We start from the raw sequence: 144,179 nt of genomic DNA on the forward strand, positions 1-144,179 counted from the left end.
TGTGAAACTCAAACACTAGGACAGGCACAAGAGCACACACACAAGAACACTCACAGAAGGCATTCCTGTTGCTCCCTCAACCCAGTAGTTTACTGGGAAGAAGCAAGACAAATCTAGAAGACGAGGTTCTAATAATTTGCTTAATACCTTTCCAGCTACCCACTATATTCAGAGTTTATTTCTGCCATCTACCGCTCTTCAATCCAGCCAGCTTTGTTCTCTCCCACCCACTAGTCATGTAGCTGAATGGCTTCTAAGATGTCAATAAGGACCATGGAAACTGTGAACGTCAAGACGCCTGTTTCTTACCTTTAATAGGTTATGACTGTACAGATGGAGGGCAACCTCCTCAGACCCCATGCCTGACAACTAAAGTTAGTCATGATCAGGGAGCAGGTTATAGAGCTTTACCAAGCTCCAATACAATGACACAAGCAATCCACATTTATTGAACAGTATTACTAATGGGAATTCCAAAAAGAAGTCGGAAGGGGTTTGCCTACTCTAACAAAGCACTGGTGGTTTTAAAAGCTGTACAGATAGACCTCAGAAACACAAGAAGAGGTCCCTGTCAATAAAGCCTCAGGGTTAACATCAACTGGGGTGGTCAAACAACTGTGTGTTAATCTCATTCTATGTCAGCCATTTCGGTCTGAAGCAGCAGAACGACATCTGAGTCCAGTGACATCTTTAAGACCAACAAAGTTTTATTTAAGTTGTAAACTTTCCTGTGCATGCACACTTCTTGAGACCTTGAGCTAATCATTCTCTTAACCTAACACTGTGGTGGGAGACCTATGGCACACAAAGAGCCCTCTCTGTGGCCATGTGTGCTGTTGCCCCAGCACAGAGTTTGCTGAGTCAGTCTACACGAGGTCTGGCTTCCCAGTGCCCAGAGGATGGGGAGGACTCTTCCTGCATGTTCCCTGACCCAGTAAGTGGTTGGCTGGCTCTGGTCATTTAGCTGGGCTGGTGTCTGCAAGCATCGGCAGGAGCAGGAAGGTTGTGTCAAACAGAACCTGGGCAAAAGCAGAGCTGGGCCAGACCCCGCCAGAGATGCCACACACTGCTACCCGCATGCACAGCTAGCCTCACGGCCTCCCCTCAATGGAGCGAAGGTGAAGGGAGGAAAGGTGCAGAAAAAAGAGAGGGGATTCAAAACCTAAAAATAAAGGGCCCAATAACAAAGGGCTGTTATTGTGTTAATGTGTGAGTTTTTTCTAAACTAAAGCCTCTGTATTCAGGTTAAATTTCCATCTTGACACTTTGCAATAAATAAGTGCATTTTGGCTTGCAGTTTGGGCCCTCGGTCTCTAACAGGTTCACTATCACTACCCAAACATATTTCACAGGGTTATTGCGAAAATAAAATGGAGAACCACACAGGGTTATTGTGAAGATAAAATGGAGAAGGGGAGAACCACACATGCTGCCCTGAGCTACTTGGAGGAAGGTATCCAAACAATACTTTCCTGCGAGTAAGCTCCATTTAATAAAATGAGACTTATGTCTGAATAGACCTGCTCAGGACTGCCTCCTAAGTAAATAAATTTTGTTTCCAAGTGTACTGCGAATACCTCTCCATCATGGGCAAGATATACAGTCTGCTGATAGTACTAATACACAAGAGACTGGAATGGACCAAATGATCATACAGTAGTCCAAGATAATATGCTCAGTGTGTAAACCCTTCTCTGCATGCAGCCATGCAAGCACTTACAATAAACACATTTCTGTAATATGGGAGTCATGCTCCCTCTTGTGACAGAAAGCAGAGTAGATGTTGCTGTCTTTTGTCTCCTAATCATTTACATAACTGTTTTGTATCCTCCTATTCTGTTGATTTAAAAAATGTGTAGGATCACATGAGTGGGCCTAACTGTGCCACAACAGTATGGTTTATCCACATGCACCTGAGTTTGAACAGTCATGACACACCATCACTATTTCTACATCAACTATGTCCACCCCCAGCTCCAATATACAAGTATTTTATCTTCTAAGAATGTTGAAATAAAGATCAAGAACATTTGGGGAGAACAAGGGCTTTCCTTTATGCCAGCTGGATGGCAAAGAGCTAAATTGTATCACACTTCCCGGCCCCTTACCTTTTTGCTGTTTTGCCTTTGTCTGCCACCTTTTCGCATGTCCCATGGCAGAAGAGAGCAACGCACATTATATGTGGCTCGCTTCTGCTTGTCAATCAATTCAGGCAACCAATCCCCTTCCTCCACATTTTGACGGTTTAAAGGTCCCACAATGTCCACTAATTTTTTATTTTATACTTCTACGTTGCAATCCCTATGCATGGAGTCAGAGATGCATAGTACTTTTTTAATGCCACCCCTTATGGGATCACATTGATACATTTAAACATTAATATTGTTCCTGATTTTTTTTGGGGGGGGGGGAGAAAAAAGTTTCGAGAGGCATGCTTTGCTACAACTTTGAAAGAAATATTTTTATTTCTGGCATCGCTTGCAGGTGTGTCCGCCTATTTGTTGCTCCAGGCACATAGCTATTTTAAAAAGGAAATTCCTATCCCCAAGAACAAGGGAGAGGGAGGCGGGTGTGAGGGTGGGACGAAGCAGGCAACTTTAGCGCGTTTGAGCCCCCATACCTTCCTTCTGCTACTTGCTCTCTGGTAGCTAGCGCTTTTTAGGTTGTTGAATCCACTTTGATTCCCCAACTCGCGCTTTAAAATGGAGGATGTAGCAAGCTGTCAGCTCGCCAGATGCTGAATGTGGGTGACATCGTGTGAAGCAGCCGGAATATAATGCTTACATTAGGTAAGCATTTCACTATATTTATTGTGTGCAGAAAAGCTCCAAGAAAATGGTTCACAATAAGCTGTAGTACCGATCTGGAGTTCATGAGTGTTTGAGCAGCCACACACTTTCCCTCGGTTTACTGGAGTAGGGTATTACCTACCTGCTTTCTCTGGTTATTGAATCTGCTTGACACTCTCCATAAAGGTTTCTTCGAAATAACTTACAATACTACGCAGGAATGCAGTATGGGAGCACAGAGACCCACAAACTTAAAAATCCAGTGCTTAAAAAGTATTAAAATAGCATCAGGTTAAAAACTGATCTTTGAGAAAACCCTCCTAAAGCAAAAGCAGCCTAAAAACAAGGTCATCTGATATTTTTAAAAAATCAAGGGTAAGGGAAATAAATGCTTGGATAAATTAAACAAGAAATGTTGCCTGTCATGAAAGGATTGGAAATTTATTGTAGGTAAGCTTCTGCAGAGAGTTCTACCGTCTATGTACCACCTCAGAGAAGCTCCTGCCTAGAAATGTGACGGCTCAAAGAAGAAGAAAAATCTTGCTTCAAAATGGCAGTACATTGTTTAATTATAATTTATACACGAGTAAGCAATTCAGTGTTTTCATCATTATCGTTTATCTTAATTCCCAAATATGATGACAATCCTTCCTGAGACATAACTCTGCTGGGGGCTTTACGTTTAGCTCCCTTCTTCCTCAGATTCCAGTGGCTGGGAACAACAGAGTCCAGCAGCAGGTTTAAAAGAACGATTAATTGTGGCATCCATTTTTGTGGCCTCACAAAAACAATAAACCTGGGAAACGTTTTTGCCAAAGGTGCCACAAAACTGCTCATTCTTCTTTCAGAGTAATAAGCTTCTTTCCCTTATTCTTCGAGGAAATGCCTTTTGCCAGAGAGAACTTGAGAAGCTTAGGGAGATTAGGGCACTGTGGAGCACAGACCCTTTGAAATACGCATCAAGTTGTAGTCTTGTCCGTGCTTAGGTGAGAATAAGACTTAAGGGTGCCAGCCTCCAGGCGGGAACTGGGGGTCCCCTGGAATTATAACTCATCCCCAGACTACAGAGATCAGTTCCCCTGGAGAAAAATGGGTATTTTGGACAGTAGAATCTATGACCGAATACTCCACTGAGGCCTCTGCCCTCCTCAGGCTCCGCCCCCAAATCGCCAGGCGTTTTCCAACCTGGCTCTGGTCCCTCTCCCCCACCCGTGGCCAGGGGGGGCCTGGCCACCCTGAAGAGGCTCGGAGGGCTCCGGGGAAGGGTCAGGGCGCTGTGCGTGCCACAAGGGCCAGCCCAATGGGCGAGGCTGAGCAGAGGCATCCTCCGCAGCGCTGCAGCCCCAGCCCTTTCCGCCAGGTATGAAGCGGCAGGGTCGCCGGGAAGCCTCTTTCAACACCTGCCCAATCAAGCACAAGGACGCGGCGCCGGGGCGTTGACCACTCGTGTGGTCCAATGGCTGTAGGAAGCCATGGCTGATGGACAGGTCACCCTCTTCCCTCTCCCGCTTAACCCACCAGACGCCTTCAAGGCGGAGCTTTCCCCTCCTTTTCGTTCCCCCCAATGAGGTTGGGAAGCGTCACCCGCTTTTCCCGTGATCCCGCGCGGCGAAAGGCGGTAGCAGTGCTGCAGGAGGAGCTGCGGCGAAGACTTCATCCGGGTCCTGGGCGGCGGCGGCGCTGCTGCTGGATCGCCGATCTGCAGGTAACGGACCTGAAGCCCCGAAAAGGGTTGGTCGGGAAAGATGGCTGCGCAGGGGAGGGGGGAACCGTGACTTTCGCGGTGTGTCGGGCGGAGGCCGCTCGAGCGACGCCGGCGGTCTCCCCATTGTCACTGAGGCGACTTAAGGCCGGGATGGGGTCACGTGCTCCTGGGCTCCCCGCCCCCTCCTCCGCTGCCCGCGACCACCGCCCCCGCCGTGGTCCTCTCCTGTGCGGCTCCCTCGCTTCTCTCCTCGCGGATAAACCTAAGCGCCCGAGTAGTGCCGCCCGCCAACCTGCTTCTGATTGGCTGCCCGGGTTGCACTCTGTCGCGATTGGCCGAGGGCTCTGCCTGTAGCAGTGGCGTCAGTTCCCGTAGCAAGTTCGTGCTGGGCGAGGGACGGCCCTTGCTGCTGAGTGAGAGAAGGAAGGATGGATGGAATGGGGGGGGGAGATGAGGCGGGGCGCGAGAGGGATGCTGTTGCTGCGGCGACTCTCGAGCGGGAGGCGACCTTAGCCCCGGGTCGGTGTGCCTGCTTGCCTGCCTGCTTCCCCGGCGCGCTTCCTCCTGGAGCTCATCCTCCGGCCCCTCCCCGCGTGGGCTCGGTCTTGGGGCCTGGGGGGCCAGCCCTGGCGGGGCGGAGGGCCTGCTGCCGCCCGCGGTTTGCGGCGCCCCGTGACTTGAGCTGTGCCAGAGCGGGCGGGGAGCGGGAAGAGAAAGGGTGGGCTTCCCTTGGCAGGCTGCCCTGCTAGCCACGAGGCGCGCCGCCTCTCCTTCCCGCGCGTTTCCCTCTGCGGCTGAGGTCTGGAAGAGCGCGGGCCGCTTCCTAGAAGGAGCGGCGGCGCGTGTCTAGACGCTGGTTGTTTTAGCGCGAAAGTCTAGCTGCGGCTTGTTGCCTTAGAGCGGATTCCTGGCTTCGGTTCATATCCTACTCGTCCCAGCCGCTGCCCCCCCCCCCCAAAGAAAGAAAGAAAAAAACAGCCCTGGTGCCGTTCTGGTTCCCTCATGGACAATCAAATGTTTTTATAATGAAAAGTATGCACTCTTATCTGAGCTTTGCTTTTTGTTGTAACCCATTATGTCCTTGGAGCTGAATGGAAGACTTGCAGAGCATTTCACATGCCAGGGTGGGGATGATGATATACATTGGTGCACCACAGAAAATATCACTTCCTTGAAGACTGACAGACTGTCTTTTTCATTATAGAATCAGAAAAAGGAGAAACCTGGCCCTCAGATGTGGTAGTCAGGCAGCACTGAAGATTATGATAAAGGAAAGTATTTGGAAACTGTTTGCATTGTTGCTTGTGTTGGTTCTTGGTACCAGAGGTTTTGTTAAAAAGTGTACTAAACTTAAACTCTGATTCAGAGAAAGTAGGATCCCAGTTTGGAATGAAATAATGGTTGCAAGAAAAGTAGAACCTTTCTGAAGAATAAAAAAGAAATACAGAAAACAATTTAATCTCGGAGAACAGCAGGTCTGTCAAAAGCAGCTGTCAGTAGAATCTGATCAACATTTCTCTGTAAAATTGATCTAATAAGTTCATTTATACCACTTCTGACTGAGCATTTTCATAGTTGATCTGTGGTAGATTTTCAGTATGACCAAGTAAAATTTAAATATGGTTTAGGTTGAAAAACAAGAGTTGCTGCTGGGCCTTTTGATGGATAGATTTTGACACTGCTATATATTGCAGGAAAAAGTTATCTGTCAAAGTAAAAAATATGTCTACATATAGTTGGAGAAATCTGCTTTGTAATAGCAGAATGCCTAACCATTCTGGAAATTCATGAGAGCTAGAGAATGGTATGCAGGCTGCTTGATGCAGGTCCATTTCTAAAGTAGATCTGGTTTGAGCTTGACCTAATTAGGTGATAGAGGGACTGTGTCTACACTACTCCAAACTTAAATTCTATAGCAGTTTTGGCAGCAGTTCAATCACACATTTCAAACACTTGAGACACTTCTGTACACTTCAATGAATGTTAGCTAGCACTAAGCAAAACATACTTTTATCATCTTTGGCTCTGGTTAAAAGTTGTGTTCTGTTTTAACACTTTCAGTTCCATAAGGATAACATTTGAAAGTTTTTAACCAGCTTGACAGATCATCTCATGTAATATAAAATGACAGGGTTTTCAAAGAAGAAAAACATCTGGTATATGAACAGTGGGCCACTTACTAGAAGTGTCAAAATGATACTTGAAGAGTGTATGGAAGAAAATGCAGGCTTAGAAGGAAAGACTATTTTAACTTTGGGCATTTTAAAAAGAAAGAGTTCACTTACATAGGTTGAAGTATTACTTACAGTGCCAAAGATGCAATGGTGTTGCAGAATATTGCAGAATATTCCACTTGGTGTAAGATCTGTTAATTTATACAATTCTTCAGCTTCTGATTAAGGGTACAGCTTCTCATAAATACAAAGCACAATCTCAGGGAAGGAACAAACTGAAGTGTTCATTATATTTGGTTTCTTATAATTCTGACCCGGGATAACTAATGATGAAAAAATCTGGGATAATGGGTCTGATTACTGCCTTCAAACTCTAATCCTTAAACCTCTGCTTAGTCCTGCAGTGAATAACTTTGTAAATGTGATAGGAGACTTGTCCTGTGTTCCATGTTCATCATGGAGACTCCTAGCATCTTCAAGAGGTGAGGTAAGTCCCTCTTCAGGTCTTATTTTGACACTTACAGTAGGAAGCCCACTGTTCATATGCCACATGTTTTTCTACTAAGGAAATCACTGCAATTTCATGTTGCTACATGAGATGATCTGTCAAACTAGTCAAAATATCTTTTGCAGGAAAAAACAACAAAGCTCTCATTGGATGAAACCTTATTCCATAATACATTTGTTAGATTTCAAGGTTCTGCAAAGACACAACTTGCTTAAGCTGGTGAAGTCCTTGTCATTTCAATACAATTATGAATCACCTCTTGATTATTCATTTAAGATCTAGACTGAACATTTTAGATTAGGAACATGCTTAGTTTCTGAGTTCCGCTGATTTTAACAAAGTGATATTTGAGAATAAAGGGCTTATCACTTACTTGAGCCCCTTTCTGCCTTTCCTGTTATGCATTTACAGTGCCTCTCTGGATTCTGAAGCAGAAAATATATATATATATATATATATATATATATATATATATATATATATATATATATATATATATATATATATATATATATATATATATATGGATATTATTTATTAAATTTCTAAATCACCCTTCCAACGCTGGCTCAGGGTGGTGTACATATGCTTAATGTTCATTTCCAGGTCCAGTTTCAAAAACTCAGTCTTGCTATTAATTACTGTCTGTTTATTTTGTGACCTACTGTATTTGCCGGCGTAGAAGATGACCCCCCAACATTTCCACTCAAAATATAGAGTTTGTTACATTACATTACAGTACTATGGGCCACTATGGGTAGCTATGTCTATCCCAACTGAAGTGCACCCGGTGTATAGGACCCCCCCCCCCCCGCCACTTGGAGGCATGTTTTTCAGGGGGGAAAAGTAGTCTTATATGCCAGCAAATACTGTATATCTAAAAATGGGCCTATTTAGGCCTTGTAATACTTGCCCTCCCCTGAATAGTGATCCACATGTGAGACTAAGTGGACTTTCAAGAGCAGTCTGTGATAATGGCATGTAGGAGTCTGCAATTAATCCCATTAGAGTCCAGTGTACCTTTACATATGTAAGCTTTCTCTTTAGAACTTGTCCTGTGTATCATAGTTTGGTACCTGCAAGGTACAAGTTTTTGTACCACATGGTTACATTTGTGTATTCTCATTTCAAAAATGAAGTTTTTTTATCAGAACATGTATCAGAGGAACTGACTTGCTGAAAAATAAAGGCATTCCAAGGCATTTTGCTCCATCAAGATTATACAGCACTAAGTATAGAACAAAACACCAACTGTTGATATTCGTTGCATTAAAATACGGCATTTACTTTTCTATTTGTATAACTGTTCTGTCTTTCCTGTTACTAAAGTACATTACGGTATCATAAGTATGTACCATCATTCTTAATCTTTTTGTTAGTATGATCCTGCTTTTGCAAAGTATATAGCTTTTTTGTATGTTGGAATGAAAAGAAGTTTCCTCTGTGTTGTGAAATGGAACTAAGCTGTACACAAAAGTAAATATAAACTGGCCTGGACAGTATTACATTTGTGAAATTCGGTAAATACCAACATTTGTAACAAGACAACTTGGGAATGTCCAGAAACTCAGACACCAAGATGTGATGAGTTTTCTTAATGGGTTACTTTTTTCACATTTTTTTTCTTACTACTTAGGAATTGTTATAAGATCAGAAATTCTGGTTCACTCTTGGATTTGCAGTTGCTAAAGTTTTCTTTAAGAACCTGGAAAGCAAAGGGCCTCTCTGATAATACAGTAACAGATCTGAGTGTTGATCTCATTTTGATCTGAGTGTTTGCCTCATTAAAGTAGCCTTTTTTCTGTAAATGGTAAATCTTACTACTAATAAAACATTGGTAGAATGTTATTATCTTGAAAAAACAAGAAAGAAACAAACAAAATTATCAATATCTATTGCCATTTTTTGATAATGGCTTTCTTCAGTGCGATTGCAAAGAAGTCAAAACTTTAAAAATGTATTTGACAAATATAGAATTAACTTTATAGAGAATTATGCTTGACCCCAGGAGCACTGAACAAGTTATAGTGCTGGTTTCCTCAGCTACCTTGTTGCTTCTTCATTGACAGTTCTTTATCACTCCTTCCTCTTTTCAGGGTTTGAACATGAAGACGGAAAAAAGATACTATATTGTAATTTTTCTTTTATTGAGCATTTTCTGTCAACTGAATTTTTCAGTCAGAAGTATCTAAAGTGAAGATGCCTGCACTATGGGTTGAGGTAGTAGGTTGTATAGTTTTAGGGTCATACCCACCACTGGGAGATAACTATACAGTCTACTGTCTTTCCTAAAGAAGCAGAGAATCACCAGTGACAACTTCATTATGGTTTCACTACTGGAATTATGAGCATGTAGTATCTGCTGTTGAGTTGTTGAATATAGTTACATGTTGCTAAATAATGATGGTTTTCTAAATAAACTAAGATTGATCTAGTAAGGAAACACTGTAGCCCTGCCCCCGTTGGTTTCAGATGAAGAGATGCTAAATTAAGTAGAAATAAAGCTTTCTTGATCTCCTAAATTTCTCTGGTCAGGTTGAGGTAGTAGATTGTATAGTTGTAGGGCAGTTATTTTGCCCTCCTCAGGAGATAACTATACAATCTATTGCCTTCCCTGAGGAGTAATATTTCTGCTGTACTGTTTTCCTTATGCTTTTAATGATCTGGACTAAATGTTTGATTGAAGAACTCTTTTTGTGCAAAAGTATAAACTGGGAAGTGCTATTTTCTTTGGGTAACAAATTAATAGTATCTTAAATTCCACTTAATGGGCAATCACAATCTGTAATGAGATCTGTAATTTGGGGTAGATGAAGAGCAGTTTTCATGGACACAAGGACTTCTGCAAATGTCACATAACAGCCAGCCACAGAAATGGGAAGCTTTGGGGCAGCCCCTGAAATCCTGGTCTGAGGGAAAAGGTACCTCCAGGAATAGACTTTCAGGGGGCTATCTGAAAAAATCTTGCTTCATGGGCTGAAGTCCTTGTACCAGTGCTGTGCCGTGGATCCAGCCAACACTTTTTTTGTAAGACATCCATTTTAGGAAGAAATCTTTGTTTCATGCTGAAAACAGTATCACTGATGTACTCTTTCCTTTGGTTGCATGAATTTATAGGTATGGGTGTGTCGGAGGTCATTAAGATAGTATATTAATCACATTTCCAGGAATTGAGTTAATATGATAGACATGTATATATGCTTCTTGAGCTTGAGCTTTAGAAAAACATTATTGCTTTTTTGCTAGGCTAAACATGGGGGAAGGCACTAAATGTTTTGGCTAGAGTTAGTGAGCTGCATTCAGAAAAGCTTTTCAGCTAATGAAAGGAATTTTTCAGCAAAATGGAGTTGACCTGTCTCTTCCACTATTGCTGACTGATCTCTCCAAAGCACTTGTTCTGGGGAACAGAACACGGTCAAGAACTGTTTAAAAAATCTCCCCTTTTCATTTAGTGGGAGACTTAGTTGGGACCCTACTAATTGTGTATAGTGGTAACAGTTTTCACATTTTGGGTTCACATTTTGTAATACTGTCTTTGTGCTTAAGTAATCTCAAGGGAAGTAAGAATTACTATCAAAAATAAACGTGCATTTCTGATAATCTATTTTTCTGTTTCCACATAAAGTTAATCTTTCACTGCAGCTGTTCTTGAAGAATGCAGAAGAAATGGTGGGCTCCTAGGAAGAGGTAGTAGGTTGCATAGTTTTAGGGCAGTGGTTTTGCCCATAAGGAGTTAACTATACAACCTGCTGCCTTTCTTAGGGCTTTAAAAGTACAACAGGATCATATTGGCTCTGTCTAACCCTTCATTGGGGTACTGGATGCAGAACTTGATGTTTCTTTGTCCACTTGTCTGAATAAGCTAGATAAGTTATTGCTGCATTAACTCATAAGGCTTCACAAGGTATACCCGCAATGCAATTGTAAGAACTCTTTCCTCAAACTAAGCCCCATTGAACACACTCGTAAATTCCTAAATAGTTCTACTTAGGATTTTGTTGAACTGTGTCTGTACTGAATGGAAAAGGGGGCTGGTAATGGATTGAAATGTGCTTCAAACTAAAGAGAAAGTGCCATGTAAAAAGCATAAAATTTACATATTGTGTGTGTTGGTCCCAGTTGAATTACTTTATTATGATGGTTATCTGATGGATTATTTAAAATGTAACTTATGAGATGATCGTGACAGATTTCCCTCTCTAAAGTGCTACTTCAGAGAGGAATGTAGACACATCAGTAATTATGATTAAAGTGAAGCTACTTGCATACACAGTTGGTAAGAATCCTTGCCCTGTCCCAGTAAGAGGATTGGTGAGAATATCCCCATCGCGACCCCATGGACAATGATCCTCCAGGCCTTCCTGTCCTCTACCATTCTCCAGAGTCCATTTAAGCTTGCACTGGCTGCTTCAGTGACTCCATCCAGCTACCTCATTCTCTGTCGTCCCCTTCTTTTGCCCTCAATCACTCCCAGCATTAGGCTCTTCTCCAGGGAGTCCTTCCTTCCTACATCATAGATGTATGATTCTCAAAATTCTTTGGTGTAAAATAGCACATATTGCAGGCCTAAACACACCTTTCAAAGCTTACCAACTTAAGTGGACTAAGGATGCAACTCTTCTTAGGATGGCACTGATAGTTATGTAATTGCTGTGCAGTGAAACTTGTTGTAGTGGTTCCATCTGTCTCTAGTGTAGTAATCTGCAGTCCTGATGTTTATTTCCACCATAGGCAGTTGATGTCTTTGCTGGGCCTCTAGAAGTCTCACTGGCTCACCCTGCCTCCAGATATGGAGATTATTGTAAGTATATGCATTGTCAACTAAGATACTTTATTTCCAGCCAATGTTACTTTGCCAAAAATATGTCTTAATTTGGCCTGTATTTTTCAAATCTTGGAAAAAATTATCACATCTTCATGCCTTGTGGTAAAGTGCTTTAAAAAAGAAGCTATGCATTTCAAGAGGTTTTCCCTACCACACACATTGAATTTAAAAGAATGGGAACTCAAGAATTCAAAGTGTCTGTACAAGACACAAGTATTTTAATCTTCATATAAATGTAAATATCAAAGCTTGCTTCATGTTGCGCTATTTTTTTAAAAAAACGAGTTGTGCCCCTTGTACACAACTGTGGACTCATGAGTCCGTTATGCTGATTGACTTGGAGCCTTAGATGAATGTTGAATGGAATTAAATCTTACAGATCAAAGCTGTATGCTCTTAAAATGTCTGTCTGATCCACTCCAGCCACTACACCAACAATGCTGACATCATCACAGGCCACATTTGTAAAGCCTCTGGTAAAATGAAAAACAAATATAAAATGGTCAGCAAGTGCTAGTACTTACAACTAATTCATAACATTCAACTCATTATATGCACCAAGCTACAGTTTCATGATTATGAGGAACTTAACCCCAGCCCTATCTAGCTTACTTCCTTTTCTAAATAAAGACTTAGGATTTAAGTCACCAATGTCAAATGGAAATATAAGGAAAATCACCTCTTCGATCTCTTTTAACAGAATGAACCTATTGGAAAAATGTTTAGCATCAAGAAGTATAATCCTTTAAAACAGGTAGTCAACCTGTGGTCCTCCAGATGTCCATGGACTATAATTCCCATGAGCCCCTGCCAGAGTGCTGGCAGGGGCTCATGGGAATTGTAGTCCATGGACATCTGGAGGACCACAGGTTGACTACCCCTGCTTTAAAACATGAGGAAAGTAATATATTTATATGGTTGTGCTACATTTGTACAAAAAAGTAGACCTTCTCTAGGCAAGTATTATGACAATAACTGAGTTAGGCTTAGTAAGTACTTGAACATGTCTAAGCTAAAAGTAAATTTTGTTTATTTTGGGGTTTTTTCATATGTCTACTGTACTCAAACAGAAAATTGCAAATAGTAAGGCAAATATTAACCTGCAATAAAGGCACACAGCTGTTGACGGGTAGCTTTTAAAAATTAGTGAAACCCATAGCATACACCTTTGAACAGGGATTGTGATGCCTTTCCCAAAGATTGATCCCTCCCAACTCAGCTTTTCATTGGGGCCAAAGTTATCCAAGGTGGTTAGGGTCACACCTCTGCTCACTCAGGTAGGTGACCAGAGCTCAGCAGGGACGCAACTTAAGATAACGCCTCAGGCTAGGAATTTGGGGGTGACTATCGATGCCTCGTTAACTCTGGAGGCTCAGGTCAAAAGAGTAGTCGGCCAGGCATTTTTCCATCTTCGCCAAGCCCGGCTAGTAGCGCCTTAACTGTCCTCCGAACACCTGGCCACAGTGATCTATGTGACGGTCTCCTCCAGAATAGATTTCTGTAACTCGCTCTAGGCAGACCTGCCTTTGGGCTTGATCTGGGAATTGCAGCAGGTCCAGAATGCAGCTGTTAGGGTCCTCACTGGAACACCTTGGACAGCCCATATACAGCCAGTGCTGAGGCAGCTGCACTGGTTGCCAGTTGCGGTCCAGATCTAGTTCAAGGTTTTGGTTTTGACCTTCAAGGCCATATGCAGTCTAGGCCCTGTGGGTGCAAATATTTTGATCATTCCCGGCCCCAGGGAAGCGTGCCTGGCCTTGACCGGGGCCCAGGCCTTTTAGGTTCTGGCCCCAAACTGGTGGAATGAGCTGGAAGAGCTGCAGGCCTTGCGGGAGCTTTCAGTGTTCCGCAGGGCCAGCAAAATGGAGATAAAAGATCACACGCACATTTGTGACCTGGGCCTTCATAGACAGGGAGACATTCAGGGTGACATTCAGACTGGATGGTTGAAGCAACTGACTGTCAAGAGTTGTAACCCATCTAGGGTATGGCAGTCCAGCCATAGGACCTCTGTCTTGGTTCAGCCCAGTTTCAGCTGATTACACTTGAGCCAATCTCCCACAGTTTCCAAACATCTGGCAAAGAAATCTGGGGGTTTCAATAGATGACCACTAATCACCAGATATAACTGGATGTCATCAACATATTGATGACACCCCAGTCCAAAACTCCAGATCAACTGGGCAAAGGAACTTGTCATACTCCTTACATGATTTCTGTAAGAGACTGGCCTTAGTGTTACCTTTCAGCCCATTCCAAATCTTAATTTCATAAAACGTTTTCGGTAATAAAACTAATCAGTAAGCTATGAATGAGAAATTATCATCTAGACTTGCAATCTGGTGAATTGAAGAATGAGCATGCATTGGTAACTTAGAGCTGACCAACTTATAAATAATAGCGGTCACTCAGTGTTACACTCCAACCTGAAAATTAGTTTAATGCACCCCCCCCCACACACACACACACACATTTGAAATAGCCAGAAGTAGAAATTCTAGAACAGGCAATTGAAAACTAGCTTTAAAAAGGGACCCCTTACCTTGACCATTTATGAGATCCCCCTATTAAATGGTAGCGACTAATGAGGGAAGGTATTTTGTTGTCACTTTTCCAGGTATACACACGAAGTGAGAGGTCTAAGGATGATGTAACAACACGAAAAGGATCCTGCAGGGGAAAAAAATCCTTTCAATTCAGTACTCTTTATGATACAGCATGTGAGTGAATAATAGTAGTAACTGTATATACCACCCATATTGATGTAATCGTATTCATGTGATCTTGGAAAGTGCTTAATTCGGTCCCATTCAGAGAGTATAGTTTCAGCTCCATATCCAATGCTATAACAAGCGTTTGTTTACCAAATCCTGCAATGGTCCTGTATTGCGTATAGATATGTTTCTTTGGTAATTTGAAGGTTGCAACCTGTTGAGCTTTTAAGAAAGGAGTAGTTAGATAATGTACAGTTAGTTCTAGCACTAAAATTATGTTTCTCAGTTGCTAGAAGACACTATATTCAACTACTCTCCAACCCCTAAAGTGTATTTCAATACTGCTTTACAACACTTAGTCATCTTACTCTGAATTGTGTCAGGATTTGGATCTCCACAGTGACTCTGGTACAGTGTTACTTTGCAGAAAAAAAAACATTCTATTTAGATAACATGTTGTCTAAAAGCTTCAGAAAAAGTGTGTGACCAAAAAGGATTATCTTTATAAGAAGATTGAAATAGAAGAAAAATAAGAGCTGGTTTTTATATGCTGCTTTTTACTACCCAAAGGAGTCTCAAAGTGGCTTACAATCTCCTTCCCTTTCCTCTCCCTACAACAGATACCCTGTGAGGTAAGTGAGGCTGAGAGAGCCCTGATATTACTGCTCGGTCAGAACAGCTTCATCAGTGCTGTGGTGAGCCCAAAGTCACCCAGCTGGCTGCATGTGGGGAAGCGAGACATCTAACCCAACTTGCCAGATTAGAAGCTGCTCATTTTAATCACTACACCACTCTGGTTCAGTAGTCTATTACTGGTATGTGTTCAGCAGTTTAGCTTGAGAAATATAGACAGAACAGAATTCTGTATTCATTCTGCAAGATAAAGCCTCTCAGAACATGCTGTTCTTAAGATGGACAAGACTGCCTACACATGAATGGTACTGTACACATGCGAGTCAGGTCACTTTTGATGTATCAAGTTTCACTATCAGTTTGGGGATGACTAGCATATTGCTAGTCAAACTATATAATACGTGAGTGAACTTTTCATCCAGAATGTTATCTGGAACTGGAAAAAAAATGTGTGTTACTATGGAACTTTTTACTACCCAAAGAAGTCACGGCTTACAATGTGTGTTACTATGGAATGTTTAGAGTGACTTAGAATGGTGAACTACTTCCTTTCATATTTTCTGGACTGCTAATAAAGTAAAAAGAAAAAAAAAACTGCTGCTTTAAAGCAACAATTTAAAGAAACTTACCGATAATATCTGTTTTATATTTAGACTTCTGTACGGTTATATCAATGGTCGTGATATTATAGCATTGATCTACTAGATGCATTAGGGCTATTCTTGCTGGTTCAGCTGGTAACCAACAGGTGACAAAAACACACTTATTGATTGGCAGAGGACTAGAAAACATCAGTGGATCGTCTTCTGGATTGGTTGCATGATGTGTATAAAGTACCTGGTATACAAAAGTGAGAACCATACATATTGACCTGACTTTTGCAAACTATTGTAAGTGTATCCAAGAGTATGACCATGACCAGTTAATGCAGTGAAACTTTTATTTCTCTAAATGGCAGAGCTCTATACCATGCCACAAATGTATTGTGGTACTTCAGTTTTCAAAGGCATTTGCTATGTGGTGTGGGCATCTGTCACTCAAGAAACACAATATAGTTGTAGCATTAGGGTCATTATCTCAGGGTTATTATCTACTAAAACAATTTAGATAATGTTCTTCCTCAAAGTCTCTCTGCCATCAAGTCACAGTGGCCGTATGGCTGTCCTATAAGGTTCTCAAGGCAAGAGATTTTCAGAGGTGGTCTGTCATTGCCTGCCTCTGTGTAACATCCTTAGTCTTCCAAATACTATCTAATGCCAACCCTGCTTGGCTTCAGAGAGCTGACAACCAGCTGGCCTGGCCTATCCCGGTCAGACCAAAGATCTACAGGAAAGCTGCAGGGCCAATTCATACTGTCACGGTCATTGGACCTAGAAAAGTTTTTGCTCAGAAAACAGTGTTCACGACCTGGATCTTTTCTACATTTGGCCACTGTTAATAATTCCTCTGCAGCAGATGAAATAACTACTGCTTGGAAGGCCCAAGTTCATTGCATGTTTTCCACATTAATATGGGAATATGCAGGAAAGAAGACTGCAAACCAACTCTTGAATTATTTCTATAATAATCAGTGAGTGTTCATATTAAATGTCTTAAGGAATCCACACATTACAATTCAGAGTTGCTTGTTTCCTCTAAATGTGTTTACTGTATAAATCTTCAGCTCCTGACTCACTTGTTGTATCTCAGTTACTTTGTACTACTTTTTTCTTTCTTAAATGCAATATGGCAGTCAGCTCAGAAAATCAAGTGCCCTGAGAACATGAAAATGCTGCGTATAAGAAATGTTGGTTGTGTAAATTTCTGTATTAAGCCTGATACTGCTCACCAGGTTATCAAACTTCTTGTGAAATGAGAGGAAATTTAAAACTCAGTTTATGATAGAGCATGAATGTCTGCTGGTAAACAGGAAATATCAGATGAACAGTAACAGTGAAGAGCCCCAAAATATAGCTGCAGGTGAGCACTCAATATGTCCTCTGGGATGTCTCTTCACAGGATGATAGCAGACAACTAGAAAACAAGAGTATACCTCAGAATATCATCAATGGATTCTGTAGTTAATTTGCAAGTGTTCCTTGATAGACAAAGTAGACTTTCCTAATGCTAAAGTAAGTTACTAATACAGATCATATATAGTTTATGTATGTCCTCAATAACAGAGGTCCAAAATTATAAGTTGTTGTTTCTCCCCTCCCCTAATTATTAAAAGCATGAGTCTAACAAGGAACAAAAACTCAGGTCTCAAATGTTTGTTTACTACATAGCACTTAATATATGACTACACAGCACATTTAATCAATGCTAATATGCTGGCCAGAAATACATAAAGTGAACAACAGCATAACAGTACCTTTGGTGCTTCATCACTATCCAGAGGAAAGACAACTATTGATCGTCCATCTGGTGAACAAGGTGACAAATCTACAGCACAATTTGAGAACGGTTTTATACAGGAAATCTGACTTAGTTCAGGAACTGCCAATGTATAGATATTTTTATTTGAAGTGGCTACCTAAATGAAAGGGAAAACATGGTTAATATTAAAGTTGAGCCAAAACAATCCAATTTTGCTGTGCTACTCATAGGCCAAAAAAGAAAAGGGAGAAAAATGGAAGCCCTCTTTCCAACAATTTGTTGAGGGGGCATTTGAAAACGGAGTGACTTGGCAGCAGGCTGGGTAAAAGTTCGATCAACAAGCAAATTCTCCATGGATGCTGCTTAATGAGGCTTTTACTGTACCTTGTTCTACATATAACCCACTGCTGCATATGGCCATACAGAATTCAGACTCCATAACTTCTCCTGCAAGCCCTAAGATTGAGTCACTAAGAACGCAGGTGAAATGAAACACTATTGTGTTTACTCAAAAGGGAGACAGTCATTTAATAAAATAACAGAAGATTTACGCCCAGCTTATGTGGTGAATTCCCTTTAATTCTAAGTTACCAGGTCTGCTCAACACCAAACACAGATCTCACAACTCTGTCCTCTCCCAGAGGCACAACTAAACCCTGCCACACAGCCAGAGCTACACATGGAATTGTTTGTTCTCTTACTGAGGCAACTTCCCTTTTCTGTCTGCACTCTCCCTCAGCCTTCAATCCTCATTTCAAAGAGCTAGCTTTCAAGTCTAGTAGCACCTTAGAGACACATGATTTGGAGAGTATAAACTTCACAAGGTCAAAGCTACTTATGGCTCTGAAAAAAATGAAATTAACTCTATAGGAGTTCTGCTACAGTATAAAGGCCTATTTTATGAATACCAGCAGAGTGCTGGTTGTGATAAGTGGACAGGAATCCAGAAGTAGGAATGCATTTTTAATGTAATCGGTTGGGGGCAGGGGAGAGGTCAAACATGCTAAGAAGATATGTCTTTTTTGTTTTTAATCACTACTAGAAATAATGTATTAGTATTACTGTGGCGCAAACCATTATTCACTTTACTGGAGACTTTGAGAGATGCCTGTTCATATCCCAAAATCTGCTGCAGCTCCCATTGCAGAGTGTGCCTAGATAAATGATCTCCTACACAGACAGATAAATTATATGGATTCCATTTCTCCCTAACCCTAAAAGAGTAAAGCTCCATCCATAAAATGCCAACTGCCCAAAAAAGGCTTTGTAAGGCTTTAAAGGAGGGTTTTTTTATTATTGTAATTTAATGGTAATATAAAGCATAAAAAACACTTTATCCCTGTAAGATAATCACTTGTATATCACAGCTGGAAAAGAAAGGTTATGAAAATAAAGTTACTATTAGAAATCTTCAAAATTCAACTAAAAGCACCTTTAGGACAACAGAACAATACAGTTGTAAGAGGGAATACAAGCCACCTAGTCCAAGCCCACTTCCCCTGCAGGATCAGCCTAAAGCGTCCATAAGTATTTTAGCCAGCCTATACCACTGTTGAACTACTCTGACCAAATCAACCCCCCCCCCCAATATCTAGCCAGTACCATTCTACATGCAAAGCCATTACTGAGAGTCCTGTCCTCTGCTGCCCTCCTCTAACTGACAACCTTTCAAATACAGCAATCATGTCCTTCTCAGGTAGAGGCTATTGGAGTCTGAACTTGCTGAGATTGAGAGGGAGACAGACGTTGGGGTCGTAGTGAACAGTACAATAAAAGTCAACCCAGTGTGCCACAGCAGTGAAAAAGGTGAACTCAGGGATTATTAGGAAAGGGACTGAACATAAAATGGCTGATATTATAATGCCTGTGCATAGATCTATGTTGCAGCCACATTTGGAATACTGTCGCCATATCTCAAAAAAGACATTGCTGTAAAAAGTACTGAAGAGGACAACCAGATGATTAGCGGGTGGAGCAGCTTTCTATGAAGACGGGTTGAAGAGTTTGGGACTTTTCAGTTTAGAAAAGAGATGATTAAAGTGGGAAGGGTATTATAGACATAAAATTATGCATTGGGTAGAGAAAGTTGACCAAAAAAAATCCTTCCCAACATTCTAGAACTTGAGGGCATCAAATGAAGCTGATGGGCAGGATAGACAAAAGGAAATACTTTTCACAGAGAGTAATTAAAATGTGGAATTCACTGCCAGAGGATGTAGTGATGGCAACAGGAATAAATAGCTTTTTAAAAGATAGATTTATGGAGGATAGCTCTATTAGTGACTAATACACATAGTAACTGAGGGAACCCTCCACATTCAGAGGCACTGTATGCCTGAATCCCAGCGTCAGGAGGCAACATCAAGACTTGATGGCTGTCCAGAGAAATTGGTTGGCTGCTGTTTGAGACCGGATGCTGGACTAGAAGGTCCACTGGTCTGATCTAGCATGGTTCTTATGTTCTTGTGGACCAGCTGATGGTTTCGGTGTTTGCAAATTATATTAGACAAGGGTGACCTTGATCTGATCCAGCTCATTGTATCATTTCTGTTTCTCAGATTTTAAAATGCACTATCCCACTTTCTTAACACACATCAATCAAGGTAAAATGAAGCTTGTTAGACTCTACTTACCGACAGGAACAGCTTATTGTTTATTGTGTAGGCAACTGTAGGGCAGTGTGTTGACTGTGCTGAAAATGCTCCAAGCTCTTTCCCTGTGTCCCCTTGCCAAAGTTTGATTGTCCCAGGCAAATCTCTTGTGACAATCAGATTATGCTGAGGGAGTGTGATGGCTTGTACTAGTTTCTCTTCCTGTTTGGGACTCGACCAAATCTGTGTACCCTGATCAAAACAATAGGAAATGCCAGCTGATGAGCACCTCTTTAATAATATGATCTCGATGTCAGTGCAGCCAGTATTGTACACTTGACTACCATGCATTTTTGAAAGTACTACATATATACTTGCCAATCTATCTCAGCATAAATATTTTAGCAGCAATTTATAGAGGAGGTCACCTATTTGTCTTTCCCTTCACTTTGCTGGAACTTGTTCTTCTATTTCTCTGTTGGATCAATATGATGATTCAGTCTTGTTCATTACATTTCAAAATTTTGGTCTGCAGCTTCAAGGCTTTTAACAAAGTTTACATGATTTCAAACAAACTTGGGATCCCAAAGAATCTCAATCTTGCTTGCCCACAAGTCACTCACAAAGATGGAACAGAAATAGGGAGACTGGAAAATTCCATTCTCTAGCAAGGTGTCTTAAAAACCATCTATCTCTTTGTTCTTGTCTTCAACTTCCACTGATTAATGGGTCTCAACCATTGTTGCATGGGGTGGTTTTCCTCTCCTTGTTCTACAGTCGTAGCCCAACAGCATGGTTTTGTCTTATGAGGAATCTTTGATATTTAATTCAAATGTTGTTATATTTTGTAATTTACTCAGTAATTGACTGAAAGCTTTTAATCTTATTTGAAATCTGTCTTATCCCAGCCAAAATAGTGGCCTATAAATAGTAAGAAGAATACTTTGCTGATATAATGAGTATATGGAGAGTAGGCATTACTCCAGGAGACTACCAGTCAGGGAAGAAAGGAAGTTATTATTATTTTATTATTAATTTCCCACCACTCCTGAAACCAGCTCGTCGTGGGTTACAAGGTACCTAATAAAACCCCCAATAAAACCCCATTAAAAACTGGACAGAATCATAGAACAAAACTGGCACAAACATGGCAGAATTCCTCAATCATCCAACCCCCAACCAACCTGTAATGAGGGTGGAAAGAGGGGCCAGGATAGTAATGGCCTCTTCCCATTTTATAGTCCAGCCTACCTGTTGGACATCCCATGCTTTGACAGTGCCATCACCAGATGCAGTGCACACAATGGATTTCACCTTTTCCATGGCAAATGTGTGCTCATTACATGACAAGTAAGCCATATCTCGAATCTCTCCTAGAACAAAATAGCACATAATTTTCTTTGGAAATAAAGCATCTGGCAACTTGAAAATCTCTATTAATTTGATGTGTACTAAGAGAATGAGCATCCATTCAAAATAAAACCTGAGCAATCAATCTGATGGCCATTTCTTTTCTAGCATTCAGGGTTGTCTTTTTCAGTAACTGGAATTAAGCTTTCAGAATAACTGTGAATACAGTTGGCTATGTCAATGTACTGAATAGTGCTGAGCCCAAAGAGACCTAATCAACTTCAGTCTGTACACAGGCTACAGAAAGAGATCCCATGTTTCAGAAAGGACGGGGCTATAAGGGAAGAAATATTACCTACCTTAGCAGCATCTGAATTATCTGGGTGATGGGACAGCCACTGAGATGGCAGTAGTGACCACAACAGCCTTGGTACTATTTCTCCCAATGGTCTGTGGGTGCCCAGGCAGTGCAAGTCACACTCCTCTTCCTGACCTTCTGTGCCCATCCAGACTCAGGCAACACAATACAGGAATCATTCTGCATTGCCCTCAATAACACCAGGAAAGCAAATCCAAATGACTATTTAGAATTCTGACATGACATCCATGACACAATCCCTTATTGGCTAGGACCTCAGTAAGATAACGAAGTAGGCCCAGTGGCAGAATAATTCACACAGAGCAGCAGCAAACAAGGGAAAAGGAGGCGTGGGAAGGCCTGAAGCACACTACTATAAATTCTGCAGTTCCTCAGATACAACTCTGCCCCAAGCCTCTAAAGTACAGGTTTGAAAAATTTCCCTCCATTGAAAAAGTCAGACTAGGTTGTGTATAGCAAACATATTAACAGATCTGCAGTAGTCACCCCAAGCTGCTTGATAAGCTGAGAGCAGCTCAAAATCACACTTTGGGGAGGCTATCAGGGTAGGTGCTTCTTGGCAAATGCTTAATGATCACGTGCACATCTTTGAAGTCTATTATAAGCCACTTTGAGACTCCTTCTGGTAGAGAAAAGTGACATATAAGAACCAACTCTTCTTCCTGTTTGTTACAGTAAATTTTGCACCAGCACGCTTTTATAAACAAATAATATAATGCATAACAAATGTGGTATATACTGGTTTTAAAAAATATTGTCTGCACTAGGTGATGAAGTACTGGGTTTTGCCACACCTCATACCTTGATGTCCTCTCATGGCTTTACATGTATAGTCAACCGAAGGCCGTCCTGACATCATTTTATGCTCAATATTAGAGCGGTGGAGATAGTACTTTTTCCAGGTCTGCATTCCTGGCATCACTGAGATATTGCAGAACGCCCACTGATTTAGGCACATATTTCTGTAAATACAAACTATGACAGTATTACCTTGAAATGCGAATGGCTTCTTCCGCAACTGTTTTACTGATTTACAGGTTGGTCTCATTACTAGGGACTGGTAGGTAATTCTTCACAACTATTAATTATGCTTTATATATGTGTGTGTGTTTTGAGAGGGATGTATGCCTTATACCCCAGCACTGCTGCTCTGAAGCAACATTTAGAAATATCAGGAGCCCCTTGTTTGGCTTTTCCTGAAGAGCATAGTTTGGCTGCAAAGCTTAGAAAGCAAACAATATACCACCTCTGTGGTATTATTGAGGCAAATTGGCAAATCTGATGGTTAGTTCTGGTTTGAAAAGACTGAACAGAAGCAAGTCCAAACAGCATAGACTCATAGCTATACAACACTATGTTGACAGCACACTGCTGGTTTTTCTAGCTTCCAGACAGCATGTTTTTAAAATTTTTTACTGCAGCCCATGCTAAAGTAAGATTATAAAAAGTATTTAGGATATGCCATTGTACTAATATTCTGGAGTTCCTATGCCTACACTTCCTCAGTTTCTTTAAAGAATGCATTCAATGGTCAGAATTCCTTCTGGGTCAATGGAAAAGCTCTAGTGGAGCATGTCACAAGAGCACAACACAGCCAGTCTCAAACTATAAGCTATGACAAAAAGGAGCCCATATTTCCTAAAAGTTGGCAGAGGGGAAAAACAGAAATATGGAAGATGAATTGCTGGTTTTAAGATATTCCTGCACCTGACATCTCCTGTTTTCTGTTCATCCCTCCCTTTTCTTTTCCTCTGACACCTGTGGGGCAATATTGAAGTTCTGCTTAAACAGGACAAGAGACAGGGAAGGTATGGGCAGGAAACACAATAGCTGTACAACCATTAACATCAGGGTCTCTGTGGACTGCAACCTTGGGTTATCCAGTTTAAACAGCTATACCTTGTACAGTACTGCAGAAATCCTGGCCTTCCCTGCACCCTCACCTAAAACTCTGCTCTGATCTTCTCACCTTCCTCCAAAACCCCACTTCTGGCAACCATACCCCTTCGGTAATATAACAGAAGCAAACTGACAGATCTGATTATGTTATTTTTCCTATCCAGAACAAATTCCTTTATAGCCTTCCACACATTTGTCGTACTCTGTCAGCTCTCTTCCCCTACTATATCCAGATCTTTGGTCTTTCTTTCCATCACTCTCAACTGCTCCAAAGTCTCTAACTCAGTTTCATCCATTCTTCCCTGATGGTCCTATGCCCAGAACTCAATTCCTGAATACATACAGGGTGCCACTTCTGTCTTTGTGCAACGGTAGTGTTGCTATAAACCCAGATGAACTTAACCTTGCCCAACTTCCTTCATTATAAACAAGGAATGTGCCTGACCTCCTGGACAGTAGTTGTTAAAGTTCATCTGCAGGAGTTTGTTTTATACAGCTGCTTGTTTTATACAGCCTGGTCATTGCAGTTCTTATCAGCTTTTTAGTCAGCCCCAGAACTAAAGTTTATTGATTGACAAGTAAAACACATGTCCCTGTAGACATGTCTGGGTCATTAAAGAGAATTGCAGAGCGCAAAATTCCTTGCCAGTTGTTCCATGTGCCCGTCTTAAAGCCTTACAGTGAGGGGGTATTGCCAAATATGACCAAATGGAAACTTAACATCTCTCTTTGGTTGACTTAAAGTGACACAAAAAACAACTAGCTTATGATATGGTGAGTGAATGAGCATTCACTTTCAGGGTACTGAGGGGAAGACCAAATGTTTATTCTTATTTAGTCCAGCTAATAAACCACTCACTATTATAGTAAAGAATGTTATTTTAAAGCAGTATGAGTAAATGTGAGGAAAAAGGTATAACAGGATAACTGATACATAAACCACACTGAAATATGTAAAAATGAGAATACCTGAAAATTCTATTCTGCCTATGCTGAATCTACAAAAGAATCCAAATTCTCACCAAAGCATATACAGAATAGTTGCTGAATTTAGATCTGAGAAGTTTTTACATTCCCAGTTATTTTATCTTGCTGAAATATCTATTTCACGATGTTACTCTGAGCATGCAAATTATATTAAAAGTAAAGCTAAAGACAAGTTGCCAATCAGTGTTCTTTTCCTGGGATTTATTATGGCAGTGTTCTTTTCCTGGGATTTATTATGGCAGATAAACAACTATTCATGAGAAGTCATTTCAGCAGTTATCACAGTTGATTTATGCCAACTAAATGTATTTTTCTACACTGCTGAAAGATGGTGAGAAACAAAACTATCTGATGGGAATTCATAGAATCATAGAGTTGGAAAGGACCCGATGGGTCATCTAGTCCAACCCCCTTCACTATGCAGGACACTCACATTCCAATCGCTCATCTACTGTAACCTGCCACCCCTTTGCCTTCACAGAATCAGCCTCTCTGTCAGATGGCTATCTAGCCTCTTATTAAAAATTTCCAAAGATGGAGAACTCACCACCTCCCAAGGAAGCCTGTTCCACTGAGAAACCGCTCTGTCAGGAACTTCTTCCGGATGTTTAGATGGGATTTCTTTTAAATTAATTTCATCCCATTCTTTCTGGTCTGTCCCTCTGGGGCAAGAGAGAACAATTCTGCTCCATCCTCCATATGGCACCCTTTTAAATACTTGAAGATGGTTATCAGATCCCCTCTCAGTCGTCTCCTCTCTAAGCTAAACAGATTAAGCTCCCCCAACCTTTCTTCATATGTCTCGGTCTCCAAACCCCTCACCATCTTTGTTGCCCTCCTCTGGACACATTCAGAATTGTTTCAGTGACATTAATTCAGGCTAACCTGCTATATAAAGTATAAAATATACATACTTCCTGCATACCATGAATGATTGACATTAAATTCCATGACACCTCTTTGCACTATATGAAGTAAGATGTATTTCTATTGATCAACATAGGCTAGATTGCACTACCTGCTTTGCACAACTGTGGCATTTAAGAATGCCATCTCAATGGGTCCCCAACATAAGCAGGGTTCTCCAACGTGGTACCCATTATCCTTCCCACCAACTCTATACCTGATATCTGTCAAATGTTTTTAGGAAGTGGGCAGGGCAAAGTGGGACATTTGCAGGGCAGGACTTCTGACTGGCCAACCGAGATCAGATTAGCTGTGTAGATTTTTTTAAAAAACGCTACTTCAGCAGCAGCTGACAATGCAACATAGAAATCTTCACTGTGTGGCTGAAAGTAAGCTGTGTGCATGCGATCTTTTTAAAAATGTTTATTTGAAAAGGCATCCAGAGTTTGTTTATTTTAATAATTACAGTATTAACTGTCTACCTTTCTTACTTGAATTCAAGGCAAAGTTATAACCTCACTTCCTGACATTTTGTGTTGGCTCCCACTCTTTTGGCAGCCATTTTGTGGTTGTGCTCACCATCCTGTCACAATTCCAAAGATGTCTGCCTGCATGTTAAAAAATCTTGGGAACCTCTAATTCATGGGGAAACACACAAAGGCAGACACTGAATTCCCCCCCTCCCATTTTACTACGTGTCCTTCAATTCTGCAGGGGTGGTGGCATCAAGTAGTCAATTGGTGGGGGGACGTAGTGGCAGCAATAAAGTGAGACCTCTCAGTCATAATTATTATTTGGGACACATTTGAACAGTTCACCAAATGACCAGCCTCCTGGTAGTAACTGGTGTACAACATATGAGCCAAACTGATAGTTGTTCAAGCATAAAGACCACATTTTCCATGAAGCTGCTGGCCTAGTTAACATGACCAAGTCTAGTCCAACCTCTGGAAATCTGGTCTTTCCTACCTGGAACTATGTTATGCTTCCTGTTGATTTTATGTTCAGATTTAATTTGTTATATAAGCACACACAGTAAGTAAAAGGGGAAATGGATTGTCCTCTATTAACAGAACTGGATTCTCATCTCTATTAATAGAATTCTGAGTTCTTAATGATTACAAAAAGGTACTCACCTCCAAAGAGAAGCTGTCTCCGTTGCTTCGAGCCATGTCTAAAAAGGTAAATAATTACAGAATTTTAAGAAGTAGTGCCTCAGGACTCACAGACTCTACGCATATGAGGCGCTGGGTGGGGGGATTCCTGAGTTTTAAGCACAGTTTTAGAATCCACCTCTCTTGGGGAAACACTGAAATACAAAGCATTACTGCTCCAATATTTGTTTCTTCAAAGTACTTATTTAATCCTTTATCATTTGAACAGAAGGGGTAGGTTCAGGCCACGCATCCTTGCTATTAAGTAGCATGATTCAGCAGAAATCCAAGGGTGATTCTCCCGCCCTCCCCTCCCCTCCCCGCTACAGCGTTAGGGAAAGTATTCCCAAATGAATTATGGCTGTCCGTGCAACTGTAAAATACACAAGAACTCTCCCGGAACAAAAGGCCACAGTCCTACCAGCATCCCTTTCATTTTAGCTTCTGCACAAACGGGGATTGCTTATTTGCCAGCACTTTTGAGGGCGTTTAAATCGCAGATATCTTTGTGTGTGGGGGGGGGGCGAGTTCCGAAATTTGCTATTTCATTTTAGGGCTGGTTTCACTTTAATACTACCCAGGGGAAGCGAAACCGTAGCTCTCCAGAAGACCATGGACTACAACTCCCATGAGCCCTTGCCAGCATGCAGTTCATAGACACGTAGAAAGCCACAGTTTGCCCACCTCTGTTTATGCAACTGACTATCCCGGGACTGACTAGATTATTAAAAACAAGAAACTCCCGCCGTCCGTGATTTTTAGCCTCTATGTAGTAGACGTTCTCCCCCTCGTCCAGGCAAATCTCGAGATCAACAGTTACGTATGATAATAAAGCAACACAATTGTATCAAAGTGCTACGACACTCGGCGACTAAAGACCAACGTGAATGTTAACCCGAAGCTCCGGGCAGCAATATCTGAAGAGCGTTAAAGCCACTACTCGCATATTTGACTGGAGGGGCGAAGGTGGAAAGAGGCGGCTTGTTTTTCGACTTTCTTTCCTGCAAAGAGGGCACTCGACGCGTAGAGCATCTGGAGCATTTGCTTCCAACCCCGGATTCCGGTTACCTTATTCACTTGGGCTGCTCTGAGCAAATCCGGCGTCTCCAGGTACGAGAAAATATGGACCAGGCAATCTAACGTCAGCGACTCGCCGCTCATCTTCCCTTCGCGATCGCTCCTGCCCGAAGCAATCTTCCGGGATGGTCGTCTCTCCTCCCAGTTGCGGGAGCAGCGAAGGCGGAGCCAATCTTTTACAAGGCAATGCAGGACGGAGTCGCGTCTTCCTAAAACCCTTGCCTTAAGCGGATATACTTCTCTTGAGGGTTGCATCGCTGAGGCTCAACCCGTATACAAATGCTGCTTCCGCGCCAGGGGAAATCTGTTCGGCCTTGAGTAAATGACACCCATCCCCTGACACTGTATCTGAGGCAGCGTGCGCGCACCACGAAAGCTCAGACCTTGAAGAAAACTTTGCTGGTCTTAAGGGCGCCGCTGGACTCTGACTTTGTCCCGCATGACTGCTGGCGAGTGGACTAGCCCTCCCCCAAAGCGAATCGACCTGTGGCGCGACTCCCGGCCAAACTCGGGTCAGACCCCTGGAACGGGCTTGCTAGCCAAGAGGTTTGAATAGTCGAAGGCTACAGGGGAGTCTGCCTGAAGGGAGCCTCACACGGTTAATTCCAAGCAAAATCCCCGTAGGATCAGGCGAGCACAAGCCGAAGCACCACCGCTGTCCCCCAGCTTCTTCCCCTTTCTCGGGACGGGACGGACCCGAGGAGCTTTGCTGGCGTTGGCAGCTGGGGCTCAATGCCAGGGGCATCTTCGAGACGACCAGCGAGGGCGCTGAGCTACGCGCTGCCCAGCTTCAAAGCTCCCTTCGTCGGATGCAGCCCGGGCGCTTCTACTCCCACAGGCTTGCTGGCGCTACTGGACCCGAATCCGGCTGCCAGTGGGCTAGAAGCCGCGGGCTTTGGCCCCTTGCAAGGGCCCGCCCACAATCCTACCAATGTTAGCCAAAAAGCAGGACCTTCTTGACCCGAGGGACGCCGTTGCCGCTTGGGCTGCTGTCCCTATCGTGCTCATTTGGCTACTGAGGGAAATCGGATTAATAAACAAGCGTTCAAAATGTATTTGATGGGAAACTGCGGGTGTGAGCTCGGCCTCCCTTTGCGGGCGCCGCTCCTGAAACGCTCCGCGGGGCCGGCGCGTCATTCCGACTCCTGGACGCCCCTGTGAGGGACGCGGCGCTCTGCCGACCGCGGGACGCCCAGTGGCTGCTCCCAAATGCAGGCGCCGTCCGCGGGGGCCCAGGCCAAGTTTCCTTCTCCAAACCAACCCTACCCCGCAGTGAGTGAGTGGCCTAATGTGGGACCTGCAAGAAAATCGGCGCGCCTGTGCCATCTCCGCGATAACGTCTTCAGCGGCCAGTTTTATTAGCCCGAATGACACTTGGCCCACCCCAAGAACCCCGGCACGACCGCTTCCCCGCCCCGACCTCGGAGCCCATCTTCCGGGCCCGCCTTCTCGCAAGCGCCAGGATTTCCGGCGCCACAGAGCATCCGGGGAGCGGTAGTCGGAGGGGGTTGCCTCTGCCCTGCAAACGCCGCAATGCGTGCCTTGTGCTGAAGAAGATGGACTCCGTGGAGTAAAGCGCTGCGCCTGCCTGAATGTCGGGCGGCAATGAGAAGTTCGGCTCTACTTACCGCGGCGCGAAACAGCCGAGCGGGACGTGCCCACCACGAGTGGACCGTAGTTTCGCATTGGCCCGATGTGCCCCTGCTCCCAAACCTCCCCCGCCCGGGTGGAGAAGGTCTCCCCTTCCTTGTCTTAGTTCGCTGATGGTGGTTTGCGGAGAGTTTTTATGCATAGCCGAATATAACAAAACAGTGATTTCGCGCCTGCGGTTTGAAGTGGTGCTATTTACATACATAAGGTAAAGGTATCCCCTGTGCAAGCACGGAATGCCGAGTCAACCTTAAACCGACTGCTAGGATTGAACTCCCAGCCTCATGGGCAGAGCTTCAGACTGCCTGTCTGCTGCCTTGCCACTCTGCACCACAAGAGGCTCCTTATTTACATACATACATACTAATAAAATGGCTCTCCTGTCTTGTGGCTCTTACCAGGGCTACCAAGGCTGGTAACACTTTAATACATATATGTTTTAAAAAATTCATAATAAAGCCTTTTCCCAAACATTCCTCATTGAAATAACTTTAAAAAGGCACAAAAACAATTAAAAGGCATGCAAAGCATGCAACTTTTTTGCTTGCTTATCTACCATTCTAAGGTCCACCTCAAGTGCACTACTGCAGAATGCGTAAAACATAAAAACTAGCTGGGCCCAGTTAAATAACTTTCTGAGTGAGATACTAATCGGTTTGTGTTAAATGTTCCTGACAATGGCCCATTCACCATCAAGCCTCTTGGACTGTTTATGCACTGGGAACTTCACTGCCCCAGCTCCCATGCAGGAGCACAAATCGGGGGGGGGGGGGTGGATGAGGTGCACCAGGCCAAATGTTCCCCCATGTGGGTGCAGGAAGAGGTGGGGCAACTTGCCACGACTAAAACTCCAGCCTGTAGCCTGGCATGAAACCTCCAGTAAGTCAACGGTCTTAGAAACAAACGACAGTTTAACAGACAGTTTAACCTGTGTGGCAGGTTGGTTAAGCTAGGAAGGGCAGAAACACTATTAAGCCCCTTCAGGTCCCCATTAGGGAGAAAAGTATGTCATCAATAAAGTAAATAAAACCTATTTTCACACAGTTAATTCAGGAAGGCATAGTCTTCTGAATTGTTCCTCTCCCCCTTTCCCATCAGAACTAATTTCACTCTTTTTTAAAAGTGGGGGGGGGGGGAGGAAACCAGTGCTATAGTTTTTGTTTTTGAAAATTCTCCAGCAGTGGTAGCAAGGGTGGTGGGAAGATAGCAGGCATGAGAAATAGAGGAAAAGGAATGAACATTTCCCTGTGTGGATGTTCCATTGCTGCTGCGACTGTCCCGGCATTTGTGGTATCACTTTGATTAGGGGGCAATGTGAAAATAGTTGTGCTCCTGTGTATACTGACCTGGGAACAAGCTCCACTGAACACATAATGGTTTGCTTACAATATATGGGAGCGTACTGTGAAGATTTTATTATACTTTCCAGTCCTATGTAACATATGAACCTTTGTTGTTTTCCCATGTTGTAAGGCAGTGGTCCCCAACCTTTTTATCACCGGGGACCACTCAACGGCGGGGACCACTCACTGGGGACCACTCAACGCCTTTTACTGAGGCCCGGTGGGGGGGGGGTAGTTTACTCCTCTACTCTCAACCACTGCCCTAGTGCTCTCTGATCGCTATGGTAATGTTTAAACATCCCTTCAAAATAAGATACAGACACGCCACAACAATGAAGTGTGTTGTAAAGGGCTGGGGGGGATGAAGTAAAGGGCCGGGGGGGGGAGAGAAGGTGTCCTTCAGGGCCCACCTCCAATTAGTCAAAGGACCACATGTGGTCTGCAGCCCACAGGTTGGGGATCGCTATTGTAAGGTATGTTGATTTAAAAAAAAACTGCCTTCAATTATTAATTATTCCAAATTGGCCATTCTTTTCTCAGCTATCAGACTTGCTTGACCTGTATGTCTCATAGTCCTAAAGGTGTGTCTCAGATTGAGTGAGGGGAAAAAAGATTCCACAAAGTCCTTGGCATCAATGAATTACATTTCCTTTAAGAACTGCATCCCTCTGTAAATCCTGGAGTGCTTATTGTGCATTTCTAAGCCAGTGCTAGACAATAATAAATGAGGCAAATTACAGGCCAGGATGTGTTAGTGATAACTGTTTTCCACTAGAGACAGAAGCGGTGAAAGTTTCCAGCACAACAGCAGGGTGATTTTCCCCCTCGCTTAGCGAGACAGCAGTCAGCTCTGACTCACCCAGACAATCTGCCGTACCCCAGAAAAAAATACTCAGCAGTCTGATAACATCCTATTAGTAGCACTTGAACTGATCTAGAAGTTGAAGTGGGGCAGGCTGACCTATGGAGGTCTAACCTTTAGCTTGATCTTTTCTTGTCTCCATGTCCAAAAGGAAGTCACATGGATGGCATCAGACTGACCCAGGAATTATTGCAGGGTGTAGAATATTTTGCGCAAATAAGGAAGGGCAGAGTCTGTAAGATGAATCACCCAAACAGCCATTATCCTGAGGAAAAACCTTGGTGGGTGGACTAACTGTGATAAGTCCCCATACAAGGTAGCTGGATGATGTCAACTCCCCTGAATTCTTGGTTAGCCAAAATATCTGCAGTAGAGTATTTCACAGATAGACAGGTAGGATGACTCTTTGAGAATCATCTCTACTCGTATAACATTGCAAGGTAATTGAAGACTGGAGTGGGTGCTACACTGTAAGCTAATGGGAAATTAAAAACACTCCTTTTTTAGGAAGCCTACATAGCATGGAAATAAACAGAGAGGCAACAGCTATAATGGCAGGAAGTAAGCTATTACAATTATTTACTTTTTGGCAAAGCCAGGCATTTGAAAATTCCTGGATGTTCACGATAGTCTTAGATAAGGTGAAAATCCCAAGAACGATTACTTTTCCTCCTGCCCCCACCGATGGTATGTGTCGAGTAGTCCAAGTAGTGAAATAATCTGACTGCTAATACTTGGATTCTTTTCAGCTACACCAGAGTTTCTAACCTGAGCCATGCAAACATCCCTAGCATTTGAAGTGTGCCCAAATTTGAAACGTTTTGCGTGTGCTTTTTGAGCCAGGTGTCCTATTACCTTGCTTGAGATTCTCTAATGCAACCAATCCTGCCATAGGATGCTATGGCAGACAAACACTTCTTAAAATCATGTTTCCTTGAAACACAAAATGTTTGGGAGGACATAGCCACTTGTCTGGCTCTTAGGTCCTTCACTGATTCTCAAATTGTTAGGAGGATACACTCCTGTGTGCTGCAGGAGTACTGATAGCATGTTGTAAGAAGTACACCCTCTGCATCTCAGCCCTGCCTCTTCCCGTGCAGCCGCCTCTGGAGATGAGCAGTTTTGCCATTGGTGATGCACAGATGCAGCAGAACAACCTGTCCCCAAAGAAGTCATGCCTGCAGCAGGGGAATATAAAGCCCCCATGCAGAAACTGTGTTGAGATGAGTCTTGGTAGATACCTTGGGCTTGTGTGCACAACATCTCATAGAGTGAGCACCCCCTAGCAGGGCTGGCTCCAGGTTTTGGGGGAACTTGTTGCCTCTCTCTTCTCCTCTTCCTATCACCAGACCCCCACCCTTTATACTCCTCTTCCCTCTCACCCACTCTTATGCCTTCCTTACCTGTGTATCCTTTTCTTGCTGCTTGCAAGACCTTCCTCTGTCCATGTACACAGCTGCCTAACTGCCTGAAGCAGTCATGGTGGTTCATGCAGTTAGGAGCACAGGCGGAAGAGCACTAGCAAGCGACTGAGAGAGGGGGGTCAATAGCATTCTGCCTTACTGGAACCCATTTCTTGCCTTGCCTCATCCCAGCTGGGCTTGCATAAGGTTTAGCATAAGGTTTAGCCAGAAGCCATTGCTGACTCCCACCCCCCAGCTGATGTCCTGGGCTGGCAAGTCTCCCACCCCTGTTTCTATGCTCAGTTTCTGCCTGATGGGAGGGAGACTGTCCTGTCGGGTCTATCAGGCTCCTACTGCCTTCTCCTGTGATGCCCTGTCCTGGGCTGGAGTACTTGCTGCCTTGAGTAGGTGAGGCCTCCTCTTGCCTCCTCCACTGCTGCCTCTGTACCAGAGTGGGCTTCTCTAAAGGTAAACCTTTCAGAGCATAAAAGTGAAGCAAACCCACAAATTGAGGGGGGGGTGTGTGTGTCTTAGCTGTGAGGTTGGCCGTATAACATGAATTTATTAGAGTGACTGAGAAGCCATGTAAGATGTACATTTGTAAGCAGCTGTGAAGCTGGGGGCATGTATTAAAGAATGGTGGGAATAAACCAAGATCAATTGGAGATACCCTATTCCTTCAGTGAAAACAGTGAGACTAAGAGCATCTTCACACCTCGGCACGCTTCATTAATGGTACCTAAACTGAGAATCTCTGGTCACAATTGTATAGTATTCAACAAATGAAGCCTCATTCCTGTCTTGAATTTTTTTCAGTGAAGGAAAAGGAAGTGCAGCAAACACTATAGAAGTAATGGAAAGTAATGCTGGAAAAGGTGGAATTAAATACAAACTATACAATTCCTTATTATATTTAGGAAATTTGTTGTTAAAAATCCTCAATGCATTTCCAAATGTTCCTACCTCAAGAAGACAGAACTCTTACTAGATTGGAAAGAGAAGCTACATGGTATTTGATCTTAAATACAAATTCTCCCCGAAAATATTTTGGAAACACTAGAGATTTTTACATGAAGCTTCTATCTTCTCTAAGGTTTTTAAGAAGGCATTCCAGTCTTGCCTGCATTTTGACATTTCTTTTGCATACAGTCATCAAAGCTGTCCAATTTGAAACAAAGAGAAACTAGTTGTGACATCTAAATCAGAGGAAATGACAAATTTCAGTTTGTTTCTTATCAGGATTAAGCTATAGTTACAATAATGGTCTTTAGGCAAGAAATAAACCACATTTTACTAAACCCATCATATTTTGATGTCACAACAAATTGCAATTCTAAACCAGATAGTCTTCAATCTCGGCAAGGCACTCAAAAAGAGGTTTAAAAAATTTGATCTGTGCTTACATTTTGAAATTCCTTCTACACACTACCAAGCTAATCCATCTACCAGCTTCTGTTCTTCAGTCTTTTACAGGAATCTGCAAGAATTTTACCAAACATTATTCAGGACTGTACAGGATAATAAGACACAGTTTGATTCAGTCGCATTGCCTGCAGATTCTGAAAACCCCAAGCAATGGGTAAGGATCCGATAATGAAAAGCAAACACGTATATTTATTTTATTTATTTATAATTGCACATTTTCTGCCCTTTCTCTTTAGACTTCAGGTGGAATACATCATAATAAAACACACACACACACACACATATATATTACTATTAAATAGTTAAAAGTGTTAAACAATCTAAAGCAAATCATTAATTGTCTTCTGTTAAATGCCTTGGAAAGGAGGGAGAGAGGAGGTAGGAAGTCCTACCAGCCCAAGCTTTGACAGGAGGCCTGCATAATTCGGTGGGGTTTTAGACCTCAATCATAGGCCTGGCAGAACAGTTCTGATCTCACCTGGGAGAGGTCCACCAGGCTGGAGTCAGGGCTAGAAAGGACCTGGAGATTCTGAGCAATTTTTTCTGGCTTGATCTTAACATCCTTTGGGTGGCATATAGGGAAAGGTGGTCCCGGACCATTTATGGTTTTAAAGGTCATGACCAAAACCTTGAATCTGATTTGGTCTCCAATCTGTAGCCAATGTAGCTGGAAGAGCACAAGTCTTATATGTGCCCTCCATTAAGTCCCAGTAAGGACTTGTGCAGCTGCATTTTGGACTGGTTGGAGTTTCCAAAGCAGTTTCAAGGGCGACCCTGCATAGAGCAAGTTGCAGTAGTCCAGTTTGGAATTTGCCATTGCTTATATCACAGTAGCTAGATCAGACATGGATAGAAAGGGCACACTTACCTTAGTAGAGTGAAGTATGTGATTTTTGAGTATATTCTAATGAATATGTATACACAGTAGGGGGGATGTTACACTTTTGGGTCCATAAATTATAAACAGGTAATACAGATCCAACTGTTTGTAAAGAAGATTTTTATTTCAATTTCACAGGGAATAAAAACTACCATTGTATATCTTGTAGTTCTTGCCTACATCTTTCCTGTCTAGAGTTCCATTTCCTCTCTCCATTTCCCTCGCTCTTTTCTTGAAATTGTAATTTTTAAAAGGTGTATGGTCTCAGGAATTGTTACTATGGGAGAAAATGCTACATCACAAGAAACTCTTCATTACTGAAGCCAGAGGATTCTTCTGTTTGGCATTCTTGGTCAAAAGATATAACACCTTTGAGCACTGTTGTTTGGTTAACCTTTATTCATTTCCCCAGACTTAACATTTCTCTGAACCACAGACGGAGCATGTCAACACTTGTTTTTTCTTCTAAATATGGCATTAAGTTGACAACACTCACAATGATAGGTGTGATGTGTTCCTTTCATTTACTCCTAAATTATTGTTTGGAAAAACGCTTGCAAACTGATGCAAACAGTTTCTAACAAAAGTAAAACTTGGTGTAAACAAAAATTAGCTTCATAGTTTAGTGCAGAATTTTCAAGCAACGTATGCCTTGATGACTCAGCAAGACATGCCCTTGTGAAAGCAAGGGCCTCATTTACTTTGCATCATTGTGTAGGTGTTCAAAAACACAGCACTCTCTCTTAGAACAGATGTGTGATATAGACTTCTTTACCTCTCTGATGCATGGTTATACACAGACCTGCTGGAACAGAAATTTGTGAACACTCCTGTCCCCATACCATCTATATGCACATATATTTTGTAGGTGGGCGTGTTCCCAAAAAGTTGTTTGTAAAAATGGATCTTGAGTAAATCTGCTGGTCTGTGCATCATCTGAGTTGTTTTGAACTTCATATTTTTCTTACAGAAATTTTGCTAAGGGTATACAGAAAATTAATGAGATTTTTGTCTCCCCCAGATAGCTCTGTGTGGCAATTACAGTTTTCCCTCTCATTTTCCCTCCCAATAACCCTGTGAACTAAACTAGGCTGAGGGAGACACTGACTGGCCCAAGATGAACTTTCCAGCTGAGTAAGAATTTGAGTTGGGGATATTCTTTCTAGGTCTACAACTAGCTAGGACACTTGAGATCAATTTTGGACCCCAAGAAAGGCAGTGCTGTTGGCCCCTTCTCTCAGGCCCCAGCCTTCATCTAAACTTCAGTTTGCCCAGTCTTTGACCAATAAGTTCCTTTACTTGTCTGTCCTTTCCTGCATGCACTGTGTCTTTGCAAAGACATGTTACGCAGGTATGGCTTGTTCCCACTCTTGTCTTACTCAACATCCTCCACTATGCCATCTCTTAATAAATTCCAAGCAGAGTTGCATCCTTCTAAGTATAATGATTTCAGTAGATTCTACTGAGAATTACAGTGTTGGCTGAAAAAAGATTTCCCATTTCCCCAGTCATCTCAAGACTATCTTCCTCTTGTGTTTCTGCGCTTATTATACACTACATGTTTGCTTTCTGCTTTTATATCCCGTTCCCATTCAAAACAGCCACTGTTCTGCCTCAGCCTCAGTTAACTCTTGGTTGCTCTTCTATGACAGGGGCAACTTGGAGGGGGGGGGCAGGAATCACACTTACAGCAAAGCATATTCATATACAGATCATGCATTCTTACCCACACTTGATTCAGATGCTAAAGAAGAAAGCAATATTTTCTTTTCAAATATCTAAAAGGTATGCCACCACAAATAGCCACAGGTTGATGGTAGAGCAATTCTATTTTGATTTTCATGCATTAAGTTGCTTTCCAGCTTGGTGTAGTATTTAAGATAGTGGCCTCTAATCCGGAGAACTGGGACTGATTCCCCACTTCTCCTCCAGATGCAGCCAGCTCTCAGAGCTCTCTCAGGATGTCTGTTGTGAGAAGAGGAAGACTAGGTGTTTGTAAGCCACTTTGAGACATCTCCAGGTAGTAAGTGGGGTACAAAAAACTGTTCTTCTTTCCTTGGACTGCAAGTTTCTGAAGATTAGAACCATGACTCAAAACTAGAATGACATTTCAACTGAATTACACATTTCAAAACCTAGAAATTTTAAAACTGAGGTAGGCTCACCAGTTACTCAGACTGGAAATACAAGCACAACCTCCCAGGATTAATTAAGACAACACAGACTTGGATAGTGTCTAAAGATGCATTCCTTTAAGGCAGGTTTGTGAGCAACCCTTAAAAGTGAAAGCCTGCACCTGTATTCAGACTTCCTCCCTTGGCTTTTGGTCAGCATAACTCCCTGTCTCTCTCCCCTGAAGTAACCTAACTCCCCCAGGCCTCAGAGCCTATCAGTAGCCTGAGCAGCACATAATTATCTTGGAGCTCAAAGTACCTACCTGAGATGACTCTGGCAGGGAGCTGCTTCAGAATCTACAGGCTGATGTCCTGCTATGGGCCTTCCCTCCTGGTCTTTGGAGGAGCATGAGCAGATCGACTGGGCTTGACTCAAAGAGGAATGAAAGTAGCCCACAAATATTGACACCACGGAGATAGACTGTGTCAGTTCTTGAGATCCTGGACAGATGCATAGTAAAAGGTTGGTAAAATTTGTCCATCTTATCTTAAATGACAAAAATATACAAGGATTCTTCTGAAAGCTTGCACACCCATGGAGCAGTTTCTCTGGCCTAGAGTTGTTGTTTTCAAAAAGATTTTTTTTAAAAATTCTATAAGGGACCTGGTATGGAAAAGAAAGTGTGCTGATGACTGGTGTTTATTTGTTGTGTTTAGCTTAGACAAGAGGGCAGTTCAGATGCTTCTGTGCTTTTTGTCCCATCCTCCCATTGCAAAGACTTTCCAGGGTGGCTGCTGAGGAGGTGTTTTGACAACAAACCAGAGTAGTTTGATAAAAAGGGAGGGCTGGGATGGCATGTATGTTTAGGATCTAGTTACAAAATGGGCTTTTAACAACATTATCTCTTGAATTCAAACAGAGAGAGGCCAGGCTGGGGTGGGAGGGGTGAGTTGGTTGGTGTTGTTGCCACTGCTTGAATAACTCCTTATACGTATGAAAAATGAGACATTAATAACCCTGACCAGAGCCAACCATTGTGTGCAGTCATTGTGTAAGCTTCCTTGCTTAGCGCAGCCAGTGGGTTTGAATCTTGACACTGAAAAGTAAATTGAATCTATCCTAATAGCAGAGTGCCAGTCTAGTTTCCAGTCCCAAGATGAACTTTATGGAGACCCAAAATGCCTCCTTGTGTGTCTCCTGGAAAAATTTGTCTTTGAATTCTAAGCAATGGATGCTGACCTAACAGTATATTAAACTGTTGCATGGTCTCACCCCTGAGGCAACCCCAACAGACAATTAACAATAGGAATACAAATGTGGAAACACATGATAAATGTTTTTTGGGTGGAGCTTTGACCTGCTATCTTTGTTCAGGGGAAGGTTGCTGCTGCTAAATAAAGAGGTGGAAAGGCAGTCTCCCAGTAAGCATCTGGTGAGCTAGAATATATCATATTGGAAAGAAACAACTCCTGACCTTGCAGCACATCTGCTTTTGCTGCATAATAAATAACTTGCAGGACAAAGGGATGAAAAGTTTTGGTGTTTAATAAACCTGGATGTACAGATTAGTTATTTTATGAGGAGACCAGATCTGGGATTCTCCATATTCATGTGTTAAATGACTATTCTGTTTCAAGCACCCCATCTTCCTGTCCCTTCCTGACTTCCCTATGAATTCTTCTCAACTTCCTGGACTGCAGCACCCAAAAGTGGGAATGCAATATTGTAGATGGCCTTTGGAACTGCAACATGGAAGGGTTCCCTCTGTTAGCCTTCTCTGAAGTGCTGCTACCTGGCCACTGAAGTATTTCATCCTTGGCAATCGCCCTCTGTTTTAGTGCTTCCTGTGAAAAGATCTTTTTCACTTTAAATTATTCCATTTCAATTCTTTAGAAACAAGGGGGGGGGGGAGAGAAGCCAACAACATATTAATCAAATGCTGGAGGAATTGGTTGTTTACACTTGTACATCTTTCTAGGCTCTGTTTACTTTCAGTAAAAAATGTACACTGTAACAGATCAGGGCCTACGTTATTACACCCCCCCCCCAAAAAAAAAAAAACACCTACTCATAATCTCCTGAGCCAGGAAAGGAAAAAAATACACAGAGATATTATCATAATTGGCTTGAGCCCGGGGCTTCCCAAGCCTCCATTCCTGGCAAAACCCCGCTCCACCCTGTTATTGGACACTGTTCACCTAAAGTCAAAATAACCTTTCCATCAAAGCATTATTTTAGCCACCACTTTGTTAACAATTCCCCAGGTCCTGCCTGGCATTTCTAATCCCACTAGATGGCGCAGCGACAAAGAAAACGACTGTCTTTCTGGTATCGGGAGGGGGGTGGGAGAAAATGTTCAGTTGATCTTCCCTTGTTCCTTTCCTTACCTGATGGGGAGGTGTTCCATGTGTTTACCTGGGCACAGGAACGCTGCTCTGTTCAAAAGACGATATTTGATTACATTGACAACGGCTTTCGCCTGCATCGGGTGTCAGCTCAAAATCTCGGAGGGGTGGGAGATGAGGGACCAGTAAATCAATAAACCTCCCTGGCATCGCTCCGTCCGAATGGCTATTTCCTGACATAAGCGTCTCAGAATACTGGAATGTCGATGCGCCTCCCCCCCCCCCCCCGCCATGGGTCGCTCTGACTAGAGAAGACAGAAGGGCCCTCCGTGTTTGGAATGTGCTCCGCCGTAGTAAATAGCTCCCATTGCCCTCAAGGGATGCAGATCCGTGCTCGGGCGTTTTGTCAGATCAGTGGAATTAAAAGTATTTGCAAATCGCTTGTCTACTCATAACTCTGTCAAACATTGTACTCTGTCTAAGTTATATTCTGGATCACCTGTTCTTGTGGGGACATAGCAGACAGCAGTGCATTAAAAAAGAAAGAAACGCTGCGCGGTTCCCAACAGTGCCACACCCTTGCTATCATTTTAGGAATCCTCGCTGGTAGATGTGATAAGGCGGATAATTATAAACCCATCGCCCATAATCGCATCCCCAAAGTCCCGCTAGCCTCACAAAAGCCTGTGGAGCGACACTCAGGGGCAGGAGGGGGAAAGAAGGGGAGGGGGATAGCTGGGCTTTTGAGCATGACCTCAGGCGGCAGGTGAGCAAGCAGGTAACTTCGTGTATGTGTGTGTGTGTGGGGGGGCTGGCCGGTGAGGAGCCGAGGCGAGGCTTCAATGCGTGTGGAGAGGCTCTCTGGCTGGAAGGCCTTTCGCCTTGCAATCCCGAGTGGGAAGGGAAGAGCCGCGGGAGGGGGGTTGGTGGGTTTAAAAAATCCCCGTGATACCCGATCTGTGGCAGCCCCCCCCCCCAGCTCCTTCACAAAGAAGCCCCTAGCAGGACACCTGACTGCGAAGCGGGCGAGCGGCAAGATTCCCGCCCGCGCCCCACTCCACCCTCTTTTGTCCTGAAATAAATCAATCACAAGAAGTGGAAAAAGGCAAGCCGAGCAGCCAGGCAAAAGCGGTGAGGCAACAATGGGCTTTTTCTTCGGGGGCTGCTGTCTGAGAGTCTAGCCTCGCCGTCAATAGCGGCCGATAGGATCTAAATTGTCCAGAGCTCGAGGCTTTTCGCTAGCGGTGCTGAACAAAACAGGGATCTATTTCCTCACCGGCAGCTCCCTCGGCCGCTGCGGCGGATGGACGGAGGCTGCGCCTGCTCGCAGCTGCCGGTCGCCCCCGTGCCTCCGCCGCCCAGCAGCCGGGAGATGCTACTGCACGGCTGCTGGCACGCAGAGGCGAAAAGCGAGGCGAGGAGGAAGACCCAAACGGGGAGGGAACCGAAGGCATAAGGAGAGAGAGACGAGGCCCCCCCCTCAGGAGCGGCGGTGGAGGGAGGCCTGGAGTCGGCGGGAAATCCCGCGAAGCCAAAATATACACACGTGTATGTGTGTATGCGGATGGCACGGAGCAATGCGGACAGAACAGCTCTCTCCCTCTCGCGGAAAGTTGAGCGCCTCTCCCTCCCTGGCAGGGCGCGAAACCATCGATCAGTTCGTGGGACAGTTGAAAAAAACAAACAAGCAAAGCCAAAACAGACACACACAGCGGTTGGGGGGGGGGGGGAGCCACACACGCCAACCTGAGCTGGGCGAGAGGACAAACAGGATAAAGGGAAGCGGGCAGTCTGAACGGGGAGATAAACCGGAGTACAGCCTAGGAAGCAGCAGGAGAGTCACACGAATGGCCCATGTGGCTCTCTGCAAACAGATCCTCCCGAGCCGGTAAAGTGGGGATTGATCAGACCGTTGATCTTGGGCCTTGGGCTGCCAGTCAAACAGCTGGAGTTCGCCCTCTGAGTTTGCTCCTTCGCCTCAGCAGGACCGCGGAGAAACCCCACTTCCAAGGGCTGCCCAGAGGATCCCTCCCCCGCCCCCTCCCGTCCAAGCAGGTGATTCTTTATTCCCTTTCCACCGTCGTCCCCCATCTCTCACTTCTTCTTTCCCTTCCCACCCCCACCCCACCCCACCCTGACTGGACGACTCCCTCCCTTGGAGAACACGCCCAAGTAAGCCGAAGAAGAGAGCAAAGATAGATAGTAACATTGAACCTGAGGGGAAATCCTCCAGAGCCGCGGCGTGCTGCGAGAGGCAGAGATTATTAAAGCCTATACATTCCCCAGCGCGCTCCCAAGTGTTACGTGTGACAGGCATACAAATCCGGACTCGAGCGGGAGCGAGGCAGTGAAGAGAGACCCAGCGGAGGGCTACGGGGATTGTCTCTTGGGATTTACAAACACACACCGCTCGCTCCGGGTGGCTCCGATCGCAGGAGGGCTCGTCTGTTTTGTCTGCATTACTTTGACCTGGCGTTGCACTGTCTGAGAAATTAACTCGCGCGCGCAAGCAAAGAGTGTGAAGGAGGGAGGGGGGGAAAGCCACTTTTTTGCCCCCCCTCAAGAGAGATAATTTTGCATGTCGGTCTGAAAGCCAAGAGCCAACGAGGAATATGAACAGGAAAACCAGGCGCTGGATATTCCACATCGTTCTCAGTCTAGGGATTGTCTATATCAAAATTGGGTAAGTCACCTCCTCTCTCTCTCGTTCTCTCTCTCCCCCCCCCCCCCGCCCTCCACTCTTTAAACGCAAACGTACCGTGCCTAACCTGTCCAGACCTGTTAGTATTCAACTTGAGGAAAGTCTGGAACAGGTTTTCGTTTTAAAGCTAGGGCAACCATATGATCCCCCCCCCCCTTGCTGTTCTTCTCCGTGAAGTTCTAAGTGTGTGGCGGGGGGGGGGGGGGGGGATAGAGAAGGCCCTGGCGTGAGGCATGCCTAGAATGGCAAGTGGTGCCACTTAAGGCTGGACCGCCTGGGGGAATAAGAAAAGAACCCTCGAGGCTCTCAGCCCTTGTCTGGGTTCGGGAGAGGCAGGGAAAGCGCTATACCTGCCTCGCTCCCCTCCTGGGGAAACTGGACGCTTCCGCGTAGGTAGGTGGTTTCTACGAGCCAAGCACTCTGCACATGCTCGGGAGACCTCGCATCTTCACAAGTTCTAGGGCTGAACGGATGAACTGCTCGGCCGTTTTCGGTTAGGCACCAACCCAATCTTCTCCAGGGCTGAGCCGTTCCTCGGCACCTACGCCCGCGCTCTCAGCAGCAACCTGCGGCTCTGGTAGAATTGCCTACGGGTGACGTTGGTGACTTGCGGATCGCAACTCGAGCCCGAAAGCCACTGGCAGCTCCTCTGTCACCACCGGCAGGACCAAGTGGGCGCTGTGGCGCACTTTATGGCAGCCAAGCGCGCCCAGAGGACCGCGCAGAAAGCGGCGGGGGGAGGGGCGCCATCCTAAACAAGTCCATCCAACGCAGGTCCTATTTATTCCAAGGGTACTTGCCTGCAAGGGTGCTCAGGATATCAATTTCTGAAACTGTTTATACAAGCATTGTGTCTAAGACATCCCGAAAGCGCCAGGGGATTAAAATCCAGATCTGCTTTGTGAAACTGTAGACAGTCACCTCGTTCTTGGATTCCCAGGTAGACTCGGTTCTCTTTGAAACTGATCTCTGCTTGCGCGAAGCTGCTGCTGTGTTTGTACCTCTCACACAGGTATAAAGCACATATCCACCTAGACATCTCCCTCACACGGCAAACCCACGGGTTTGGCGAGAGAGGGCAGCAAGGAGGAAGGCGACGGTCCACTTAAAAACAAAACAAACAAACAAAAGGCGAGATTTTAATTCCTGCAAACGCACTTGGAGTTTCCAACGGCACAGCAGCGCGCTCCTGCGCCCACCCTTCTGTTTGGCAGGGAGCGTTTTGGCCAGGCGGTGCGCGCTTTAATTGATGGACCAGGAAGTTGGGTCACATTTTTGACCAAAGCCCACGTGCCCCTTATCGCTCTTTTAATTCTAGGCGACAAACCTATATAAAGAGTCGGGGGTGGGGGTCGGGATAAAGCGAGAAGCTGGCAGCCCATTCAATCGATCTCCTCGGTCTTTCTGATCGTCACCCACAGGGGGAGGGGGGAGACCAACAGAGCCGCGTTGGGCTTGGCTTGGCCACCGGCTGGCTGAGTAAAATGCTGTTTTCGAGTTGATGTGCTGCAACCTGCCAGCTGACATTTAGCAAACACCCGGGGAGGGGGTGTTGTGAGTGGCTCCGAGAGGGAAGGCTGCACCCATGGCTCTCTCTGGTTCAACACCCCTTGCCCCGGGACTGTGGGGGGGGGGGGATGTCATCCTATAGTTACAAACCGTTTGCCTTCGTGAAAGGTTAGACTTGTCCGTGACGATAAGCTACAGTCACGTCTCAGCGGGCAGACCAGAGGGCTTAGCGGGGTGAAAAAGGCACCGGGGTCTGCTTTGAAGTGCAAAGCCGGCTACTTCACGCGCATTCGGGAGGCCGCTCGACTAAGAACCTCCTCAGAGAACAATCGATTGACACCGAAGCGGCGGGGGCGTTTCCGATGGTGATCCGCTCCGTTCAGATCAATCTCTCCCTCTTTTCTCTCCCCTCCTCCTTCTAGGGGTTTTTCCTCCGTGGTGGCTCTGGGGGCCAGCATCATCTGTAACAAGATCCCCGGCCTAGCTCCTAGACAGAGGGCAATCTGTCAGAGCAGACCCGATGCCATCATCGTGATTGGAGAAGGCTCCCAGATGGGGATCAACGAGTGCCAATTTCAGTTTCGCAACGGAAGGTGGAACTGCTCGGCCTTGGGAGAGAGGACAGTCTTTGGGAAAGAGCTGAAAGTGGGTATGTTGTGATCTCTTTACCACAGAGCTGTTGCCAGGGGGAACCCAAGTCCGCGAAGACTTTCCAAAAGAAGAGAGGATGATAGGCTGAGAGTGTAGCCTCACCAACACCCCAGTAATAGTTAGGAGACAGGGCCTCGGCAGAAGTTCATGACCCCTCCTGTATGCTGGTTTGCCTGGCCTTTGGGGGGCATTGGAAGTAGCAGAGGCCTGTGAGCTCAAGGGTAGAGTTGACCTCTCCACCTGTATCCCTACTACTGACTGTATTTATTCAAGAGTTGGCATCTCTTATTCTAGGCACAAACATTTCTTTACAGTAAATGCACTTTGTAAGAAAAAAGCCTCATTGAAATGGATGGGAGTTGTGAACTAATTATGAGTTCATGTATTGGGCTGCAAGACTGCAATTGTAAATGGACTTACCAGGGTTAAAGTCCCACTAAACTCAATGGGATTCAGTTCTCAGCAAACATGCATCCTGTTATTTTGGCGTTTCACACACAACTAAAAATACCCTTGAGCCCTATTAATGTCATTTTTGTGTGCAATGTGAGGACATCACAAATGCCAGGTAGAGAAGCATTCAAAATGACCCTTGAATATGGATCCTGGACAATGTAGTTTTTTTCATTTTCATTATAAACCAGGGGGAGGGGAGGTAACAAGTTACACCTTTCTAAATCCATTGAGTTCAATGGACAGTTTGGGTTTATTCTGTTAAAGTCTACAACATTAAGAGCTCATAGCAGCATATTTAAGAAGATGGACTGTCCCCCACCTCCCCACCAACATACTTCAAGATTTATTGGCACAACAGTGGATCGGATCCTACAGTTGATTTAGAGTACAACAGTGGGGCAGTTTTCTTGGTTAATATTTGGATGGGATACCACCAAGGAAGTCCAGGATCACTATACAGTGGAGGCAATAGCCAGCCAACTCTGTTTAGCTCTTGCCCTGAAAATCTGAGGGGGTCGGCATAGTTTGGCTGTGATTTGACAGCACTTTTCAGCACCAAAGGGGCAGCTTTAGTTTTGGATTATCCAATACATTTTATGGTGGTGTAATCTTGTTTGATGCGTTGCATTTAAGGAACTTCCAGTTCTATTGTGTAGGCAAGGCCCACTAATGGATTATGGGATATTTGTGATGTGTGGGAAGGTTATGTTGCATGTCTCCAAGGTGCCAGGAGTACAACTAAAGATCCATGCTGCACAAGCTGTTAAGAAAACTTTACTTTTGTGAGTTAAAAATAAACAGGCAAATCCCAAAATTAAGATAATTAATGAAAGAATCTCACTAAAACTGATGTTACCTGAATTCCATTTTGACAGAAGTCCTACAGAATAAACAGATAAGGAAACTACAAAAAAGGACACTTTTCTTTCTTTTATGAGTATATTTATTGTATTGCCATTGGATAGGTCTTTTTCTCTCTGTTCTGTTCTAGGGATTATACTGATGTTTATATATATATTTGAACTAAATCAATGCTTCAGGAAATTCCATATTGAACTCCCAAGTATGATATATCTCTGTTTAATGGTTTCATTCATCATACAAGTGAAAGTTTCACAGATATTTCTCATGAAGTTGATGGCCACAATCCAACAGTTCATTGTGCTAAAGGTGGTTGATATCATTGGGTGTAAACATGGATGCTGGACGGTTGCCAATACATTTTGAGATCCATTTGAATTTAACTGCTTTATTCATAACTAATTTATTTACACAAATAAAATATTAGTAATCTACTTATCAGTCATAAGGACAGGGTACTTTCATGAGCATACTGTGCTTGGAGCAATGAGGGATCAAAATCCTATAATGAAATAATACAGGCCTAGCATCTTCCATAGCCCTTACATTACAATTTATTTTTTAAAGTTAACATTATTAATATTTATCCTTTTTTGTGCTTATATAACAAAGCTCCCTTGGGAGTACATCTGAGGTAAGGTGTCACTTGTCAATAGCCATGTTCTACTCCAGATGTGCAATGTGCTAACTTTGCTGCTCATGGTTTCAGTCATCTTTTCTTCATATCAAAATAACAAAGACGGCATGTCCAATGTATTGGCTGGGAGCCTCTGTAGCACTCACGTCACATGGCTCTTTAATTTCCCTGTAATATAACTTCCAGAGAAGTCTTAATTGCAGCAAAATGGTGGTTTCAGAATGGCTTCTCTCTGAATGAGACAAAACCCTCATGTTCTTCCCTTACACAATTTCTAGCATCATTCCCTCTCCCCACCCCCTGTTACCCATCACTTTGACAATATCTGAACACAACGAGACATGTTAAGGGCAGAGTTCCAGGCATGTGATCATATGGTATTTTTAATCCACAGTCAAAATTGTTATATGTGTAATGGCATGAATTCCACTTTCAGAGGAGGAATGCATGCGTCTATGACTCCAGACCTGAAGATTGTTGGAAAGGAGCCAGTCAGAGTTCAAAGACTCTTTGGAAGCAGGAGCACTGATAGACTCTTGTGGTAGCCCTAGGGGGATGCAGAGGAAGAAGCCAACACAAAGAGGCAGGAGTGCCCCTAAGGCATTTCTGGGCAGGGCTCTTTGATAGGTTAGGAGTGGTTATCCAGGCCCATTTAGACTTAATCCACCAATGCTTACTTGTGCATCAAAGTCAGCAGAGGGCCTAAAATAAAGAGCAGTCTGGAATAGGGAAGTAATGCTTATTGTTTGCAAGTCTAATGAATATGAAATCCTAAATCAATTTACATTCTTCTAAATCAGTTGAAGTCAATAGGCTGAGAAGGCTGCAACTTTAGTTAGGATTGCATTGTAAATAAATCCTGTGGATCCTGCAGGAAATGCCAGGTCTCAAAACATTTCCCCTCCATCTTTCAAGCTAACCAATCAATAGCAGAGGCATATAATATGTACCCTATACAATATAATGTGTCCCATTGTTTCTGTGAACTTATTCTAGCATATCAAGGACAGAATATTGCCGTTGTATGTTTCAGACCATGTGGGATTGTTCCTCAGGACAGGAGTATCTCTGTCTTGGCTAGCTCCCTGGATCTAACTAAACATGGATTGACTATTGTTGCAAACACTGAAATTATCTTAGTGTTGCATAAGCTGGCCAAAGGCACAAATCTGTTCAAAGGGGTTTTTCTTAAGGTAAGAGGCAGTCCTAATCAGATAAGAATACTGTAGACGTGGCTTACAAAAGCAACAATAAGCACAACACTGGACTCAAATTTTGTTCTGTTGCTTCAGACCAACATGGCTACCCACCAAAGCAATAAGCATTGCAAATAACCTTTTCTGCTTTTTTGCAAACTAGAATATGAGCACAGCTAAACTTTGCTGAAAGCTGACTCCCTAATCTCTCTCCTTTTTCTGAAACCTGAAAGGGCACCCTGGTTGCATGGGTTGTTTTGTGATATTATTATGCTCAATTATGCATCTCTGTGGCAGTGGGCATGCAATAGTATTTATATATGTTGCATGATTTCCTCTCATGTTGTCTCTGTTAGGCCATAGGGACTGCTTAGTTAGCTTTGTCATCCTTATATGTTCCCTTATTATCTCAGTGGTTTCATTTATGTGCTCTTATAAGAGGTAAAGACTAAGCAGATTTTCATTGGTCTTAGGGTATAAGTCTCACTGAGTGCTCTGTAGATCAGCATTTGTGATCCAGTGAAAATGATGTGCATACAAATAAACATTACCATCTCCATACCAGGGTATTCTCGATTACTTCCTTTTCAGTGGTTTTCTTTGCAGAGATATAAACCATTTTTTTAAATCCAGAGGAATTTCCAAAGTGAGTTAGGGGCTCAGAGGTGTTGGGTGGGTGGGATGGTGGGAATCAGGCCTGTACATGGCTGCTTGAACTCATGCCTGTTGGCTGGAGCCATAGTCACCATAGTGATTCTCTTTAATATTGTTGTAGGCCACTTTAGGCAGTCATGTTCTGCAGAGATGGCAAATAAATCCCAATCCATCCATAGGTATCGTCTGATTGAACTTGAATCTGGGCAAAATGGAAGCAATGCAGCGCATAAGTAGACTTGGAAGGAATCATGATCAAGCTAAGTGCTGAAATAATTCTTAAGAGAATAAAATTGAGTCTTTGCAATTGGTGACGCGAACCAATTTCCTCACTTCTGTTTCTGGATAAACAGATTTGTCTTGAAACAATACAAAGGGCCTACCTGTTTTCCAGAGGCAAAAGTTGGGGGATGAAGCAGCAAGCAGTGATCTTTCAAATCCACTAGAACTCTTTTGGGGAAATGCCTCTATCTTCAATACTGTTAAATAATATAGTATGAAATAATATAACAAAGATTGCTTGTATACACATAATGATCAAAGCTAAGTCAACAATGGTTCAGATTTTGAAAGTTCAGTACATAATACAGATTAATGTCTCCATTCAGATTTAATACCCCAGCAAAGATCTGGTATAATGAAAGTGCTTCCTCTTATGAACAAATTGCTAGGAGATGAAATAAGAACACACTGAGAACATCATTTTGAAGGTTATGCTCTTGAAGAACGCTTTTGAAATGAATGAGTTGTGCATGAACATGGAAGAACATAGCTGTTGTGCAGGCCCCATTTATTTCAGTGAAACTTGTAGAAGAAAACTTCGCTGTGGAGAAATATTGAAATCTCTTTAGTATGAGCAACAGTGGGTTTATTTCTATTATAAGTGAAGATTTTTTTGTGATTGCCATTTTCCTTTTTGTTATTTATTAATTTCTCCAGTTTTGACCTTATAATTGCTATAAAATGACATAGTTAACCAAAATGGGGGCCGGAAGCTATGCACTTTACTTAATGTGGGTAGATTGATTGTTTTAAAGTCTTGCTGTCTTGCAAGACTACAGGAAACCAGTGGTCTCTCGCTCCAATTTGCAATAAGACCATTAGGCCACAAATCTGTTCAGTTATTTCAATGTGACTCTGGAGTGATTGTGATGATTATGCTAAAAATCAGGATTTAATATCAAACAACTTTACTACAACCTATCCTAATAATACCATTATGTTGTTAAAGGATTGCAACATTAGATCATAGGTGTATCTTTGCATTTTGAATAATGTTTTGCTTTTGGTTTGTGAGAATTCATCAACATATTTTGGATGTTGATGGAAATTGCACCCTTATAGCAAGTAGCCATGGAGGGCAAACAGGGCAAAGAGACCAAGGATTGCATCTGATGTTGCTTCCTACTGCTTGGTAGACTTACTGCTTCTGAATATAGAGGTTTTAGTTACTCACCATGGCTAGTGACATATTATCAATGAATTTATTAAAACTATAGTACAGGCCATCACTATGTTCACACTATGTTCACACATAGTGATTTGAACAATTTAATTGCTCAAGGAATGAAGAAAGATTTCCTTTTGTTTGTCTTTAATATATTGCCCATCAACTGTATTGTAGGACTAGGGGCAAAGCACGTTGTATCCAAGAATACAACGGGCACTAGAACTTGGCAGTGGGAAGAGGAAGGGGAGGAGTTGTCCAGTCTGTAAGGGCATGGGGTTGAATGTGTGTGTTGTGTGGGAGGTTGTGGTGGCATGGTGGCAAATGAGGGCGTGGGTGTGGAGATATGGGTGTCAAGAACCTGTGGTTTGGAATGTTCGTTGAGTGTGGGAGAAGACTGACCTTTGGGAATTGTGGCATAGTGGTTACAGATGAGCTTTCCAGAGCCATGTCTTCAGATATGTGAAGGGAAAATCAGACTGGATACTCTTCTTAGGGGAAGATTACATGGCAACCAATTCCCCCAGTTCTGCATCATTTCCCTTATTGTGGGAATTAGGCCACAGACACCGAAATGACCCTCTGCCCTAATACACATGGGGTAGTCACAGTACATAGGTGTCCACCCTGTTCCTTCTTCTCCATTTTTTCACTGTTGATAAAATGTTATGTGCCCACATGCTTCTTTCAGTTGCTCCTTGGAAGAACGGATTTTTGTACCCTGTTGTTTACTACCCAAAGGAGTCTCAAAGCAGTTTACAAACACCTTTTCCATTTGTCTCCCCACAATAATCAACCTGTGAGATATGTGGGGCTGTGAGAGGTCTGAGAGAACTGGGAATGGGCCGCAGTGACCCAGCAGGCCTAAGGTATCTCAAAGCATTTTCCAATCATCTTCCCTTCCTCTTCCTCTCACTATTTACAGTTTCAGGCTGTAAGTATTTATTTAGATCTTCCTTCACTTTTCAGACTCACAGGACTGATGCTGGTCTGCCTGTCTGCACCCCAGAATACAAACAGTTGCTGGTAAGGGCTGGCCATAGCCCATAGCCCAGGAGGGACACACCTGCACCACTCCCTCCCAACTGCAGGCAAAAATGGCTCCTTTGAAGGCTGGACTCTGAGGCATTGTACGATTTTCAAGTCCCACCTCCAAACCTCCAGGAATATTTCCAACCCAGGGGTAGCTAACCTCCAGGTGGAGCCTGGAGAGTTCCTGGAATTACAGCTCACCTGCAGAGTATAAAGATCAGCTCCCCAGGCAGAAAGGGCTACTTTGGACAGGGTTGTGGTAGAGAAGAAACATTTAAGGCCTCCCACACAAGTTGTTGTTGTTGAATTGAAAGACTTGAGGCCTATAAAATGAGATGTCTAAGCAACCCTTGCTTAGGGTGCTGAATGGATTTCAATGCAAAATAGCCAAATATAAAATGAGAGCACATGAATTTTAAAAGTATTAACACCATTCCTATAATCTTACATCTTAAATAAAACATCTGCTTTCTACAACTTAAGAAAATTCTTAGAAGATGTGAGAGAAATCCATGGACATAAAGATGGCAATTTGCTATGGCTGCAAAGTCCATTGATGTTAATAGGTATATAGGCATTTTATATTCATCTTGGATATCTATCCCTGCCATTCTCTGCCAGTGATGTGCACTCATGCTCAGCTACAGATGAATGTTGTTGTTATGTGCAAAGTCGTGTCCGACCCATCGCGACCCCATGGACAATGATCCTCCAGGCCTTCCTGTCCTCTACCATTCCCCGGAGTCCATTTAAGTTTGCACCTACTGCTTCAGTGACTCTATCCAGCCACCTCATTCTCTGTCGTCCCCTTCTTCTTTTGCCCTCGATCGCTCCCAGCATTAGGCTCTTCTCCAGGGAGTCCTTCCTTCTCATGAGGTGGCCAAAGTATTTGAGTTTCATCTTCAGGATCTGGCCTTCTAAAGAGCAGTCAGGGTTGATCTCCTCTAGGACTGACCGGTTTGTTCGCCTTGCAGTCCAAGGGACTCGCAAGAGTCTTCTCCAGCACCAGAGTTCAAAAGCCTCAATTCTTTCACGCTCGGCCTTCCTTATGGTCCAACTTTCGCAGCCATACATTGCAACTGGGAAGACCAGACCAACTGGGAAGACCAGACTGGGAAGACCATACAGATGAATATGTCTCTGTAAAGTCCCTACAATTCATAGTAATGTCCAAAAACCCAAGTCGATGTTCAGAGTGATCGGAAGATTGACATAGCTCAAATACTTGGGCTTAAGCAGCTCTAAGCCTATCTATGTATTGTTCAGTATTGATGTTCAGTGGCTAGGAAAACCTTGGGCATTTCTGCACCCATTAAATGTAGTGAAGAGCTTACCTTACATAGTTGTTATATTCTGGACCCTCCATATGGCATCACTCACATCCAGCGTCTAGGCAGTAACTGGCTTGCTACATCCTCCATTTTAAAGAGCTAGCTGGGGAATTGCATAAAATGGATTCACCAACCTATTTAGAGCTAGCTACCAGAAAGCAACCAGCAGAGGGAAGGTATGGATGCTCAAACGCGCTAAAGGCCCCTACCTTGTCCTGCCCTCACACCTGCCTCCCTCTTCCCTTGTTCCCAGAGACAGGAGTTTCTTTTAAAAATGGCTAATTTACTAGAGCAATGAATAGGCATACAAGTGTGCAGGAGATGCCATAAATAAAATATTTTTTTCAAAGTTGTAACACAAAGCATGCCTCTAGAAAGTTTTCTCCCCCACCCCCAATTAGGAATGATATTAATTTTTAAATATCTCAAAAGATTCGTGATCCCATAAGGGATGTCATTCAAAATGCACTATGCATAGGAGTTTCAACAGAGAAGTATGCATTAAAAAAATTAGTGGGCATCGTGGGGCCTTTAAAATATGGAGAAAGGGGATTGGTTGTCTGCATTGATAGACAGGTGGAAGCTCAATGTGTATAAGGTGCATTGCTATCTTCCACCATTTCCAGCAGTGATTGTGGAAGGTGAGATGCATGAAAATGCGCAAAAGTGAGACAGCAAAAAAGATGAGGAGGGGCTTGGAAGCATGAAAAAATTTAGCACTTTGCCATTCAGGGGGCATAACGTTTTTTTAACTGTGTGGAAATGCCTCTTGAGAACATGTGTGTGATGTGTGGAAATGTGTGATGTGTGGAAATGCCTCTTGAGAACATGTGAGCCTGAATTAAATCATCCCATGTAGAATATAAACAATGATATATTTATCATATATTTAAAATGCATTCTTCATTATCTGTATAACGCTCCGCGGTATAAATAAAAGAGTAAGGCTAACGGGGTTGGGCTCAGTCTGGGATAGGAAACAGGGGCCAATGATTGGCCCCATGGCCCTGGACTGACAACAGAGGGACCAATCGGAAGGCGTGAAGCGCCTTCTGATTGACCCCTCTGCCATTCGGCGCAGTCGGGAGCCACGCAGCGCCTCCCGAGCCGCCCAAATACCCCAGGACATGCCAGGTAAGCGGCCGGCCGGGGGGAGGCTTCTGTGCAGCCCTTGGAGCTTCGAGGCCTGCATGGAAGCCGGGGATCACAGCAGAGGGCGGCCACCCGGGGGAGGCTTCCGTGCTGGCCTTGGAGCTGCGAGGCCCACACAGAAGCCGGGGACTCGTGGGGGAGGGTGCCAACCAGGAGAGGCTTCTGTGTGTGCCTCGGCCCATGTCCCCCACATCCCCAACACGGCAGCCCTCCTCCAAGGCCCACACGGATGCCAGGAAATCGTCGAGGCCTGTGGTGAGGCAGGAGAGTTTGCGGGGAGGGGGGTGGGTGGTGGGTGCCCTGGCCCCTTCAAAGCCTGCCCTTTAGGATGGGCTTTGAAGCGTAGTTAAATAATAACACACATTAGCAGAAGTAATGACTTAAATTTTATGCAGCTGTAAATGACACTGACTTTTACAAAGCTGCACAGATACACTAAAGAATCTGGCCCAACTAAGTAACAGTACTTTTGATATTTTAACTAGGGGTGCGCTTGGCGAAACTCCTGAGATGAAATTATACATGAAGATTGCTGTTTTGCGTCATTGCTTCAGCTTCCTAGAACTATATTAGGAATCTCAGATTCTTAGTGAAACAACCTACCCTCCCTAAAAGTTCAGGTCATTTCGAGTTCTGGTTTTTCCCATGCCAGCAGAAGCATTCACATGAGCTTGTCATGTCCTTTGATTCAACTTGTTTTTCCAGGCAATAGCATCCTTACAACCACTCAGATCCCGGAAAGGCTCTAACACTCCCAACCAAGCACCCTTGAGGACAAGAAGCAGAGAGGGAACACACCACATGTGTGTGTGTACCTGTTGTTCTCTGATTCCACTCATTTCCTAAGCAACGACATCTTTCCTTCCAATTGGATCCCAGCAAGAAAGGCACACAGAGTGCTTCGATTCAAACACCTTTCCCAACAAGCATCAGGGAGGAAAGTTTTAAGGCAGCTGCCAGCACTTGTGTGCAGAACTGTAATGTCTGCAGAGGGGAGGGAGAACTGTATTGTGATGTGATGTTGGTGTTATTTTGTGAAATGATTGTTGTGTGGGAGACATCAAATTGGCTGTGCATTGAAAAGAAAGGTGCCTGCAGCGTGCATGTGTAGAAAATCATCCAAAAAATCTAGAACACAAAAAACATGACACAGATTTTTAATGACCAATACAAAATTAAGCAAACTTGGACACATTCACTGTCCCAGAGGCCCGATCTGAAAATGCAGTGAAATTTGCACATATGCCTATTTATAATTTGGACTTCTAGCAAAATGGTTTCAACAATTATGAAAGATCCCATTAGGTTTATTAGAACAGGTGAATAATGTGAACAAATGATTCATTTTTTAAAGTTCATAATTGTCTTTGTCTTCCATTATAGCAAGACTGCCTACCACTTTAGATTGATTCACAAAACTGGTTTCCCACCAAAAGTCAATTATTTGAAGTGAGAGTCAGTGCCTTTTAACATAATTGCAGATTCCTACATAAGGGTCAGACATGACCTGGTGCTTGCACAGGGGATACCTTTACCTTTACCTTTACCTTTACCTTTACCTTTACCTTTACCTTTACCTTTACCTTTACATTCCCAGCCTACTGTTCAGTGGCATTTGTGGATCTGTATGATTATGTGGTCACTAGTGCTATTGAATGGATTGTTAAGATAACATTAGTCCATAAGGTCATGCTTTACATAATTGTTGATATAATATGGTTTGACCATGACTACACTGAAAAGGGGAAGGGAACTGATGGTGTGTCCATGGTCTATTCAAAATGTAATTGCAGGTTGTAATTATTTTGGTATGGAGTACAGGCCTAATGTCCTGTCCCCCATTTGTCTTACAATGAGCAAAGTTCTGTTTTATCTATTTGAAAAAGCAGGTTGTGACTCACAAAAGCTCATGAAAATCAACAATTAACATGTCACTAGATTAACAAGGTTCCCTTTGGTAATTATAATGGAAGTCTCTGCTTTAGGGCCTTTGTTACATCTGACAGTGGCTTTGCAATGAACATGCATGTATGACTGAGTCACAAATGGCCTTGCTGTTTGTTCATCAGTCATGCCATCATTTCCCTATAAAAGACAAACAATATTATCACACATAGGAAGATTTTAAATGTGTTGGGATTACCATGAGATTGGGATTCATTTGGCCATCATACCATATAAAAAGGTGACTGTCCTTCCAATGATGTGCTGAGTCTCTGATTGGTGCTTACTGTGGGATATCCCTCCAATAGAGTGACAGCAGTCCCCCACTGAGAGCCAACCAGAGGCTCTTCCCCATCCCCCTGCTCCTCCTCCTATGTGCCACTTCCTGGGGAAGAGCTGCCAGGAGTTAAGATGGAGAGCTCCTGGTCATCAGGAGGGTGGAGAGCCCCATCCAGGCAAACTGTGCTGTGGTTGCCCCGTGCTCCCCAGTCTCCTCACCACCATCTGGGTGTGCTCTGCTACACCTGTCCGATGCTCCCCAACTTCCTTGTTGCTGGGAGTGTGGGGAGGGCCATCTGGACATGTCCCACCATGATCATGCCATGCTGCCAGGTCTTCTGGCTGCTGGGAAAGCTCAGGGGGGCTGTCTGACCCAGCTTGCCAGCTGGCCCTCCCTGCTCTATAGGAGCAAAAGTGGAAGGGCAGAGGGTGAAGGATAGGAGGTGTCTTGTAGAGCATGGCAGCCCAGCTGGAGTGTTCAGCTGCCCTACTCTGCAGGAGCTCTTCTGCCCTACAGCACATTTTTAAAATGGGCTTTGCTACTGGTTTATTATGAGGTGACTACAGAATATACTACAGATTGGATGACTCTTCTCCAATGGCATAGTTTGTAAACTGGTATAATGTATTCCTTGCAGAATAATTTATTTAGGTAGGGGAAATGATAGAGCTTCTTTTCTATAAATAGGGGGAAAAGGGCAAGTTGTATGACTTGTTAGCTCATGAAAGAGAAAGGACAACCCTGGCTGAATAGACTCTTCTGATGTTATTCTGCTCATGCAAGTAGATCACTCACGCAAGCAATAATTCACAAGGGTTTAGTAATGTCTGCACCAGCTCTGAGTCACTGAAAGTCTAAGTCCTTGAAAAACAAATGAGGATTTTGCTGTTGACTTCAGCAGGATCAATACACACTTGTAAATAATTTGTGTTTGTAACTATAAAAACAGAGGTGCAGGCAGGGGTTTTATTTGTTTTTATTTTTGCAGCCAAGAAAGTATTCTTGCAAAAACAGAAGCCAGATTGGAAATTTGGCACCAAGAATCTAAAAAACCATAATGGTGCTTTATGCCAAAGAGCCAATCTTTCTAGGCAATGACAGTCATGGTAAGATAAAAACATTGCCCCAAGGTCACTTTTGCAGGAATTCACATCACAAGGTTTTCATACCTGCCTTCAAATGTATCTTGTGAGTACATGTTTTAGAGAAACAAGAAGATTACATTACAGTATGTTGGAGTAGAGTAGCTAGCTAATGCCTACTGAAAGTTCAGTGCATGGGTTTCTCAAAAAGAAAATGAAATCACATAAACCATATCTGACAGGGTCATAGATAAGGTAAATGATACAAAAAGGAAGCACAGTAATGTTGTGATAAATATGTATGATAATGGAAATCTTTATAAAGTATTTGGGTCACAATCCAGCAGAGTACGCAACACTTTCAGCCTGTTCCCACACAGTAAATAAAATCTATGTGCTTGTTCTAAATAAATAAACACCATGGTGTTTCATAGGGTTTGTTTCCAGGTAAACCTGAACAAGACTGCAACCTTAAGCTCAATGAAATGAATGGACTTAAGTGTATATTTGCCATATTGTCACTGTTACTTTGAATATTGTAGCTTGACTTTCTTTCAGATTTTGCTTTGTTTGTGAAACACAATAAAATGGACAAAACTAATTTGTACTGTCATAGAACTGAGAACTGTTGCATTGCTAACACTTTTTAAAGGCAGCTTTTTTGTGTGTGAAATTAATCAAGCAACAATAGTTGTGTTTGATTCCACGAGTAGCAGAATAGCTTGATGCAGCGGTTAAGGACAATGCCCTCTAATCTGAAGAACTGGGTTTGATTCCCCACTCCTCCACAGGCTGAATGTCCTTGGACCAGACACAGTTCTTTCAGAGCTCTCTAAACCTCACCCACCTCACAGGAAGGTGTGGGGAGAGGAAGCCGCTTTGAGATTCCTTTACATAGCAAAACCCAACTTCTCCTCCTCTTCTTCTTCTTTGCCCTTGATGACATCAATGAAATGCGGTGGGTATTCTGCATCTTGCAGGATCAGGTTGTTTGTTTGAACAACTGGCATGTTCTGAAACTCCCAAGGCCTCCATTTTTCATTGCAGAGGCCTCATTTTATGATCCCATCTGTACTAGATGATGGAATAGAAGCAGACAAATCCAGATAAACAGGGAGAAGATGAGTTCTTTTCTCCAATTTGCTGTCTATGAATTATGGCTGCTATAGAGATGTGAAGTAATGTAGTCTATGGCACATAATTGGCAAGCTCTACTGTATTTTCCATCTTTATATTTTCACAGTCAACATATTATTCAGCACATGCCTCTTCAGATAACTCCCTTCCTGACCTCTTGGCTTTAAATAACAGAAAATACAACGTATGTTTTCCAGCAATATAAATATAAATTTGTCTTTTTTATTTTCCAAAATAACTAATTCATGATACTGCTGGTAGGGCAATTTTCTAAAAAGCCCATTAGGGTATTTAATCCACTATAGTAACCCCAATTTCCCCTTGCTTATTTGTCAGTAGGATTAACAGTGGATCTAATGCTTGCTTACCTGGAAGTAAATCTTAGGATTCAATGGGACTTACCTTCAACGTTTCATTGAAATCACTGGGACTGACTTTCAGGAAATAAATGAACAGGCTTGAGCTGAAAATCTAGAGCCAGTTGAACATAAGCCCTCACTCCTCAGCTGGTACCAGTGACTTTGAGAGAATTTCCTCTAAGTGGAGTTGTACATCTAGCAAACTGTACCTGCATTGCCCTTTAGAGGCTCCACCTGGTTGCCACGCCTCCTCCTTTGCTCCTACAAGCACGTGCAAGAGACTACTGCTGATTAGACATTTTGAGTTATTGCATTACAGAGATGGCAGGCTTCCTTTCTCCCCGCTATCCCATGTCGGATGGCAAGGCCAAATCTCATTCATAATCAGGCTTAGAGCATTCAAATGAAATATAGGAAAGTTTAATAAGTGAATTAAAACCACAGGCATTCCAGAGGAGTAAGAGTACAAAGAAAAAGTCAAAACTCACAACCCCTTTTCCCTACACTTGCTACCTATGTTGAATTATGTTTATACTAGAAATTAAGCCCTCTGTGGTATGAATACAGCGGGCGCTAGCGGGTGAACTGTGGGGGGGGGGGTTTGGGGTGGCTGCGTGGGTTGGCGTGGCGGCGGCAGCAGCATAGGCTATTGTCAGGGCGATGGGTGGGTTCCCCGTGGCTGTGGCAGCGGCTACCTGGGAATGGACGTCGGTGGCTGGCTCCAGGAGTGTTGGCAGGAGTCGTCGTGGCTTGCGGCGTGAGTGTTATAGAGTTACACAGTTATATATATAGTTATATTTATGTGTGTCTCTGTGTGTATACATATTAATTAATTAATTGACTCTCACGTATTCGAAAAACCTTTCCAGGACCATCCATATACGCTACAGTTGAGAAAGCCTGATGTAAACAAAGATTTTAATAAGCATAAAGACATCTTTAAATAACAGTTAAGAAATACTAATAAAATCCATTATTGGGATTCTCAAACTGTATCATACATCATTTTGATATGAAGAAAAAATAAATTATATAGGCAGGGCTGAGAGCATTTAAGATATGCTGACTCTGGTGAGTGAGAATTAAGAATGCACTTACATCTCTCTCACTTAAATCAATGGGATGTGGATCAACATGCTTAGTTTTTTAGTGGAGTGTGTACCTACAAGCATTTGGACTGTAGTCTTAGTTTTCTCCTAGAGATAGTACCTTTTGAAGCATGGCTATACTGAGAATGGAACTTTTTGGTATAACTTTTCCAAAGTTTCAAATAGCTTGGGATCTACATGCCTTCATGACATTGCCTATTGACATCTCTGCTGATCTCTCTTTAAAATGTCATATATGAGCACGGGCAGCTGTCAGAGAGGTCTTCTTGGGAATTGTTTCTTACCTAGGAACTCTATGCTCCCCTAGAGGCAGGCCAAAGCAAGAGCTTGAGCATCTCAAGGGAATGTTTGGTAGCCTTGAGGAAGCAGAAATTGGTTTAGAACTATTTTAAAATGTACTTCCAAAGTTAAACTTAATACATAAAAATACATTAAGGCTAACTCTACATGGAAGTTTAAATCCAGTTTGGTGTTCAAACATGAGTGTTTTTTAAAAGTATTCTTGTGATATCATTACATAATCATCCACTTTCCATGTTTTCCACACATGATCTTTCCCCAATTTAGTTTTGGAAAAATCACCATCAAACTATTTGTCTGTCATGTGGATGGGAAGATGCCCATTTTTGCAGCTCCCACATGCCTTAGCACCATTTTCATCACCTCAGCCCTCCCCTCTCCCCACAGCCACAATTTCTTCCCATGGGAGAACGGGAAGGATTTATTAAAATAGTAATTGGCATACCCGTGTGGTGGTCTAACATAAAAAAATATCCCTAATAGTTCCCCTAAACTCTCAGCTTCCATATAAAGAAAAATTAAGTCTCTGGCACTTTTCTATAGTGTAGGGGCCAAGGTGTACCAATTATATCTCCATAATGAAATGAGCCAGAGATGGAATTTTTTTTTTAAAGATGGGATTTCAGCACACCACACAGAAAGTGCTACAACTATGCCAATTCCTGATTATTAAAAATACCCCCTATGTTGTCAGACCTATGAGGATTTGAAGAGAGAGGGCAGCACAGGGAATCGAAGCATGGTCTGTGCATGGTCCATTTTAACTGTGAACTCCTATATGTAGAACTGTTGCCAAGTGGGAGCAGCTTATGTTATCTTTAATGTAGCATTTGGAATAACTATAAAATTTAAAAATCATGAATAAACCTGCAATTTATAAATTCTCTTGCTGTTCTCCTGGAAATTCTTCTTCCAACTTCTTCTTTTCTCTTTGGCTCCTAGCTGCCATTTGTATGCACTGAGCTCAGGATCACAGTTCCTACTTCAGGGCAAAACAAATACTCAAGGGTAAAATTAATCTTCTGGATAAAACCGTCTTAAAATAACACAATAAGAAAGCTGAATTACACATAACCAAATGCCAGACTGTTTTCTACTTCATTTACATTCTAAAGAACAATTGGTGCTTTGGATCATGAGTCATCGGTGAAACCACAGAGTATATAAATTAAATGAGGCAAGAATGTGATATTTCATCAATACAGAACTCAAGCTTTTTATAACTCCAGGGTGGTAAATTGCTTTGGGTTCTTGTCTTTTCGCTGTCCTTCTCTCTGTCCTTCAGTAATTTAGAGATGAAAAGCAGTTTTCACCAAGGAAGAAAGGAGCCTTTTATGTCCATTACACTGTATCGTTTAATGCAATCTGATCTAATTCTGACATCAAGGAGGGACACTAGGTATATGTCCCAAAGGGATCCCAAGAGTTCTTTGGATCTTTGATTCTAGATGAATGGTTTATAAAATATATGTCTGTTTCTGACTGCATTCAGCTTATTGCCATCTGGAAACCAAGAAACTTGGGATTTTTAAAATATATCATCTTTCCAGAGTTATGTGTTAAGATAGTATTAAAGAAAGAACCTGAAAGAATGGGTCCGCATTCCTACCCTGAATATAATGGGTAAAGGTAGCTCTAATTTCTGCCAAAGCCAAAAATCTTCAGGATTACAGCATGCTTATATGCAAGGGGCATTTGACCTTGTGGTCATATTAGGAGATGGGTAAAAATCTCTATTTTCCCCTAGAGTGCTGCACAATAGCATTTCTGCTAGATTAAGGAATTCAAAAATCCTAAAGTGAATAGCAGTTCAAGACATCACTCTTAGACAGAGGAAGTGATAAATACACATGCTTGTTGGGGCCGCCACTCTCCCTGCATTGCATCCCTACACAATGAAGCAGAGATTGTGAGATGTTTCTCATACAACATCACCAAAACTCTGATGGCACTTTTTGATGCTTACCCGGAAGAGGTCATGACATCTGCACTGTTCTCTCCCATGTCCCCACACAAAAAGGTACACAGGTTTTCATTTTCACACTAATTTAGGCTGAATTGCAAATATGATAAGGTACCTCTGCTGAAATTACAGGATCTTTTAGATCTGAAAGCCTTAACAATGTTAAATTTGGTACAAAGAGTTACATTTTGATGTACAGTAATAAATAAAATAAAATGAAGAAGAATTAAGATCCAATTCAACTAAAATAATGTCCACAGCTGATATGTTTTGTCCAAAGGAGTAGGATGAAATACAAAAATTTATAGGAAAGATAATCTATCCACCAAATATCACGTTTGTTGAGAGAGCTAGCCAAAGATGCTGAGGAGTTTTACTAGAATTCAGGCCATGTAATAGTAGTCAAACAATCTGGAGTGTAATCCTAAATAGAAGAGTCCTATTTAAAGCTCATTGACATCAAGGGCATAATATCTTTTATAAAGGAGATACTAACAAAAGACACACATTTATTTTTACAATTTACAGTACTTTTCAGTGAATGCCAGTTTTGAAGGATGATGTATTGTTGCAGAAAGGTTTACCTGATACATGCACTTTCATAGCACTTGTTATTGTCCAACAGAACTATGATCAAATTTAAAAAGATATGTTTAGTGACAGTAGGTGCAAGTCGGTAGCCATGTTGGTCTAAAGCAGCAGAACAAAGTTTGAGTCCAGTGGCACCTTTAAAACCAACAAAGCTTTGTTCAAGGTATAAGCTCTTGCATGCATGCACATTGTATCTGATGAAAGCTTATATCTTGAATGAAACTTTGTTGTTCTTAAAGGTGCTACTGGACTCAAATGTTGTTTTTTAGTTCATTAATGTCATTTAGTTCAACAATTCATTAATGCAAAACAGTACTTATGGAAACAGACCACAAATTGTGGAGGCCATTTTTAGAAAGCAAATATCCATAGCCCTACAATGAATGTGAAGCCCATGCATAGAATTAAGTGTTGTGATGCTCTACAGAGGATATACGTGGAATAAGAAAAGGGTCAAATTTTGAGGAAGCTGGTATCACCATATAACTGATGACATCCAATGACTTTTTCAGAACTAGACTGAAGGGAATTGAAATGGATAGATTTTTTGCAAACCATAAAAAAGATGGAAATAAGCAGTACATGAGAAGTTGTTTATTGATTTGGAGGTATTTTGCATTCCAGAAAAGTTGCAAGAAGACTGCTAAAAATGGCATCTTATTCTTCAACCCTGCATCTGTGAGGGGTTTTGCAGTGCAAAGCCATCGTGTCATTTTTTGTTATGCATTGCAAACGCTGCCCAGCATACCTTGTCACAGTGCAGAAGACACTCTTCTGATGTAGAAGACACTCATGTGATGTAGAAATGTCAGTGTGTTTTTGGTCTCCTCTCTTTCTGCTCACAGTCCTTCATATACCAACGGGAGCTGGAGCACTCTGCCTTTTTTGTCAGCAATCACATGAACATGCCATTTGCCCTGGCAACTGAGCTGTATTGCTTTGTAAATTAGTAGAAACTACCCTGTGGTATTTATAGCAGTGCTAAGCTCCTCCAACTACAAAGCTTGAGGTGCCTGCTGTTGATTTCTCCTTCCTCCAATGTCAGCAATCATGTTTGAGTCTGAGGAAGCCTGCATGCACTCGAAAGCTCATAAGCTGACTAAATCTTTGTCGGTCTTAAAGGTGCTATTGGACTCAATATTTATTATGCAATTTGATTGAGTCTGCCATTGCCCATAACAGCTCTCTTTGCTTGTAATTGTGATTTCCCCCAGAAAGCAGTCTTCTTAGCCTGGCTCTATGTCTTAAGATACTGGCTTGAATTGAAGTGCTAATTGCACTTATTAGTTGCCTCTTTCTCAGGGGATGCAAGAATGCCAATTGACTTTCATGGGCTCCATTGAAATGGAATGACAAGAAGGAGGGACTCCAGATTCAGCATCTCAAAATGTAGAAGCATGTATGACGTTTTTGCTGTGTGCCTTCAAACGTGCATAACCACAAATATTTTTAAAAGGAATGACATAAAGGGTAGAGTAAATTTAAATGGTGCTTAGATCTACATGCATAAGGGGTCCAGGTACAGGTGCTCAAACTGACATGGGCAGAACAGATTTTGGGAATACCTTTATTACAATAGACTAGGATCACACAGGAGCTTTAAAAGACTTAGACCTAAATACATCAAAATAGTGTTATGGTTTTAGAGCAGATTCATTACTTTAGACCAAATGCATTAATTCTCACATGGGATCAATCTATTCATGTAATAGTTTTCATTATTGCAACTCCTAAGATTCAGCTTAGAAGAAGAGTTGGTTCTTATATGCCGCTTTTCTCTACCCGAAGGAGGCTCAAAGCAGTTCACAGTCGCCTTCCCTTTCCTCTCCCCACAACAGACACCCTGTGAGGTGGGTGAGGCTGAGAGAGCCCTAATATCACTGCTCGGTCAGAACAGATTTATCAGTGCTGTGGTGAGCCTAAACTCACCCAGCTGGTTGCATGTGTAGGAGGTGCAGGGAATCAAACCCGGCTCACCAGATTAGAAGTCCGCACTACTAACCACCAAGCTGGAGAATTTGCAAGAAAAGTGAGGATGATGATCATTCTGCATATATCTAACATGCCAGTTCAAAGTTTCCTGACGGTGTCTTCATTTGATAAGGTCTGAACAGCCATTAACCATTAAGCAAAAATAAGCATGTGCTTTTAAAAGTTGGTATTTGAAATAGTTGTGGGGGATGGCTTGGAAGAAAATTTAATTTTTAATCTCTTATTTGACCTTCAGCACTTATTGAGTCTTAATGTTTTGTCAGTTATGCCGATGCTCCTCAACCACCGGGCTGCGGCCCACTACTGGGCCATGGAGGCCTCGGGCACCGGCGCACCTGTAGGCACGCCTCCCTACCCCCCACGGTGCGCATTCGCTGCGCCGTGAGCGATCGGCCACCTCCCGATGCAGCGAGTGCCATGCTGCAGGAGGGGAGGCGCAGGCACCGGTGCGCTCCTGGCACTGAGCGCCATGCCGTTGGAGGGGGAGGGAGGCATGCCTGTTCGTTTGCCGGTGCCTGCGCCTCCCTCTTCCCCTGGTCCCCGGGCCTCCCTCTTCCTCTCCCCGGTCCCCAGCCTGAAAAAGGTTGGGGACCACTGAGTTAAGCAATGGAAAGGCCAAGGGCCTTCCTTAGGGCAATAAATGGTCTTCATCCAGCTCTGGGTCTGACGGTGGTAAATGAACAATACAAGGCTAGGCAGAGTTACTCCCATCTAAGTCCAGTAGATGTAGAAGGGTATAAAATTTAGGATTGCACAGCTGGTGAGCTCAGTTAGACTGCAGTGCTTTTGAGGGCAGTTGTTAGCTGAGAACCTTGCCAGCTCATGTATGTATTAGTAAGTAGGGATAAGACATCTTCATCTTCTACTAAATCAAAATTTAACAACTCTACGAGACATCTTTTGGAGATTAATGATACTAAAACAACACTTCATCAATGTATGCTAATGTTATTTCCTTCACTTCGTAGTACAATAAAATGAATTATCCTTATGATGAAGGAGTCCCTTAGAAAGTTTAACATTTCAAGGATATTTATATATTTTGAAAGTACAAAATGCTTATGTTGTGCATTCAGTTATATAAACAGTAACAACTAAAAAGGATAGTATAGACTTCTATCAATATGTATCCTGTAGCTAAGTGGTCATGAAAATACCTATTAGCTGATTTTGTTGATGTCATCTATGTCCATTATGCTGTTAGCTATTTGTGGCATATGGTAAGGAAGTAGGTATTTTCTGTAAAAGAACCACTAAGAGGCAAGCATTAATATATAGATCACTTGCGGAGAGTGATACTGTGGAGAACAGTAGTACCTAACTGGGCAGAATTTACACACCTCTAAGCCTGTTTATTTCAACAGAAAGGTGTAACACTGCCTAGGATTGCACTGTAGGATATTTTCATGTTTGCTCTTTCTCATAGATAGGCACATCAGATATACCTTCCACCAATCATCAGATTCAACAATCAATATTTGGAACAGAAGTAAGAAATAACTACAAACTTATGTGAACTTAATATCAGAGTCTGACAAACAAAAAGTTTACTCAGTTACACATGGTGGAAATTCTTCCACCCAAACGAACTCAGGTCACATTCAGTCTTTCTCCCTGTAAAAAATCCCCTCAGTACCTCAAAACCTCCTTAATATCCTGGGAGAGACAGAGTAAGTGACCCAACAGTGATCATGTGTGTCTTTCCAAACTTTCATTTTCTTTCTGAGAGAAAAGGCTGGGGGATGGAATGAATGAACAAAGAAGGGGGAGGTGTGTGTGTTTGTGTGTGTGCAGGCTACATAAGTTCTATTTTGTTTCAAAGGAAAAAAGGTTTAGAGAGTGCAGGGAAATGGCTGATAGAAAAGAAGAAAAGGGCTGATGGTCACCTTAGGCAAGAATACTGTAAAATCTCTGGAAATTTGGCTCAGCCTAGACTTGTTCCTGTGCATTCCCTATCCATTTATAGAAACCAAACTGTAGTAGACAAACTGCCTATGTAGTGAGGCTTTGTCAGCAATGCAAGGACACTTGGGAAATTATTAAGAGATCTTGCTTGGAGGCTGGAATATATTTTTGTGTATATTTTAACCTTTGAATTTGTAAGCCTCCTTGAGCTGTGGGGAAAGTGGGATATAAATATTTGAATAAAATAAAATAGAGGCAATCAGACTAGCTGGGGGTTATAAAAAAGATATGTCCTGTTATATAGATCTCGTAGACTAACCAGGATGTGTGTAATCAATTTGTTTGTTTTGGTTTAAACTAACTAAGTTTATTGTGACATTTAGTACCGAGTGTTGTACAATTCTCATACAATCCCTGACAAAATGGCATAAAGCCCTCGACAGAAATCATTCTGGATTTCCATTGGAGTACATTCTATCAGTGTATGCATCATGCTGATTATTACCTGTATAGTACAACATGGACTTGTGTAGCCAAGGGCTAATTTGATCTGAAGCTGTCTCGTTGAGTTTTTCAAAATCCTGTTGAAGTCCTCTTAAGGTTTCCATTTGATATCGCAGTCTTGCCTGCACCATTGAGCCTGATTACATTAATGTTCTAGTATGGTAACCTTACATTTATGAAACATGGCAAAATGCATTGCCTTCACTACAGCATGTATATTGGTTCTTTTTGGAGTGCCTGAACGTCAACAAAAGATCAAATCCTTGAACTGTCAAGAAATGCTTATGCCTGCATATTTATAGCATGTCTAAGAATAACCTTGCAGCATTTTCACTGCATGGGCTTGCACGTTTTTCTCCTTTCTTTTTTTCCCCTTGAATGTTGTATCCTTTACTGAGCTCTGTATCCTAATTTCAGGTAGTAGAGAAGCAGCATTCACCTATGCCATCATTGCTGCGGGAGTAGCACATGCAATCACTGCCGCCTGCACCCAGGGGAACCTGAGCGACTGTGGCTGTGACAAGGAAAAACAGGGACAGTACCACAGAGATGAAGGATGGAAATGGGGAGGATGCTCTGCAGACATCCGCTATGGAATAGGATTCGCCAAAGTGTTTGTGGATGCCAGGGAGATTAAGCAGAATGCAAGGACGCTCATGAACTTGCACAACAACGAGGCGGGGCGAAAGGTAGGCACCTTTGCTCACCTCTCAATGTGGCCATCCCTTGTCTACAGTAACATCTAGATGCATGGAACATGGTAGCAGTTTTATAAATATGCAAACTTGCACTTTGTAGAACTATCTTTCTTCAAAAATCTTTGTCCCACAGTGATTCTTCACAATAATGGCACAGCAACTGAAAACAAAACAGGTTCCAATAATCCAATGGTGTTTTTAGGATTAAAATGTTCCCAGCTAGCTCATAACTTGAAAATCAATTTTTTATCTGGTTAACTTATTAACTATTAATTATTCATTTTAAAAGGAGAGGGTTTCTGTTCAATAGTTAACCCCCGTTTTTGAAAATGGTGACTTTGCCAAAAATGTTAAGAGAGAGATATACTTATTGTGGCAACTTTACACTGGATTGCAAGGCAGTGCCTCTTCTGTGGTAACCTCTGAGATTGAGTCTTTGCATTATAGATGAAAAATGGCTGCTGGATCTTTTCATGATTCCTTCCCATCTCAACATTGTGCCCTGGAGAAGGGACATTGGGACATTGGGCATTGCTATAGGAACTTATCATATCTAACATCCTCCTATATGATTTCCTCTATCTACTAGTGTAACAGGATTGTTTGTTATCACAATGTGCAGCAAATGTAGTCCAAGGTGCTACAAAATGCCCAGGCATTAATTGTCTCAGGGCCACAAACATCTGGTAACTTTTGCTAGCCATTTTCATATTGAAAGCTAAGCAGGGCCAGTACTTGGAAGGGAGACCACCAAAAAAAGACTCTGCAGAGGAAGGTAATGACAAACCCTCTCTACTTCTCACTTGCCTTGAAAGTTCCTTGCTGGGATCGCCATGAAAGCTCCTTGCTGGCTGTGACTTGATGACACAATATATAATAAATAATAATAAAGCTTGCTTTAGTACAAAGTTCAAGAATACTATCAGAACTGATAATGTCCCTCAGGACATAACTTAAAATTTGGTCCATATAATTTTCCAGAAGTCACTGACTTGTCACGTGCCATCTGGGAAGGAATACTTATATTTGTGGCGACAGTGCTCAGGGTACATAGTGGTGTATTTTGTATTCCTCTCAGTGCTAGGAACCAGTAGACACTTGTATTGATTACAGATATTGCTGCTTTCAGAAGAGAATTTGAACTTGATGCATCTGGAAAGTACAATATTTTTTCACAACCTGCACCTTATTTTGCTCTTTGTAATCTACATCATGGTGTGTGTGTGTTTCCAGCATTGTCTTGGGGAGATTCATAACTGAATGGAGGAGTTCGGCAAGTAGCTTTGGAACACATATCCCTAATGTGCTAACAAAAATTAGCATTCTCCAAGCATCTGCACCTTGGAAAAACCACTTTCAATCTCAAACAATGGCAATATTAACAGTGATAAAGTGTACTGAGAGAGGATTATTCAGACTTCAATTTTGTGGCTTAAATGCTCTGGTCCGGTGTTCCTATGATGGTCTTTCTAGTTCCAAAAGTAAAATATTAATGTCCTTCTAACATCCTTTGTGGTTTGGTTCAGATGTACTTTTAACAAGTGCTACTTTGTCCTTGTGCATTGATTCAGAAACCTGACTTTAAGCTCCTTGAAGGTGCCCAGTGCATCTGTAATTGCATCTCATCTTATAGTCTGATTCATTCAAAATAATTTAGGACAGTAATTAGCTTATAATATATGATGCTCCTGTTTATGATACCTGGATGAGCTGGCAGATCCTCATTTAGCAGGAAACAAATGCTTAAAAAGTGTGAGTTGTGCCAAAGTGTAAATTGGCTCAAAGGATTACTGGATAAAATATTAATATCTTAGGGCTATTTTTTATTTATTAGATTTTTAGGCTGCCCCCCCTGACAACAGTCTCAGGGTGGCTAACAACATTTAAAACCCATATATGAATTTTTGAAAACCATTTTCAGTTAAAACCAAGTTACAATGAAAAAAATGCTTACTACTTCCAAAGAACCTGGGATCGAAGTAGTTCTAATTTAGTTTATTTCCCAGGTTCAGATGGAAAAAGCCCATTCTGATGTCAGTGAGTGCTGGTATTGGCCCTAACCGTACAACTGACAGAAGAGCCCCATTTTGGCAGCTCCTATAGAGCCCGGAACTCTGTTAGCAGCTAAAAGATATGGACTTCAGATTTTGGATGTAAAAGTAATGGTCCCATATAATTTCTGAAATAGTGGGCAAATGCTGTGTAGTTCGATTGCACATATGTATGTATATTTATTAACAAGATTTTACCACCCCCCGTGCTCCTATAGAGCCACCAAGGAAGCTAACAAATACTAATTAAAATTAAAATATCATCTTAAAAGCCATTTTATTAGTTATTCATTTTTATTTATTTATTATTTCAGTTTCTGTACTGCCCTCCTGGCAAGCCAGCTCAGGGTGGGGTACATCATAAAAACAGTACAATTTTAAGTTAAAGTTAATGACAAACATTAAACCAGTATCTGTATTTAATAGCAGCCTCAGTTGCCATCATTGTTCCTTGTATGATCTCTACCAGTAGATCATTCCAGATTAGAATGTTTCCATGGGGGCGTTTATCAGGGCCCATTAGATGTTATAGGATCAGTGACCCCAACCAAAAACTTGGTGGAAGAGCTTTGTCCTGCAGGCCTTGTGGAACTGAGCCAGTTCCATCAGGGCCTGGATCTCCTCTGGGACCTTATTCCACCAAGTGGGGGCCAGGATAAGTATGTCTTGGTTGAGGCCAGATGTACTTCCTTGGGGGCAGGGATGGCCAGTCATTTGATATTTGCAGAGTGAAGCACTCTTTGGGGGACATAAGCAGAGAGGCAGTCCCAGAACATATATGGCCTACAAGGTAAGTACCAATACCCTAAGCCTCATCTGGAACTCAACCAGAAGCCAGTGCAACTGCTGGAGCACAAGCCAAATATGGGCCGCCCAAAGTGTTCCTGTGAGGACCTGGGCAGCTACATTCTGGGCCAGTTGGAACTTCTGGATCAGGGATAAAGGCAGGCCAGCATACAGCAAGTTATAGAAGTCCAGTCTAGAGGTGACCGTCTCATGCAGCACTGTGGCTAGGTGCTCTGGGGCCGGGTAGGATGCGAGTAGTTTGACTTGGCAAAGATAATCCTAGCTACTCTTGTAGCATTGAAGATCACACCCAGATTACTGTCTGTGTGCACAACCATACAAAAGAGGAAGAAGAATGCCAAGAAAATAGAAAACTCTCCACTTGTTGACGGAGGATGGCATCAGATGGGTTTAGACAAATCTCCCTGGGCACAGAGTTCCAGAGTTTTGGTGCCACTACTTTCCCAGGTTGCTACCCATCTAGTCACAGAAGGTGAGGCCACCCAAAGCATGGTCATTTAAGACCATTATGCATGGTTGCTGCATAACAGCGGGTGGGGGTTGGATGGAAGATGCGTTGGAGGAAGGTGCGTGGCAAGCCGTGTACGAACGGCACAGTGGCAACACTCGGAGCAGCCAGTGGCGACGGCCAAAGAGACAGCAATGTGGAGCAAACAGGATGGGAGTGCAGTGTGGGGCTTCTCGGCCCCGGCCCATCAATCGGGCTGTTTCCCCCCTGGATCCCCCTCCCCTGTGTGACGTCCACCGTCAAGCTAACTGCTTGGGCCATTCTGTCATTCCAGATACCTGCCATATATCCACCAGAACATCCAGTGAGTAACTTCAGGGCTCAGTCATAGCATTAAGTAACATATGGAGAAGCACAGGGAGTAGCTTTGAGGCCCATTCCGCACAGATTCATTGTAGCAGGAGTGTGGCAAATTGTAATCGCTACTAAAATGCAGTTATGCACAACGTCGTACACAATCTGCCACACTCCTGAAACAGTCCCACTAGAAGCGCTTCGTTGTAGTGCTTCCAAGGAAATCCCAAAAAGTGGATTCACCCTCTGGAAAGCTCTACACTCTTGCAACGAATCTGCAACAGTTTCGAAAAAGTTCTGTGCATTACCATTGTTGTGGTTTCAGCAAAGTCCCTCCCCCTGGCTCTCTCCTCTGATCTTCCGGCGAAGCGATCGACAGATTCGTTGCAACGTGTTTTTTTTTTAACCTGCCTTAAAGGGAAAGGGGCTTTTCGGGAGTATGATAATGGCCACCCATTGGCTGCTCATTTGATTGACGGCCAGGGGCGGGACAAAGCTCGGCAAATATTGCTTCCTTCCTAGCGATTTTTGCCAAGACGGGAAACCTGTGGGAAACGATAGAAGCGCAACTGGATTCCACTACAAAGGCAGGTATGCATAACGACGAATTCCACTATTTAAAATTGCGTTTTTTCTTTCCGAAACCAATTTGCCACATTGATCCTGGTGCGGAATGGGCCTGAGTGTCATGTTGGTTGAAGAATGGAAAGTATAAATACAGGCACTTAATTTTCATTGTTGCTGTACTCCTCTAATTCTGTCTCATCTGACGTTCTTTTGTGTTCCTTACTCTGCCCTGTCTGTGTCTGGGGATGGATAAAAGATGCAATGGTACAGGGGATTCCTGGGGGGGGGGGAAGGTGAGGCATTTGTGTTTCCTGTCCCCTACTCTCTTGCATCAGTGCCACATACAAATTGGAAATGGAGTTGGAATTTGTAGTTTTAGATGTCTTGTTCATATGTGTTTTATTTCAGTTTTCCCTCAACAGTACCTTATACCTTTCCCCATGTTTCTTTGGTTAGATTCTTAGCCCACATTTTAGATTAATTATTGGAGTGGGTGAATCAAATGCAAGTACACATTTGCAGAATTTATAATATTGTGATCATGACTGGGAAAGGCATATAAAGACATATAATTCCCCCTCTAGTTACCACTTTAATATGAATCATTGGGAAAAAAATGCCTGTATGATGTAATATTTTATGAGCCTCAGGAGTGGGTTGTAAACAAACAAACAAACAAACAAAAATAATAGCACCAATGCACATATGAGAGCTCATAATCACACAGTGTGCACAGGCAATATTATATGTTCAAGAAACAACTTCTTGCAGGCTGATTTAACTTCATAGAAAGAAATGAGGCCCTCAGTTGTATACACAGATCAGTACAAGACTCAGTGGCAGTATTCTGAATCCACAGATTGGTTGCTGGAATGATTGCTGGGAACGCTGATATGTAGGGTTGCCAGTTCTGCATTGGGATATACTTGGCGATGTTGGGGGTGGAGTGAGGAGTGGGCAGGATTTAGGGAAGAAAGGGATCTCAGCAGGATATGATGCCATACGGTCCACCCTCCAAAGTAGACATTTTATCCAGGGAAACTGATCCTGTTCATCGGGGGATCGTGTATAATAGCGGGTACCCCCTGGAAGCTGACAACCCCACTGATATATCTGAGGAATGGCTGTCCTTTAAATATGCTCAAAGAGGATTCCATGAACTGGGTTTTAATGGGCTCATGTCTCATCTCTTAATATGATCTCTGAGCATCGTGCATGCCAGCCCATTGTATGAAAAGTGTTCATGCTTAAATTGGCATCATTCCTTTATCAGCCTAAGGAAGAAAAACACTTTAATAAAACTGGCTCATAGATACTCAGTATCAGGTTTGTCAACCAACAGGGAAGGCAAGATCTCCCAGAATTAGATCAGTTCTGGACAAAACAGCTGAACTCCATGGCATTATATCTGCAGAGGTCTCTCTCCTCCCTCATTCCTACTCTCCTCAAAATCTCTAGGATTTTCCCAGCCCAGAGTTAGAAGACTTACTCGACAATCACCCAGCACTAATAATCTGAGTATCTCTTTTGGTGGCATTATCTGGAATCATAGTCCTTGTGCTATCTTTGGCTGCTAGCCAATGCTGCAGCAGGCATATGAGCTGTTTTGATATGGAAATATTTACATGTCCATTGTGGAAATGCTGCATTGCTTTCAGGGTTGTTGCCAATCTATTGTTGCTTTAGCACTACTCAGGACAGGCAGATATTACTGAATGACTACAAAGAAACAAAGAAAAGACCACTAATGAAAGTGCTCCTTATTTTTGCTATATAAATATATTAAGAACATGTGATATGAAGAATTTTTTACCTCATAAATTCTTCAGGACAGAAAGCATCACTGTACATTTCCTATAAGAACTCAGCATAATTTCTTCTACTGACATCTAAATTTCTAACTGCTGTTAACAGTCTTGAGTTTTACTCAGGATATACAGGAAACTGGTTCCTTCATTGGCATAAATAATCAGTAACATTAATATGGGAGTTCTTTATGACATTGATTCTAATATTATGAGGTGCCATGAGAATACCAGGAATAATAATATGTAGCAGTGGTAGAGTGCTTTCAGTGTTCTAAGTACTTCATGTACATTATTCTGTTGCCAACCTCACTACAACCCTGTAGGCAGGCCAGAAGATTACCTTGAAAGTTTACTGCAAAGGCAAGATAAGAACAGGAGTTACCCGGGTCACTGGTTTAGCCACAATGCTATTAAATACTAGCATAATTTCAGGCAATATATGATTTCAGGTTCTCTGAGAGTTCAAAGCAAAACTGGGGCCACACAGCTATAGAATATTAGCATATGTCTTTTTAAATAGAAGTTTTAAATTTCTCTATTTGCACAAAATCTTAGTCTGCCATAACCATTTTTAAAAATGAAGCACTGTCCTAAGAGTCTAATAAAGATGCCCCAAATCACAAATTAATCATTCTAAAGCAGGAACAGATATTCTGTGAATTCTCATTGTGTTAAAAGCTAGTCTTTTTACAATAGGAAAAACCCACTCCCCCAAAAAGAAAGATCTGCAGTGAGGATAACCCATGGATTTAATGGATTTCATGAAATAAGGATCAAGGATTTATATCTCTGTAGTCTTCAAATGGAAAGGCAAATCACTTCAAGTGGACTGACTTGTCTATGAAGTCTTCAAGCAGAGACTATGTCTAGCAATACAATTGGATGGGGTTTGTTTAATTCATACACAGCGGAATTCAATTAGAAACCTTAATTCATTGTTAGGCCTTCCTCCTAGGTGATGAAACATTTCCATTCCTCAGACATAACTAAATACAGATTTATCTTGTTGGACACACAACTCAACTTGGTGAGGAGTTTATGTCAGCAAGGCTCAGAGCAACTTCATTAGGAGTTTAGACTCTGACTATTTCCGCACGGAGGCAGAAAACGTGCACTGCCTCCTAGTAAACGGTGAGTTTATAAGCTTCCTGATGGGAGACCCCTCCCCCATTATCCCACCATCTAGTCGCAGGTTTTTGCCTCCCAACAAGTCTGCGGAGAAGCTGGAAGCATGAACAACCCTCAGGTTTCTCCCTACTCCTCAGGTTGTCAATAAACACAAGCCACCATTCCCTTCACAGTGGTTGTTTTGTTTGCCCTCCCCTGAGTCCCAAAATTATTTTTAAAAAATACACTTCTGTGTTGCTATGAGAACATACCAGTCAGTAAACGGGATTGTTGTTGTTGTTTTTTAATTACACTTCTGCATTGCTATGGGAACTTGCCACATCAATAAAACATTTCTTTAGATCTCTTTTTGGAATTCTTTGTATGGTCTCTCTTTATGTTCTGGTAGATTTCTGATAGGCTGGCCATGGAATTTGGACCCTGATGACTGTATATTCACAATAAAGATTTAAAATACGGAGCACGGATGCTAAGCTAATAGGGAGAGGGCTGCTTCATCACACACACACCCCTTTCCCCGTTCATACTCCACTGCCAGAAAACACAAACTGGAATGTGTTTTAGATTGTATTGCTGCCTAATCCCAATATTACTGTGCACACTGAAGTGAACATGACAGTACATTTTATTTGAACTGAGGGCATATTGCTTTGCAGTCTCATTATAATGTGGACAGCGCCATTTTAAAATTTTGATCCAGAAATTGAGAGGGGAGGGTGGGTTTGAGGGTGGGCAAAATGCTGCAGAGACTTTCAGATATGTTTCCCCCTGTTTGCGCCTCGTTGTGCACTGCAGCAAGAAAGGGGAAGCAGATTCTACCGCTTTCATGCAGTGAAGAGGATGAAACCTCCTGCCACCCACTGGAGAGCTCTGGGTTGCTGCCAGCATCATGAAGAAGCAGCATTAAAACCCACAAACAATGGGAGGCTGAGTGGGGAAAATTCCTCGTGCAGAAATGGTCACTGTCAAGAGTCTAGCAAAGTCATGTAAAAAAGAGAAATTGAATGTTTAAACATTACAGTTCTTGGAATAAGTGAGCTTAAGTCTACTGGTGAAAGACATTTTCAGTAATTTTCAGTCAGAAAATTACAAAGTGTTTTCCCTGGGAAATGCCAAAGAAGAAAAATGGAGTTCTAATAGTAAGCCAAGGTAAAGCACAAGTAATCAGGGACTCTACAATAAAGTCCAACTGCATAATATTAATAAGACTTAATGAAAACTCTATCAACATAACCACCATTCCAGTTTATGCCCTAACTACAGGTGCTGAAGGGATAGAATCGAAAGCTTTTGAAAGCTTTTGTGCAAGTGTCCAGGAAGAAATTGATCACAGACCTAAACAGAATGTGCTGATAATCATGGGAAATTGGAATGAAAAAGTAGGAAACAAAGTAGAATCAAATATCATCAGAGCATTTAGTTAGGAACATGATATAAAGCAGGAGAGGGACTCATAGAATTCTGTAAAGACAACAAGTTGTTCTTTGCAAGTTCATGTTTCAGGCAACTGAACAGACAATACCAGTTGGCCAATACAGGAATCAGATAGACTACATAACAAGAAGCAGAAGATGGAGATGCTGTATTCTGTCTGCTAAAATAAGTCCAGGAGCATGTCATGTTATAGACCATGAATTAATATTAAAAATGAGAATAAAGCTGAAGAAAACACCAAAGCATTCATAGTGCCAAAGCACAATCTAAGCAACATTCCTGAAGAGGTTAAAGACCATGTAAAGAACAAATTTGCATTATGGGTTCAAATGAAACTGAACCAGAAGAACGATGAGGTATTATCAAGGAAGGATGCACAAAGACTATTCCTGTAGCCAAAACAAATGTAAAATCTTGATAGATGGTTGACAAAATTCTTAAAAGTGATAAACAGGGTTAAGAAGCAAAAATAAAAGATTTCAGAAATAGTAGCATATGTTGAAATCCAGTGACTTACACATAAAGACAAAGATAATTATTATAATACCCACTTTAAAGAAAAGTTTGAGGCCAGTATCACCTTTAAGACCAGCAATCTTATTCTGGGTATGGGATTTCATGTGCATGCACATTTCTTCAGTTATTTTCCCAGAAAGCATTTTCCTGGGTAACCTTATTTAGGATTCTGTAATCTGGACCACATAAATCCAATCCAATCCTCACCAAACTTAGAGGACAGATAAAGGAGAGTCAGCTGCATATCCCCTTTGAGTCTGATGTTTCTAGCACACTGATGTTTCTACCATCTCACAAATCTCATAATCTGAAGCAGTTCATGTGGTGGCTAAACATTTGTGATTGTTTGTGGTTTTATGAACTGGGCATATCACAAACCGTGAACCAAACTGCATTTTGGCAAAGATATCAGACAAGGATGATAAAGAAGAAAAGTTTGTTTTTATACACCACATTCCTCGACCCTAAAGCATCTTTAAGCAGTTTCCAATTGCCTTTCCTTCCTTTCCCCACAACAGGCACCTTGAGGGGTAAATGGGGCTGAGAGAGTTCTGAAAGAATTGTGACTTGCCCAAAGCCACTCAGCAGGCTTCATATAGAGGAGTGGGAAATCAATCTCAGTTCTCTAGAGTTAGCTGTTATGAACCATTACAGCATAACAGATGTATTTTATCTCCATCTCTATAGGGAGATAAAGGAATCTATATAAGGAAAATAGGATTAGATTTAAGTGGAAATTGGTGGTAGAAAGCATTAACAATTTGGAATATGCAGATGAGAACACATTGTGTATGTATATAGTGTAATCAATCACAGCCAATCTATGGCAACTCCAGCAAGGAGCTTCAAGTCAAGTAAAAAGCAGATAGAACCATAGACTCATAGAGTTGGAAGGGACCTCCAGGGTCATCTAGTCCAACCTCCTACACAATGCAGGAACACACAATTACCTGCCCACCCACAGTGACCCCAATTTCATACCCCAGTGATCCCCCTACACCAAAAATCTCTATAATCCAGCCTGGCCTGAAGGAAATTCACCTACCATCCCATGCTGGCAATCAGCAATTCCCTAGGTATGCGAGGAAGGCGCACAAGAGACTGGCACATCCCTTCCTGCCCACCCACTCACAATCTGCCTAAGTTCATAAAGTCAGCATTTCTGTCAGATGACTATCTAGCCTCTGCTTAAAAACTTCCAATGAAGGAGAACCCATCACCTTCTGAGGAAGCCTGTTTCATTGAGGAAGCGCTCTGTCAGGAACTTCTGGATGTTGAGCTGAAAATTCTTTTGAATTAATTTCAACCCATTGGTTCTGGTCTGACACTCTGGGGCAACAGAAAACAACTCTGCTCCTTCTATATGACACAGGGTATTTTATTATGTTATTTAATAGGTATTTTACTCTTCTTTGAATGAGACCAAGGTGGTATAAACAGGGTTCATTTCATTGCCTATTCACAATAGCCATGCAAGACAGATTAAGTTAAATTGCTTGAGCAGCGATTTGAACCACACAGCCAAGATTTAACATAGTATTTACCACACCTTTGCAATTACCATCCATTTTTATTTGCTCACTTTCAATGCGTTGAAATATTAGTTGTCATTGCTGAAAAGTAAACAACACAGAATTTGTAAGAGGTGCGCCAGAAAAATGGAGAAAGGTATAATAAATTGTAGGTAATGTGTTCTGTTCTTCCATAGAAGTAGTAAGAATTCTGTCATGTAGGACAACTGTATCACGAACCACATAGGACAGTATGATGTATGTTTAGCCATCAAGAAATAATGTCTCTACAATTCTGTATCAAATCAAATTTTTGTGAACTGCCCCTTGTGCTGTGGAAGTAGTCAAATGGGAAACAGGACAGATGGTCAAGAGCCAGTTGGTTCAAATGCAGATCTCTGCCACAAGGTGGCTGCTGGGAAGTCACCTTGTGGTTCAGGAAATATCTATGAACAGACTCTTAGTAAATTGAACATCCTTTATACACAGCCCCTATAATCACAATAGAGAAAATGTACCATGTATTGCTTCTATTAAAGAAAATAGAGAAAATGTACCATGTATTGCTTCTATTAAAGAAAACAGAAATCCGTTTCAAGTGGTCTTACCAAATAATAATGAGTGTATAAGAGAAACCCAAAACCTTTCAAAGAACATTTTGATTGTGTGGAAAGCAACCTATTGAACTGTGTGTCTTCTCTCTCCTGCCCTCTCTTTGTGACATTGAAACTCACTGAATGGCATTTTGCATCAGCATTACATCATATTAAATATAATGCCATATTATGAGTCATTGTTATAAATCATGACACGGGCTGCATTAGTAAGCTAAGGACAAATCAAGGTGGATTTTTATTTGATGTTTCTCTATACAGAGGGACATAGGTGTGCTGACTTAGTAATCCTATCATGTCCTACATTTGGTACTGCTTTGCTTTACCTTCAGAACTTGAAGTTAAATTTCCTTTTGTGGCTCAAAGAAATTCAGAGAAAATATAATGAAATCTTCTATAGCTATTGGACATGAGGTCATTACTTACAAAACAAATACACTGGAATAATTACTTATTCTAAAGGCAATGTGAAACATAAGATCAGTGGAAGTATCTGGATTCCCAAGTACTGTTTGAGGACAAAAATTAAAATCAGAGTCCAGTAGCACCTTTAAGACCAACAAAGATTTATTCAAGGCATTTATTCAAGCACTGTTCATCAGACTAAGAACTGACCACCATAAGAGTAGGAATATATAAGCAAAAGTTAATCCTGTTACATTAGTAAACTGCGTCACAGCATCCATACACAGTCACATAATAACTCCCTGCCAAACCAGCCAATCAGACTCCTCAAACCCATTTGTAGTTCACAAAGACATATCAGAAATAAAACTGTCAAAGCCAGTGATCCATGGCTCACACCCTACTATTTACTGCCAGCCCCATCTGTATCCATACCAGTGTGAAACTTTCTTACAAATTGAAGCTAAGCTGGCAGCTATCTTGTCATGGGACCAGAAAGTAGAATTCAAAATTACATTACATATTACTAAATCACATAATCCCAATTAAAATAAATTGTGAGGAATGTGAGTACACAAGTAACATAAGGTTAGAATGCATGTTGTTGTTATGTGCGAAGTCGTGTCTGACCCATCGCGACCCCATGGACAATGATCCTCCAGGCCTTCCTGTCCTCTACCATTCCCCGGAGTCCATTTAAGTTTGCACCTACTGCTTCAGTGACTCCATCCAGCCACCTCATTCTCTGTCGTCCCCTTCTTCTTTTGCCCTCGATCGCTCCCAGCATTAGGCTCTTCTCCAGGGAGTCCTTCCTTCTCATGAGGTGGCCAAAGTATTTGAGTTTTATCTTCAGGATCTGGCCTTCTAAAGAGCAGTCAGGGTTGATCTCCTCTAGGACTGACCGGTTTGTTCGCCTTGCAGTCCAAGGGACTTGCAAGAGTCTTCTCCAGCACCAGAGTTCAAAAGCCTCAATTCTTTGACGCTCGGCCTTCCTTATGGTCCAACTTTCGCAGCCATACATTGCAACTGGGAAGACCATAGCCTTGACTAAACGCACTTTTGTTGGCAGGGTGATGTCTCTGCTTTTTAGGATGCTGTCTAGATTTGCCATAGCTTTCCTCCCCAGGAGCCAGCATCTTTTAATTTCTTTGCTGCAGTCCCCATCTGCAGTGATCTTGGAGCCCAGGAAAATACAATCTGTCACGATCTCCATTTCTTCCCCATCTATTTTCCAGGAATTGAGAGGGCTGGATGCCATGATCTTTGTTTTCTTGATGTTGAGTTTCAAACCAACTTTTGCACTCTCCTCCTTCACCTGCATCAACAGGCTCTTTAGTTCCTCTTCACTTTCTGCCATTAGAGTGGTATCATCTGCATATTTGAGGTTGTTGATATTTCTCCCTGCAATCTTGATCCCAATTTGTGACTCCTCTAATCCCGCATTTCTCATGATGTGTTCTGCATACAAGTTAAATAGGCAAGGCGACAGTATACAGCCTTGCCGAACTCCTTTCTCAATTTTGAACCAGTTAGTGATTCCATGTTCAGTTCTCACTGTTGCTTCTTGACCTGCATATAAATTTCTCAAGAGACAAATAAGATGCTCTGGTATTCCCATCTCTTTAAGAACTTGCCACAATTAGTTGTGCTCCACACAATCAAAGGCTTTAGCATAGTCAATGAAGCAGAACTAGTTCCTCTGCCTCTTCGAAATCCTGCCTGTACTTCTGGAAGTTCTCGGTCCACATCTTGCTGGAGCCTAGCTTGTAGGATTTTGAGCATAACTTTGCTAGCATGAGAAATTAGTGCAATGGTGCGGTAGTTTGAACATTCTTTGGCATTGCCCTTCTTTGGGATTGGAATGTAAATTGACCTTTTCCAATCCTGTGGCCATTGTTGAGTTTTCCAAATTTGCTGGCATATTGAGTGTAGCACTTTTACTGCATCGTCCTTTAAGATTTTGAATAGTTCAACTGGAATGCTGTCACCACCACTAGCTTTATTGTTGCTCAGACTTCCTAAGGCCCATTTGACTTCACATTCCAGGATGTCTGGCTCCAGGTCAGTAACTACCCCACTGTGGTCATCAGGGATGTTAAGCTCGCTCTTGTATAGTTGTTCTGTATAATTTTGCCACCTTTGTTTAATCTCTTCTGCTTCTGTGAGGTCCCTACCATTTTGGTCCCTTATCATACCCAACTTTGCATGAAACATTCTCTTCATATCTTCAATTTTCTTGAAAAGATCTCTGGTCCTCCCCATTCTATTGTTTTCTTCTATTTGTTTGCACTGTTCATTTAAGAAGGCATTCTTATCTCTTCTAGCTTTTCTCTGGAATTCTGCATTCAATTGGGTGTATCTCTCTCTTTCTCCCTTGCCTTTCACTTCCCTTCTCTCTTTAGCTATTTGTAAAGCTTCCTCAGACAGCCATTTTGATTTCTTGCATTTCTTTTTCTTTGGGATGGTTTTAGTTGCTACCTCTTGTACAATGTTGCGAACCTCCGTCCATAGTTCTTCAGGCACTCTGTCTATCAGATCTAATTCCTTAAATCTATTTGTCACCTCTACTGTGTATTCGTTGGGGATATGATTTAGTTCATACCTGAGTGGCCTAGTGCTTTCCCCTACTTTCTTCAATTTAAGCCTAAATTTTGCTACAAGAAGCTCATGATCTGAACCACAATCAGCTCCTGGTCTTGTTTTTATTGACTGGATAGAACTTTTCCATCTTTGGCTACAGAGCACATAGTCAATCTGATTTCTGTGTTGACCGTCTGGTGATGTCCATGTGTAGAGTCGTCTCTTGGGTTGTTGGAAAAGAGTGTTTGCTATGACCATTGTATTCTCTTGACAAAATTCTACCAGCCTGTGCCCTGCTTCATTTTGTACTCCAAGGCCAAACTTGCCTGTTATCCCGGTTATCTTTTGGCTTCCTACTTTAGCATTCCAATCCCCCATGATGATAAGCACATCATTTTTTGGCGTTGCTTCTAGAAGGTGTTGTAGGGCTTCATAGAACTGATCAACTTCATCCTCTTCAGCAGCAGTGGTTGGGGCATAGACCTGGATCACTGTGATGTTGAATGGTTTGCCTTGGATTCGAACTGAGATCATTCTGTCATTTTGGAGATTGTATCCCAAGACTGCTTTTCCTACTCTCTTATTGATTATGAAAGCTACTCCATTTCTTCTGCGAGATTCTTGTCCACAGTAGTATACCTGATGGTTATCTGAATTAAATTCACTCATTCCTGTCCATTTTAGTTCACTGATTCCTAAAATGTCGATGTTCAGTCTTGTCATTTCTTGTTTGACCACGTCCAGCTTGCCTTGATTCATGGATCTGACGTTCCAGGTTCCTATGGAATAAAAATCTTTACAGCATCGGACTGTCTTTTCGCCACCAGTTACTTCCACAGCTTAGCGTCCTTTCGGCTTTGGCCCAGCCGCTTCATTCATTCTGGCGCTACTCGTACTAGCCGTCTGCTCATCCCCAGTAGCATATTGGACACCTTCCGACTTGAGGGGCTCATCTTCTGGCGTCATATCGTTTTGCCTTTTGGAACTGTCCATAGAGTTTTCATGGCAAAGATACTGGAGTGGTTTGCCATTTCCTTCTCCAGTGGATCACCTTTTGTCAGAGCTCTCAGCTATGACCTGTCTGTCTTGGGTGGCCCTGTACGGTATAGCTCATAGCTTCACTGAACTACGCAAGCCCCCTTGCCACAACAAGGCAGCGATCCTTGAAGGGGGATGATCCTTGAAGGGGGCATGCATAGTGAGATAAAAAAACCTTTGTCCTTGTTGAGTCCAGGGTATGTCAAAGTATTGAGTGTTGTAATAACTTGCATTTCTGCAACCTCCCTTTCTAGCCTGTTCTTGACGTTTTTTTTGTAATTACACAGCTACTTTCAGGTCCCTTACAGAATGTCCTGGAAGGTTGAAGTGCTCCCCTACAGGTTTTTCAATTAAATAATTAAGTAAGCCTGTCCCAGAGTCCTTGCTGACTTCTTTACTATTTTTTTTTTGCTAGTGAAGAATTGAATCTTAGAGACCATTTATGCACTGGAGGTTCCATGCCAGTCTGCAGGCTGGAGTTTTAGCTCTGGCAGGTTGCCCCATATCTTCCTGTACCCACACAGGGGAACATTTGGCCCGGTACACCTCATCCGCCCCCGATTTGTGCTCCTGCACAGGAGCTGGGGCAGTGAAGTTCCCAGTGCATATACAGTCAGAAGCAAGATTTTGTTGATATACACTTATTGCTAGGAATCTTTTCACCAGATCTATTCAAGGTACCATCTTCATGTAATTGACAAAGACCTTCAGCTTGCATCTGAGCATACTTTGTAGATATTTAAACAAGGCAGTAAATGGTCAGTAAGTAGTGAAAATTTCAAAGCATTTTCAAATAGGGGTACAAATTTAGTAAGGTAAATGTAAAGGTATCCCCTGTGCAAGCACCGAGTCATGTCTGACCCTTGGGGTGACGCCCTCCAGCGTTTTCTTGGCAGACTCAGTACAGGGTGGTTTGCCAGTGCCTTCCCCAGTCATTACCGTTTTACCCCCCAGCAAGCTGGGTACTCATTTTACTGACCTCGGAAGGATGGAAGGTTGAGTCAACCTTGAGCCGGCTGCTGGGATTGAACTCCCAACCTCATGGACAGGCAGCTTCAGACAGGATTTCTGCTGCTTACCACTCTGCGCCACAAGAGGCGCTTACAAATGTAGTAGAAGTAGCTAAAAGTTCCATTCAGAAATTCAAAATGCCTTGGTTTCATATGGGATAGGAATGCATGTACATTTGGATAAATTTGCCATCCTACTTGCCCTTCCTTAATTCATGTATCAAATTTCTGGGAGGAACTGTTTCGGAGTGAGGTATCTATCATTTTCCAGTGGCAAATGGCCATTTTCTAAGAAACAAATTTGTAAAAGGTGCCAGCAAGCAGTGGCCTCTGTGTTAAATGGGACACATTTGTGCCGATGACTCCATAAGAAGAAATACCTTTTTCTATATGTGCCAGCTTTAGTCTGGCCTTTAAGTCATAGAGCTTTGAATAGTGGTGGTGGTGGTCGGGGGGGGGGAACTGTTGTACATGTAAGGGAACCAAAAATATGTGCCATGGCATCCAGCTATCTCAAGTCATGCCAGCAAAAAAATCTTTAAATGCCCTCACGTGTCTGGATCTTTTGAAAATTACCATAGACTCCAGGAAGTCTAGAAGAACATCCTCCTTTGAATAATTAAAAACTGGCTGGGGCTGCTCTGATACCTTTGGAATCAAGGGATATTATGGTATCAGCAGCAAAGCCACTGAGGCCTTGAAGCTCATGTGTTAATCATACAATTTAAAATGTTTTCTGACTTGGGTGTCATTTGATTAACATCGCTGATCTTTGCTTTCCAAGCCTTCCAGTTTTTGGCCATGGTCCAATGAAGCTATGTGCTAGTGTGTGGAGGAACTGCTTGTGTAGTAAGAGGTTTGTTTGAAGTCTCCCCTGCAGTCCTTAAATTGCTAGAGAGACAAGACAAGTGTCAAGGATGTTCCTGGATGTGCGTGTGTTTGCAGTTCTCCCTCAGGTACACTTAGATCATTGTGACCTTTCCTCTTTTGAAGGATGCTGCATAGAAATGGACCTTCCCCCCCCTGATCCAGAGAGCCCGGGCTAGACTGAACGTGTCAAATATCTGAAGCTTAGGGTTGGCCATCAAGGAAGTACAAGATTGCTATGCAGAAGGAAGCAATAGCTAACCACCTCTGATAACCCTAAGGCAGTGGTTCCCAACCTTTCTAATGCCACGACCCTTTAATATAGTTCCTCATGTTGCGGTGACCCCCCCACCCATAAAATTATGCAAGTGTTCTTTCACAAAAGTTAAACTGAAAACTGACCAATGGCGTGAAGATCCATTGTTCAGGATTGTATATATATTGGTTATAAATTGTATATAAATTGGTGGACACTTTCAGGAGGAGCGGCAACATTGGCAGTGCCCCCTCCCCCACCAAGCTGCTCCCCCTGCCGCAACCCCTGTGAAAGAGTTGTTTAACCCCCAAGGGGTCCCGACCCCCAGGTTGAGAGCCACTACCATATTGGGTTGTCATAAGTCAGCTGTGACTTGATACTTTCCACCACCACCACCACATAAAAATAGGGCTAGATACTATATCCATTTTGTTGCAGCATATGGAATATCATTAGTGAAGCAAGTTTTGCTTCCTGAGTAGACATGGTTTAATTTTATTACAGCTTACTCCTATTAATGTTTATTGGTTGCAGTAGGGAGTTGTTTGCAGGTAGGCAAGACTGTAGACTTACCAGATGACCTCTTTGCAGATATCTTATTTGAGGCCAGTCAAATGATTTATGACTCTTAAAGTGGAATCAAAATAACTTTTTCCCAATGAAGAGACCTGAGTAGGCTTATAAGCAGATCTACTTAGAATAGTACTGTAATACTGCCATCCAAACGGTTAGTTATGCCTTTTGTACATTGAAATTAAAATGATTAGAAGGTCATAAATTGGTTTAAGATTGTCCCATATTTATAGAACGTTGTCATCATCATATCATCATGACCATCATTATGTTCACCATAAAAGCCTTAAACTGATGATATGCTGTCAAACAAGACCAGATAAACCACATTTAAGACCTGAGTCCATATGTTAATTAGCTGATAGTTCATCTAGTTAGCTTCACAGTGTTTCCTCTTAATAGTTAGGAAAGTGTCACAGCTCCAGAGTTAATGCAGCCACAGTAGCTACTAATATTCCAAAAATATTGATGCACATAAAAACTGTATCTAAATTTTCAAAATTGAGCTGATACCTATGCCTGCATTTTCATATCTTTCTCAACCCAGAAAACATTTTGTATGAGCTCACTGGATAAAGGGTTCAGAAATGTGTTTATACATGCCAAGAAAAAATAACATAAATTGGAATCTCTGTGTGAACATCTGAAGAACTTTGCCTGACGAAGCATCTTATGGCAACAATCTAAACAATATTCAGTTCCCTGGTTTCTCAAATGTGGCAACAGTGGCTATATGAAGCCACTGGAGCTTTTTGATGTGGCCACTAAAGCACCATTGATTGCCATGGGGCTGCAGTGGTGGCAACCACAGGGCACGTTCTATGGGAGGATTTGCAGCTACAACTAAAGATGAGTGCTGATAATCCTGTTCTAATTGTCCTGCTAGTGACAGCATGGAGAGAGACAGATGGATGAATTGTCAAAAAGTCATAAATATCATCTAAAACTGTTCTGCAACAATGATACCTTATTAGCCTTCTATTACTTTTACCAGTTATCATGTTAACCTCTACCCTACTCCACACCAAGACACAGGCTCTATTTAGTAAGTCTGTTAATGACAGAAACAGAATGTGCTGGGAGGGGAGAGGGAAGCACGCAAGCCTCACAAAAAGCTAGGGTTATGCCAGTCCTGAAAAACAAGTTTGTTGTCACATTTGAATGCAGTTATAGACTTATTCGGTGGGATATAGCTTTCAGTGCTGGATGGAAACAAATTTAACACATCCTGAGGATTCCCTGAGAAATCTAGCAGGGTTCAGTATTTCATTTGACAACGCCGTACTAGTGCAAATATCACAAATGTTAAATGGGGATGTCAAAGATCTATGTAATGCTTGTCCTACTGTTTTGGCTAGAAGCTAAACAAGTATATTCTATCAAGATGGGTAGCTTTGTTCATCTTTCGGTAACAGCATAAGAGTGCAAGAGTCCAGTAGCTCCTTAGAGACTAACAAAATGTTTAGCTTTTGTGACTAATGAAAACACATACCCTGCTTTTTCTTAGTCTTTAAGTTGCAACTAAACTCTTGCTTTTTTATACTTGACAGAAAATTTCTGCAAAAGCCCAGCATGAAGATAACAGGAGACACATCACATTAACTGATATAAAAACTGGACTTCACGCTAATCATTCAGTTCAGCTGTCCTCAACTTTCCATTTATATGAAGCTATGGGACCATGTCCTACTTCTTTCTAAGCTTTTAGCTCTTTCATGTGTCCAGAGGTTGTAGTTTTACACAAGAGATTATGGCACCATAATACTTATCCTCCACTATAGACCTGCTGGACTCTCTATGAGGAAAATGTACAACCTTGTGAACAATCACAGCTATTTTTTATAAAAGCAGTTAAAACTATACCCTTCCAAAGAGAGGCATTCAACCAAACCAACCTGACTTGACACCAACAGGCATTATGGGTGAGAATTGCACACACACACACATATATATATGGTAGGCTGCACATTTCTAAGCAGCTTGTCCACTTTCAGGATTCATGATCTGAAATTCCTCTATGCAACTAAAACATAGACTGTGCCCAGTAGCATCTTGTTATTTAGCTGAATCAGCAGTGGCATATAAGTTGCAGTGGATATGGGCAATTTTATCCACAAAATGCATTACAAGTATATGGGCAATTTTATCCACAAAATGCATTACAGCAGGGCCTGGGTATTTTCTTGATCAGGGGAATAAGAACCCCCCTTCCAACTAAAAAAGCAATGCTGGATGCAATAGTGGCAGAGCAATGATCTTGCTTTGCTGCGATCCCTACCGCAGAGTAGGCATTATAACATATTTCCACCTGTGTTCTGTTACAGCCACTTCAAGTTTTCTTCTATTTCCACTCAAACTACCACTCAACCATTTCATCACTCCAAGCTCCTCAATAAGTCTCAATAAATTCCAGGCTCTGTAGGAGGGAAGTGAGTGTCCAGCCCCACTGGTGTACTATCACCCAGCTCATCTCTGCATTCCACAGGTCAACCAGCCCTGTGATAAGCTGTTCCAATTCCCTAGTGCCTCTGGCATGCCTTTCTTTTCAAATTAGCTGGGAGATAAAACTCACCCCATTGCTTCTTTGGCCTTCATTTCCAAAGCCCCTTGGTGATCCATTCTCACCCTACAATTTAGCAATCCTTTTCTGTCCCGGTGTCTGTGTGAGGCTTATCCACAGTCCTTCCTGCTTTATTCCCACATTTGGTCTCACTAATCTTACAGATGCTGCATTATTCATGAACATTCTTTAGTGAATATTTTCCTCCTGGACACTTAGACTGTTTGAGAACATTCCAGGAAGTCAATTACAGTTTTTCATAGATCTACTGAAAGAAGGGTTAGAGGGGCTAACATTGGGCAACCTCTAATATGCATGTATTAAGTGCAGCTGTAATCTGCATCTTCTGAATCTGATAATGTTTTTAGGCCTTATCTTTCCTACATACTTTCCCACCAATACATAGTTCAATTATCATGGAGCAGACAGTTAAAATGACAAATTCTTAAGAATGGAAAAATGCAAACTTTACAAAGTGACACAACTGTGCCTTTAATGATATTGTGAAATCTATATGTTATATTTGAGTATACAAAGTCAGGAGATTATTAGGAGAATTCAATAAAAATCACTAAACATAACTGCTGCCACAGAGTTTAGTTTAATCAGCTCAGTTAATCATGTGGATCCTTGAATTCCCATCTCTTCAAAAAAGGCCTCAGGCTTCATACACACTACATGTATCACTATGATTATATATCAACTATCAAATTCAGATAAAGCCTTCACAAACATTTTGAGTATTCATAGAAATGTTAAGCAATCTGCCAACTTCATCCTGAAATGGTACAATCCAGGAGAGAACACAAGATATACTTTTTATTTATTTATTTATTATATTTGTATACCGCCCTCCCCAAAGGCTCAGGGCGGTTCACATGAAACAGAACAAAAACAGTACAGATAACGTAGATTAACAATGATGAATGAAATGAAACAACAAGCAACATAGAACTGTAGAAAAATTTATGAGTATGTATGCACTTATTTGATGTAGATATGTATTGGATGCAGATTTGAGTGTACATTTCTTTGAAATCAATTTATTCTCTCTTCTGGTAAACTTTGACAGAGCCCTCTATCCAAATTCATCTACAGGGGGAATTCTTCTTTAAGGCAGAAATTGGCCTTAGAAGGATTAAACCTGATAGTGTGCTTTCCTCAATTCCCCCCCAGAGGCAGTAGTAGTCTGTCTTCTCACTCTGTTGTGCAAGAATTACTTTATAGCTAGGAAGTCTAACTTTTCTTGGGTAACTCATCTACTCTAGACCCTTTCAGTCTGACTACAGGGACAGAGATGGTTCTACTAGCTTTAGTTGATGACCTCCATCTGAGTGTAGGCAAAGGTCAAGCCTCTCTGTGGTTCTTATTGGATTTATCTTCAGCCTTTGATAGAATAGATCATGCCATTTTGTTGAACTGGTTCAAATCATTCTTCATGGAATGGACTCAAAGGGTTGCTATTGGAAACCAATTATTATTAGTGTGGGACCTGTTTTGGGGGGCTCCTCAGGAAGCAAATCTATGCCCCATTCTCCAAATGCCTATGTAAACCATTAGGTCAAATAATTTGTAATTTTGGGATTGACTGTTATCAATATGCAGATGATACTAATATTCTTATCCAAATCTTGTGATGCAATCAAGGTTCTAAATCACTGCCTCGCTATGGTGGTTAACTGGCTACAAGGTAACACATTGAAACTAAACCTTGAAAAGACAGCATTAAGGCTGGTTGGAAAGGAGGAGGTCTTGAAGGACACGGACTTTTGTTGGAGTTCACTTGACCCTTTCTGACTCAGTTTAAAGCCTTGGGAGAAACAAGTTAATGCAGCTGCAAAAAAGGCTTTCTACCAATTCAGGCTAGCCTGTAAGATGGCCCTTGCCTTGATATGGCTAACTTTGCCACCTGAATCCATGCCACCTGGTAAATTAACATTAGGCTACTGTCTCTCCTCAAAATCAACTCAGAAACTTCATCTGGTCCAGAATGCCACAGCTTGTCTATTAGTGGCTGCTTGAGGGAACATGCATATTACTCCCACTCTGCAGATGCTCCACTGGCTGCCCATCTATTACCAAGATCCATTTAAGGTAAAGCCCATCATAGTCTGGTCTTCTCTTATTTGTGAGAATGCTTCTCTCCCTGTGCTTCATCATGGCAACTTTGCTCATGCTAGCAGTGGCTTCTGGAGGTGCTCTGCCAACCTGCAAATGGGCAAAATCAACAACTGCCTATATATGTGTTTTCTCCCTTATGGCTCCCATCTTGTGGAATGGGCTGCCTGGGGATGTCGTGCAAGCCTCCACTCTCCTGGTTTGCTGTAAACTATATAAAACTTAATTATTTAAGGAAACACTTCTATGCAGGTGGGACTTTCCCTCCACTCCCTCAAGGGCAAGATTTTCCATCTTTTTCTCTTTCCCTTTACTGACTGAACCATCCTAGTGTTGTGTTCCACTCTGTTCCAGTAAGATATTTTAGCTGTTGGATCTGAACAGGAACCCCCTTAAACTTAAACAACTTAAATAGCACTCTAGGCATTTTGAACTTTAAAAAATACTTAATTTTAACATAGAGGGGAAAGATCTGGTGAAATCAGGCATTGAACATTTCTTAGATAATTCAATATAGATAATAAGGTAAAATCAGTACATTTCTTATGCTTCAAGATAATAAGAGTTTCTTAAGCCGTTCAAAATTATTTAAATCTTTATGTTGAGAGGCTTTCATTCCAGTACACTTTCTTTGAATATTTGCTGACCCTTTTGGTTTTCAGAAGACTGATACATTCTTTCCTGTGCCACACTCTTTCCTGCACCTTCTCTTGAAACATCAGTGCATGTCTTGAGTTTTTCACTGACTCATAAGGCACTTTTAACTGACTTTCCAAAGACAGTTTTTAACCATACCACACCAGGGATCACTTCACTCTTCAGAGCCAACTCCCTGTTTGACTGGGTAGGGAAATTCTCCACTCACTAGAAAATCTATCCTCTTTCTCTGGCCCAAATAAGAATCTTTGCCAATTTCCCAAACTTCCTTGCCAACTTTCCCCAGTTTTCCTGTCTGCATTAAACTGTTCTCAGTCAGGACTAAAATCTGAAATGAATCTTCTCAACTAGAGCTCATCAGACATCCTTCTCTGATTACAGTGGAGCAGCATGCTTTGCTACTTCCTGTGTTCCCATGGGGACCCTTTTATCGCGGCTGACTCTGTCTGCCCCAGATTACTGCATTCCCATGGATGCAGCCAGGATGGAAAGGCTCCACTATGCGAGGGGGCAGCAAGGCTTTTTTGGGTCTTTGCACAAAGGTGGTATTGCATGCCAACACAATCCACCTTCCTGCAAAGAAAAAAAATGCCCCATTCAGCTCTGTGGCACCACTAAGTGCTGTGGAGCTGACTGGGGCATTTTTTGTCCCTGCTGGCATTCCATAGGGCCTTTTCCGCATGCACATGGGCCTGTGCCTGCCTAGGCTCCATTGGCTCCCAGGGCAGCTAAGGGAATGCGGGGCAACGGAGCCCTAAAGCATGCCAGGTCTGAGAGTTGCCTGGGCCTGTGATGATGTCATGTGGATGCAGAGATTAGCCCCACTGCCATATGAACACCAGCTTGTCCTCCCCCCACCCCCTTGCATAATATGTCTCTTTTTAGCTGATGTTAACCAACCAGATCTCTTGAAACAGCCAGTCACTCAAGACTCTTTGGCTCTGTGAAGAATTAACCCTTCACCTGTTTGTACAGTGCTTCTAAGCTTTTAGAAATGCAGTCCATCACCATAGGTTGCATTGTCCAAAACCATTCACAGACGTACTTGGATAAATTACTGGAATTGTGGTCTATGCTTCTGTGTCTGATTTACTGTAAGTAGGATCCTGTTAATTTCTTTACTGCTTAATCTGTGATCTGGAAATTTATGCTATGTTTATACTTATGCTATGCTTCTTTCTGGTGGTTCCAAACTTCTAAAATCATAATGCATTGTAATGTCCCATTTTGTTGACTGTACTTCTGTTTCTCAAGTTCCTTTAAAAAGTACAGTGGATGAGTACACTCATTGAAGATCATCAAGCTGGTGTTACTTTTAAAATCTGGCCTGTTATTGTCTTGGCTTGGCTGTTTTCCTTGAGTCACTGAAAGTCATTTGCTCTTAAATATCTTTTTGCAGTATACCTGTCAAGAGTCCAGTAGTGCCTAAAAGACAAAAAAAATTATTCTTGTACAAGCTTTTATGTATTTGCTTATGTATGCAACTTATAGTTTCCCTTTCTGGAGGCTCAAGGTAGTGTGTACAATGGATAGCAATGCAATCAATGGGGTGATACATCTAATAAATGATGTAATAGGACCAAGTTTGCAGAAGTTTGAAATAAAGTATAAGTACTGAACTTGACATGCTAAACAATGCAGAAAACAGCATTACATAAGTAGAAATACACTGAGAACAGTGCACTGTATTTCTAATACATACTATATACAGTATTTTTATTTTTTACAAAATTTGTACCTTACCTTTCTGCCTTCACAAGAGCTTCCAAGGGAGGTAACACTTTAAAAAAAAAAGAAAATTACATTTAAAAACCACTAAAATCACTCTTTCCTTACACATAATTAAAACAGAGTCAAAATACATGTGTGCATGTAAAGTGTCTTCAAATCATAACTGCCTTGTGGAGATCCCATAGAGTTTTCAAGGCAAGTGGTTAGGCAGAGGTGATTTGCCATTGGTGGACTCTGCAAAGCCATCCTTGGAGATATCCTATCCAAGTATTGACCCTGCTTACCTTCTGAAGTCTGATGAGATCAGGCTTTACTATACTACTCCACATCACCAAAATACATACAGAGCATAAAACCACAGCCATTTAAACATTAGTTAAGGAGAGATCATGAGGGAATGCCAAACAGAAGGTGCCACAGAAGGCCACAGAAGGGGACATGCATTTCCCTTGAGAAAAGTTCCAGAACATCACTGTATGCAGTGCTCCTATACTATATGCCGTAGTACTATAGTCCACAGCTTTTGTGAATCAGAGCACACTTTGTCAAATATATGAAGTATAACACTCAGTTGACATACACACATATGTTAACTGAATGTAGTATCTCATATATTGTGTGTAGGGGTGTGTATACATGCACATACAAGGATATTAGAAAAAAACAGTAGTTATTAAAAACAGAACAGAATGCTCAATATTTCAAAGCAGATGTGTGCTATGTTATATGGCAGATGACAACAAGTCAACAGAGTAAATAATCCAGTCAGTGTGAGTGGCTCACTCCACCCTACAAACAATAAAGTGAATAGTTTGCATCAGTTTGTAAGGAGGGAGCTAACCACTGTTGGGCCTTATTAAGTCCTAGTGTGATGCATATATTATCTTTAAATTGTCACATTTTTATATGATCTATCTTTAGGATACATTGTATAGGCTGGTGATTGGCATCTGGTAGATGGCAGGGTACTTATGCATGTCAGAACATGAAACGTAAAATGTCATTATACATTTTAAATATAAAAATAATGGGAGATTCAGCATTAGAAGCCCAACAAGTGCAAACTCACTTGTCCCAACAAGTGCAAACTCAGTCCCACTAAGGGCAGGACTAGATATGCTGGGGGAGGATATCCAGGGTATTCATTTATGTATGGCCATTCACAGAAAAGCAGGGAGGATCTTTTTTAAAAAAAAGAGAGAGAGAGAGAGAATCAATGTGTCTTGTTGGATGTTTTCTCCCAACCCCCACTCACACTGAGCCCTGATTTGGACAAGAAAAGTCCCTAAACTGGTTCCAGCTGGCATCAAGAAAGATATATCACTGAGAATAGCAAGCTCAACACATGTCATGAGTCCTTTCATATGCTGATCCATTGCAGCAGCTTACTCAGCTCTTTCCAATGGAGCTGTTTATTCCCTCTGTGGTCACTGTCTGTACATGAACTGAACTGGAACTTGAGCATTCTAAAGAATGGACTGCTCTGAACAAAGTCATAAGAATATCTGCAGTATAAAGCACAGTGTATGCCTGGGTTTGGATTTTATTTTAATTTATACCATTTTAAATGTAGACTCCAAAGGAATGGCCTTTATTTTTGCTTGTCCTGCAAATGACACATGGAAAAAAATCCATCTCTGAGAATTTGAACAAGATGTCATTGATAATGTCTAGCTGCATATTTAAACAACAAAGCAAAATACCAAACTAGTATGGTATTAATTGTTTACATGGCTGATAAGAAAATGCACTGTTACTGATGCTACCCCATCATTAGGGTTGCCAGACCTAGGTTGGGAAATACCTGGAGATCTTGAGGACAGCCCGGGGAGGGTGGGGTTTGAGGAGAGAAGGGACCGTAGTGGGGTACATAGCCAGAGTTGACCTCTAAAGCAGCCATTTTCTCCAGGTGAAATGATCTCTATCACCTGGAGATCAGTTGAAATTTGAGATTTCCAGCCACCACCTGGAGGTTGTCAGCCTATCCATCATGTCCAGATGGGTGATTAGGGGTGGGTTTTAAATGGATTTTAATGTTTTGTTATGATTGTTGTGGGGTTATTATGGAGGAGCGTTGTTACCCATCACGAGTTACTATGTGGAAGTGGCGTGTTATAATTTGAAATATGAATAAATAAATGATGTTAGCAATATTGACAAACAAACTTCTACTGTGTTGTCCTTAACTTCACTTGCAAGATAGCAATTCTGTCTATTTACCTGCTAGTTCTTAAGACACACTATTTCCCATCAAATTGACTTGTTTGTTGACAAATACTTCTGTTATCAGAAAAAAGATCACTGATGTATTTTCAGAAAGCAGGGTTGTTTATATCATAAACTGGAATTTTGCCATTCGTGGTCGTTGTTATTTAATAAGTCACAAATAATTCAGTTATACAAATTATTTGATTTTGGAGCAACCATACCAGTTCTTAAAAAAAAAAAGTAGGAGAAATACACGTTTCCATCCTCTCTTGTCTGAAGTGTAATGTCCTCGCTTTCTTTCAATCTAGATCCTTGAAGAGAACATGAAATTGGAATGCAAGTGCCATGGGGTATCAGGATCATGTACTACTAAAACCTGCTGGACAACTCTACCTAAATTCAGGGAGCTGGGCTACATCCTTAAAGACAAATACAATGAAGCTGTTCAGGTTGAACCAGTAAGGGCAAGTCGTAATAAGCGTCCAACTTTCTTAAAGATAAAGAAGCCGCTCTCCTACCGTAAACCAATGGATACAGATCTAGTGTATATAGAGAAATCGCCTAACTACTGTGAAGAGGACCCTGTTACTGGTAGTGTGGGAACACAAGGCAGAATGTGCAACAAAACAGCCCAGCAGACCAATGGCTGTGATTTGATGTGCTGTGGACGAGGTTATAATACTCACCAGTATTCAAGAGTGTGGCAGTGCAACTGTAAATTTCATTGGTGCTGTTATGTTAAATGTAATACATGCAGTGAACGAACAGAAGTGTACACCTGTAAATGAAAGTGTGGCTTGGGAGAGGGAATCAATGGAATAAACACATTTTTTTTGCACATAAGCTCAGTGTACCTGTACAAGACTGTAGCAAAGACCTATGCTGATTCCAAAAGAAAAGCTAGCAAGTGGAACCTATCTTTCCCTCTGACATGTCAGCATCGCATGGATACTCTTCAAAAACATAGAGAAGTAAGCCAAAACCAACAGCAACTTTCTAAAAAGGAAACAGAATCAAACAAGGTACTGATCCAAAAAAATATGCAGGGGGGAAAAAACACCCTGGTTTCAAATGATCTGCGCCTCCAAAACTTAATTTATTGACTGCCTTAAAGGGAAAAAAATACCTGTTGTTGAGACCTTGGCACTGGGCCCCCTGGGACTGAATGAGAGAGATCTTGAAATACACAAGCCACCGTGCAGAAAGGGAGGGCCAGAAGAACAAAACTTTGCTTTAACATGGTCTTTGCACAGGATGGGGTGACAATGCGCCAGTGTGAATTTCGACTTAAGAGTGTGGATTATGCAGATTTAGGGATTTCTACACTTGAGAAAAGCTTCTGCTGGTTGTTTCTGTCTTTCCATTTTTTTTCAGACAATGCGCTGCAGCAAGTAGAATTGTTGATGTTTTCCATGTAGACACTGGTTTATCTGCCTTCTGTCGTGCTGCAGATTTTAGCACAGGGATTTGGGACATCTGGGCATAATAATAATAGCAATATTTAACAATTTATCCAGATAAAACTAATATTAATTTATTTAATTAAAAATGAACTCTGCCAACGTTTTGGGAACCATTCTGCAATTAAAGTAGATAGCCTGCTTTTTGTGGAATAATTTTGTAGATATAGCAAGGGAACAACAACAACAAAAACCCTTGAGCTGTATATATTATTCTTTACTCAGATATTTCTACTAGTTTGGTCGCGGAATATTTTTTCTGCAATAATAGATATTAAGTACAAAAGCAGGCATCTTTTATAATTTTTTTGGCTGTTTGCTGCTAGCTGTCTGGAATCTCAAACCAATAGTCATTTTCATGTAGTTACCACCAGTGCCCGACCTTCTTCCAGTTTAAAAAACAAAGGAGCATTACAAACATCCAGTTGGAACAATACATCTGATATAAATGCAAAAGTCCAGACAAGTTTCCATCATTGGAAAATGAACCATAGGATAAGAGAGTATATTTTGTAAGAGACTATTTTTATATGAATATTTTATTTATACTATGTCTGCTTGTATAATTCTATAACCTGTACTTTTTCTCAAAACAGGCACACTATTTGTAATTCATAGGCTATTTAACAGATAACGGCTGATTACTTTGTTGACATGAAAGTAGCACTCGGCACACATTCATCCTCCACCGGTGAATGTTCAAAATACAGAACGAATTTTTCTCTCCGGATGTATGTACAAAGTGGCTCTTTACTGCAGTTCAATTTGCAGAATGTGCAGAACAAGAACAGGGTATGTAGCATCGGTTTTGTCACATGGCTTGAATTCATGGTTGGTATTAACTGGATGCTCCTTTATCCCATTCAGGAAAAAAAAATCTGAATTAGCTTCCCAGATGCATCAGTCATTAAACTGTGGCGTTATGACTAGCAAATGTGCTGCGTGTGCTGTCAGTTAAACCTCTATATTGTGCTACTGTCAAATTTGATTTTATCAGTGGAAGACTGTAGACTATGACTGTAAAAACTAGCATGACACGCATAGTCTGATTCTCATAGATAAGACACGAAGCTTACAGGTTTTGTCCAACTGGTTTTTGGCATTTGCCTTACTGTTTGCCTCCCCAAACGTTCTTAGCTAAAAAGATCAAGTTGCATTTAGACTAGCTTTCGATTATCCATTTGTTCCCCTACCACATTTTGTGCCAATTGGTTTCTATGCTTTGGCATTTCCTTTTTTATCCCTAAGATTTTCTCCTACAATTATGTTCAATTTAAATAATTTGCTTCTTTGGCATTACTTTAATCATCTTGCCAGGATCGTTAAGGATTTTATCTCCGCTAGTATTGCTGTCTATCTGGTAACTTGCTACAGCCAAAATCAGTGGGCTGAATTCCTTCACTAAGACTTTGCACAAATCCCACTTGCACCCAGTGAACCTGCTCTACCTGCATGAACTGTTTCTTACAGCTACATAAATGCTGCACAAGTGCTCCTGCAAAGCCTTTTGCATTGAAAAGCAAGAGCATTTCTTTTCTTGGGGGTACAGTTCTCTAGATTACAGGCAATGGCTGGGGTCCCCAGCACATGGGTAGGGACTTTCAATGTTCACATGGGGTTTTTTCCACTAATTTCCCCCTCTACACTGTAGTTTCACATGGTACATAAAATGTTACTCTGGAAGGTCAACTATGTTTCAATTTTTGGGGGGATCCCTCAGTGGTTCTGGTGTGAAGTGCTAAATGTGCTGGGTTTTGTATCTTACTGTAGATACAGAACAACAAAATAAAGTTTAAGTTCAGTGTCCTCTTTCAGCAGCAAAGTTTAATTCTGGGTAAAAGCTTTCATGTACACCCATCCTTCTTCAGATGCATGCAGATGTATCGGAAGAAACAGAATTAAATGTTACTTAATCTACCACTGTACTCAAATTGTGTCCTATTTAAGATTTAGTTATTGAAAATACAGGGTCTTGCATCCATCAGGGTGTTTCCACAGATGGAGCTGCATTTGGTGCATATATGAGAAACACGGGCAGAAATTGTTTCATCTGTAAAAATGTTCCAGAGGCTCCACGCCAGGACCTGGAAGTTAGTGCCATAATATATACTATGCATTGGAGATCTGTGATTGATATCACAGTGGGCTTCTTGATCCTAAAAAAAACATCTAAAGAGAGAACTGATTGTATTGGGGACATAGTACTGGAAAGGGCTTGAATTTAAACAAAAAAACAAAAATCTTTTAAACTTCATTTATAACCCACCTTTCTCTCCAGGGGAGACTGAAAGCTGCTGTTCTCTTTCTGAGGATGTGTGACTGACCCAAAGTCACGAAGCTATGGCACCGCAGGCATTTGCAGCCAGGGTCAAGTCTGCATGGGCCTTTTTACCCACTCCCAGCCTGAATAAATCTCTCCCATCTACACTGAATTCAATTTCCAGTTTGATTTAAATTTTTCCTCTGCAACATGCATGATTGATCCACTGTGACCCTACCTTCCCCCCGCGAGATCCAGGAGTGGGTATAAGCCTCAATAGTTGAAAAACCACCATCAGTATAAGTGCAGATTTCTGCTTTTTGCAAATTAACTTCCTGCTTCATGCCTGCAATGCTGACATAGCAAAGCAGTCTTCCCTGATTGGCCAGGGCATCAGTTCCAAGACTTTCTGGTTCCCAGTTGCAAGGCTTCTTTCCCTGTTTTAAAATTACTGTGCTCCATAAGCCCACACTTCTCTCATCAGAGATTTGCCTCATTCTCTGAGAGACTGCTGCTGGCTCAGGAGTCAAAAGAGAAGAAATAAAACAGTAGTCCCGGCTGGACTTCACTCGACCCCCCACCCCCCTCACTAGTTCAGGATAGGTAGTTCAGTGACTACCACTCCCCTCCCAGCTCTGAGCTTCCCCAGTCAAGTGCAGAAGGCTTTCTGTTTCAATTCAGGGGGAGGGGGAGGAAGGAAAAAGACCCAGGTTCAAATCAATGTGAATTCAGCAGGACTGACAGTGGGCAAAAAAAAGTATGTGCAGAATCAGCCTAAGTTTTCCAGATACTCATGCTATACTCTGATTTCTACACTGTGCTGATTACCTTCAGCAGAGAGACAGACATTAGGACTGGGAATTGCAGACAGGGTTTGTCCATGCACCAGTGTGTGACATCACTTCCAGTAAAAAAAACAAACAGAAATCATGGAATAATGTCAGAGATTATGCTCTAGGATTCACTAGATCAGTGGTCCCCAACCTGCGGGCCGTGGCCCGGTGCCGGGCCGCGAAGACCTTGGCACTGGACCGCGGCTCCCTCTCCCCGCCCCCCCGCAGTAAAAAACTTCCCAGGCCGCATGCACAATTTGGGCTGTGCATGGCGCATGTGTGCATGCACGGCCGGGCCGCACTTGCGCAATGCGGTGGCATGCGCAGGTGGGCAGTTGCCCTGCTGGTCCCCAGCCTCAAAAAGGTTGGGGACCACTGCACTAGATCTCTATGGTTAAAACATAAGAGTTTGGGGGGAAATTCTAGAGTATCACCTCTGGTGTCATCATTTCTCTTCTCATTTTCTTCAGAAGTCAAGTAGCTGGCACATCCACTACATCTCCTCTCATTCTCCCCTCCCTGCTTACCATTGAGGCTGCAGTGGGTAATGGGGGGATCACAGGGAGGTTTCCCACCATAGTGGGAGGCCTTGCATCCATTGCACAAAGTTTCTGCTTGTCATCTTTCATGATGCGGGCTAAGTGCAGCCTACCCACAAAAAGTGGGGGCTAGTTTTGATCAAAAAAGTTTAAAAGTTAAACCCAGTGCCACAGTTCAGCTCTGAGCTCTTACTGTGTTTGCTTTCTAGAGGAAAAACAACTCACTGGAAGACCCATCTAGAAGAAATAGTTAACCTCCTCCAACAGTGCTGTGTCCCTTATCCAAATTGTACCCTCCAGCATAAACACAGGAGATACAACTGCAGAAATCCAATGTCATTAAAGCTTTAGCTTGTAGATATTGTCACTCACTCAAGGGTTTGAGAAGAAGAAGAGAATTTTGTAGAAAAATTATTGCATTCTATATTTCAACATTTACATGTGAGAACTATGTGATGCTTGTTCCCTAACCCTTTAAAGTAAATGGCATTGTTTAGGGTTAGAACAACAGTGAATGTGGTAAAGTTATCATGTCTCATAAAAATGATGATAGACACGCATACATATCTAGTAGCCTGTCCTCTTTGGTAACTCTTTCCAACACAAACACAATTTGTGCAGGACAGAATACAAGCACAGGGTTTCGCTCATCAGTGCAAACTAAAGTCACAATTGTTTGTACATGATCCATTATAAGGATTACCTATGTGATATCAGTAATGAAAAAAGAAAAGAAAAAATGAATATGGGAAAACAAGCTTTATGGAGTCATATGTGGTGTTTCCCTGATATAGCTAAAAATAGCTTGAATCTCATGGACCACTAAGTAAACAGTATATCACCTAGGTCCCACATAGTTTGACTTCTTAATGACCACTATATTGCCCAAGTTATCTATGAATTGGGCCTTGATATGAGATCAAGGGGTGAAGACACACATTGGAGGTAACAACTGTGTGGGTCTTGGGGAAAGAAAGTTTGGGCCATAGGCCTAGTCCTAATCAGGTTGGATTTCTGGTATTCTGAGAATTCTTGAGGAGCTCCCCAAGAGCAGATTTTCTCATTATACTATTGTAGTGGCAGGAAGAATGAATGCTGAAGTACCTCATAACTTTTAAGGGGCAGAAGGCAACATGGTCATCATAACTGGGGGGACACTAAGGCTAATGCAGAAATTCCACAGGTTCAGTCTTCTCATTACAGTGATGCAAGGCAGAACTGGCTCAACAGTGTTGCTTTACAACACCTATTATTTATATTTACATAGTTATCTATAGTTTTCAAACTAATTCACAAAGTTCTGGAATGGAGGAGTTACAGGAGGATCATGTAGATAAATGACATGTTTAGGAAGATGCTTACAAAATGTCAGATGAACCAACAGCAAGTTTTCACCAACAAACCATAATGCATAACTCTGTGGCTTTGAAACTGGTTGACCATGGAAAATTGATGCTCAAATTTAACTGGATAGTAGACATAGTCTGCAGACCCCTACTAGATAAAGATTGTGAATCAGCTAACATGGTTTCCTGACACAGAGCTTTCATTATAAGAGGGTTTATTATTGTGTACAATGGACATGACAAATGCCCCATTTGGAAATCTGATGTTTATTGATTACAGACTGTTACAGACAAGTGTTATGTTTGCAGCATGTTTTTATTCTTTGATAACATTCTGTAAAATTGCTGCTCTCTGTATATTTCAGTATGTTGTTGATACCCAGTGTATCACTAGCACAATAATTACTAAAGGTCTGGTTTCATTAAATAGTTTTATTTACAATAATAATAAAGAAGTGAATGTAAAAAACAATACCAGTTTTAGAGAACCTCATAGTGAGCTAAGGAAAATTGAACAGGTTTCTACAGAAATGTGTTTTAACTTGAATGTTTAAAAAGACGGATCTTGTAATACGCACTTACGGTGCTTCTGACCTGACTATCTCCTCTCTTGCTTAGCAGCTGAATTTCCAGTTGGGAATATTGCTTAAAAACTGACTGGTTATGAGCTAAGCCAAGAGGAAAAGATAGGCTACATCTTTTCATACAAAGACAAATCTGGTTTCTCAGCTAGGAGATGGGAAAGAATTGATTCTAAATCTGCCTGAATAGCTTGAGAAGTAAACAACAGAAAAAAAAGAACTCTATGGAGGCCAGATTAATTGTTCTTTGTTTCTTGGGCTTCCTAAGGTAAGATGTACAAATATGTACAATTGCAGTATCATAGGAAAATATTTTTTCACCCATTTGGCCAGCTGAATTAATTGATGAATGAATGTCACATGAGCAACATTCCAGATATTCTGAAAACAAACATCCACCAAAACAAATAAACAGAAAGAAAGGAATATGAAAGCTGTAGACCAGCTCATCCTAAAAAAAATACCCATGACTGCAAGGGCACATGAAGAAACTGATATCATTGTAAGTTAAAGGTAAAGGTATCCCCTGTGCAAGCACCAGATCATGTCTGACCCTTGGGGTGACGCCCTCTAGTGTTTTCTTGCCAGACTCAATACGGGGTGGTTTGCCAGTGCCTTCCCCAGTCATTACCGTTTACCCCTCAGCAAGCTGGGTACTCATTTTACCAACCTCGGAAGGATGGAAGGCTGAGTCAACCTTGAGCCGGCTGCTGGGATTGAACTCCCAGCCTCATGGGCAGAGCTTTCAGACTGCATGTCTGCTGCCTTAACACTCTGCGCCACAAGAGGCTCTTATATCATTGTAGCTCCACACAAAGTTTATTATGGCATCAAAATTCTTGACTGCTCCATAAGCTCCAGTTCCCCTATATGATATTGGATCCTTGTGCCCCATTTGCTCTTGGACCCTTGATCCCCATATGTAACAGAGACTATTGTTGTGGATGCCTGATAGTGATGCTGATCAGTTACATACATAAAGATGAGTCTGGATTAGCCCCATTCTACTCTGTTCCTATCTGTTATGAAGGCAGCAATATGGAAGATTGTAGAATTATGGAATCATAGAATCATAGAATCATAGAGTTGGAAGGGGCCATACAGGCCATCTAGTCCAACCCCCTGCTCAATGCAGGATCAGCCCAAAGCATCCTAAAGCAGTGGTCCCCAACCTTTTGAGGCTGGGGACCGGCAGGGCAACTGCCCGCCCGTGGATGCCCGCCCGGCCGAAATTGTGCATGCGTGGCACTTTTGCGCATGCGCAGGCGGGCAGTTGCCCTGCCGGTCCCCAGCCTCAAAAAGGTTGGGAACCACTGCTTTAGGAAGTTCTCTGGAAAGTTCTTTGAGCACTCTCGGGTGCATTTCATCCGGCCCAGGGGATTTGAACTCATCCAGTGCAGCTAAATGGCTCTCGACAACCTCTCTGTCCATGTCAACCTGCCACCCAGACACTATCTCTTGGCTACTGCCATCTCTAGATGTGCCTAAATCCTTTGACCTGTGGGAAAAAAACAGATGTAAAATAGGCGCTGAGCCTTTCTGCTTTCTCTGCATCTTCCGTTAGAGTTTGTCCATCCGCACCCAACAGTGGGCCTATTGCCTCCTTTACTTTACGTTTGCTCCTCACATAACTGAAAAATCTTTTCTTGTTACAGTGGGCTTCCCTGGCCAATCTTAGCTCACTCTCAGCTCTGGCCTTTCTGATGATTGATCTACAGTGCCTAGTAACCTGTAGGTACTCTTCTTTAGAGCAGTGGTCCCCAACCGGGGACCACTCAATGCTGGGGACCACTCACCGGGGACCACTCAACGCCTTTTGCTGAGGCCCGGTAGGGGGGGTAGTTTACTCCTCTACTCTCAACCACTGCCCTAATGCTCTCTGATTGCTATGGTAATGTTTAAACATCCCTTCAAAATAAGATACAGACATGCCACAACAATGAATTGTGTTGTAAAGGGCTGGGGGGGGGGATGAAGTAAAGGGCCAAGGGGGGAGAGAAGGCGTCCTTCGGGGCCCACCTCCAATTAGTCAAAGGACCACATGTGGTCTGAGGCTTACAGGTTGGGGATCGCTACTTTAGAGCTCTGTCCTTCCCTCCATTTCCTGAACATTTCCCTTTTCTTTCTTAGTTCCTCTTGAAGTTCTCTGTTCATCCAAATAGGCTTCTTAGAGCTCCTGCAGTGTTTTCTTCTTTCTGGGATAGTCATTGAGCATGCAATAGCTCATGTTTGAGTAGCGCCCACCCTTCACATGCTCCCTTCCCTTCCAGCATTCTCGTCCATGGTATGACACTTATAATGTCTCTGAGTTTATTAAAGTTTGCCCTACGAAAATCCAACATCCGCATCTGGCTACAAGCTTCCTTGCCTCCCCATCTCAAAAGTAATTCTATGAGGACATGGTCGCTTCCCCCTAGGGTCCCCACCTCCTTCACCTCATCCACCAACTCTTGCCTGTTGGTCAGTATAAAGTACAGTATGGCTGAACCTCTTGTGGATTCATCTACCATTTGATAAATAAAATTGTCAGCCAGGCAGGTCAGAAAGTTGCATGACTGAGGACGCTTTGCAGAGTTTGATTCCCAGCAAACATCTGGGAAATTGAAGTCACCCATGATGACAAGGTCCTGCCGCTTGGATATTTTCTCAAGCTGCTCATAAAGTGCAGCATCCACATCCTCTCATTGGTCAGGCGGTCGGTAGCAGACACCAACCACCACACTGTTTGTTTTCCCCTCGCTTATTTTCACCCAGATGCTTTCCACTGTAGATATAATCTCCTTCACTAGAATTTCCTGACAGGTAAGCCCTTTCCTCACATACAGTGCCACTCCTCCACCTCTTCAATCTATTCTGTTTTTTCTGAACAGTTCATATCTATCCACCATTACATTCCAGTCATGAGAATCATTCCACCACGTTTCTGTGATGCCTACTAGATCATACCTTTCCATCAGCATGAGAAGTTTCAGCTCTTCCTTCTTATTGCCCATGCTTCGGGCGTTAGTATAAAGGCATCTGAATCCTTTTACTTTTGGTTCCCTATGAGCTGGCCTTGCCGGTTGGGCTGCCCCCGATCATTCTCCTTCCTTACCCTCCCTATGTTTATCGTCTCCTTCCCCTTGTGGCTTCAGTTTAAAGCTCTCCTGATGAATCTCCCCAGGTTCCTGCCAAACACATTATTCCTCAACTTCAATAAGTGCAGTCCATCAGGTGCTAGTAGGCCTTCCTCAAGAAAGCCTATCCCATGGTCCCAGAAACCAAATCTCTTCCGCCGGCACCAACTACGCAGCCACTGATTCACCTCCATTATCTTCCTCTCTCGACGCATTCCTTTTCCCTTGACAGGCAAGATTGAAGAGAATACCACTTGTACCACCATTTGCTTGAGCTTCCTCCCTAGATGTTGATAGTCTGTTTTAATAGGAGCGATGGTATTCATGGACATGTCATTTGTTTCCACATGGACCATCACAAATGGGTAGCGATCCGTAGATTTGAGGAGTTTGGGCAGCCATTCTGAAACGTCTTTAATTTTTCCCCCTGGCAAGCAACACACCTCTCAGGTTAGGGGGTCGGGTCCAGCCACATGATCATAGAATCATAGAATCATAGAATCATAGAGTTGGAAGGGGCCATACAGGCCATCTAGTCCAACCCCCTGCTCAACGCAGGATTAGCCCTAAGCATTCTAAAGCATCCAAGAAAAGTGTGTATCCAACCTTTGCTTGAAGACTGCCAGTGAGGGGGAGCTCACCACCTCCTTAGGCAGCCTATTCCACTGCTGAACTACTCTGACTGAGAAAAACTTTTTCCTGATATCTAGCCTATATCGTTGTACTTGAAGTTTAAACCCATTACTGCGTGTCCTTTCCTCTGCAGCCAATGAATGATGATCCATTCCTCTTAGCAGGGAGTCTCCAATTACCAGTACTCTCATTTTTTCCCCCTCAACACCATTTCCTTCTATCCCCGTGGCCTCTTCACTTTGTCTTAAGACTTTGTTTTGGGACCTCTTCCCTTGTTGACACTTGCACCTCCTCTGCAAGGGCCTGAAATCTATTCTGGAGCTCCAAAGGCCCCGAGAACCGTCTCGCTCTATGCCGTTGATTCTTTTTCCTAATTGTCTGCAGAGGTTCCATAATGAGGTCAATCCCCTTATATTCTTCAAGACTGGTTGTATCCTATTTATTCCGAGTTGCACAGCTCCGGTCTATGAACTCCTCCACTTTCTTAATTTGGGTCAAAGTAATAATCCTCTCTTCTAAACCCCTAATCCTTTCCTCCAAAAGTCTTACCATCTTACACTTGGGGCAGATATAGTCCATCTTGTCTTCAGGGAGGAAGGCAATCATGTCACATTCACTGCAGATGATGGGATGAGTGTTCTGGAGGTCTATTGTAACTTCTAGGCAGTGCAACTACTAGGGAAATATAATCTACTGATTCTAATTGCTAGGCCAAGAACCCCAGATTAAGAGCCGCAGGCCATGAGCCCTTTGTCTCTCGCGCCTCTGGCGAGGAGCAGCCCTTTAAAATCCTCCCAGCAATCACCCAGCAATCACCTCACTCAGCACCACAATAGCCTCACCTGGTCAGCAGCAGCAGCAGCAGCAGCAACACTCCCCAGCAGCTTTCCCCACATGCTGTCAGTTGTCTGAGCTCTGACAATTGTGCCTGGTCAGAGCCAAATACTTGCTACCCATTCTTCAAGTGATCAGTGTTACTAGAGCCTGCAATGCCTATCAGGATTCAGAGACAGGGTGATATGTAGTGCTTATGAGGCATGGACTATAATTTGGAGAACAAGGTTTGATCCTCCACTCCTCCACCTTAGGTCAGTGACAGTTTCTCTCTCAGAACTCTCACAACTCTACCTCCCCTACAAGGTGCCTGTTGTGGGGCAAGAAAGGGAAAGGCAATTGTAAGCTGCTTTGAGATTCTTTAGGATAGAGAAAAGTGGGGTATTAAACCCAACTCTTTGGGCCTTTCTGCATGTCATTAATGTAGCATCCTACTTACCTTATGAAAACACTATATTTTTGGCATTTCTCACGATGTTGCCAAACTCCAGCCAGCAAACCTAAAGCTACATCTGCCATTTTAAAGCGCTAGTTGGGGAATCGCATAAAGTGGATTCCCCAACTTAGAAAGTGTGAGCTACAGGAGGGCTACCAGCAGGCCACACGCTAAATAAATGTATGGAGGCAAAGAAGTGCTATCTCTGCCTCCAATGTCCCACCCTCACACCCGCCTCCCTCTCCGTTCTCCTGGGTACGGGTTTTTCTTTTTAAAGCAAACTGGCCGGAGCAACAAATAGTCACACAATTGCTCAGACAAAGCCAAAAGTAATTTCCCCCCAAAGTTGCCAAAAAAGCATTCCTCTCTAAAGTGCCCCCCCCCCAAATTCAGGAATGAGATTATTTTTTTTAATATTCCAGACTCGTAATTCCATAAGGGGTGGCATTATACAAAGCATTATGTATCTATGATTAGATGCATAGGCATTTCAATGGAGAAGTATTAATTTAAAAAAATTAGCGGGCATTGCAGGCCCTTTAAAACATTGAGAAAGAGGATTGGTTGCCTGGCTTGATTGACAGGCGGAAGAGAGTCACATGTGAAGCACGTTGTTCTCTTCCACTATTTCAAGCAGTGCTTGTGTAGTGTAAGAAGTGCGAAAACGCGGCAGACAAAAACAAGAGAGCAAGAAGGTGAGGAATGGCCAGAGGTGTGATAATATTTTGCAGTATGCCATTTCGCTGGTGTAAAGCTATTTCTTTCAATGTGCAGAAATGCCCTTCCTTTTCTATGTGTACTAGATCAGGGGGTATTTCTGCACATTCTATAGCTTTTTGATCTTATCTGCATGCAAAATAGACTGATCTCACAGGATGAGAGTTTTTATGAGAGCAAATCAGTACAAGAAACTCAAGCATTTATTTGGGCAACTAAAGTATAAAGTGGTGCCAATGAAACTATGTGTAATCCAAGAGCTGCTTCTTGGGATCCATGCAGTTGAAGAGAAATGTTTCTCACCTTTCAAATTGAAAAAAAAAATCAAAACAATAAAACATGAACATATTCATAATGATTATGTCAACAAAAATTATGAGTCTCTGTAGGACAGGGGTAGTCAGCCTATGGTCCTCCAGATGTCCATGGACTACAATTCCCATGAGCAAATGCTGGCAGGGGCTCATGGGAATTGTAGTCCATGGACATCTGGAGGACCACAGATTGACTACCCCCGCTGTAGGATATACTTATCTCATATGTATACAATCTAAAGAATTCTTAACAAGAGAAATATGACAACTGAAAGTTTCAATTAAAAATATGGATTTAGTTTTAGAAGATATCCTTTATAATAAAATCATCACCATATACCTGATGATGTGCCAGACTTCTGGTTGGCCCTTGGGGGAAAGAGCCTTCCCCCACTGAGGGCAAATCAGAGGCTCTTCCTGCCCTCTGCCGGGGCCTTGGCTTCTGGCAGCCTCCACCATAGCTGCCCACCTTTTTGGCTGATCTCCCTGCCTCTTCACAAGGTGAGGAATCACAGATTCATAGAATCATACAGTTGGAAGGGACCTCATGGGTCATCTAGTCCAAATCCCTGCACTATGCACGACACTCACATCCTAATCGGTCATGTATTGCAACCTGCAACCCCTTTTCCCTCATAGAATCAGCCTCTCTGTCATATGGCTATCTAGCCTCTGTTAAAAATATTCTCTCACAGTCGTCTCCTCTCTAGACTAAACAGACCAAGCTCCCCCAACCATTCTTCATACGTCTTGGTCTCCAAACCCCTCATCATCTTTGTTGCCCTCCTCTGGACATGTTCCAGTTTGTCAACATCCCTCTTAAACTGGGGTGCCCAAAACTGAACACAGTACTCCAAGGGAGGTCGAACCAGAGCAGAGTAAAGTGGTATTATCACCTCCCGTGATCTGGACACGATACTCCGTTAGATACATCCCAAAATCCCACTTGCCTTTTTAGCCACTGAGCAACACGGCTGATTCATGTTCAATGTATGGTCTACTAAGACTCCTAGATCCTTTTCGCACATGCTACTGCCAAGGCAAGTCTCCCCCATCTTATATTGGTGTATTTGGTTTTTCCTACCTAAATGCAGAACTTTACACTTGTCCCTATCGAACTTCATTTTATTCAGTTTAGCCCACTTCTCGAGCCTATCAAGATCATCCTGTATTCTGTTGCTGTCTTCAGTTGTGTTTGCTACCCCTTCCAGTTTAGTATAATAGAATCATAGAATCATAGAGTTGGAAGGGGCCATACAGGCCATCTAGTCCAACCCAATCATCTGCAAATGAGGAGTACCTCATCCCTCTACCATGGCCTGATGCTCACCCTTCTGGCTGCCCTCTCTACAGGCCGAGCACTGCTGCAATCCATGCCTGCCCACCACAAGAGCTTGGGGGGTGGGGCTGCCACCAGCTATCAGCCATGTGTATGGTGAGGAACACTGCTAGCTTCCATTGTGGATGTCCACCCTTCTCTCTGGCTTCCCAGCCTCCACACGGGGCAAGCAGTGCCACAACCCTTTACCACAGCCTAGTGCCTTCCCTTCTGCCTGGCTACATCCTCTATTTTAAAGTGCTAGTTAGTGAAACTCAAAAAGTGGATTTACCAACATATGTAGCGCTACCTACCAGAGAGCAACCAGCAGGCCACCAGAAAAAAAATGTATGGAGGTGAAGAAGTGCTATCTCTGCCTTCAATGTCCCACCCTCATACCCTCCTCCCTTTCCCTTCTCCTGGGGATGGGAGTTTTTTTTTTTAAGTGAACTGCCTAGAGCAATGAATAGGCATTCAATCATGCAGGCAAAGGTAGAACAACCCCCCCCCCCCAAAGTTGTAGCACAAAGCCTTCCTATCTAAGCTTCCCCCCAATCAGGAACGAGATTTATTTTTAAAAGAAGCAAGACTCGTGATTCTATAAACCAACCAGCAGCTTGTGGTAAAAAGTGGTAGCAATAAAGAAGCACAATGCATCTATGATTAGATGCATAGGCGTTTCAACAGAGAACTATTGATTAAAAAATTAGTGGGCATCACAGGCCCTTTAAAGCATGGAGAAAGGGGATTGGCTGCCTGGCTTGATTGACAGGTGGAAGAGAATCGTGTATAAATCGTGTTGCCCTCTTCCGCCATTTCCAACAGCATTTGTGGAGGGGGAGAAGTGCAAAATGGCGACAGAGAAAGCGAGACAGCAAAAAAGGTGAGGAGGGGCTGGGAGGCGCAATTATATGTAGCATTACACCACTCAGCTGGCGTAACGCTAGGGGGATAGATTGCAGCTGAACATGGGAAGAAACTTCCTCATGGTATGAGGAGGTCAGCAATGAAACCAATTACTTAGGTCAGTGGTCCCCAACCTTTTTATCACCGGGGACCAGTCAATGCTTGACAATTTTACTGAGGCCCGTGTGTGGGGGGGTAGTCTTTTGCTCAGGGATGTCACTGCCACCTGAGCCCCTGCTCCATTTACTTTCCCACTGGTGCCCCTGACTTCCCACCACCTGCTGGGGGGGGGCGCTGCCAGCAGCAGCTGCGTAGTGCCATGCCGAGGGGGAGCCCCAGCCATGGCAGCCGCTGGAGAGCACCAAAGGTGAGCCAGTGGCAGAGTCGCAGGGCAGCCCCTGAGGCAGCAACTGGGGAGGAGGACGAGGAGGAGCCACAGCCCGGTATGGACTGATCCACGGACTGGTACTGGTCTCTGGACCAGGGTTGGGGACCACTGAGTTAGGTGATGGAGGTGAGAAGTCTCTCAGTAGCACTTTTCAAGAATAGCCCGGCTGTCAGCCTGTCAGGAATGCTTCAGCTTGTATTTCATGCACTGAGCAGAGCATTAGACTACATAACCTACAATTCCCCTTTCAGCTGTATGAGTCTATGACTAACACCGTGAAGTTGCTGAGACAGAGAGGAATTAATCCACAATCACCCAGTGGGCTCCATGGCAAAATGGGAATTCAGCTCCAGATCACCCAAACCCTCATTTGGCATTCTAACCATTATACCATACAGCTTTGAGGCATATTTTCTTAGCTATGTGCCCACATTTTGGAATGTTGCTGTCTATTGACAACTATTAGAATTAAAACACGTCAAGCCTATTATGGAACATGTAATAAACAAACAGAGGTCACAAAGTTGGACATAGCAAATAAGGAGAAGAAAACAACAACTCTGTGACTTAGAAATATAGAAATAACAGCGGTAGAACAAATCTAGAATCCAGTGGCACTTTTAAGACTAACAAAGTTTTATTCAAGGTGTGAGCTTTCGTATGCATGCACTCTTCCTCAGATACAATAGGTATACAGTGGTAGTTACCTATATGTCCTCTTATTTATTATAGAACAGGTGCTACACATTCCTTAATAAATCAGGAGAAGAATGTAGGTAACTATCACTCTCTTAGCATACATTCTGCATTCGTTTATGCTTATCTTCAACATGTGGATGACATGGAATCTATCTTCTTATTATGATTTCTTCCGTAATATCGAGCAGCAGATCAAAGTGATTATTTCAGTTACAGTAGCAAAATCTCACTCCAGTATCATTACCAGTAGGGGCTGTCGGGGAAACACTCCAGGAAAGGGAAATAATCATATGATGGTCTAGTTCTATCCATGTGACAAAATCAACTTGTAGCCTAATCTTTACAGATGCCCTGACCAGGGTGTAAACTGCAATGAGCTTTTATTCCAACCCCAGATCGATTCAGTCCCTGCCCTCTACACAGAATGCGATTTCCGTTTGGATTTGGGGCGATTTAAAATTTCCTTCTGCAGCAAGAAGAATTGATCCGGAGTGACCCTACCTTTATTGTGTGATATCTTAGAGTGCTTTTAATCCTGAATATATTATAAAATTGCATTGTTTTGAATCGGGGCTCTCCTCTGTGGTAGAACACCCGTGATTGGCCACAGGTAGTCATGTGACGAATTTGCCTTAAAGGAGAAGCCCCTAATTTCTCTCAACTTCTGTCAGTTCTGGATTTCCCCCCCCTTCTCTGCCTTTTTCGATCTTATCCCCCTTCCCTCCAAGAAAAGAAAGAGGCTGCCTGCTTGGCTCCTCTCCCCCCCCTTCAAGAAAAGAAAGAAAGAGGCTTGGCTCCCCCCCCCCCGTGCAAAAAAAGAAAGGCTGAGCATTGCACCAGTACACCACAGCAGGGTGGGTGGGGAGTATGGTGGCAGCTCAGACAGCTCTGAACTGATCTGTCCCCGGAGCGGGCCTGATCTGGTGCTGAGGCAGCTGCTTTGGGTCAGAGCGCCCAACCCTATTGTAGATCTTCTGCGTTTTGCCAGATGACCTTGATGCAATGCTGATGTAGAGAAGCAGTCTGTCCCTGATTGGCTGGGTGTCAGTTCAAAGACTTCCTGGTTCCCGATTGCAAGGCTTCCCTCCCAAGACTTCTTTTTGCCTTGTTCTCTGTGACAAGAAAGAAGCAAGCTCCTCTCCCAGCTTGCTCTGGCTAATAAAGCACTCTTTAATGGCTGGACTTCACCCGACCCCCCCCCCCCCAGTCGTTCAGGAAAAGAAAAATAAACTAGTAGCTTCACAACCACTCCCCCCCTCCACCCGAGCTCCCCCAATCAAGTGCAGAACACTTTCTGTTTCAATTTGGGGGGGGGGTAGGAAGGAGGAAGAGCCGGGTTCAAATTGATCTGAATTCAGCAGGATTGACAATGGAAAAAACAAAGTGCAGAACCAGCCCTGGATAGAGCAATTGTCTGATCCAGTCAGTGCAAGGTAGCTTCACATGTCCCTGTGAAAGGCACGCTATAGATAATGCAATTAACCTCGAACCACTTTAGAAATGCTATTCAACTAGCGCTATATTCTAAAATGTATGCACTTTGAAGATGAACCTAAAACAAGTAATGGCATGAAAAACTTGAAACTGAATAGTCATTTATCTGGAAGAATGCAGCATTGTAAGTTTGTAGTAGATTGATGCTACCAAAATGTTTATTTCAAGGTGCCTATAAATATTCATTCAGCAGTATTTAGGAACCTACTGATGTTAGGAAACGAGGTAATCAGAAAAATACAGGCACATAAACATCCACTGAACACAAAAGCCAAATTTTACACTGTATTTCTTTTGCTGGCCAGAGGTTTGCCAGCGAGCATTTATATGCAACACATGCCAACATGTAGCTCACGGTATTTAACCCAGTGCTTGGGCTTTATCAAACATTATGACCTCCTTGGCACAGACTTTTTCTGAAAGGTTTGCTTTTTCTTTGGAGCAATTTTCACAACAGAGGGACTCCCAATTAGCTATTAAGGAATGTTTTTCTTGAGGCCCTTGTATAGGATTCCCTTGTTTAAATGAATATTATATTAAAGCTGTAAAAAGCAGAACATCCAGGAAACAAAGGTTAACGGTTTGCAGAAAATTAGCCTCAGTGTAACTAAGGCATGGTTTTGTTTGCAGCAAGGGGCGGGGGAGGGGGGGGGGCTTGTGCTTCCTAGCTAAGTTGCCAAAGCCAAGCAGCTTGCCAGTTCTCTCACCCTTATCATTCCAGAGACAATTCTTGTATACCAGAAAGTTTATGCGTTCCGATGCAGCTTTGAGAAAAACAGAAGTACTCTGTGTAGTCCTGGATGTGGCCCAAGGTGAAATGTTGTGAGGTGAATGCAGTGTGGGGAAAATAGGCTCCATAACCACTGCTGTATGCAACAGACAAAACAGTCAGTAGCATTGTACCAAGGGACACAGGCCACTTTTAAAAAACTTTCACACTCAGGGCTGACCTTTTTTCTTCCTACTTCTAGCATCAAACATGCAAATAGGTAAAAATGTAACCCGGGATCAGCTGACTGTGCCAGGGCAGCAAAATGTGTATCTTGCTAGAAGAAGAGAAAGCAAAGAGGGCATAGTCAAACATCTCATCTGCCCTCCCAATATTTGAATTTATCTGAGGCTTAATTCACATAGCCATTCTGCTTAGGTCTCTTCATACTTTAATGGAGTTTACCTGTACTGAAGACAGGTTTTTGGCCTATTGCTCAAGCCACATTAGGAAGATTTGCCTTACAAAATGACAGCTTAACATTCTCAAACAATTGTCCACAACAGTCTGGAAAAAGAGGCCAAGTGCAGAAAGAATGGCCACTGAATTAGCTTTCTCAAAATTATTAAATTTATTTTTTATTTTTCTGTTTTTTAGAATATAACTTTTACATATCTTACACACACCTACACAGTCACACACATACAACAGCCCAATGTCATCAGATCTTGGTCTTGGCTAGTTTTTGGATGGGAGACCTTCAAAGAATACCGGAATAATGATTCAGAGGCCCATTATGTACATACATCTTACTGCAGATTTTCAGAGCAGTAAGCCCTTTCTCTTGACTTCTGATTATGTTCCTGCCTTATACACTATTATTTTTCATCTGGTCTATTTCTTCTGCAGCTACAGTAAAAAACCACAATAAAAAATTGGAGTGAAACATCACTTGTGATGTGTGTGTGTGTGTGTGTGTGGGGGGTGGCATCCAATTTTTTAAAAATTCCACTATTGGTCTCTTGTAGCTGTGCAGTAGTGTCCAGCAAGCACTTTCCATTTATATCCTCCTGGTTCAAGTTTTGCGCATGCATTCTGGTGCTAGATCATTGAATGAAAGGGAACAGAAAAGAATGCAGTCAAAGGAGGGGGGACCTGATGTTGAAACTGATTAGAAGTTTTTAAAACTTACAAGCCGCTGCAAAGCTCCACTTTCCATTTATTGCAAACAGGGATTCTTTGATGTATTATTAACCACTGTGAAAAATGGGAAAGAGTCACATGATCTCATAATATGGGGGAGCACACTGAGTGTATAGAATCCTTGGTAGAACCCACTGACACTGACACTGCAAGCTGTGATTGGTAGCAATGAGGGGAAATTGGAGCTTGTACACACTGAATGGGGGAAGCTGCATAATGGGCAGCACAATCTCAATGTGAGCAGGGGAGTAACCTTCAAGGGGCTGCAAAAGGGTAGAGAGAAAATCCAAGGGGATCTGTATGTTTTTGAATTCACTTTGGCTTTGAAGCAAAATAAGGGGGGAAATCAGCACTAAAGCACTAACAGAAAACCTGGGGAAACAGAAACCAGAAAGCAAACCGATTGCTGACTGAAGGAAAGTCAATGCAGAATAACAAAGGAAATCCAACTGTGAAAGCAGACAATAGAAAAACTACCACTTCTTTCTTTGAAAACCCTATGGCTGTGAACTGACAGTACTTTCCACCACAACAGATACTAGAACAGATTATTGAAAATAGAACATCTAACATGGGAATTGGTTCAGATCCACCTTGGTTCAGATCCACAAGAGATTTCTGTCTGTGAAATTACTCAAGCATCCAAATTCAAGGTGGGTTCTGGAGTCTTTCAGAACCTATTGGGCCTGTAGTACAGTGAGGTATGGTATTCGCCTCAAGTGACTGGGCACTTGAAAATGTGTGTTTGTGTGGGAGGGAACAAGAGCACCTGCTGCAAACCAAATCAGGATTGGGCCCACATGGCATTTTTAAATGACTTGTAGAAGGTACTGACATCCTCACGATGACTGTTATGTAATTAGAAAATGGCCAGATTCTTCTACCTGAGAGGCATAAAGGAAATACCTTACTCACTTACCAGGAAAAGGGAAGGTTTCAATTAGAATAGAAAATGGAGAAGAAGGTCTAGACTTAAAATGGAGGTGTCTCAACTTGACACAAAGGTGGGCTTCTCTGACATTATCAATAACCCAATGCCTAGGAGTAGCCTCCCTGTCCATGTGGGGAACGAGTGAGGCTGGAGCAGATGTACTCATGGGGACAGGGCATGGTTCATAGAGGACTGGAAGGAAGCTAAGGAATGGTGGAAGCTGATGGAAGGTGTACAGGAAAAAAAAAGAAAGCAGAAAGGGCAGGAGGGACACAGGGATGGGCAGAAGAAGAAGATAAAGAGGCAGGAAGGGCTGGAAGAGGGAAAGGGAAGAAAATATAGACACAGAAGGGAGAGGATGGAAGATGAAGTCCAAATGAAAGATTCATACAGCAGTTCAGTACTTCAACAAGTATCATGTCTTGAGCTGGAAAGATGGCCAGGAGGGCTGCTGGAGACATTGTACCAGGGGAATACTGTTTAATTCTTTACAGATGATAAACAAGTCCTTTCACTTGTACCTCCTGTCTGGATACCATCTATTGTGTGTTCCTGCCATATAACACTGCCAGACAATGGCACCTAGTAAAAGATGGGATTAATGACCACTGGGGTTTGGAACAAGTTGGTTGTAGATAAGAGTGACCCATGTGAACTGCCTTTAAGGGCTGCTGCTGTCTGGAGAAAAATGAAACAGTAACCTCTTAAGGCAGCAATAGTCAACAATCCAAGGCACATGGATTGTATTTTGTTTTCTGTAGACCTTTTTCTCCCCTAATAGGAATATCATCATGATGTTTCATCAGTGAGAACCTTCAAAAAGAGCTTTCAAAACCTTCATGCAGAGGTGTGTTTGGGGGAATACATTTCCACATTGTGCAACCACAGTAAACAAATGGAAAAACCTTTGAGGCAGAAAAACAGGATCAGCGCTGTCAGGATGATCTGCCATGCACATTTAAAGAGTAAGAGGTGAGGCTCTAGAACAGGAAAAGGCCCAGACAGATAAAGGTTTCTGGAAAAGCTAGAAAGGCACTCACCCGGCTCTCTCACTGCCTTTGTACTCACTATGGGCACTAGTCAGAATATTTCAGTGCTTGCCATCTCTAACTGCACATTCAATGAGCTGAATTTAGATTTAATTCTGGAAGGAGGGAGGAAAAAATACCTTTTGAAAATATACATTGTGTTTATTTAGGCCAGACCCATTTGGATGAAAGTACAAAATCAATCAATGCCTTTCAAAGGAGCTGGCAAAGATTCCGTGCCTCAGCCTCCTCCATGGGAAAACCACTGGTGGTGGGCTGATGCATTCTTCACATTAGCAGCATAACATCAATTTATTTCATAACGAGAAGAGTAAAGGTGATGCACCGACCCTAATTGATGGCTGTGGCACCAAACGTTGTCATTTTGATGACTTGTTCGGGCAGGAGGAGTGGCAGTATCTGGGTGATAGATTGTTCTCTCTTTATCCTGCCACCATGACATCTGCTTTATTCACAGATCAGCCACCAGTTGCTACAACAACGGCAGTGTGCTTTAGAAAATGTTGTTGAGCTGCTGAGAGAATCTTGGCTTCCCATTAGCAAAATGTTAACTATGCATAACCAAAGAGCATTTGGTTTTGTTGTCAAAATGGAGTCAATGCCGGGCAATAAGTAAGAATGCCAAAAAGGAATTTACATTCCAAAAGCAAAAGAAAGGTGGGTGGGTGTTAACCAATGATATCACCATGATTCAAAAATGCCCCTCCCTCAAGAATTCATTAGTCAGGTCAGGAGAGAAGAGAAAAGATATAAGGAGATTAAAACAGAGAGAACAAATAATGCTTCCCGTGAGCATCTTGTAGTCCGTAGGAGGCCATGTATGCCGCCCTCCGTGGTCACTGGGAACTTGTTTTGCAGCCCTTTGATAGCAATCCTTTGAAACCATTTTAGATTTAGTAACTTGACAAAGACTACGTGAGAAACATTATGTCTGGTGCTGTAGAACAATGCCTGATCTACTAGAATAGGAAGGATAGGCCTTTCCCACAGGACGCCCTTCCTTTCCAACAATGAAGCATATACGAACATGTGAAGCTCCCTTATACCACATGTGGACTTCAGCTGTTTTTGTTCACAGCATGCAGAGTAACAGCATCCAATGTGTGTGAGGTTGGATCACTATCTGCCCCATGCCATGGTACTGAACTGATCTGGAGCTGGAAAAATGCAAGAGCCAGTTTGGTGTAGTGGTTAGGAGTGCAGACTTTGGCGAGGTAGGTTTGATTCTGCACTCCCCCACAGGCAGCCAGCTGGGTGACCTTGGGCTCGCCACAGCACTGATAAAACTGTTCTGACTGAGCAGCGATATCAGGGCTCTCTCTCAGCCTCACCCACCTCACAGGGTGTCTGTTGTGGGGAGAGGAAAAGGAAGGTGACTGTAAGCCGCTTTGAGAATCCTTTGGTTAAAGAAAAGTGGCATATAAGAACCAACTCTTCTTCTTCATATGGGGTAAGAAATGTGACAGAAGTTTGACTGACCCTGTGAACTGTGTCTTTGTTTGTTTGTTTATTTTAAATTTTGATTTTACAATTTTTATATCCTGACAAGGGCCATGTGGAAATAAACCCATGGATCCAAATAATGACATATAGTATTCCATGCATAAACCCTGGCTTTAACACCTCCTTTCAGTTGGCCTCTTATTTCCATGAACAGCCACTGAGGGGTAGTTCAGCAGAACAGCATACTGTGAGGCATGTGGAAGGATGGAAGGGAAGCAGTGGAAGCTGGCTACCATGATGGTGGGCAATTTGGATCCAAGACAAATATAGTATTTATGGCATGGTATCAACAACAACCATAAATGCAACATCCACATCTTCCAAAAATAAAATACAGGCAGCAGAGCAAACAGTGACTTTAGTTTAACTAAGTGGTTCCCAAAGTGGGTGGTACCACTCCCTGTGGGGCATTACCTCAGGAATGCTAAGAGACAAGGGGTGGCAGGGGTGCACCGGGCCACATTGCTCACTAATTTATGAGTGCCTAAATGCAGGCAAGTGGCACCCCAAGTTTCTGCCTCTGCATAGTGCTGGAATCTGGTAGAACCTACTGGAATTTTTAGTAAATATGCCAGCAGAGCTCTAGTCAGACCAACATACTGCATTTTGAAAACTGAGTGTCACTGTGACCATTTCCACACTGGGAACTTTGCTGCCCCAGCTCCCATGAAGGAGCACAAATCCCAGGCAGACAAGATGCACCAGGCCAAATGCTCCCCCATGTGTGCTATTGTCTTTTTGTCATTTGAAGTTTTTCAGGGAAGCCCAAACACTGAATGTGGTATTTATGTTCCTATAGTCTTTGTTAACTGAATCTGATTATGAAATGCACTTTTTAGTGTTATTGTCGCAGCCCAATCAATGTTAATATTTCTAGGTTATACAAGTGTAACCATATGGTTCTGGCCCTTTATTAGAGTTCGGTGGAGAAAGGTATTTTGCCCCTGAGAGAGAGCCATAGAAAAGTCCAGAGGGAATAGAGAAAGTCCTGAGGAGAAGAAGGGAGACAGAAGCCATCTGAGGTGAGAGAACATTGTCACCTGAGGAGAAGCCTCAAGAGAGCTGCCAGTTCTGGAGATCTACATCAACACAGTGCTGCCACTGTAGCCAGGTCCCCCCTTCATTAGCTCTCCCCTCCCACCCAGCCTTAGTATATGTACTGCACATGTAACACCATGAGCAAGTGCCACAAGGCACCCACGGAACATGGGGAGCAACCACCACATTTTTTCTCACAGGCAATCACAGAGAAACTTGTAGCAGTGAATACACTAGTGAATTTTTTTTAAAGCAATGACCACAGCAAATGCTCCCAAGGAAGCCTTTTGTGGAGAAATCATGGCCAACAGGATGAAAGCCACACAAAGGCTTGCAGACAAAGATACATCATCCTGCACATTTTATGCGATCACTGACCATTAACACATTTCAGCCATAAAGTGCCTTGTGACAGGGAACCTCCAAGTCAGCTCTTTCCATTATCTTCAAAGTTCCTGCTGAATATATGACTGAGCTTCATGACTCCAGTTTTGTAATCCTGAATTATTATTCCCAACTTTCCTTCCTGTTGCCCATCCCACATTAGTCTGTTCCATAGTTTCCTGGGTGACTTCAATGTCCACGCGGACACGCCCTATTCAGGCTTAGGTGGGGACCTGGTGTCATCCATGGCGACACTAGGGTTCTTGCAATTTGTTGCCGGGCCCATCCATCATGCTGAACACACACTTGACTTGATTTTTGGTGCCGGGACAGAGGTGGATTTGGATGCAGCTCTGGCTGTGCCGTGGTCAGACCACTATGCCCTGTGGGTTCGACTCAGGATGCCACCCCCTCCCCAGTTGGGTGGCAGGCGTATTTTAGCCTGCCCGTGGAGGCTTATGGATCCAATTGGCTTCTGGAATGCTCTGCGGGACCTGATGCCTCCTGGCGACTCACTGGCGGCCATGGTGGAGGACTGGCAGTCCCACCTAATGGCCACTATAAATGAGATTGCTCCTAAACGTCCACTCTGCCCTTGACTCAAACAGGCCCCCTGGTACACAGGGGAGGAAGTCTCATGATGAAGCTATAAGAACATCTTATCACACGCTTATGAGGGCATATGAGATGGCAGTGAAAGTGGCAAAATGAGGATTTTTGCCATGGAAATTACGTCCACAAGCTCTCGCCCAGCCCAATTATTTTGGGTAGTTAGGTCACTCACCGCCCTTGAGGGGCACCAAAATGTTAATCAATTGGAACTTGGCTGTGAGGCATTAGTGAGCTATTTTGCGGATAAAGTCTTGTCGTTCCACCGTGACCTTCCGGCCACAATTAATACAGTTAATGAACTGGAGACCCGCTTGGCTGCCTTTGCTAGTAAGGTTTGATGGCTTCAGGCAGCTCTCTTCTTCCGAAGTGGACAAGTCTTCAAGCAAAGGTTGGATACACACTTTTCTTGGATGCTTTAGGATGCTTAGGGCTGATCCTGCGTAGAGCAGGGGGTTGGACTAGATGGCCTGAATGGCCCCTTCCAACTCTATGATTCTATGATTCTAAGTTGCTGGGGTTGGTTAGGGCGACTACCTCCCCTCTCGACTCCTCAAAGGAGGGGGCCAGGAGATAGGAGGCCAACTCAGAGACATCATCAACCTCTCCCTGGAGTCCAGGGAGATCCCTGAGCGACTCAAGGAGGCGGTGGTTCACCCTCTCCTGAAAAAAATCTATGCTGCACCCGTGGGACCCTGCCAGCTGCCGCCCAGTGTCAGAATTATCATTCCTGGGCAAGGTGCTGGAGAGGGCTGCGGTGAACCAGCTCCTAGCTTTCTTGGAGGAAACTTTGGTACTCGATCGATATCAGTCTGGCTTCCATCTTGGCCACGGGGTGGAGACCATGTTGGTCACCCTATTGGATGATCTCTGTCGCCAGCTGGATAGAGGCGGGTCAGCCGTATTGGTTCTTCTGGAACTATTGGCGGCCTTTGACATCATGGATCATGACTTGCCGGTCCACCGCCTCACTGGCACGGGGTAGGGGGCACAGCCTTGCACTGGATACGCTCCTTTCTCCAGAATCAGACCCAGAGGGTAGCAGTGGGGGAGGAGTTTTTGCATCCTTATAGACTCCCTTGTGGGGTCCCACAGGGCATGGTTCTCTCCCCTACATTGTTTAACATCTTCATGCGCTCTCTGGCACATCTAGTGCGGAGCTATGGATTGGGTTGCCATCAGTACTCTGATGACACCCAGCTCTATCTCCTTATGGATGGCTGCCCGGACTCCTCCCCGGAACCATTTGCCAGATGTTTGGAAGCAGTGTCTGAATGGTTGGAGCAGAGTCGCCTGAAACTCAACCCCTACAAGACGGAGGTCCTGTGGCTGGGAAGTAGGGGGCAGGATCAGGAAGCGCGCTTACCCACCTTGGCAGAAGTGCAACTTACCATCGTGCCCCAAGCCAGGAATTTGGGGGTGACCATTGATGCCTCCCTGACTATGGAGGCACAGGTCAAAAAAGTAGCGGGCCAGGCATTTTTCCATCTTCGCCTGGCCTGGCTACTAGCGCCCTACCTGTCTCCCGAACACTTGGCCACAGTGATCCATGCGACGGTCACCTCCATAATAGATTACTGTAACTCGCTCTATGCGGGCTTAACCTTGTCCTTGATCCGGAAACTTCAGCTAGTGCAGAATGCAGCTGCTAGGGTCCTCACTGAGACACCTTGGAAGGCCTACATCCAGCATGTGCTGAGGCAGCTGCACTGGTTGCCTATTGCTGCCCGGATTCAGTTCAAGGTGTTGGTTTTAACCTTTAAGGCTATACGCGGGTTGGGCCCTGCATACCTGCGGGACTGCCTACCGCCCTATGTTCCCTGCAGGGTCCTGACCCCTACCTGGTGGAATGAGCTCCCAGATGAGCTGCAGACCCTGCAGAATTTGACATCTTTCCACAGGGCCTGCAAAACGGAGCTCTTCCACCGGGTTTATGGTTGAGGCTGGAACCAGCGGAGGAGATCGGCTGCCCCCCCCCCCCCGGTGAAGGGAGGTTGTGGGCCTGTGGACATCATGCCACCCCATGCTCCCAACGCCTCTAGTTGGGATGGGGAAAGTAGGTTGGGAGATCATCTGCCATGTTATGGGTTTTAAAGTCTTTTAATGGGGGTGTTTTAATAGGGTTTTAAGACCCTGTTACCCGCCACAAGCCCATTGGGGAGTGGCAGGATACAAATTGAAGAAATAAATAAATAAATGATAAGTTGCTAACTCTCAAGTATTCCTTTAGCCTCTATCATAATCTTTCATTTCTGGTGTGTGCATGTGTGGAGAAGTGTGCGTGTTTATTTCTGGAGAAACCACAAGCCATTTTATGCTGTTGGCTAAAAACTATATAACTAGCCTGGCTTTAGAATCAGTAATTGGAGTCTGACCTGGGTTACACACCAGACCTCAACAGAGGTTCCCAACATACTGGATGCTTCCTTTGTTCATCTAATTTCTTCTTTGCTCCCTATCTTGATCTATCTCCCTATATTCTCCAGACCACTCTTGCACCACATAGAGAGTTGGCACTTTGATCCTCTCTGCTATTTAAGACACACATCTGGAAGACTGTTCCAATTAATTTCGCTTCTCTTCTGTTCTGTTCCCTACTCCCCCACATTTACATCTTTAGCTCCAAGAATAACTCCTGCTCCAAATTTGAGTAGGTCTGCTGAATATTTGGTTGTTGCGGCTTTATTGTTAGTTAGGATAAGCAATGTATTATTTGTCAGTGCTTTGGTTTAGTACTGCTATTGCTATTGCTAACTATTATGAAGGCCTACAGCTGTGATGAACTATTAACCATGAAACATCCACCTCAAACACTAGAACAAGGCTGTTTCCACATAGGGGAGGGAAGCTGCACCGTGGCATCCTGGGTGAAGCGGCTGGGAACCATGCACATAGCACCTTTATGGGCACAGTGGGTTCTGCCTACCCACTTCAGTGCTGCTTCCACCATGAAAGGGCCACTGGGGCCCTTTCATTCACATCTTTCATTCACGTCTGCCTTCAGCCAGCCCTCCACAGCGTCAACCAGCGGCCGTAGTATGTCTTGGCTGCGCATTATTTTTTTTTAGAATTGCAGTAATAAAAGAAAAGAAAAAAGCATATAAAAGTTTTTAAATTTTATTTTATTACATGAAAATGAAAATCATCTTTATTTTTTTACTTTCCACCAAGTAGTAGTATTTACCCTTGGTAAAAATACCTTCAGTTTTAAATGTTCATAATGCATGACTGTTCTTTTTCTATTTAGCAACATTTTCAAAACTGCACGTTATATCATAAAAGTTCCATAAAGGCTACCTTAATGCCATTATAACATATGAAATTAGGGTCACTGTGGGTGGGCAGGTAGTGAGTTTCTTGCATTATGCTGGGGGGTAGACTAGATGAACCCAGGGATGCCTTCCAACTCTATGATTCTATGATTCTTTACCATGTTCTTGATTTTAATCCTCCTAAATTATCAAAACCTATCAACATTTCATCTCTTTTAAGAGCATCATTTATCATTAATACAGAATAAAGAAAAAAATACTATTATTAATTGAATTAAAATCCAACAATTTATCTGAAAATGTATAGAATCATAATCAGGAGTATTGTAAAACATCTTATTTTTTGTTACCGTGTCCCTTAAACTGTCTAGAGGATGTTTTTAAAAATAATATAAAATTAATTACTTCCCATGAGCCATATTTTTCTTTTGAAGAAGTAGAGCTGGTTTTTATATGCCAGAAGGAGTCTCAAAGCGGCTTACAGTCCTTTAGCCTCTCCCCACCACAGACACCCTGTGAGGTGGGAGAGGCTGAGAGAGCCCTGATATCACTGCTCGGTCAGAACTGCTTTTTCAGTGCTGTGACAAGCCCAAGGTCTCCTAGCTGGCTGCATGTGGGGGAGTGGAGAGTAAAACCCGGCTCACCAGATTAGAAGTTCGCACTCCTAACCACTACACCAAGCTGTAATTCTTTCAAATCTTTCCAAACTATTATTTGTTGATAGTAAAAATGTACCATAGCCGTCACACCTATTACATTTTTTACATAAGTAATTAATAAACTCAAGTACCTCAGGAAAATCTTCAAAATTCTCCCATCAATTGATTGCATAGCGATTCAAACATTGTTTTAGTAGTCAACAGATATCAATATTTTGTCTTCATAAAAAGATGTCCTCCAGATTTAGTTTCCTTGGTATTAGTATAAATATTTATTTACCTTTAAGTTGTGATGCTATTGATGCATATGTACTCACTTTGACATTAGTTCATTAAAATGTAATCAATAAATCTGTTGTTTCAGAATAGAAATATCAGAGGCTGAAAATCAGAGAAGAAATGTAGGCAATATAGTTTGGAATATTTGAAATATGAATTTATACCCACACCAACAAACCAGGAGCTGCAAAAGTTTAGCATGTGAAAAGGAGCTTTTCTAATGAAGCGATAAAGACTTCCAGACTGATTGAACATTTGAAGAAGGCATATCCTGACAAGACAGGCAATACCTTTTTCAGTCGCTTGGTGACAACATTCAGAAGCAGCCAGCAATGTCAAGCATGTTTTGCAATGCTTCACAACAAAACACTAATGGCTCTGTGGGCATCCTACAGTACTTCACTGTTGATTGATGAGCTTGGAAAACCACATTCAACTGGTGAAGAACTCATCCTACCAAAGGATAGTGAAGTCCCAAATATTATTTATTTATTTTTCCATTTGTACCTTGCCCCTCCCAAACTGGCTTCCAAACACTGTTTCATAAAACATACATAACTAATAATTTAATATAATACTAACCAATTTAAAACAGCCATAACAGATATATAGCCAAATTAATTCCTTAAGTTTGTCTCGGTTTTCATGGGTTTTTTTGGGAGGTGGTATGTCTGGAACTGTCTGCCCATGAGGTTGGGAGTTCGATCCCAGCAGCCAGCTCAAGGTTGACTCAGCCTTCCATCCTTCCGAGGTCGGTAAAATGAGTACCCAGCTTGCTGGGGGGTAAACGGTCATGACTGGGGAAGGCACTGGCAAACCACCCCGTATTGAGTCTGCCATGAAAACGCTAGAGGGCGTCACCCCAAGGGTCAGACATGACTCGGTGCTTGCACAGGGGATACCTTTACCTTTACCTTTTATTCATACAGAAGAAGCCCATGTGATTTTGCAAATCTTGCATATCACCACATTATATAATTAAGGTGATTTCTCTCAGCAACAATTCAGAGTAAAGATGCATAGATGAAATGGCTGAAATTGTGAAGATATATTGAGAAGCATATTAAGGACAACAGACTTTGCATTGCAGCTGTATGAGCCGACTATGCCAAACAATGAATCTTTGCTTCTCACTTACGTGCACTTTACAAAATGGGAAAGTTTGTCTCAAGAATTGTTATTTGCAAGATGACTAAGAACAGATACTGAAGGGGAATCAATCTCATGTTTTTCAAGTACACACTTTAATATGCATCTGAAAAAGTGTGCCTGTACACCAAATCATAGATCTTTTAAAAATAAGTTTTATAAAACTTAAAGGTGCAATAAATTATTATTGCTTTGAATTTTATTGTTATTATCTTCCTTAGCAGGTCACTGTTCTGAATAATGGTTTCTATAAGGTAGGGTTGGGGGCATTGAGGATGCGTTTATGGAAACAAGGGTCCCTCAGTTCAAGGGGCCAGAGTCCCCCCCTCCACCTGGAATAGCCACTGTAGATCAAAACTGAAGGCAGCGTGTGTGTTTGGGTGGGGGCTGTGGGCAGCTTGGAGCTGCTGGTTTCAGTTGAAGCAGGAAGGCACTCTCTGAACTGCAGGGAGTAGCTGATACATGTAAAAGGCCCTTGGGAGAGACATTAATGCTCTGGAACTGAAATTATAGTCTTCAAAGCCGATGACAGTCCCAGTCAAAACATTTTTTTATGCTAAGGAAGTTTAGAGTTCAGGATAATACTAGTAAGTGTTTTCTGCAAAGTCAAGGGATCAGTTGCTTCCAAAATTCCAAACTATCCCTGGGAATGATGCCCCACTGTTACTTGTGCCACACAAAGAACAGCGCCAGCTGTACTCTGCGAGGGCCTTGCTGGCTCTGGTGCTATGGGCCCCGCAAATCTTTAAACCAGGCCTGGGGGCAGTGGCCCCCAAAGGTTTGGGAACCACTGGTTGAACTTAATTATGACAACATCCTCACATGTCCAAAATTATGCATCAATTACACTCCTTTTCTACTGTAGTTAGTCTGCTTTATACTGGTGGGACAGTGAAACTAGAAATGCAAGTTCAGAACACAGTGGTTAAATTTGCTGACTTGAGAAACTAAGTTTTCTCAAAGACTTTATTTTCAAAGTCAAAAGGATTCTCCATATTGTGGGCACAGTAATTAGAAGATGCTGATATTTATTAGATGTGTTGCCATGACAACAAATTTAAATCCTAAGAATAAAGCATACAATATGCCAAGGGTGTTAACAAAATCTAAAAGGTTGCCACTACAATGATAAGGATTAAAGGACAAGTGGTGTTTGGTAGAAAATCTTTGTGCCTTTCTAGAAGAGGACTCCTGCCAACATCCTTCCTTTCTCTGTGTTCCTGACCTCCAGAAGGACTGAGGTCTTCTGTTACTTGGACGAGTGGAAGATGACAATTATGGTGAACACAGCATTCTGTAACTTTGCCATTTCAAACTAATTATATACTTGGTGCATTATTTCCTGAAAATATGTGTATTCCCTTACCAGCCAGGCATGGATAACAACTTAATCTGCCAGTAACAGGATTAGTTTTGACAGAGTTATATTTACAAACATAAATTTTATCACCTATTTCTTTCAGAACCTGTGCACACCTGGAATAAGACAGTAGTTAATGATTTATGTTGGACATAGAAGATGGCTGTTTTTGTTGGAGCTATGCCATAAGTTAGTGTCTGCTACTATGCCCTGTTGGGTCAAGACAACACATCAGTCAAGTGAACCACTTAAGTACATTACTTAGCACTTAAATGTACTTTTTCCGCATAATATGTAATTACTTCCTTGACTCAACATTCCATTGCATCACTGGTTGTGTTGTTTCTTAAAGAATTATCTTCATGAAGTACTAATACTTGCTGGGTTCTAACAGCAACTACAATGCAGTATCAGTCTGAGATTCTAACACACAAGTTGTGCCAATACCATCACATTCTGTTTAAGTTTTCTGCTCATCAGCCATGAAAGTTACTCATCATAGGGAGCTCAAAAACTAGATCTTGTCCACCCCATTCCAATTTTTAATGAATCTCCAATGTTTTTTGTTGTGTATCTCTTGAGAAGGCTAAGGGCCCCGTCCGAACATGTGATTGTTTAAGCACAAGGACAAGGTAGTATAACATTTCTCCTGTACAGCCGCTTTCAGTAGAAAGATGCCTAAGATTTTAAGGCAACCATTTGGAATGTGCTGCAAAATCCCATGATAAGACAGTTAATGATATCCTTGTAACTCATTAAGTAATGGAAGTAGTATGATTCAACATCCTTAGTATATATTTTTATTCACAGTAAATCCACACATTTGGTGTAACTGCAACATAAAGACGCTTAACCAGAGTCATACAGACTTCATGAGGGTTGTAATGGCATTTCTGAGGGACTACATCACCTAACACAGCTTGACACAGTTATCTTTTCCCGTGGAGAGAGGAAGGGAGGGAAAACTGAAACCAGAGGTCTGCAAGAGAACTATAGCCAGGATCAAGCCTATGAGTGCTTGGAAGACAGCAAGGGGATCTGAAGAAGTTGGAGAAAAGAACTCCTTTGAGTCCTGCTACCAGACTGAAGTTAGAGACTTCATTTATTGACTGTGTTAGGCAAGCCCTGGGAAGAATGGCCTATAGCCAGCACATGCCTACTTCTTACCAACAAGCACAAAAAGCTTCACCCATTGCAACTAGGAATGGCAACCTCCAGATGGGACCTGGGGAAGCCCAGAATTACAGCTCATCTCAAGGCTACAGAGATCACTTCCCCAGGAAAAAAGGATCATTTGGAGGGTAAACATTTTGGCATTGTACCCCAGTGAGGTTCCTGTCCTTCCCAGGCTTTATCCCCAAATCTTCATGAGCTTCCCAGGTACCATCCCCCAATCTCCAGCATCTAGCAACTCTATCCTCCCATCCCCAGCTGGTGGTCAGAGGGGACCTGGCAGCCCTACTTGGAACCCAGTTATTACAAAATATGGTAGGGGAGGTAGTGACAGTAATCTTTCTTACTGTGCTGGTGTGGTCTGGAAGTACCAAAATTGCACTGTGATGAGACTTGAGCACTTGTTTCAAAACTTGCCTGACTCTGTTTTTCGTGGCAGTCATTTTGTCAGAATTATGAAAGTACATGCCAGCTGAAAAAGACTGGGGTCTCTGTCCTATGCTTTTATCATGGAATCAAAGTGGGTTTGCCCACCATGTGAATCCCATTTCTGAGATGAAGATTTCTGAAATTCCCCATCCACATTGGTGCCATTTTCCCTTCACATCACTGCATGCCTACTGTCTACCCCCACCCCAGTGATACTGAAGAAGACATGGCTATAGTGCTGTGTAGACACTCCATTGCTGCCAGGAATGCCTCTGTATTTCATTTCAGATTGTTAGCCTGGGATTGTTAGAATATGATTTTCAACCTTTGCCTTTTACTGTGTGCATACTATTTATTGTTCATTCAAATTACAAATATGGATTCAGAATACTATAGTAAATGTCAGTTAGATCCTAAGCTAGTAGTGACTTCTTCTAGGGCTTGATGGGTCTGCCCTTCTCTGTATGTCAAGTATAGATCTGGAATGCCAGATTGCCAGCATCTAAGGCAGAGTTTTCCAGCCAGTGTACTGGGATACCGTAGTGTATCTCAAGAGCACCTCAGATGTACCATGGCAGGGTGGGGGGCGGGTTCCAATATTGCCTGCATGAAGCCAGCAGATTCTACTGCAGCAGCACTGCTTTCCCTGTGGCTGAGTGGGCCCAGTGGCTCTTTTGTTGGGCATTGGGGCTGTCTTGAGTGGAGGGATGCATTTTTTTAAATTTGCATATGGGGCATTGCAACAGGTCTAGAAGTTAGCAACAAGCCACTATCTAGTCATTAATGCTAGAAGGAATAAGGAATTGTCCAGGAAGGTTGTGTATGAATGTTGCTATGCATGGAAGGATAATGGAGACCTAATACTGGATGCAAATGCTTAATGCCTTTGGATTTTCAGCACCTCTCAAAGGCAAATATACTAAACTAAAGATTACTAACACAACATGGAAACAAGCGGTTGTTTTCTCTTTAATCTGCTTATATATTGTACTAGATGATTTTAACTGCATTGACAGCCAACCATAGGCTCTAGAGTATTGTGACCTTGCTTTTATAACAGAATGGTATATTAAAACTTCAGCTTTCTATCTTCCAGAACGCTGCCAGGTTTTCCCCAACAAGAGTCATGGCAAGCTCACCACAACGTCATGGAGTCCAATTCTTTGGCTTTAAGTAGATTTAGCTCCTCAGACATGTTTGGAAGTCGCATCTGCCTTGATGATGCTAAATAGGAGACTGCCTAGGAATCCTGCAGACTGCCTTGGGTTGCATGTTAGAAAAAAATTCAGGATAGATGCATAATCAGATTAAAGTAAATCTCACGCCAAAACATCATTGTGGAGAAAACAACTCACTAAAATTGGCAGGGCTGTTCTTAAATGAATTTGTTAAGGGTTAAGAGGCTAGAAAGCATGGGATTGATTGGCTTAAAGGTGAACCACTTCCTTATCTTTATGGGCTCCTGTTCAACAAATTTACAGTCCCCTCACCTTTGCCTTTATGATGTAAAACTCACCCCAGTGCTACAACAACACCTGTCAAACTATCTGGGCTGAACCATTCCAGAAGGAGAAAGGTGAACAGTCGCTAGGGAGCCAAGTCAGTAGTAGCAGTCTGGTTGCGACAGCAATGGGAATCATTCTTCTGTGCCTGCTGAGAAGGAAGAGGCAACAGCCTTTGTGGTGGGGTGGAGGGGTGGCTCAGTTGTTGTGGTGATGGGGACATGCTTCTGTGCTCCTACATGGGAGAGCTAGAAGGAGTGGCTGCAACGCAGCCAAAGGTAAAGGCTCGGCCAACAAGGCCACACTCCCATGGTAGTAGAAAGTCTCTTAATAGGCTGGAGAGAGGGAGAAAACCTGGGGAGGAAGAGAAGGCATCATGTTACTTAGTATCTCCATTAAAAAAATGTTGTCAATTCCTGATGTTGGGCCTGGCTTAAGACAGCAACTGATGTTATTGGGGCTGCAAGTCAAGATTTGCCTTCTGCTTCCAGGTTGTCATACCTGCATTCATACTATAAGATCTCTGCCACAGGAAATTCCTTTCCCTCTGTATGTTGGATTCCTTGTAATATCATTATAGGAATGTTCAATGCCAGTTCAAAATTATCTGAACACAGTACATATAAATATTTCCCAACAACCAGAACAGCAAAAGTCAAAGTAAGCCTGATCTGTCATCAAGATAAATGGGGAAATATTGTTTTAACCCATATAGTTCTCCAGATGACAGAAATCAGTTTACCTGGAGAAAATGGCTGCTTTGGAAGGTGAACTCTATGGCATTATGCCCCACGGAAGACCGTACTGTCCCCAACCCCACCTTCCATATTCCAAATCTCAAGACATTTCTCAGCCCAGAGCTGGCACCACTATGAGTAAATGAGGGTCATGTTGTGCACATATTTCACTCTCTACAAAAGCACTTTCACTTTTGGCAGGTTTTGAGCATAGTCTTGAAGGAGAACACAGTGGTTATTCATTGTGGGAGGAAGCAAGAGTGAACTCTACTGCCTCAATGAAGGAGATATTCTAGATACCTTCAGAATAATGGAAAATATTCTCTTGCCTTCAATCATGTCACCATACTACAGAATCTGACTGGATATATGTGCTAAAGTATCATTACTTTCACAACTTGGCCTGTAGACATCATGCCGCCCCCATGTTCTCAACGCCTCTACTTGGAATGGGGAAGTAGGTTGGGAGATCATCCGCCATGTTATGGGTTTTTAAGTCTTTTAATGGGGGTGTTTTAATTGGGGTGTTTTGATGGGGTTTTAAGACCATGTTACCCACCACGAGCCCATTGGGGAGTGGCGGTATACAAATTGAATAAACAAACAAACAAACAATCTTGGTCCCTGATTGGCCAGGATCACACTGAAAGCAGCAAGCCTCCTCTGGGAGCAGCGCAGAGGGAAATGCCGTAATGGAGATACTCCTGAATAAAAGGTATATTTGAAAGCTTTCAATAATGCCTTGTCACCCTATTTTCCCCCCTTTTTTTGCACAACAAAACTTCACCAGACAAAATTTGGCACAGCCTTATTCATTACAGAGATTACTAACAATAGATTTCATTGAAAAATCTGCCTTGATTGCTAACAATATATTAATCAGGCAAACGTCATACCGTTTATTGTCCCAAAATGAGACAACCGCTGTTAATGACACTGACCATCACCAAAACCTCAAGATGCAGACTATCACGTCTGAAAGATTTAATGGCCAAACAGGAAGGGAGCTTTATTGTTGTATTTTTGTTGGCAGAGATAAATGCTTCAGTGTGAATCACTGCAGCCAATGACGTGGCAGCTGACAGGCAATCTGTGTGGAGATCCAAAAATTTACCAAGAAAATTAAAATGAGGATTTTGAAAGGTTGCTTGGCAAAGTAAGGCATGAATGTTAAACGCCTGCTAAATGTGATTTGAACAAGAAAATACATCCATGGCAATTAGATGAGCCATTCTTAGCCTTTTAGGCCCTGCTGCTATGTCTTTCTAAAGCCAAGGCAACATCAAGAACTCATCATTCTTCTCACAGTTGCTTCTCAGACACCATTGAGTCATTCTGCCCTATGTGGTCCTTCTCTTCCTGACAATGGAAAATGAATTCAATCCAAAGGAAACATGAACGACTTTATTTGTTGCTTTCATAAACTGCCCCTGTTGTTTTACATGGTTAACGTGCTGTATTTATGACTTATGTGGTTACTAGGGAACAAACCCATTGCATTCAGAAATACAATGGGTGCTAGATTGGGGGGGGGGTGGAGTGGAAGAACTCTGTGGACAGCCTCCCCCCAGGACCTGGAAAGGCTGCAGGCAGCTGTTATGGAACTCAACACCAGGGGCAGCTCTCACGCAGCAGGGATCTGCAGCCTCCGAGCCTCAGAGGGAAGTGGAAGGAGGAGGGGTAGTCAGGTTTGGGGATGGAAGGTGATTGGCTGGCTGCTGGACAGAGGGATGGACAATGGTGAGCTATTTCTTATACTACACAGTGATGAAGGGCAAGTTATTTTGCAATAAAAGTGACTACATTGGTTTGCTGAGTTTTCCAACCATCTACTCAGGACCCAATATCTACTTTGAACTGGAGAAAAATCTCTTTTTACATGCTGGGTACAGTGTGATAGTGCAATTGGTAAGTATACCCTCCTCCTAACCCAGCTATTTAGAGTAAAAAACATCCTCCCTCCTATTCTTATTCTTCTATTGTTTTTTTCTTCCTCTTGTTCAGAAGCTGAATGTAGCCTGATTGAGTTTGTTACTCTTTCTTAGTAAAGTGCTGCTGCCAATTTTGGAGAATTTACATAGAGGCAGGGAGCAAAGAGTGCTGGGCGACACTGGCCAAAAAACTTGGCTCTCAACACTTTCAGACAAACCATAATTGTGAATGAATTAAACATTTTCAAAGAGGAGAGCAATGCATCTTAGCCAAGCAAATTTCTTAGCCTTTCCCTTCAAGAGTTTTAGCCCAGGTTGTTTTGACCTTTTAAATATATATAAATTAAGTACAATAATCCTAAGGGTTGGTTACAGAATTATTTTAGAAAGAAAATTAGACAGAATGATTAGTCTGCTGTGTTATGTTTCTATAATGCTTCTATAATTAATCTTCCCATTAAACCGAATCATCAGGATGTGCAACTAGAAATTACTAATGAAGAGCCTGCTCAAGCGACTCCTGTCCATAAATGCAGTGTGTGCTCTGAATCTGAACTAGGGTTATTTCTGATCTGACCATTTAATCTGGTGCCCCATTGTCAAGTTTCATTTTCCCAGGCAGCAGGCAGTGGGTGGGGCTTGGGACAGTGAAAGGGAGAAAGCAACTCATCATCGCTCTCTTGTTGTCCAATGGGAAGAGACTGTGCCAAACTAGATTGTCCCAATTGATAGCTTTGCACTCAGAATTCCCTTGTACCATCTCAGTAACTGGAAAATAGACCGATGGAGTGAGTGGCAGTGTAATTTCCATTAGCCATTTGCTGACAATTCTGTGCATTCATTAGTGAAGGCTTTGGAAAGGAGCCTGTGAGGCAGGTATGTGACTGAGTGATGGCAACTACAGCGTATGATCCATGATAATATGATTATTCCAAATATTTTTTCTGTGGTATGGCTGAGAGCACTGAGTTTTCAGAGGCACAGATTGTGTGGCATCAAACTAAGAGCTGCCTCCCCTTGTTATTCCATGGTTTCAAGGCTTTCTGGGCCTTGTTTTTTCACTGTCCAAAACAATGCCACCACACATTAACCAATCTACGCACTTTGGCATATCAGTTTGCTGGAATTGGAAAGTGAGCAAAGAAACTGAATCTGATTCTTTTGTCTGTCTAAAAACTCGTGTTGGTGCCTTTATTATTAAAAATCGGTACAAAAACTTTAGACAAACAAATTAATCAATTTTTTTTGCTAACCTTTGGGATTGATATGGCAAAGCATGCAATGCTCTTGTTTTGGGAATTGGAACTTTTCCTGGACCTGAATGGACTGACAACTCTCGTCTGATTTATGCTCACTTTCATTTTTATTTCCAACTTTATTTTACAAAAAGTATAGCCTTCCTTTCTGTTCTCACAAGGCCCACCAAGACAGCATACAAGTAAAACATACATGATAAAATGACATTTTACAACTATTAAAATCCCTGCCAAAAAAATGCCCGCGCACCTTTAAAAATTAAAAACAGGACTAAAATATGTACAAAGACAATTAAAACATTGGTCAGGGAAAAGGGATCACTGAAGGCATGTCACACAAAACAACAACAAAAATCTCCATCTATAGGTAGAAGACGTCTACAGAAGGCAACAAATTTCCCTGGGGAGAGAGTTCCTGGGCTTTGGTGTCATGATTTAATTATTACTTTTTATTTATTATTAGATTTTTATACCACCCTCCAAAATGGCTCAGGGCGGTTCACATAAAACATTGCAGGGGTAATACATAGAACAGTCATAAATAACATATCAACAATCAAACAGTGGTTTGAAATAGAACAATGTTAGATATGCCCCCAGGGAAGTCAGGCTGCTTCAGGTCATGTTGAGGACCGACGTGCTTCTTTGGGACCAGGGATCACCACCCAGTTCATGGCGGGAAAGCATAGTGCTCTTTTGGGGGTGTAGGCAGAGAGATGGTCTCTCAGGTACACTGGGCCCAGACTGTGTATGGCCTTGAAGGTAAATACCAAAACCTTAAGCCTGATCCAGAATTCAATTGGGAGCCAGCTGAGTTGTTGGAGGGCAGGCCAGATGTGAAATCTCCAGGGCTAGCATCTTCTTTCTGGACTCTGTAACAAAGGAAGGAAGTCGGTGTGCAGGGGTCTGCTGCTACCCACTCCTGCGGGTATTGGTGATGGGATGGTAGGTCCCTTTTACCCACCAAGTGGAGGGTCCACCACTCAGCTCCTCCCTCCTACTCCCCCTTTCAGAGCTCTGAAGAGGCTACTTGGAGATTTGAAGCATGTGGCAATGCAACCTTTTAAAGCTTTTCCCATCATTTTTTTTTAACCGACATTCAAAGTTTTGCAGGGGGAAAAAATTAAGTGACTCTGTATGCTTTTGAATTGCATTCATCTTGTGAACAAAGCAAGGGGAGAAACCACCACAAAACTATGCTAAAAAAATACAGGGAAACACTGACCTGAAAGCAAACTGAGCACTGAAGGGAGGAAAATCAATGCAGAAAAAAAGAAAACCCAATGGACATGCATGGCAAAAGTGTGGGGAAACACCTGTACATTAAAGGGATATGATATTTCATTTGCCTGAAGGACGAAGCTTCAAATTTTGATATGCTATTGGGTGCCTCATTGACAGTGGCTGTCCAGGTAGCACAGATAGTCAGGAGAGTGTTTTTCAAGCTTAGATTGGTTTGCCAACTGAAAAATATCCAAATTGGCTTATAAGGGACTCTCTTCTATGATAGGCTAGAAACTCCAAGTTGCTCAGAATGAGTTGAACCTGGATGTTCCCAAGGACTTGCTATAGAAAGCAAATTACTCCCATCTTGTACCATGTTGGCCCCCAGAACATTTTCAGGTCCAATATGAAGTCTAAAGCCGATGACTTCTACCGGGAGCTTTTTGCTCCAAACTAACCAAAGAAGGTTTATTGCAGAAGTTTCCTGTTGGAGAAATCCAGTTAGTGGGAACCCACAAGAAGGTTTTGTCACCCGTTCCTTACCCTTTAAGAGCCTCTTGTGGCGCAGAGTGGTAAGGCAGCAGACATGCAATCTGAAAGCTCTGCCCATGAGGCTGGGAGTTCAATCCCAGCAGCCGGCTCAAGGTTGACTCAGCCTTCCATCCTTCCGAGGTCAGTAAAATGAGTACCCTGCTTGCTGGGGGGTAAACGGTATTGACTGGGGAAGGCACTGGTAAATCACCCCATATTAAGTCTGCCATGAAAACGCTAGAGGGTCAGATATGACCCTTGCACAGGGGATCTTTACCTTTACCCTTTACCTTATCCTTTGGAAATTTCTCCCTGCTCTGCTCTACCAATAATTTAGCGATGCCTGGCATTAGCTGAAAACTTTTTTAGGTGAGGGAAGATCTTTCTTAGTTAAATTTATTTATGTGTTTATTTTATTATATTTATATATTGCTCTCCATGGAAGCTCACAGTGCTTATAAATAAGTTTTCAAATGGAATCAATCAATTCAATTTAATTAATTAATACAGAATCATGAATATCTCTCTCTCTCTCTCTCTCTCTGTATGTGTGTGTGTATATATATATATATATATATATATATATATATATATATATATATATATATATATATATATATATATATATATATAAACTTTAAAGCATATTGTTCTACCTGGGCAACTCATCATTCAGAAAAGAATATTTACAGCTAAAAGTAACAAAAAATATTATTTCTGGCAGATAAATATTCCCCACACTTTACTTCGCTGCCTTCAAAACATTGTGAATAAACAGACGTATTGAATAAAAATGGCCACTGCAATAATTTATTGCCAGATGTGGACAAGAGGATGTGTTAATATATGCAACAGGATTTGAAGAAAAATAAAAGGGAAAGAAAATCACCCAGACAAATATCTTGAGTGCATCCTGTCCTAGTGTCTCCTTGCACCTGGCAAAGCTGCAAACTAAAGCAAACAAATGTGGGATCTAAGTTCATATTTCGAGAGTAAAAGAAAATAAGACAGTTTCCCTCACCGCCCATTCTAAGTTTGCAGAATTATACTTTCCCAGGGATATTCCATGTTAGTTGTTACTCCATTGTTTAGACAGCTTGTGGAGTATTGCTATTTATGCATTCAAATTTGTGGTATAAAAAATGCATCTTGTGTCTATTCATTTTTGAGTATACAAAATAGACTATAATGAACTACATTATATACAAATAACATGTAGTATTAGCAATCAGCAACTTTATTATATACTTAAAAGATGTAAAGTACAAGAATTGTAGACTGGAATTACAAAAGGACATGATAGAATTTCAACAACATTGTTTGGAAATAACCTCCACAGGGGAATCATGGGACCTAATTTTATGTAAACATACATAGGATTAGGAATAAAAATGTAATATCCCATCAGCAAGCTCAAGTGTTACAAAGAAGGTGCATTCCACTTTTTCATATACTATGTTGCACTAAATTGTGGTCACTATTGAAATAATTATTTGTAAGGTATAGGTAGCAGAAAAAATATTTTCTACCACATATCCAAATGCAGTATGAGATTTGCTCCATTGTTCATTGGCTGCTTTAACGATAACAGTAGTGTCTCAGAAACAAAAAACTGGAATCTGATCCTTCTCTCCTGAGAACTGATGGTAAAATTGCCAGTGAAACTAGATGTGGGCCAAGCATATCTTCCATTTCCTTTCTGGCCATTTCAGAGCGGCACCACAGGACTGTTGATGAAGCTTGGTGCACACTAACTGAATAGATCGTTGTGGAGAAAGGGTTGATCCTACTGAGAGGCAGAGAAATAATTCTAGAATGAGAACATTTTTCATTCAATGTTTTTGGGAAAAAAATTACAACTGATTTCCCTTCAACAACTGAAGGATGTTATTTTGCAAGTCTTATTTTGGCCAAATGGTTAAAATCTTTTGACTAAAAGTTTCTGACCAATTACTCATGAGGAAGTTGTCCCTAGAAAACCTATAATTGCTCGTGGGTTTTAGTGCACCTTCCATATGAAGTTGGCAGCAACCTGGAGCTCTCGAATGGCTGGTGCGAATTGTTTTCTCTTTAATCTGCATATATATTGTACTAGATGATTTTAACTGCATTGACAGCCAACCATAGGCTCTAGAGCAGGGGTAGTCAAACTGCGGCCCTCCAGATGTCCATGGACTACAATTCCCAGGAGCCCCCTGCCAGCGAATGCTGGCAGGGGGCTCATGGGAATTGTAGTCCATGGACATCTGGAGGGCCGCAGTTTGACTACCCCTGCTCTAGAGTATTGTGACCTTGCTTTTATAACAGAATGGTATATTAAAACTTCAGCTTTCTATCTTCCAGAACGCTGCCAGGTTTTCCCCACCAAGAGACATGGCAAGCTCACCACAACGTCATGGAGTCCAATTCTTTGGAAAGGAAATTTGAATCCCCGAAAGAAACACTGTGATAGGATTGGTGGCTTGCAGTGATTGACAATCTGAGGAGTGGGGGGAGAAATGCGGGTTGTTCTCTCTTGCCGCCTCATTAGGAAGCAAAAAGCCACAATAAGGCAGCAGGAAAATGTGGTAGAGGTCTCCCATCAGGAAGCTTGCAAATGCGTGGCTCCCAACCGCATGTTTGCAAGCAGGAGGTGGCGTGAATTTTACCCCTCTGTGTGGAATCTGTCTCTGGATTTGCTCTGCAATATATTTTCATTTTATTTCCAGTAGAATCATAGAATCATAGAGTTGGCAGGGGCCATCTAGTTCAACTGCCTGTTCAATGAAGGATCAGCCTAAATCAGTGGTTTTCTACTTGGGGTCAGGACCCATTTGGGGGTTGAATGACCCTTTCATAGGGGTCATGGCAGGGCAAGCAGTTTGGCTGGGAGGGTGCCATCCACACAACCTTGTAGGGTAGATCAAGACAAAGCATTCATCTGTCTGGAGCAGGGGAAAATAGCGAGATCGCCATGGTAGGAAAAGAGGCAGAACTGAACTGAGAAACCCCAGAACAAAAACAATTTATATACAATCATGAACAATGGATCTTCATGCCATTGGTCAGTTTCAGTTTAATTTATGTGAATAAACACTTGCATAATTTTATGGTTGGGGGTCACCATAACATGAAGAACTGTATCAAAGGGTCACAGCATTAGTAAGATTGAGAACCATTGGCCTAAAGCATCCAGGATAAGTATCTGTCCTTAACTGCTTGAAGACTGTCAGTGGGGGGGAGGCTAACCACCTCCTTAAGGAGTCGATTCCACTGTTTACCTATTCTATGACATTTTTTTCCAGATATCTAGCTGATATCGTTCTCCATATAGTTTAAACTCATTACTGTGGGTCCTATCCTCTACTGCCAACAGGAACCTTTCCCTACCCTCATCTAAGTGACAAGCTTTCAAATATTTAAGGACAGCAATCATGTCCCCTCTCAACTTCATATTCTCCAGATTGAACATCCTCAAGTCCTTCAGCCTTTCCTCATAGGGCTTGGTCCCCACACCCCAGATCATTCTCATTGCTCTCCATTTATGGGTTAAGAATTATATTTATAAAATTTATTTACTTCATTTATCCCCTATCTGTTATCTCCTCCTCCTCTGTAGCCTCACAATAATCATGTGAGGTAGGTTAGACTGACAGTGTGTGACTGGCCCCATGGCATTAAGGCTAGTAGTCAATTTCAGACTGTGACTAATATAGGAGAACTAGCATTAAAGCCCATTGTAGCTGATACAATGGGCAATAGCAGGGGGGGTAGCAAAGAGAGGCGGGGTAGAAAGGAAGAAAGTGATTAAGATAGAGCGAACTTGGCACTGGGAAGAGTAAAGCGAGGGGTTGTCCAAAGGGTTGTCCAATCTGTGGGGGCATGAGGTTCAATATGTGTGTTGTGTGGGGGGTTATGGTGGTGTGGTGACAAATAAGGGTGTGGGTGTGGAGAGATGGGTGTCAAGAACTTGTGGTTTGGAATGTTCGTAGAGTGTGGGAGAAGGCTGACCTTTGGGAATTGTGTCATAGTGGTTAGAGATGAGCTTTCAAGAGTCATGTCTTCAGATATGTGAAGGGAAAATCAGACTGGAGACTCTTCTTAGGGGGAGATTACATGGCAACCAATTTCTCCCAGTTCTGCATTCAACCTCATTTCCCTTCTTCTGTGAATTAGGCCGCAGACACCGAAATGTCCCCCTGTCCTAATCCACATGGGGTAGTCACAGTACACAGGTGTCCACCCTTCTGTTGAGGGAGGCTGCTAGGGAGGGTAGCAAGCTGTGCTGGCTGCACCCTGATTGGCCCATATTCAAGCGTGGATACCCCAGACACACTTCTCCCACAGGGGCATTTCACAAATATATAGAAGAACCATGGATATAGATAGCAATAGAATTCTAAATAAAGTTACACTGTTTAACATCCACTACAGAATTGCTCAGTAAGAGTGCACTCAGTAAGAGTGCACTATAGTTTACTTACCTCTAGGAAATATTCTTAACTAAAGCATATATTACCTATATGTTTCTAACAACTTGTACAATGAGTTGGAATTTTCTACAAAAATAGATCCCCCACAACATTGTACCAGTGTTCCTTAAATTATATTTAACACAAAGAGACATAATAATGTGATGTGATATGAAGAGATGTGATTTCTTTGTATGTGTCATCTCAAGCTGTAAGAGAATGTTACTCAATGGCAAGGGAACAACCTGTGACTCTCCTTAACATTGTTTCTCAAGGAGACACCTGCCCTCTGTTTCAGGAAAATGGGCAATGCCTTTGCCCCATGATACTTGTAGTTGGCAGATGTTTCCTGTCTTGAAACAATCATGTGGAAGGAATATGTAAACTTCTAACATCTTTGAAGTGCCAGGAATGAAAGTAAATGTGGCTCTTCTAGTTGATAATCATTGCAAAAGCGACTTCCTACAAGCTATGGACTATCACTACTGCAAAGGAACAGATGCATCTGCTGCTCAAAACAACTCACTCAATGCAAGCCTACTCTTAAATGTGATCCAGAAAATGCAACTGGTCCAAGATGCGGCAGCCAGGGTCCTCAAAGCAGCACCATGGAGGTCCCACATCCAGCCTGTCCTCCAACGACTGTGCTGGCTACCTGTCAAATTCCAGATCAGGCTTAAGGTCTTGGTAATTACCTTCAAGGCCATACACAGTCTGGTCCCTGTGTACCTGAAGGACTGCCTTTCTGCCTATACTCTGCCACCTCCAACCGGCTACTGATCCCTGGCCCCAGGGACCACTGGCCCCAGTTGACTTCAACCAGGGCCAAAGCCTATTTGGTCCTGGCCCCCACCTGGTAGAATGAGCTCCCAGAGGAGATCAGGACCCTAACAGAGCTAAAATAGTTCTGCAGAGCTCCTCCAGACTGGACCAACCATGGGTCTGTTAGATTGTTCATTATGCTGAATGTTGTTTTCTGTTTATTGTTGCCATTATTGTTACCTTTCATTCATTTAATCAGTGAGTCTGATGTACTGTTCTGTAATGTTCTATGTGAACTTCCCAGAACCTTTACAGGAGGACAGTATACAAATGCAATAAACAAACAAACAAAAGCAGTCTTGCAATCTTACACACACACATACAATCTCCATCACCAGAACTTGAGGGACACTGGCCTGTACCTGTATGTTCTTGCTCTCGGACTGCCCTTCAGATTTGTAGTGATGAGTGTTTACTTTGTGCCTGCACCTTGGAACTGGATTTTGATGCCTGGCTCTGGGATTATTCAACGAACACTGATGCCTGGAAACTGCATGTGTATGCATGCTTGACGGGTGCAGGATACTTATGCTAATTATAGGCTGTCTCTGGAAGAAGCCATTCCTTATTCAATATCTGTCCATTAAGGCCTCTATGCAACTAACCAGTGTGCCTTTAGCCACTTAAACAACTTGTGATATTAATGTATCTCAATAAGATTTTCCAGTCTTCTTAATGAACTAGAGCATAGTTTCTCGGTGAGCTACCTGTGGGCCCAGTAACATCTTTCCTGGCACCTGCCAAGTTTTTTTTTAAGGGAAGGGGGGATTTTGCCTAGCAGGTCAATATAGATTTTTTTAAAATTACTTCAGAAGCAGCTGCCATCATAGCACAAGGATCCTCATGGTGGGGATGAAGATGAACCGCATGTATGAAAGAAAATATTTTTAAGCATTATGTTAAATAGAGTTTATGCCTGACATGTTTAAATGTTATTATGAGAGATAGGCATGCCCCCCCCTCCCTGGCATTTTGTGGCTGGTTCTGCCTCATTTTGTGACTGGCTAAAATTTGTGGAGTGGCCATTTTGTAGCTGAACCTACAACCCTTTTTCAGAATTCCAAAGGTACCCAGAGCCTTAAAAAGATTTGCCCCTGGCACTGGAATTCTCCTCAAAAGATGCCAGGAGGTTTCTTATTTATTTATTTACTAGTGGAGAAGCCTGCTGCAGGGGAGGTATCAGGCAGGTGGAGCAGTGCCCGTTGTGGGATGGTGGGCTGCCTGTGAGGAAGGTAGAGGGTCAGTGTCGTGGCTAGGGGGGCAGGATCTGCGTGTGAAGTTCCTGTAGTGAGCAGCACAGCAGGCTGGGTGGGTAGGTGGGGCAAAATTTGGAGTGCTGGCAGCAGTGTGAGCGGGTTTTTTGGGGGTTGGGGGAGGCGGCGGGCAGGGGGAGCATGTTTTGTGGCGTGGTTGTCTCTGCACAGGGCAGCGAAGGTAGTAGGGCAGTGTTGGGTGTGTGTGTATGTGGGGGTGCATAGGTGGATGGGGAGGGTGGCGGTGGCAGAATCGGGCAGGTGGCGGGCCTCGTAGTCCAGGGGGCTGTGCCGTGGGGCATAGGGCTTAGTGGCGGCAGTGGCGTGAGTGTTTGGGTGCAGGAGGTGATATGGCCACCATGTTTGAAGGGGCGTCTGATGATGTCTTGGGTCTGCAGCGTGGCTACTTGTGCCATGTGGGTGGCAGTGGCAGCATTGGGCAGGTGGCGTCCCACGTGGTGTCTGTGAAGGGGCGTTGGATGTTGTGAGGCAGTTGGGGCTCAGTGGTGTCATGAGGCACAGTGTCTCCTGTCCTCAGGGTCAAGGGGAGCAGCGGGGTGGCAGAGAAGTGTCGCACTTGGCAGCTGTGTTCGTATGGAGGGTGGCTGCCAGGCAGGCGAGCGGCCAGGCAGGGAGGGTGGGAGCTCTAGGGGCCTGCAAAGCTGGCTATTGGCCTGCATTGGAGCCCAGACAGCTCCATCCACAGGGCTGTTTCAGAAATATATAAGGGAACCATGGATAAGGATGACTAGGAGCCAAGCCTGTTGCATTCAGGAATACAATGGGTGCTATATTGGGGTGGGAACTCTGTGGATGGCCTCCCCATTCCCCCAGAACCTCGAAAGGCTGCAGGCAGCTGTTAGGGAACTCACCTGCAGGGGCAGCTTTCACATGGCAGTGATATGCAGCCTCCGAGTCTTGAACAGAAGTGGAAGGGGGAGAGGGTGGTCAGGGATGGGGGATGGAAAGTGATTGGCTGGCTGCTGGACATATAGGTAAGCCAGTTGGAGGAGAAGGCTCTCAGGGGTGGGACAGCCACTGTGAGAGGGTGTTAAGCACTGAGTGGCCATAAGATATACTCCTCCTCCAAGCCCTTACCAGAAATATATTATGTGGAACAGATATTTCTGTGCTGTCTCTTCAATGTGTGGTTGAGGCAGCTTACATTTAAAACCACATCATGCTATCAAAAGAAACCAATAAATGCTAATGAACATATGCAGCATAAAATAAAAACAGTACATAAAACAAAGGCAGATATTTTAAAGTTGATAAGATAAAAACCCTAAAAGTCTGGATAAAAACATTAATTTTGGCCTGGTAAAATAGGTGGCAGGTGAGCCTCAATGGAGAGAACATTCCAAAGGTCCTTCAGGTCCCCGACCTCAAGACACTTAGGGCCTAACAGTAAGAATCAACATTTTGTTACCAGAAATTGTTGGGTAACCACTGCAAATTTTTCAGCCACATTCAGGACAGGGAGTCCCCCTACATTTTCTCAAGAAGGAGTAGCCTGAGAGACTGAATTATCCAGGAGAACATTAATTAAAGCTCCTTTGTTTGACCCTTCAGAGCTCCTCACACCCATTGCCATAGCAATGACCCAAGTTTTCAGGACAATAATAAAAAATCCCAGCATCTCGCTGATAATGCTTACTTACTTAGTGATGGGAATAATTAACCCTAGAAAAGTCCATCAAGCTTTCTAGTGGCCTTTGTTAAACAAGTCTTAGCCAGTCTGACCCTCAAGTAATTCAGTCATTGGTGTAGTGGTTAAGAGTGGTGGTGTCTAATCTGGCAAACCAGGTTTTATTTCCCACTCCTCCATATACAGCCAGCTGGGTGATCTTCTTGTTCTTGTTCTTGTTCTTGCTCTTGCTCTTGCTCTTGCTCTTGCTCTTGTTCTTGTTCTTCTTCCCATTTAGATAATTTTGCTGTCCCCTGTGACCCCACCTGGTACCCATGCTCCTCCTCCTCCTCCTTATGACTATATTTGGATTTCTACCTACATTCTCAAAAATCCAAACCTACCAAATAGGTAGTAGAA

General features: G+C 42.7%; 2 protein-coding genes and 2 long non-coding RNA genes across 4 annotated transcripts; 2 read left to right on the forward strand and 2 right to left on the reverse strand.

Annotated features, from left to right (window-relative positions):
- Positions 1-4,344: 4,344 nt before the first annotated feature.
- Positions 4,345-16,962, forward strand: LOC143831962 (uncharacterized). Its single transcript, XR_013229038.1, has 4 exons — positions 4,345-4,494; positions 5,699-7,155; positions 11,908-11,977; positions 14,619-16,962. It is a non-coding gene; the product is annotated as an uncharacterized LOC143831962 (long non-coding RNA).
- On the reverse strand, positions 12,190-29,416 carry FBXW12 (F-box and WD repeat domain containing 12). The gene is made up of 10 exons (XM_077325592.1): positions 28,041-29,416; positions 26,955-26,992; positions 22,828-22,988; positions 21,549-21,670; positions 20,340-20,549; positions 17,702-17,863; positions 15,978-16,185; positions 14,753-14,937; positions 14,544-14,671; positions 12,190-12,474 (listed from the first exon to the last, which is right to left on the reverse strand). The coding sequence occupies exons 1-10, from the start codon at positions 28,302-28,304 to the stop codon at positions 12,375-12,377; spliced, it is 1,578 nt and encodes a 525-aa protein (XP_077181707.1). The 5' UTR covers positions 28,305-29,416; the 3' UTR covers positions 12,190-12,374.
- A 9,892-nt stretch (positions 29,417-39,308) lies between these two features.
- Positions 39,309-40,335, reverse strand: LOC143831964 (uncharacterized). Its single transcript, XR_013229039.1, has 2 exons — positions 40,115-40,335; positions 39,309-39,571 (listed from the first exon to the last, which is right to left on the reverse strand). It is a non-coding gene; the product is annotated as an uncharacterized LOC143831964 (long non-coding RNA).
- Positions 40,336-41,738: 1,403 nt separating this feature from the next.
- Positions 41,739-101,714, forward strand: WNT7A (Wnt family member 7A). The gene is made up of 4 exons (XM_077325595.1): positions 41,739-42,755; positions 44,705-44,931; positions 67,283-67,554; positions 95,113-101,714. The coding sequence occupies exons 1-4, from the start codon at positions 42,685-42,687 to the stop codon at positions 95,590-95,592; spliced, it is 1,050 nt and encodes a 349-aa protein (XP_077181710.1). The 5' UTR covers positions 41,739-42,684; the 3' UTR covers positions 95,593-101,714.
- Positions 101,715-144,179: the final 42,465 nt, after the last annotated feature.

Source organism: Paroedura picta, chromosome 3 (genome assembly GCF_049243985.1).
Source record: "Paroedura picta isolate Pp20150507F chromosome 3, Ppicta_v3.0, whole genome shotgun sequence".
Lineage (NCBI taxonomy): Eukaryota > Metazoa > Chordata > Lepidosauria > Squamata > Gekkonidae > Paroedura > Paroedura picta.

Coding starts and splice junctions, on each gene's coding strand:
- FBXW12 (XM_077325592.1), bottom strand. CDS start 28,304: ATGCAACCCTCAAGAGAAGTATATCCGCTTAAGGCAAGGGTTTTAGGA. Junction 20,550..21,548: donor AAGCATGGGATGTCCAACAG/GTAGGCTGGACT, acceptor TGTTTTGATCAG/GGTACACAGATTTGGTCGAG. Junction 14,938..15,977: donor ATATAAAACAGATATTATCG/GTAAGTTTCTTT, acceptor CTTTCTTAAAAG/CTCAACAGGTTGCAACCTTC.
- WNT7A (XM_077325595.1), top strand. CDS start 42,685: ATGAACAGGAAAACCAGGCGCTGGATATTCCACATCGTTCTCAGTCTA. Junction 42,756..44,704: donor ATTGTCTATATCAAAATTGG/GTAAGTCACCTC, acceptor TCCTCCTTCTAG/GGGTTTTTCCTCCGTGGTGG. Junction 44,932..67,282: donor TGGGAAAGAGCTGAAAGTGG/GTATGTTGTGAT, acceptor TCCTAATTTCAG/GTAGTAGAGAAGCAGCATTC.